The 144179-nt window shown below is 36.5% G+C and overlaps 2 protein-coding genes and 2 pseudogenes across 2 annotated transcripts; all 4 read left to right on the top strand.

The window, feature by feature from the left end:
• The first annotated feature begins 13579 nt into the window (after positions 1 to 13579).
• Positions 13580 to 22320, top strand: LOC144378435 (vomeronasal type-1 receptor 48-like; annotated as a pseudogene).
• A 15698-nt stretch (positions 22321 to 38018) lies between these two features.
• On the top strand, positions 38019 to 93886 carry LOC144365097 (uncharacterized). The gene is made up of 8 exons (XM_078015899.1): positions 38019 to 38066; positions 38181 to 38951; positions 39034 to 39176; positions 76516 to 76573; positions 83890 to 84071; positions 88764 to 88826; positions 90438 to 90507; positions 93203 to 93886. The coding sequence occupies exons 1-3, from the start codon at positions 38019 to 38021 to the stop codon at positions 39067 to 39069; spliced, it is 855 nt and encodes a 284-aa protein (XP_077872025.1). The 3' UTR covers positions 39070 to 39176; positions 76516 to 76573; positions 83890 to 84071; positions 88764 to 88826; positions 90438 to 90507; positions 93203 to 93886.
• A 5873-nt stretch (positions 93887 to 99759) lies between these two features.
• LOC101971585 (C-terminal-binding protein 2 pseudogene) lies at positions 99760 to 101727 on the top strand (annotated as a pseudogene).
• Positions 101728 to 135412: 33685 nt separating this feature from the next.
• LOC101973038 (DNA polymerase kappa) lies at positions 135413 to 138881 on the top strand. Its single transcript, XM_005341729.4, has one exon. The coding sequence runs from the start codon at positions 136108 to 136110 to the stop codon at positions 138460 to 138462; it is 2355 nt and encodes a 784-aa protein (XP_005341786.2). The 5' UTR covers positions 135413 to 136107; the 3' UTR covers positions 138463 to 138881.
• The last annotated feature ends 5298 nt before the right edge of the window (positions 138882 to 144179 follow it).

The raw sequence follows: 144179 nt of genomic DNA on the forward strand, positions 1-144179 counted from the left end.
TGAGCACTGAGAGGACTGAGGAGAGGTGTCAAGGGGACCCCCATGTTTTGAAGTGGGCAGTCTTGGGGATCAGGATGTTGAAGCTGGTGATGATAGCGAGGAGCAGTTGACCTTCCTTTTACTCTAAGGCACTGACCATCTGCTTCTTCTCCCCAGGGAATAAGAAAGATGACCCAAAGCAGCACACTTTACATTTTTTTTTTTTTTAGCTATAAGAAATGCCTTTTGTCTCCAAATTGTCATCAGGATCACAGCCAACGTCTTCCTGCTCCTCTTCCACATCCTCACTTTCCTTCTCCAGTGCAGGACCAGGCCCACGGACATGGCCATTGCTCACCTGGCCCTGATTCATCTGCTGATGCTCATAATCAGGGTGCACCTGGACCTGGGCATTTTGGGGGTTCTGGACTTTTGGAACAACTTCACATGTAAAGCCATCATCTACTTGTACAGGCTGATGAGGAGCCTGTCTGTCACCACCACCAGCCTGCTGAGTGTCCTGCAGGCCACCACCCTCAACCACAGAAGTTCCTTTCTGAACAAGTCCAAGCACATGTCACCACAATGCAGTCTGTGGACCTTGCTCATGCTCTGGGTGTTCAACATGTTCTTCACTGTCCGCATCTTGGTCACCATGGGAGGTCCCTCCAATGACACAGCAGCTTTCAGGTTTGTCTCTGAATCCTGCACTGTAACCCCCACAGGTCACCATTTCAGGACCTTCTTTTCCGTGACAGGAATACTCCGGGACATTTTCCTTCTCGGGCTCATGGCCGTCTCCAGTGGGTATATGGTGGCTCTCCTGTGCAGGCATAAGAGGCAGTGCCAGCACCTCCACAGCACCAGCCTGTCCCCAAAAGCTTCCCCAGAAGTGAGGGCCATCAGGACCATCCTGCTGCTCATGGGACTCTTTGCACTCATGTACATTGTGGACTGTGTGTTCGGGACCGATTCACAGCGAGGATCCCACTCACCTGGTGGTCCAGATGCTGGTGGGCAATGGCTATGCTACCCTCAGTGCCTTGTTGCTGATCTGTGCTGAAAAATGAATAATCAATTTCTTCCAATCTACACTGGGGAAGGAGAGGAAATGTTTACACAATGCCAGATAACCCCTTCTTTTCTCACCTTCCACTTTACTTCTGAATTTCCACAAATGGGTTTGGGAGACTGAGGCAGGAGGATTGCATGTTGGAGGCCAGCCTCAGCAACTTAGGAAGGCCCAAAGCAACTCAGTGAGACCCTGTCTCTAAATAAAATATAAAAAGGGATGGGGAAAGGGCTCCGTGGTAAAGTGGCTCTGGATTCAATACCTGGTATGAAAATTTTAAAAAAGACTAATTCACTGATTTAGTATGCATAATCTTACTATGGATCACCAAAGCAGATGTCATTCACTGTCCACATTACACAAAGTGTGCTCACCCTTGGATGGAAAAATTCATGTTGTAAGAACTACTTTGCTTCATCAAAGCAAGAGAAAAATATACATAAATACAACTCTGTGTGCCTGAATATAATTAGTGTTTTGATTCTTTCTTTCATTAGAGAAAAAAACATCAATTAAGATCGTCAATTCCCTCAGTGTTAACTCCACACGTTTTTCAAATCACAATTGTCCCTTTTTCCTCCACGTATTTATTTTCATTCACATTTTCATATATTAATTTTTTCAATATTATTTTATTTGCCTCTGAATGACAAGCCCATAGTGAGTGTAGGTAATCAGGAATCAGAGTATAGGAGAGAGCTCAGGTGGAAAACAGATCTCATTTACATCCCAGTTCTTTTTCTGTGGGCCTTGCAACCTTGAACTAGTGGCCTCTTTCAGCCTCATTGGAAGGCTTCAAAGATTAGCCTGGTTCTTGCACTAGGATGATATGCAAATGTATGAAGCATGCCATGGGGAAAAATTAGAGTAACAGCTACCTTCTGTGTGCACACACATTACATGTATATATTAACTCTTAGTAGCCATAGTGAGGCTCTGAAGGTATTAGTATTATTGTCCCCTCATTACATGAAGGAAACAAAGACTCAGATCAATGAAGTCAGTGAATTGCAGAGGAAATACGTGGAGAAAATCATGATTTGAGTGACAGTTAGGCTGCAGGTCTTGGGCAATAGCACTTAGCCAATGGTATTTCTGACAGAACAGTGACGTCATGTTAAAGTGGCACACAGGCATCATAGCAATTGCTACAGACAGCTGGGGATTGGAATGCCAACCTCCGTCCAGCATCTGTCTAGCTTAGAAATTCAGCTGAATGCCACGTGGCCATGTGTTTTGACCTAGGGTGATAGAGCATTAACCAAAGAATTCAGGATGCTGAATTGAACCCCAAAAGGTCAACCCCTGGAGGAGACCCAAGCCATCACCTTCCTTCTGTTGTGTCATGTGGAGATTCTAGCTGCACTTCTGGGGGTGCTGTGGGGACTCTCAAGGACACAGGTCCCAAAGTCAGGAGGAGACTGCTATTTCTACTGACTCCTGAAATGTCTACTTTAACCAAAGAAGAAGGCATTGGGTGGATTTCTTTTTGCCTTCCTCAATATTAGCTACAAATTCTGTATACTAGATGATATTCACATATTGGAGTTTTGTGTTTGTTTGTTTATTTTAGGTGAAATCTTGCTGTGTTATAGAGGCTTGTCTTGAACTCCTGAGCTCAAGTGATCCTCCTGCCTCAGCCTCCTGAGTAGCTGGAAACACAGCTCCACAGTGCTGTGTTCTGCTCAAAGATTCAGATTAGTGCTGAGACTACAATGTTGTCTGTCTTTTTATTGATTTTTTTTAAAAAAATAAATGACAGCAGAATGCTTTACAATTCTTATTACACATATACAGCACAATTTCTCATATCTCTGATTGTATATAATGTATGTAGACTACAATTCGTGTCTTCATACATGGACTTTGGATTAGCAAGGATGGTGGAATGTGGTGTCTGTCTTTTGAGCAACTTATTCTAACTTCAATTCAACAGACTGACACCATCAGGATGTGGGCAAAACTGTCACTATCTATGAAGAAAGAAAGTGTGAGTGTCTGCATCTGGATCTTGTATGACCTGGACAGTATTTACCCTAGGGATAAGTTGAGATGATTAAAGAAAAAACAGCCACAAATGTCTTCCACAAAGTGTTGGAAATCCTGGGCTGCCCTAAGGAATCAAGCACATGTTTAAAAGTAGCCAGCAAGGTGAACTTGGCGTCTGCAGAAGGGTGTGCCATGGAACCCAATGGAAAAAATCTTGCATGCCAGTCTTGTGCGCCCTTGGGCAGAGAGCCCACCTGTGTTCACCCTAACACAGCACTGCACCCCACTCTGATAGGAGGAGCTCAGGCTAACCATCCATGCAACTGGCTAATTTTGAAAATCCGGAAGGCAAATCAAAACTATTGTTAAACTGCCCATGACTGGACCTTACACCCCAGTGAAGGCTGAATCTTATGTTCTGATAATGGGCCCCCCCACTTGTATTTCACATAAGCCATACATTTTTTTTCTTTTTAGGCCTTTTAGTCTTCTTTTCACTTTGGCTCTTGCACCGTTTCTCAATGCCAGGCACCCGAGCCATATTAACGTTTTAATGTGGTTAAAGGTTCTTTTCATGGTAAAGGGTTCTTTCCTTCTGAGCACTTTGGGTAGCCTTCGCGGTGATCAGAAGCACCTGGTGAGGGCCTTTCCATCTCCAGTTAAGCTTGTCTCTTTTGCAGGTCTTGACTAAAACCCACTACTAGGGTGGATGTAAATTGTGAACTCCAGAGCAGGGCAGCAGCTCACCATGGTTAAACCAGCCAACAAACCAAAAAATAGATCAAGTGCACCTGTGCAGGAGGTAAGGCACACTTGTAGGTCTCAAGTTGACTAAGAAGACACTTGTGACTTGGACAGAGCTTTCTGTCTTATTTATTAGGCATTTCTATGTATTCTGAGTACCCTTCCAATTTCACTTACTTTGGGAAGGACTGACCCAAATGTACATCTCAAGAAACAATAAAAGGATGATTGTCTCCTCTGTTAAATGCCAATGTACGGATGTGTTTTGGTCATACTCTCCTGCCTAAGAGAGTGGCTAAGATCAAGAGATACATGATAACAAGGAGGAGGAGAATAACAACTTAAATGAGAAGAGAAAAGTCAACTAATACCAAAATGACCTTTTCCCTCTCTATGGTTAGAGCCAATTGGGGTTAGTAAGGGATCAATGTTGGGAGTATGTGAGAAGCTCGTGGCTCCCTGGGCTTTTCCTGCCAGGATGAGTGAGGGTCTTGCTGACCACAGGTGGTTTCCTATGGAAGCAACACGGTTGTTTCCCTCTCCAGTGACATTTCTTTTTGCAGCATGTGCACTAGTTGACTTCCTGTTTTCTAGGGTCTTTTTAGTCCCTGTGAATGGGTGGTCAGGTGACTTACTGGAGTGGTAGAGAACTTAAAGGATCCGTTCTTCCCTGAATCTTGCCTGACCTGAGAGGGCAAGAAACAACATATTGCCCAGTTTTTATTTCCTAACATTGGTCTCCATGTTTTGGTTTCAAACATCTAGCCAGAAGATCCACCAGTCTTGAAGTAGGAGCACTGGTGTTAAGCTCCAAGTCTGTAATATTATAGTGACCCCTTAGGTTTAAGTGTGGTCACTGTTCCTGCTGGAAGTCAGCTTTATATTATGTCTGTAAGTTCTGTAGTGATGGCTTATTGTCTCACCCTTACTCAGGTTGATTTATTATTAGTAGTGATTTTTCCAAACACCCAGAGGTGACAGTTACAAAGTTGCACAGGGAAAATACAAAATGAAGTAAACATGAGCAAAAACAAATTCAGGTTGTATAAGAACTTGCACCGAAAGCATATTTTTTATCCCAAACTTTACTTAGTGATGCATTATATCCCTGTTTGAGATCACAGTCAACTTTACAACAAAAAAAATCTCTTTTGAACATTTTAAGTGTGCTTCATTCTGGCCTGCTTTGGAGCTGTCCTAACATGGAGTAGGGTGAGAGGCAGAGACTTACTTGAGGTTAGCTGGGGCCCTTGACATATTTTAGGTAAAGTGCTTTATTTCTGAAGGTGATCTTTGCCTTTTACTTAAATATCATTTTATAAAATTCTGACATTTCCTGAATCTATCTGAATATCAGTGAACATAATACAATATTACATCTGAGACAGAAACCAATCAGAAAGACTAAGATGTATATATATATATATAATATCTCTCTCTCTCTATATATATATATGTGTATATATACACGTTACTTATGTAAAGTGAAATCATACATATAACATATATTCATATATATATACACACAGAAATATATATATATATGTATATATATACATATATATATTATTGGTTGTTCAAAACATTACAAAGCTCCTTACATATCATATTTCATACATTAGATTCAAGTGGGTTATGAACTCCCATTTTTACCCTAAATATAGATTTCAGAATCACATCGGTTACACATCCACATTTTTACATGATGCCATATTAGTGACTGTTGTATTCTACTACCTTTCCTATCCTCTATTATCCCCCCTCCCCTCCCTTCCCATCTTCTCTCTCTACCCCATCTACTGTAATTCATTTCTCTTCTTGTTTTTTTTCCCATTCCCCTCACAATCTCTTATATGTAATTTTATATAACAATGAGGGTCTCATTCCATTTCCATGCAATTAACTTAGATTACCTTTATCCAATTACAAAGTATTCGATGACATAATACCAACCAAATTGATTTTCTCTGTATAAATCTGAAGGTGACGATTGCTACAGACAATTTCATTTTGGAGAACTCCAACTTGATACAAATGTTCTAAGCTCCACATTTTAAAAGGCTTGTACACTTGAGCACCATGAGTATATCTTATATACAGAGAAGCCAGTAATGATTCAGGTCACAATTACACAGATGCCCTTATTAATTAAGTTTATTAACTAAGTTTAAATTCTCCCTCTGCCTCTTTTGTGTGAGTATGCGTGTGTGTGTGGGGGGGTAAATTTATTTTTTATATATTTTTAAAATTTTATGATTGATTTAATAATAAATGACAGTGGAATGCATCACAATTCTTATTACATGTATGCAGCACAAATTCTCATCTCTCTGGATGTATACACAGTATGTTCACACCAATTCGTGTCTTCATACATGGCCTTTGGATAATGATGTCCATCACATTCCACCATCCTTGTTCCTCTCTGCCTCTTGGTGACCACGTCCAGACGTCCTTTCCTCTGTTATACTCTTCAACCAAGAAGCTCAGCCTTACCTCAAGCCCCAAGGAATGGAGTCAGCCATCTATGGACTGAGACTTCTGCAGCTGTGAGCTGTAGGGGGTCTACAGCAGGCACCTGGAAATGGAATCCTCTTTCTCCAGAAGATTACAAGACTATGCCTTTGGCAGAGACACAACAGGCAGTTGGCAGCACCTGCAGGGGTGAATTCAGCCACAATAAGAGATTGAGCCGGGAAAGCCCCCTTCTGACTGTCGACCAAGGACACATGTGGACCTCCTGGGACTACCAAGCTGGGAAACACCTTTAGCCCACTGAGCAGTAATAACCAGGAACAAATGGGAGCCCAGACAATACCAGGTAAAGCAAGCAGATCTAAATAATAACATTATATAATTATGGCTGAAATTTAAGTTGTCATTGAAACTGTCATTCACAAAATTAGGCCAGAAATGTAAACAAGGTAAATGTCTCAATCACTGAGCCCCATCCCCAGCCCTATTTTTGTATTTTCTTTAGAGACAGGGTCTCAATGAGTTGCTTACCACCTCGCTTTTGCAGAGGCTATGTTTGAACTCAAAATCCTCCTGCCTCAGCCTCCCACAGGAAGTCAGGTAAAAAGATGTAAAAGACACATGTCCATCTTTACAGGAGAAGTGCTTCTCAAATAATGTATGTTGAAAATAAAAAGATGAAAAAATATTTTATATACTTTTGTAAGTTGCAGACAGACACAAGATCTTTATTTATTTGTTTATTTTTATGTGGTGCTGAAGATCGAAACCAGAGCATCACGCATCATGCAAGGCAAGTGCTCTACCACTGAGCTACAACCCCAGCCCTGAAAAATTTTTTTAAGATACTAAATTTAAAGTTTTCTATTAAAACTTAGAGCCTGGCAAGGTGGCCCACACCTATAATCCCAGCAGCTAAGGAGGGTGAGGCAGGAGGATCACGAATTCAAATCCAGCCTCTGCAAAATGAGGTGCTAAGCAACTCAGTGAGACCCTGTCTCTAAATAAAACACAAAAATAAGGCTGGGGATGGGGCTCAGTGGTCTAGTGCCCCTGGGTTCAATCCCCAGCCCCAAACAAACAAACAAAATTTAGACAGGGCTGACACAATTCTCAGATGTATACGTAAGAGTTGTTTATTTAACCACCTATGAAGTAATTATTGAAAAGACTTTAGGGCTGGGGCTCAGTGATAGAGCACTTGCCTCGCATGTGTGAGGCACCGGGTTCAATTCTTAGCACCACATATAAATAAATAAATAAATAAATAAGTCCATCAACAACTTAAAAATTAACTTAAAAAATAAAAATAAGAAAAGACTTTAAAAGGGGCACAGAATCTAGTCTCTAAGTAATAAAACCTTACTGACACAAGAAATTATCTTGACAGATAAAAGCAGATCAATATTTTAAAGTGCCCTTATCTCTAAACATAGAGAATTAGCATATTAAAGGTTAATCTTACTTTACTTACTTGAGTAACTTTGTGCTGATTATGTGCAACTCAATCACATACATGAACCTTTTGAGATTTACCATCCATAAACCTCTTGCAACTTATGTAGACATTCTACATTTGGTTCACATACCAAGTTTTGTCCTCTCTTTCATCTTGGAATTCAGCATGAGAAGATCACTTTACCATTCAGAAATGAGATCTCTCTGCTCCCATTCTTTAGGTTGACTTTAATTCTTTTGGAAAAATACCAAGGGTTGTAGAGCTGGTCACATGGCTGCTCCTTTCCTAGGCTTTGGAGGAACCTCCGTAATGATTTCTGTAATGGTCGTACAGATTTCAAATCCCATCAGCAGTGGGTAATTCATTCCCCCTGCACCCTTGCCAGGTATTTGTTATCACTTATAGTCTTGATCCCTCCTAACAGGAATGAGATGAAATCTCAATGTAGTTTTGACTTGTGTTTTCCTGATTGCTAAACTTTTGAATATTTTTTCATGTATTGCTGACCATTTGAATTTCTTCTTTTTGAGAAAAGTCCAATTAGTCCATTGGCCCCATTGATGGGTTGGATTTTTTTCTGGACCCTTGGATTCTAGATATTGACCTTCTTTTGGAAGATTAACTTGCAAAGGATTTTATTCCTTTTGGTAGGTTTCCTGTGCTGCCCAGAAGGTTTTAAATGAGAGCCATCCCATTGATGAAGACGTGGTATTTTTTTTCTGAATGTTAGAAGTCTTTCTGGGGAAGTCATTGCCCATACCGGACATGATGGAATGTTATCCTTATGCTTTCAAAGTGTCCTGGTCTGATTCCTGAGTCTTTGATACACTTGGGGTTGACTTTAATGCAAAGTGACAGATGGGGACCAGTTGCAGTGAAATCTAATTTTCTGTCCTTTTTCTCCAAGCTGTGGTTTGGGAACCTTGGTCAATCACTGAGGACTGTATTTGTCCCTGAGTCTTCTACTCTAGGACTTTGGTCCCTGTCTACTCCTAGGCCAGTCACATGCTATTTTGGTTACTCTGTGGTGCAGTTTGAAGACCCATGTTTTGAGGCTGTCCACATTGCTCTTTCTGCTGAGAACTGCTTGGGCTATTGGGGGGGTCTTTTATTTTTTCATACAAATTCTAGGATTCATTTGTTCCTATGAGTGAAGTCACTGGTTATAACTGTTGATTTTTAAATTAACTTTTCAATTTCAATCACATTTTGAAAACCTTAGCTGGGATTTGCAAATTCTGAACACAAAACTCACACTACTTTAAGGAGGGGGACCCAGGAGGAGGGTGCCCCCATGCACTGCAGGGAGAGGACCCACAGAGCCACTGTGAGCACACAGGAGGTGCCAGGAATCTACCCCTCCACAGTAGGGACATCACACACCATTTCATCCTAAGACCAAATCATTGGACATTGGTACTGGTTCAGTGGGACCTGGTTGGCCAGTTGTCATTGCTCCTCCAGACATCAGATATCTCTGGGGAATGCAGAGAAATTTTGGTCACTGATCACCCCAGGTGGCTCTCAGCCAGCAGAGCATAAAGTGAAGCTGAGACACAGGTTGGAATGTGCCACCAGGGACTCCATCTTCACTTCTCCTCAGTGGCCTCTTGTCACCTTTCTGTGGGCTGTGAAATTCCAGGCCCGCAGAGAGATGAATTAAATATGTCCTTTACTTAAAGCCACGTAGGTTCTTCTCAGGTTACCCAGTCCCATCCGTGTCTGTCTGGATAAGTGCTGTTGTGCCCTGTGAATACACAAGGAGTGGGGAGGGGGCTTCTATGAAGTGACTGGGAGGGGACAAATTGGGTCTGCCAGTCTTTGGTGGCCCCAGGATAGCCACCCAGAAGTAACAGGCATCCACAGTCAGAGGATTGTTTTCTTTAGAATACAAATAGAATGTTTGTTCTCGGTATATTTAATTTGAACATCGGGGGTACCAGGGATTGAACTCAGGGCCCTCGGCCCTTGAGCCCCATCCCCAGCCCTTTTTTGTATTTTATTTAGAGACAGGGTCTCACTGACCTGCTTAGGGCCTCACTGTTGCTGAGGCTGGCTTTGAACACGTGATCCTCCTGCCTCAGCCTCCAAAGACACTGGAATTACAGGGGAGTACGACCACATTGCCTGGATGGCATATTTAAATTTAATAACTCAGAAATAATCCATTGCTTTTTAACCCTAAGGAATAACTTCTCCTTATTTTCTGAATTTAAAGACTTTGCTTGACTTGTACTCATATGTTACCAAGGATTTGTGTTATCTAAGGATTTTAAAGATAAACCTTATTTATGCAGGTCATCAGGTAAGTGATAAGTCTCGGTTTCAGATTTTAAAAACATGCTCAGCTTTTCTTATCTCATCTTCAGAACCCAAACAGAATGGTTATGTGACTTCTATAACTCAAAAAATTGCAAATATAATCTCAGATTCTTTAGAAGGAAATAGGACTGTTTGTTCAAAACCCCATCTCAGCTTGGTGTGGTGGTGCAGGCTGGTTATCCCAGCAGCTCAGGAGGCTGAGGCAGGAGGAACACAAGTTGGAGTCCAGCCTCATCAACTTGGTGAGGCTCTAAGTAACTCAGTGAGACCCTGTCTCTAAATAAAATATAAAAAGGTCTGGAAACGGGGCTCAGGGGCTAAGCATCCCTGGGTTCAACCCCTGGTATGAACACACACACACAGAAATTCTCACCAAGGTCAGAGGGTAACCTGACAGCCTTACATCCCTGAAAAGGAGCTACTCCAATTTTTACCCCTACTCTAGTTCATCAAGAATAGCCACCATCCGTGGACCCAAGTCCTCTCCAGGGTTTTGCTCCCCCTATCTCTGGGGTTCCCTTATTCCAGAACAGCTCTGTACACAGTCCTGACATCTGCCTGGCGATGGCCCTGCCCTCTCTGGTGAACCCACCATTTCTCCCCAGTGCTCTTCCTAGTTTTCCTCTTTGACTTGCACCATAAGGTAGAGCTGGGACCCCACAGTCCCGAAGCCTCCTGCTCCTCTACCCTGTTCCAGGGACCTCCTCACTGGACAAGAGGGAGCCAAGCACTCGCACTCGTGAACTAAACAGGACCTGTCTCACCTCCCACATTCATTTCATTTTGCAAACCTATCCCCATTGTATTCACCAATAGGATTCTAGGCTTATGGTAACTGCTCCCTCACGTATGTTTTTTACTGGTCCTTTTTAGTTACACAGGACAGCAGACTATGTTGTGATATCTTCATCCAAGCATGGCATATATCTTATTCTAATTCGGATGCTAGTCCTGTGGACATACACAGCGGTGAGATTTGAGGGGGAATCAGGGGCACTTACCAGGGATGAATTTCAGGAACACACAACCCCTGAGCCCTGTCCCTAGCCCTATTTTGTATTTTATTTAGAGACAGAGTTTCACCAAGTTGCTCAGGGCCTCACTTTTGTGGAGACTGGCTTTGAACTCATGATCCTCCTGCCTCAGCCTCCTGAGCAACTGGGATTTCAGATGCACTGTGGTGTATTCACATATGTACAGGAAAGTTCTGTCACATCCATTCCACTACCTGTTGTCCATTTTTGGCAGGTGATGAGACTGAGGATGATGGTGACAGTGAGTTAGCTAATAATGACCAAATGAAATACTATTTATTTCTCTGAAGTATATTTTATTGATATTAATAGCTCCTCCCTAAGGTCAGAAGCACCCGAACCTGCACTGGGGTCTGCTGAGGGGTGTCCTCCTTCCAAGCCATTCTCCATTTCTCTCCTCACCAACTGCGTTATGGTCCCTGATCTGAACAGGTCCTTTTGATTACATCATGCAGCAGAGGATAGCCGTGATTTTGGGAACTGCACACCTGTGCAACATCTAGAGCGACTGCATCCTTGATGCACCCCGCTGTCCCAACGGTGTAATGTTTCTTTGGAGGATGTCCCAGACTTTGCCTTCAAATTTAGCAAGTGAATGCTCAGATTTCTCTTTGATATTTTTTAAAAATATTTTTTGTAGTTATGGATGGACAGAGGCCTTTACTTTATGTGGTGCTGATGAATGAACCCAGAGCCTCCCACATGCAAGGCGAGTGCTCTGCCACTGGGCCCCAGCCCGGCCCCCTCTTTGACATTGGTTTCTCCACATATGTTTGGCTTTTCCTGATCTGCCCACCTAATCTGTCACTCCTCTTCCCCAACGTGACCTCTCTCAATGTGAGCTGTTTCAGAAATCCGTGTCACTTTCCCTGGGCTCCATGTCCTTACAGAAAGAATTTTGGGTCTCTTGAGAGTAGCTGGCTTGCCCTTGTGTGTAAATGCAGATATTTTTGCATGTGACCATTGGCCACCCAAGCACCGGGTCAGCGTTGACACTGCTAAAACAGACCTTACTTGAGGAGTGTCCCCAGCTCATCCTGCTGAGGGGAGAGAGCCTCTGTCCTGTCTCCTGGTCTACAGGACAGGCTGGGTGGGCAGGTGTGTCAGGAGGCAGGACTGGGAGAGGTCACACCTATAACGTGGCTCTTGCCTTCTTTCTCTGAAGTGCTCATAGCCACCAAAATTCCTTTCTTAAAAATAACATCACAGACATAGCTCTATTCCATCCTTTATAAGACATTAGAAAATCTAAATCATATATATGTGTATCTGTGCACACATACACACATACATTAGTATCAGGACTTCAACCCAGGGGGGCTTATCCACTGAGCCACATCCCAGCCCATCTTGTATTTTCTTTACAGACAGGGCCCTGCTGAGTTGCTTATATCCTTGCTAAGTTGCTGAGGCTGGCCTCCAATTTGCTGTCCTCCTGCCTCAATCTCCTGAGCCACTGGGACGACGCGTGTGCATCACTGTGACTGCCCTGTGTGTATATTTCAGTGATAGAGTTGTGAGTGATCTAAAATGGGGACATAGGCTGGAGATGTGGCTCAGTGCTATCTGGTTTCCAACTCCAGCACATGTGCTTGTGCACACATACACACACACACACGAAAAAAATAAAGACTAACAAAATGGAGACCACTGGATGGCCAGAAAGATCTCTCTTGACACTACAGGAAAGACACATGATGACTGTCACTGAACTACATTGTGACCCTTTTCCTGATCTGTGCCCTAATGGTCAGGGATTAAGTCACACCTGCCCAGAACAGCTCCATCCAGATGTATTCTGTAAGGACATCCTCACCAAGTTTTCTAGTACAGTTTTTATGTGTTACCTTTTAAGTGTGGGAAAATATCATTGCTTCTTGGAAGGAGAGGTGATAGTTTAGAGTCTCATGGAGTCCCATCCTTCAGGGACTGTTTGGACACTTGTCCTTTTATTAAGATGTTAAAATGGAATGACCCTGAATCTATGTAAAGTATGTTTCTTTTTACCATCCCTATTTCACGTGCTGAAATAGGGAGAAAAATTGAACTTTCTGCTTATATTTGGTAGACTCTGCTCTCTACATCAATTATCCTGGCATGATAATTAAAAATGAGTAATTTGTGTAGCTATCTTGGAGCATTCAAAGGAAACACCTGAACTCCTATCAGAGTTTTCTGTACAGAGATTGCCAAAGTACTCTTTTCTGGCAATATTTTATTCTCTCTGTATTAAGATGGGAGATAGCTGAGCAATTATTATAAAGAAATGAATTGCCAGGCACAGTGGTGTCATTCCAGCAGCTCGAGAAGCTGAGGCAGGAGGATCCCAAGTTGGAGGCCAGCCTCAGCAACTAAGTGAGGTCCTAAGCAACTCAGTGAGACTCTGTCTCTAAATAAATATTAAAAGGGCTAGGGGCGGGGCTCAGAGGTTAAGGACCCCTGGGTTCAATCCCTGGTACCCTTCAAAAAACAATCCACTGTAATCAAGACAGCACTGATGTACCCTAACCTATGCAAGTCTGATCTATTTAGTCTCTGCTCAGGGGGCCTCATTTCCAAAGGTCTGCAATCCTCCCATTCAAATTCACCAGAACTTGTAAAGCATGAACTACACAGTTGTGCAGATAAAAATCCACCTATCCTTGAGGCAAGCGGTCTTGTTCTGACTGATGAAGTTAACTGTTCTTTTCATGAGGAATCACCCTTCCATTTCTCCACAGACCCTGACAGAACACCTTCCGCCCTCTGTAAGATGAGCAAAGGTGGCTTTTACAGAATTCCTGCCCTAAGGAACATCTTTCTGTCTGAAATTGGCATTGGGATTTTGGCCAACACCGTTCTCTTTCTCTTCCATGTTTTCTCGTTCCTTCTGGTGCACAGGCCCAAGCCCACAGACCTGCCCATTGCTCTCCTGGCCCTGATCCACCTGCTGTTGCTGACTGTCATGGGCTTCATAGCTACACATATTTTTATGTCTCTCTGGAGATTCTGGGATGACATCACCTGTAAATCTGTCATCTACTTGCACAGGCTGATGAGGGGCTTCTCCATCTGCACCTCCTGCCTACTGAGTGTCCTGCAAGCCATCACTCTCAGCTCCAGAGGCTCCCTCTTTGCAAAGTTCAAACCCAGGACAGCCTGAGACCCCTCCTTTTCCTGTGTGTCTTGTACATGTCTGTTAGCAGTCACCTCTTAGTCTCCATCATTGCCACTCCCAATTGGATCTCATGGGATCTGATGTATGCCACAGAATCCTGCTCCATTTGGCCCATCAGTTACTGGATCCATCAGATGGTGTCCACCCTGTTTACCTTCTGGGAAGTCTTCCTCATGGGGCTCGTGGCCCTCTCCAGTGGGTACATGGTGGCTCTCCTGTGTAGGCATAAGAGGAAGTGCCAGCACCTCCATAACACCAGCCTGTCCCCAAGAGCCTCCCCAGAACTGAGGGCCACCAGGACCATCCTGCTGCTCATGGGACTCTTTATGTTCATGTCTGTGTTGAACTAAATCATCTCCTTCTCACAAATTATATGGAACAATGATCAAATTCTTTATTGCATCCAAATCTTTGTGGCTCATACCTATGCCACAATCAGTTCTTTGGTGTTCATTTGCACTGAAAAATGCATAATTAATTTTTTTCAAGTCCCTATGGGGAAGTCCTTAAATGCTCAATTATTCAGGCAAGAATACATTCTGGTAAGATCAGCAAATATCACTGGCTGCAGAACAGTTCATCAGAGCATTATGTACATGCACATATTATGTGTACATATACACCATATAGAACATACGTGATTTCTATGTGTATATATCTATATGTAAATAGCAGATCACACACTCACATACACAAATATATACCCACACACATAAATATACATGCTCTATTTGGAGAAGGATACTGGGGATTGAACTCAGAGGCATTCGGCCACTGAGCCGCATCTGTAGTCATATTCTATATTTTATTTAGAGACAGGGTCTCAGTGAGTTCCTTAGGGCCTCACTAAGTTGCTGAGGCTGGCCTCGAACTTGCAATCCTCCTGCCTCAGCCTCCCAAGCTGCGGGATGATAGGCGGGCACCCTCATGCCCTTTCTAGACATTGTCTTTTGGTAAAGTTCTAATATGGAATGTGCTGTTTGCATTTTTATGATTTACCTCAATACATATAGATGACATAGACATCATGAGTAATGGAATAGCCTACTGTCAACTGTCACACAAATGTTTACATTTCTGAATGGGCCTTCAAGGGAAAACGGTGAGTTGGATCTCAACTGGGCACAGCCTGGTTTAGCACAGTTTTATATTTGGGCCTGGAATGCCTGGTGCCCAGGTGTTGTTGAAGGACTCATGTCCAGCCTGTGGCATTGTGGGGAAGAAATGAGACCTTTAGCGTGTGAGGCCTATTGGGAGGAACATAGATCATAGAGGGCTTGCCCTTGAAGCAAATATTGGACCCTGGCCCCTCCCTGTCTCCCTTCTGCTTTCTGGATACCATGATGAAAGCAACCTTGTCCCACCCCATGCTCCCCACCATGTTGGATGAAGCTACCATAGACCAAAGCAACAAGGCCAAGTGGCCATAGACAGCAACCTCTGCAATTGTGAACCAAAATAAAAGAATATTTCCTCCTTTTAAGTTGTTGATCTTTCTGGTGTTTTTCACAGATGTGAAAAATTAACCAAAAGGTTCCTTCCCAGTAGTGGTACAAAAGAAGTGGTCCTCTCTGTTACTCTAACAGATGCTGTGGTTCAAAAGCTTTTGCAATGGACTTATGAAAAGAGTTTGGAAGAGTGTGGTGGAGCAGGCTAGGGAAAGTCTAGAATTCCACAGGCAGAGCTTCACAGGTGATCATGATGTGGGCTCAAAACCAAACTGGCACTGATGGGCATGTGGACAGTAAAGACTGTGCTCATGAGGCCTCAGAAAGGAGTGAGAGTTCTCCTGGAAATTAGGACAGGCCACCCGTGCAATTCTGGCAAAGAACTTGTTCACATTTGGCTTGTGCTCCCAAGACTGTGGGGGAGGCTGAGTTTAAAGATGATGGGGTCCTTAACTGGCAGAGCACATTTCTAGCTAACCCAACATTCAGGCTGTGGCCTGAGCACTGCTGGCTTCTTTATGCCAGATTCATGATGAGGATTTGAAGCCAAAAAAAAAAAAAGCATATCAGAAAGATATGGAAGCCTCCACCGTTTGGTCAGAAAAGAAGCACTTGTAAAGTCCTATCAAGGAGGAGAGGGTCACTAGTGAGATGTCACTATTTTATTTTATTTTTTTTTAAAGAGAGAGTGAGAGAGAGAGAGCGAGAGAGAGGGAAAGAGAGAGAATTTTAATATTTATTTTTTAGTTCTCGGCGGACACAACATCTTTGTTTGTATGTGGTGCTGAGGATCGAACCCGGGCCGCATGCATGCCAGGCGAGCGCGCTACCACTTGGGCCACATCCCCAGCCCGAGATGTCACTATTTTAAAAGAAGTCAAGTACTTTGCACAAGGATGGTAAGAAAGATGCATTGAGGGTCTATCAGAAGTCAGCAAGAAGCCATCCATGGCAAGCTCAGAGGTGTCAACTTTTTAAAAGACTCTCCTCAAAGAAGAAACTGCAGGTGCACTGCTTGTACAATTCTGCTTAGTGTGCGCGATGTCAGAGTCCTTGCTAGTAGCAGAAGAGGTGGACACAGCTGTGAGAGGGCAGCAGGGCTGCCAAGGGGGCTCAGAAGGGCAGAGATGCCAGGGATGAGGGCTGCCTGTTAAGGGTTGCCTGCTGAGAGGCCTGTGTGCTGCACCCAGCAGGGTCATTGTGAGGAGACCCTTAAGCCCTTTGGAGATCACACGTGCTCTGGGAAGGGAGCTGAAGATCTAGTGTTTGTTCTGCTTTTGTTTTCTGAGCTTTGGAGGTCCTACCAGAAAACCTACATGTACCCATGTCCTTCTACAGTTTCAGGTCCTACATGTTGGTCTTTGACCCATCATATTGTGATTACGGGGTGGCTTGAGAGAGAGCAGGTTGCTTTTCAGTCTACCATGTTAATCCAGTCTTTCTGGTACCATTTATTAAAGAGGCAGTATTTTATCCTCTTTACATCTGGGAAGACTTTCTTGAGAATCATCTGACTTTAGGTGTGTGGGTGCATTTCTGGCCTGTTCCGTTGGTCTGCTTGTCTGTTTCTATGTCAATATCCTGCTGTCTTAACTACTGTGGATTTGTGTTAAGTTTTGAAACGAGGTACTGTCAGATTACAAAATGATTTGTAAGTTTTGACTTCTTCCTTTTGTTCAAGATGGCTTTGGTTACTCCAGGTCTTTTGCATCTCCAAATGAATTTTTAGGATCTTTTTCTGCTTCCGTGAAGAATATCACTGGCCTTGTGATAAGGATTGCACTGAAACTGTAGCTGGCTGGGGGGGGAGGGTGGCTACTTTTAAAACACATTCCTATACTCCAATGATTAATCTGCTGTTGATTTTAATTCTGATACTTTGCTGAATTCATTTATGAGCCCTAGAAATCTGGTAGGGTTTTTTGGAGTGTTCCAAAGATAAGATCGTGTTGTTGGCAAACAGAGACAATTTAAACTCTTCTTTTTCTGTTTGTATCCCTTTAATTTCCTTTTCTTGCCTAATTGCTCTGGCTAGCGTTTCAAGGACCATGATAAATAGGAGTGGTGAAGGTTGGCATCTTTGCCTTGCTCCTACCTTTAGAAGAGATGTTTTCAGTTTTCTCCATTCACAATTGGCTTGGGTTTTTCATACACAGTCTTTACATTATGAGGGATGTTTTTTCTATCCCTAGGTTTTCTGACATGAATGGGTGCTGCATTTTGTTAAATGCCTTTTCTGCATCTATTGAGATAATCATGTGATTATTGTCTTTAAGTATTTTGATGTGGTGAGTCACATTGATTGATTTCTGTTTGTTGAGCCAATCTTACATCCCTGGGATGAACCCCACTTGATCATGGTGCGCTCTCTCTTTCATGAGTTTTTGTCATATGCAGTTGGCCAATATTTTTTTTAAGAATGTTTACATCTGTGTTCATGAAAGATATTGGTCGAAAGTCTCCTTTCCCTGATGGGTCTTTGTCTGCTTTTGGCTTTAGGGTGATACTAGTTTCAGAATTCTCCAAAAATCCTCCATGATTTTTTAATATTTTTATTATTGGTTGATGGACCTTCATTTTATTTACTTATTTACATGTGGTGCTCAGAGTGACAGTTGCATATGGTATCTGTGCTATCTCCTGTTTTCTATGTTATTTAGTCCTATACAAATAATCAGAGAATTAATCATGTTCCTTGTCTCCTTTTTATTAAGTATGCTCAGCTTTGGTTCTCTCATCTTCCTGAAAAAAATGGAATGCTCGTTGATATGTGACTTTCTAAATATTGAGAAATTAAAAAGTGATTTTGTATAAACCCAAAAGTAACAGGGGTTACCTTATATTACCACAACCATGTGTTGTAATTTCTCATGAAATCTTTCTTGTCCTACATTTCATCTTACAAATTAAAAATGAATGTTGCCCCTCTAGATTGTGTGTTCTGCTCAGTAGCCAATTTGGAGTGGGAGGGCAGTGGTCCTGTGTCTCCTTCACATGAAAAGACAAGTGAACCTGATAGTGGTTTCCTTTTCCTTGACCCCCAAAGATCTGGGAATATAATTTTCAATAGTTGAGCAGGAGAATATATGGTCCATTCATCTGGTCTCTTTTTATTATGCATTTTAAAATTCTCCTCCCCATTTCCCTCATAATGGTTGTGTCTTATAAGCATTTTGTTAGGGAGAATATTTGGAAAAGTTGATCCTCATTCTGTTCAGGTGTGTGGTCTCACATTTATTTTCTAAGTTCATATTTGCATGCAAATGCAGTTACAGAACAAATGTGAACCTACCCCCTTTTCTTCCTCTTTAAGAAAATTGGACTTGACTCATGTCATTATTGACCTCATCAGGGAAACAGATCCTCCTGCAAGTATGTTTGGGTTTCCCAGTATGGACAGCTTAGTGTCAGTGATGAAGCTCCTTTGGAGTTTCTTGTTACTGTTAGAAAAGTAACTTTTCTTATATTGAATCTGAAGACAGATTTCAAAATACTGTTATTGTGTAGTTGCAGCTGGGAACCCTGAGCTTTACTGAAATCTTTCCAATTTATGGGAACAATGGATGATCATTAACCAGATTTTTCAGGAATAGCCATCACTCATTTATCCAAATATTCTACAGAATTTTCTGCTTCATATTCCTGTAGCTTGTACATTTATAGTGGCTTTTCACACAGCATAGCACCTGGCTGGTAGTGGTTGTGCCCTTCCTGATGTGCAAGCTGTTTCTCCCTAGTGCTCTTCATAGTTTCCCAGCTAGAACTGTGATGCAAAGTACAGCTTGCTGCCCAATTTCCCCTCAGTCCCAAAGTGACATGAAGCAGGACCAGCCCCCCTCTGAGAACTCAATTGTTCATCTGTAGTTAACATACAGTAGGTGATGGGATCAGGGGGACGTTTAAGTATATGGAAAAGACAAAACAAATTATGCTCCTTTGCTGATGCTCTTTTATTATTATTATTATTATTATTATTATTATTATTATTATTATTATTATTATTATTATTTTGGTATGAAGATTTGAACCTAGGGGTGCTTAACCACTGACCACATTCTTAGTCTTTTAATATTATATTTAGAGACAAGCTCTTGCTCTAAGGCTTAGGTCCTAAGTTGCTGAGGCTACCCTCAAAAATGCAATTCTCTTGCCTCAGACTCCCACACTGTTGGGATTACAGATGTGCACCATGATGCCCAACCCATGTTACTTTCCCTATGATTTATGTAACCCTCTGTTGACTGTCCAGTATTTCTTAGGATAGTTTGCTTTCTCTTGTTAAAAAAAATGATTTTTTTTTGCTTTGAACATTATGTTTCCAAGTACCATCACCGAGCTAAGTGCCTTAGTTGAGGAGGCCCCTTGAACACACTGCAGGGGTTTTAGGAAGTTTTCATCTTGTCCCTGAGCCTCTAGACTCTTCTGTGCTGAGTGGCAAGACTCATGGCTGAGAGAGGACATGCCTGGTGATTTATTTTAGCTTGTATTATGAAGGGCTCCTGGTCACCAGAATGCTTTATAATATAAAGGAGACATTAACACAGACATAGCTGTATACTTAGCTTTAGAACACTTACATATCATATAATATTTAAGTAAATAAGATACAGGTGTCTTATGCATATGATATACTAATACATCAGTATGTGATCTAAACTCTGGACAGAATCTGGGCACAGTCATGCATGCCTATAATCCCCAAATAAAAAATAAAATAGTCATTTTGCTATTCACCACATTTCAGAAAAAAAAACTTTTTTTCCTAATGGTTTATAAAATTTTCCTTTCAGTCAATTACTGCATGTCCTCACTCATGTAGGGAATGTAAACATGTTGCCCACATAGAAGTGCAGGTCAGCAGACTCTGGGAAGGGGCAGTGGAAGGAGGATTCAGAGGAGGGGTGAGGGGCACCTGGGCACAGCTGCAGGGCTGGGGTCAGCAGTTCTCATGTCTATAGGTCAATGTGGTCACCAGAGTCTGCACCAGGTGATTACATGTGACCAAATAAGAGTTTTGAGACTCTTCACACTTAGAAATTATACAATGTGAGAAAATCAAAATGTTAATTCCCTCATGTGTTCAGCAAGCAATGTAAACATGTATTGAATTGTAATATGAGACTCCCTAAGTCCAGGTATTATGTAAGCTAAAGGATAAAATAAAAAAAAAATCTGCCATCATACCTGGCAACCCATATTTAAGTAGAAAAATACTGAAATGTGTTTCTGCTAGAATTTGACACTGGACTTGGATCACATAGGTCAAATTGTGACTCTATAACAAAAATAATTAACATAGGTAGCTGTGTAGGGGAATCAAATCGGTCTAAAACAGTTTTCTCTGAACAGAGATTCCCAAAAGGTTATAATTCTGTTGATTTTTAGCCTCTCCTACTTGGTGATAGAGATGATCAACTATTAAGACATTTTTATGAATGAGGATCTGCAAAAGTGTAAAAAATTGAACAATTCCATACAGATCCTCCTGCACAGCAACCCTTCCCTGTATGGCAAATGTGCTTCATCTTGTTTCATGCACCGTATCTTGTGTACAGACATGATGAGGTTTTGTTCAGCTTATAGATGAGATGAGCCCAGAGCCCAGGCTCATGGGATTCTCAAAGATGAATACTTATCCTTTAAGTGGAAGATTATATAGGTATATTCTAGCCATCTGACGTCAGAGGTTGCAATACTTAGCATTTTCTCTGTGAATATATTAACAACATTGCATGTTTTTATGAACAAACCAGAATAAAGGTAAAAGGAAGCTAACATAAATAATATGCATGGCCTAAGACATTGAGACTCCTTGCTTAGGAGGGTTTTCTTTGTAATTAAACCCCCATAATTTCAATTGACCCAAAAGTACATAGTCCTTACTACAAGAAGGACACATACTCTACCCTTGCAGTCAGATATCACCAAGAAAAATTCAAGGTTGCATCAGGGAAAGATTTTCTATAACATTGGAGCTTGTGAATGAGAAATATATGACAGACATGATCATTTTTAATGCTCAGGAAATCCTTTTGTACTTTGCAAAAAATGTAATCCAGCAATGATTAGGAAATGATGGGAAAAGAGAGAGGAAAGAATGGTTTCCAGGGTGTGTCAGCAAAACTTCAGTTAGAGGGGACAGGGGCACTGGGATAGGACAACAAATTTTCTTACCGGCAACAGTGTTGGCTGAGATGAATGCAATTTAATATTTTTGATAATGCATTTCCTTTCTTTTCTACTAAGAAATGTACTCCATGATTCCTTACTCAAAAAGATCAGAAAAAAACCACATGGTGCATGGCATTATTAACTTAAGAAGCACCTTTTACTCTGAAGTTGAAATTGGGATCTTGGCCAACGCCCTCCTCTTTCTGTTCCATGTCATCAAGCTCCTGTGTGACAAGAGGCTCAAGAACACGGACTGGATCATTGGTCTCTTGGCCCTAACCCACCTCCTAATCCTGCTCAACATTGGGATCTTAGCTGCAGACACCTTTACATCTCAGGCAGGGCTTTGGGGTGATGTCACATGTAAATCAGTTGCCAACTTGTACAGGTTGATGAGGGGCCTGTCCATTTCTGCCACCTGCCTGCTGAGTGTCCTGCAGGCCATCACCCTCAGCCCCAGAAGTTCCTGATTAGCAAAGTTCAAGCCTAAGTCCCCACAGGACAACCTGAGGTCCCTTCTCTTCCTGTGGGTCTTCTATATGTCCTTCAGAGCCCACTTCTCCATCTCTGCTATTGAAAACTCCACTGTGATTTCACAGGGCCTTATATTCCTCAGTGACTCCTGCACTATCTTACCCATGAGCTACTTCCTCAGGCATTTGTTTACTGTCCTGGGTGCATTACGGGATGTCTTCCTTATAGGGCTCATGGCCCTCTCCAGTGGGTAAATGGTGACCCTCTTGCATAGGCACAAGAGGCAGTGCCAGCACCTTCATTGCACCGGCCTGTCCCCAAAAGCCTCCCCAGAACAGAGGGCCACCAGGGCCATCCTGGTGCTCCTGGGAATATTTGTGCTCACGTACTGTTTGGACTGCATTTTCTCCTCCTCAAGAACCATGTGGAACAATGACTCTGTGTGCCGTTCTGTCTAAATCATGGTGTCCAATGGCTATTCCACCATCAGTCCTTTGGTTTTCATCTGCACAGCTAAACAAAGTGTTGCCTTTTTGAAACATTTGTGGGGAAATACAGTCAATGTTGAAACATTGCATCATGGTTCAGTTCTCAACCTGAGCCATCACACTGCCATGCATCAACTCATCATGGAATAAGGAGTTTGCTCTCCATGTTGGATGAATGCACAAAGTGGTTTTTAAAAATGATTACATTGAGCTTGAAAATGAGAAAAACATGACGTATTATTGTCCATATTGCTCCAACAAAGCTAATAGCTTTATATTTCTGATTGATGTGTGAAAGGAGCCCTAGGAAATAAATATCACTTTCTTTTTCTTCATCAGTCCATGCATTTATAGGTATGTGAGAGATTGGAGTGGTTTTAATAAATCAAGAGTCTCAGAAATATCCTTCATGCCTAATAGATTGTAAACATCCCTTATCCTAAACTGCCATCTCATCTATCAATTGAACTTTTATGAATATAAAAAAAACTGGATATAAGGACAACAAGTATTATTTAAACACCATTGCTCAGGATACCATATTTATAATAGTCAGTGATAGAGACAGTCTGATATTCCCAAGCATATGAGTGTATCAAGATATGGTCTGGATATATCATGGAGTTCTACTCAACAGTAAATAGGAGAAAGATTCTGATGCACAGGATGCCACAGATGATTCTTGAATTTATTATGTCAAGAGGGTACATGGTGACCCTATTGCATAGGCATCAGAATCAAAACTGAATACATCTATGCACAGCGTGGTAGAATCTTCAGTAGTATAATATGCAAAGACAAAATATTGCATTAAATACTAAACATAGCCTTAAATATGAAGGCGATGCTGATGTATAAGAAACCACAGATGAATCTTGAAATCATTTTGTCAAGCGACTGTCAATCACAAAAGAATAAACATTGTATAAAATCTACCTGTAAAAGATTGAAATTTGGGTCGTATTATTTATAAAGACAGAATGTAATTGTAAAGCATTTTCCTGCATCTGAGGAAGGTGTGCCCTGGGAAATTTTTATTTAATGAATCCGGAGATATTTTAGGAATAAGAAAAACTGGGGAGATGGTATAGAGAATCCATGCACCCACATTTGAATTTGCTTAATGCCATTGACCCGTACTCTTAATCACGGGTAAATGATAAATATTATCTTTTGTGTACTTAAATAATAATAAAAATATTTCAATTACCTTATAATCAAGGGTGAGGAAAACTTTCTCTGAAGTTACAAAGAAAAGTGCAACTAGCCCAGGGTGGTGATGCACACGTAGAATTCCCAACAGCTGGTAATCTCAGGCAACGTGTGAAGTCAGGGATGGGCTACTTTGAGCTTTGGATCAAAATGACAAAATGTGGCATGGTCCACATGACAGGGACACACATTATTTTTCTCCATCTCCTGCTTGGCAAAGTTCAAGCCTAAGTCCCCACAGGACAGCCTGAGATCCCTTCTTTCTGGTTGGTTCTCTCTATGTCCTTTAGTGCCCACTTCTCAATCTCTGCTGTTGACAACACCACTGTGACCTCAAAGGGCCTTATATTCCTCAGTGATTCCTGCACTGTCTTACCCATGAGCTACTTCCTCAGGCATTTGTTTACCATACTGGGTGCCTTACAGGATGTCTTCCTTCTAGGGCTCATGGCCCTCTCCAGTGGGTACATGGTCACCCTCTTTCATAGGCATAAGAGGCAGTGCCAGCACCTTCGTGGCACCAGCCTGTCCCAAAAGCCTCCCCAGATCAGAAGGCCACTAGGACCATCTGCTGCTCCTGGGTTTCTTTGTGCTCATGTACTTTTTGGACTGCGTCATCTCCTCTTCAAGAACCATGTGGAAAACCAAACCTATTTGTCATTGTATCCAGATGATGGTGGCCAATGGCTATGCCACAACTAGCCCTTTGGTTTTCATCTGTACTAAAAAACACACCTTAACTTATTGAAATTCTTATGGGGGAAGGAGAGTAAATGTTGGATCATTGCCTGATGTATAAATTTTCATAATGAGCTACCACATGTCTGGGCAACCATTCATCATGGCATAGTGTAGTCTGCATTCTGTGTTGAATGAATAGATAAAGGGGCGGGCTTTATGTGATTACTTTGAAATACATGCTAGGTATTTTTTTCATATACCTCTGAGATAAATTAAAGTCATTATATTGTTTTGGTGGGGGGTAGTTACTGTGGATTGAATCAGGAACACTCAAACACTGAGCCACATCCTCAGCCCGATCTTGTGTTTTATTTAGAGACAGGGTTGCACTGAGTTGCTTAGCACCTCGCTTTGGTTGATGTTGGCTAAACACATGATCCTCCTGATTCCATTTCCCGAGCTGCTGGAATTACAGGAGAATTTCACTGTGCCTGGCAGTACATTGTATTTCTGACTGAAAATGTGAGAGTGACCCCCGAGAGGTAAATATCAATTTTATTATCTGCAATAGTCCCTATATTTATTGATATATGAGATTGGAGTAGCTTTTAATAAGTAAATAGTCCCTGTAGTCTCTCTTATGCCTAATAACTTGTAAATACCTCTCATCATTAACTACCATCTGATTTATCAATTGTGATTTTACAAATATAACAAATAATATTGGCAAGGACTCAAAACTGTCACTTGGATACCTTTGCTCAAGGTACCATTATTTATAACAGGCAATGGTGCAAACAATTTGAGATTCACATGCATAGGAATGTATAAACATGGGGTCTGTATATATGATGGGATACCATAAGAAACCACAGATGAAAGTTGAAGACATTATGTCCAAAGAAATGTCACTCTAAAAAGAATCATTATTGTATAAATCCACACAAGAAGGTGGAAATTTGGGTAATGTAATTTATACAGACAGAATATAGAATAACATTTTACAGTAGCTGAGGAGGGTGTTCAGTAGGGAATTGTTATTTGATGGATACAGAGATCGTTTAGGGAGAAGAAAAAGTTCTGGACATGGTGGAAATTATACATGCCTACAAAATTGAATGTGCTTAATGCTGCTGACTGTACTCTTAAACATTGGTAAATGGGAAATTTGAACTTTGTGTATTTACTCATCACAAAACATTTCAATTACTTTAAGCCAATTGTGAGAAAAACATCCTCTGAATTTACAAAGAAAAGTGAAATGACGCTCAAATTGTCAAAATATTTTTTTCCAACAATTTGAAAATTTTTCAGCAAAACTGTGCCAAACAACCTGGTTGTGGTGGTGCATGCCTGTAATCCTACTGGCTAGGGAGGCTGACATAGGAGGATTGTGAGATCAGAATCAAGCTCAGCAACTCAGTGAGGCCCTGAGCAAATTAGTAAGATGGTACCTCTGAGTAAAATATAAAAATGGCTGGAGATGTAGCTCAATGATTAAGAATCCTGAGTTCAATAGCTCATACCAAAAATAAAACATACAATAAAAACCTATTCCAAACAGTCATTTGAAGATGATCCCCTGAAGTCCCCCATCATGCCCACTTTTGTATGAAGAAGTAATTGAAGTTCTGGTGTGAGTTCAGTCTGGGCACCTCATCTATCTCAGTGTTGTCTTAAGTAGTTCCTATAGGATATCTGAATGAAGTGCATTAACTTAGGACAAAATACCAGATTTAAGCACCATCTGGAAAATTACTAACCTTGATAACAGTTCATACCATGAAAATATGAACTCATAAAAGTCTTTTACATTAGGAAATAATTGAATAATAATGTCAATTTCTTTTTTTATTTAACCAGGAATACTAGGTTTATTTAAGATATTCCAATGCTATTTTCAAATAGCTTGTATCATTTTATCAGATGCCAAATGATACAAGCTATTTGACAATAGCCTTGCAATATCTTATCCTTCACAGAGAGTCACAAAAATGATTCAACAATCACAATCTGTGTTTTACCCACCAAATGTGTATGTAAGCATTCTTAGCAGTTTTATACATGATCACTATAAATTAAAAAAAAATAAATTGGAAGGAATAAAGTTGTACTTGAAAAAAGGAATGGTTAAGAAAATATTGTACTTCCAAGGGAGCCGCTTCCAAGTGACTCTGTTGGTTAAGTTATAAGCGAAATGAAGCTCAGTTGCATTTGAATAAGTGAAACAAGTGTCACTTCACCCAGTCTCACCTGCCTGTGAACAACTCCACCCCGACTCCAGCTTCACCTGCACTCTTAGTATTTACCTCTGCACATTTAAATTCCAATTTAATTGCACTCACACCTTGAACCCAGATGCTCGGACTTTGAAAAATGGAGAGCAGAGCCAACACTCACCAGGAACCAGGTCCTCCCAATAAGATGAGGCTGAGAGAGAAGATGCCCATCACCCATGGTAGCTGAGACACCCAGCCAAAGGCAACTCACCCAGGAAGATCTCAGACCAGAAAGTACCCTGACAAAATATTAGGTGATTTTAGACAAATTTGGCCCGTGTCACAATGTAAGAAGTTGATACTTTCTGAATGATTCGGATGACTGTGATCCCCCAATACACATGTCAATTTACTTAAGAGACAATTTGGAAGCCCAGTTCACCCTAGAGAGCTGTTATCCACCTGAGCACAAAGTCAAATGCAGGGGCAGGTGCAATGTCCCACTGGAGACCTGATGGTTTGGTTCTCTCCAGTGAGACATTGTCACTTTCTTACACACAAAAATTAAGGCCCTGCAGAGAGATGGGTTAAAGGCCTCCCTTCCCTAAACCAGCCCAGGTTCTTTTCAGATGCACTGAGTCTTCCCATCACCTCCATCTGGGTAAGTGGCTCTGGATCCTCAGATGCAGAAACAGTGGTCAAGGAGGTCCTAGGAAGGCTGTGGGAGAAGGAAGTTTGGGCTTCTTAGTGAGGTTGATGGTATCTGCAAAAGAGACATGAGTTCTATGAGTTTCTCTTAGGCAAGAGGACGTGCCCTGTAAGGCACAATGAGGACATTTCCTTCCTAGCCTACTCATGACTTTACAGACTGATAAAAAAAAATGTCTCCAAAGTTTGCATAGGAAACCTCAATAAGTTTTAGGTTTTCATGAACATGACTATAGTTACTGAATAGCTCCATTAATATGCAAGCTCCCTATAAAATATTATGTTCCAATTTTAAACATTACTTATTCAACACATTTGACTAGTCACATGACATGTTTTAATTTCGTATTTTTTGATAAATATACGTGGTTCTGTTTATGTCATTATTACAACTCAAAAAAGAACTACTGTTGATATAAGTGACTTCTGTGCTGTGTTTAATTTATTTCATGTTTTAAAACAATTAATTAAAAATAATTTTAACAAAAAATAAACCAATTTATTGTTCCATGTTTTAAAGTCTTTAGAAGGAAATCTCCTACGTTCAAATCCTCATCTGATAGAGGATAACCCCACATTATTGCCAAGTGTATCCTAGGATTTTCTCATGAAACATTTCCCACTACAATATATACTATAAGCCCTGGCCCTGTGCTCTGCCACTTAGGAAATTTCAAATTACAGGTGCAGGATGTTGAGTTTGCAATTAAATATTTAAAAAGTAAAGATGGTGTTTTTTCCCATTTGTGGCTATGAAACACCCAGCAATACAAATTCCTAGAGCTTGGGAAAAGAATATCTCTGGTCCTTAAATTTAGCTTTTGAGATTTGGGGGATTTTCCTGGGATTACAGGTTGGCAGGACTCTGCTCAGTTCCCCATTTCTTTGAAAAAAGAAAAAAACACTCTCTTCCTCTCCCAAAATTTCTGAAGATTTATTTTAAAATATGGGTAATGTCAAGATTCTGAACACAAGCTATGTTGACAAATCTTTTAATTTACCAAGCATTTTGTAAAATTCTTACCCTGTTCTCCAAAATTGGACTTCCATTTATTTGCTCAAGTATATCCCAGGGTTTTGAGGACCACATGCTGTGTTTCATTTATTTCAGAGAATCCCTGAAGGCAGCACTGTCACCTAGCTGGTAAGGGCTTTGTCTCCCCCCAAGGCCCCAGCTGTTTCTTCATAATGCTCTTCTTACTTTCCCAGCTCAACTTGGGCCAAAATAAATACAGCATCCACTTTTCCCATATTTCCTAAGTCACTTGCCTGAACAAGATCAGTCTTACTTTCCAAGAGATCAAATTTTAAAACTATCTCTAGAAGAAAATGATAGAGACAATAATGATGGTAAACTTGAGCTATTGTTTAAAAAAATCACCTAGGTGACAATGACAAACCAAGTTCTGCTCTCTCCTGGGTGTGTGTGGGGGGGTGTACATTGAGTGCTAAGTGACGGAGATGAATCCTGTTATTTACACCTTATCTGCAACCTAAAATGTAGGCATGACCACTTCAGATTTCAGAAAAGAGATACTTGTCCCTTCTTCATGCTGAAATCTGTCCACCTAAGTGTTCAAGCTCACGTTGCAGCTTACAGAAAGCTTTTCTCCTTCCTTTCCATGCTCCCATCCCTCCCAGACCCCATGTTCAGGTGCAGCATCTTGAACCCTGCTTACTAGTTTGGAGACCTATTGGATGACGTCATGTTTCGAAGGTTTAGTATGAAATTTTGGCAGCTGCGAAATGATAACAATGTCTTATGTGTTCAGACCCTGATCCATCTAATAAAGGAGACTTAGCTGGGTTTTCCTCCTTTGATGGGGTCCCCAGCCCTCACTATCAACTTGAAACAATTCTGCTGGTGGCTGACCCTGCCCTGTCCCCTGATCTCCAGAACCCTGCTGTGCTAGCCAGATGAGACCCAGGTGAGACACAAGTGCAAGGTGACATGCTATAGAATTTCTGTTTTCATAAAGGGAGCATACTCACCAGACTGTTTTTCCACTAAAACGACTCATTAGTGCAGGTGCAGCTAAATATATTTCTTTAAAATAGTCACTTATTGCATGATATTGAGATAAAGTCCAACTAAGAGGATTGGCATGCACAGCTCGCTCATAGTGTTGAGTGTGTGTGATTTGGAAGTTAAGAGTGTGACTAGGGTACTCCCATCTAGCCTGGCTCTACTTTGAGGAAGCTAAGGGGGTGCTTTTGAAGATGTGAGATCATTGCCAATTTCCTTGATCTGCACTCAAAGGAAGGTTCATTTTTCATATTGTTATGGAGGGATTTCACCTCCAGAAAAAAAAAAAGTATTTTAGTCATTTTTAAAGCTCCACTGGAGCTATGATTCCCTGAATATTAATGCCAATTAATAGCATCTTTACACCCCGGCCTGTCCTAAAACTTTTAGGTTGACAGGATTACAGTTTCTAAAGGAACTCTGCAGCCAAATACATTCAGTGCCCTGATTTACAGGTTATTAAACTGTACTCCTTGAAGAGCTCAGTAATGTAAAATATTTCTACAGCTCATGCTTTTATTCTTATTCATTCACTAGCTGAATTTCCTGGTTTACTTAATATTCTTTATTTTTTTTAATTTTTTATTTTATTTATTTTTTTGTGTGTGTGGGAAATTTTTTTTTATTGGTTGTTCACAGCATTACAAAGCTCTTGACATATCATACTTCGAACAATAGTTTCAAGTGAGTTATGAACTCCCATTTTTACCCCAAATACAGATTGCAGAATCACATAGGTATGTAATTTTTTATTTTTTTATTGGTTGTTCACAACATTACAAAGCTCTTGACATATCATATTTCATACATTAGATTGAAGTGGGTTATGAATAGGAAAGGTAGCAGAATACAACAATTACTAATTGGGCATTATGTAAAATTGTGGATGTGTAACCTATGTGATTCTGCAATCTGCATTTGGGGTAAAATTGGGAGTTAATATTCTTTATTTTAATGTTTATTGACACAGCATCACTGTACATAACTGTGGAATTTGTGGTTACCTATTCATACAGACACACAATAGAATGCGGTGTCCCTGCAGGTTTTTAGAATGATTTCAAGTCAATGAAAAAAATGGTATTTCACAGATATTACATGAGCTAAAGTTTTTTTACAATAATTTTACAATGGTAGCTCTTCGATGATAATATGTATCTATTTAAGATTATTCTTTGACCTAGCAGTTTGGGAGCCTGAGGCAAGTTCAAGGCCACTGTCAGCAACTTAGTGAGGCCCTAAGCAACTTAGAAAGACCATGTCTCAAAAATAGAAAAGTAAAAAAAAAGATTGGGGATGTGGCTCAATGGTGAAGCACCCCTCAGTTCAATCCCTGATGACAAAATAAACAAACCAATAAGGATTATTCTTTGAAAGCTATCACTGGACATTTTATCTTACAAACGATAACACGCTTATATCATTACCAGTAAATATAGGTCTCAAGTCATCATTTTTGTGAACAATAAAGATTAGAGATATGGAGCTGGGGTTGTGGCTCAGCAGTAGAGTACTCACCTAGCATGTGCAAGGCCCTGGGTTCAATCCTCAGCACCACATAAAAATAAATAAATAAAATAAAGATATTGTGTCCAACTACAACTAAAAAAAGATTAGAGATATGTGTAACTTTGGTATTTTACTTTGTGTTTCTGTGATTACTATGCAACCAACTCGAATAGGTTGGATAACTGAATGGTGAAATTTGTCACATTACTCTAACATTTTTTAAACCTTTTTTTTTATCCTTGATCATCTTTGGTTATTGTACTGGCTTTTCTTTATTGAGAAAAAAGAATATGAAAACAAAGCCATAATTTATATAAAGAACTTTACAAATCAATAGCAATATGGCAGTAAAATTTACTTAGCCAGGAATGTATTACCATTTGGTATACAAGGTCCATGAGTCTTATTACAGGTAACTTTTTTTCAAATAACGTTACAAATTTTTGTATCAGGAAATCTGTTCTCCAAAAGTTTTAACTAAATATCTGCTTCAGGTCTGAATTCTTCAATGGATTCCAATGTTTGTGAGTGATTAACATTTTTCTTCCCCTTAGAATCTGACATTATTAAACCAGTAGCCATAAAACAAATTACCCTTATATGTTTGATTTTCAGATGATAATTTTTTCTACTATGTGGCAGAAATATTTTACAATACTGTATATCTCACATGAGTAATATTTAATTAAATACACACACCCTACAAAATATATTATCCCAACAGATATCACTCATCAAATTTTTCAGCATAAATTTCAGGCTTGGGACTCTTGAGTCTGGAGAAATGTCACCTTTAATTTGTAATCCAGATAATATGTGGGGACCCATCTTTCAAGACTGGGTTGGATACTTGTCCATTAATCACAACCTTAAAATGGAACAACTCTGTTTTCCTTATAGTTCTAATTATTACTTTGATTGTAAACCATGGGAAAGGACTAAGAAATGGACTATGCTCTTGATAATATTTCTGGAATATTTTACCTGAGGCTAGTTATCCTGGCTTGAGGATTAAAAAATGTGACATGTAGAGTCACATCAGAGGATTCCAGGAACAGACCTATAATTTCAAAAGAGTTCTCTGAAAGAGACTGTGGAAATGTTCTACAATATTGGTAATTTCTAATTTTTTTGTACCAGACATTGAACTCAGGAATGCTTAACCACTAAGTCTCTTCCCCAGCACTGCTTTTAATATTTTATTTAGAGATATATTTTGTTTAGAGAAATATTTAATATTTTATTGCTGATTTGCTGAAACTGGCTTGGAACTCAGGATCCTCCTGCCTCAGCCTTCCAAGTGCTGGGATTACAGCCATGTGCATCCAGGACCAGCCGAATTTTTCCAAATTCTCTCCTCTCTTTTCGGGCAGCAACACAGCTGCTCTGTTATGAAAATAACTGAATTGATTCTTCCAAATAACATGCATTAAGAACTGTATGATCATAAAAATAAACATTTCTAGAGGATTTCTAGAAATTCTAGAAATTTGTAGAGAATTCTAGAATATAGTATGTGTATCAACTTCCAATGTGTAAACACACACTATATTTTTTACACCAGTCACATCTCCATGGTATACATAAAGTGCCTATTTATGTTGATAGCTGAGATGACTGGACCTCAGCATCACAGAGTGCTTAAACTAATGCTATTGTAATTGGCAGGTCATATACACACACTTACCAATCTGACTGCAGACTTCACACCAACATTTTCTTGTTTATATATTGTAAATATTTGGTGTGGCAATAAATAGGTCAGAATTAACATGGTGCTGACATGCAATAACTCTGTGCATATTGGATCTGAGATACTCTTTGCTTAGGAGGGGATTATGTCCTCTTTTCCATAATCAGCCCCAGTCCAATTCACCCAAAACTGTAGAGCTACCATTATGTACCTGACCAAGAAGATGAGGCACATGAAAATTAAGTATGACTGTCTTCACCAGAAAATCCCAGACTTGAGATTATAGGAGGAAAATATTTTCTAAGATAAATGGCATTTTTTTTTACTAGGGATTGACCCAAAGGGTGCTGAACATTGAGATACACCACCACACGTCTTTTTTTTTTTTTCATTTAGAGATAGGGTTGTGCTAAGTTACTTATGGCCTTCCTAAATTGTTGAGGCTATCTTTGAACTTCCAATTCTCCTACCTCAGCCTCCCAAGCACCTGGGATTTCAGGAGTGTGCCACTGTGCCCAGATGGTAATTATCAATATACAAGAAAATAGAGGTATCATTATATATGTCATTGTGGAGGCCCCAGGGGCACATATAACCCAGCCGAGACTGGGAGACATGAGGAAAAGGGAGAGCATGCGCATGGGATCTGGGTGGTGTGAAAAGGAACTAAGGGGGTTTGTTTGTATGTTGGCTTGCTTTATTTTGTGCTGGAGATTGCTCCGTGGGTAAGTGCACCAGCACCAGTTACACCCAGTCCTTTTCTTTGTGTATTTTGAGAGAGGGTCTCACTAAGACACCCATGGTGCATCAACCTTGTGATCCACCTGCCTCAGCCTCACAAGCACCCAGCATCACAGTCACTGTGATTTCAGGCAGGCATCACTGGGACCAGCACCAGAATTCACTCATCATGTGGAATAAAGACATGTTTGGATGAATCCTCTTTATTTTCCTGATTGCAGGGTTGTCCATTGGGATTGATGAAGGACATATTTGCAAAAAGGACATTTTCTTGTCTTTTTACAAAGAAGCTCACAGAATTCTTTCCCCCATAAGATGAACAAAGCCAACAGACTGTACTAGTAACATTCTCATAAGAAACACCATGTACACCGTGATTGGCGTTGGGGTCATGGCCAACGCCCTTCTTCTTCTCGTCCACATCTCCTTGCACATTACTGGGCACAGACCTAAGCCCACTGACCTGCCCATTGGTCTCCTGGCCCTAATCCACCTGGTAATTCTGCTCATCAATGGCTTCATAGCTGCGGAAATTTTTACACCACAGGGGGGCAGGTGGGATGACCTGACGTGTAAATTTGTCATCTACCTGTACAGGTTGATGAGGGGCTTCTCCATCTGTGCCACCTGCCTGCTGAGTGTCCTGAAAGCCATCACCCTCAGCCCCAGGAGCTCCTGCTTGGAAAAGTTCAAACATAAATCCTCATGTCACAACCTGTGTTTCCTTCTCTTCCTGTGGGTCATCTACTCATCCTTCAGTAGCCACCTCTTCATCTCCATTGCTGCTACCCTCAATTGGACCTCCAACACCTTGATGTACATCACAGAATCCTGCTCCTTTATTCCCATGACCTTCTTCCTCTGGCACAGCTTGTCCATCCTGCTGTCTTTTAGGGAAGTCTCCTTTATAGGAATAATGGCCCTCTCCAATGGATACATGGTGGCTCTCCTGTGCAGGCACAAGAGGCAATCCCGGCATCTCCACAGCACCAGCCTGTCTCCAGTGTCATCCCCAGAACTGAGGGCCACCCAGACAATCCTGCTGCTCTTGAGTTGCTTTGTGGTCATGTCCATCTTAGACAGTGTTGTCTCCTATGCAAAATCACACTGAAGGATGATCCAGTATTTTATTGTATCCAGATCCTCGTGACCCATAGCTATGCCTCGTTCAGCCCTTTGGTGTTCATTAGTACTGAAACACGTATAATTAGTGTTTTGAAATATATGTGGGAGAAGACAGTAAATATTTCAGTAACCAGTGATGGATAAGTTCTGTTAAAATGATAAAATTTGATTTCTTTGGGATGATTCACCATGGCACAGTGTATATTCTGTTTTCTTGAAATACAATACAGAGTTCTTCTTCTGTTAGAGCCGTATACTTGGATATGTAAGTGGCAAATACATAAAAGAAAATCAAGCCATATGTATCTCTGAGATATTACCAGTGTTTTATGTTTCTCATTGAGTCCTCCAAGGGGGACTCTGAGGTGGATGTGACTTTTCATGACCTGGGCTATTCCAAACTATTTCTAGGTGCAATAGTCCCAATGCTTTTCAATAATTGTATTGTCTCAGTAATCTATATTCATCTCATCACTAGACTTACAGAAAAGAATCACATGATTATCTCAATAGATGTAGAAAAACATTTGACAAAATTCAGCATCCATTCATGTTCAAAACACTAGAAAAACATGGAAAAGTATGAATATACCTCAACATTGTAAAAGCTATATATGCTAAACCCAAGGCCAACATCATTCTGAATGGAGAATAATTGAAAGCATGTCCTCTAAAAACTGAAACAAAACAGGCATGCCCTCTTTCACCACGAATATTCAACACAGTCCTTGAAACTCTTGCCAGAGCAACTAGACAAAAGAAAGAAAATAAAGGGATAACAATAGGAAGAGAAGAGCTCAAATTATCCCTATTTGCTGATGATATGGTTCTATATTTAGAAGACCCAGAAAACTTCTAGAACTCATAAATGAATTTAGCAAAGTAGCAGGGTATAAAATTAACATCCATAAATCAATGTGTTCCTATACACCTTTGATGAATCAGCTGAAAGAGAAATTAGGAAAACTTCCCATTCACAATAACCTCAAATAAAATAAAAAAATACTTGGGAATCAATCTAACCAAGGGATGAAAGACCTCTACAAGAAGAAAAAATCAACACCAAAATCAGTAGAAGACAGGAAATAATTACAAAAAACTATGAAAACTACAGAAAGTAAGAAATTAAAGAAGGCCTTAGAAAATGAAATGGCCTCCCATGTTCTTGGATAGGCAGAATTAATATTGTCATAATGGTCATACTATCAAAAGTGCCACACAGATTTAATGTAATTCCTTTTAATATTCCAATGATATTCTTCATAGAAATAGAAAAAAGTCATGAAATTCATTTGGAAATATATGAGGCCCAGAAGAGATTAAGCAATCTTTTATAAGAAAAGTGTAGCAGTATGCATCACAATACCAGACCCTAAATTGTATTTACTTAGTTATAGCAACAAAAAACATCATGCTATTGGTACAAAAACAGACAATGGAACAGGATAGAAGACACAGAGACAAACCCACATAAATACAGTTAATCTCATAGTAGACTAAGGGAACATAAACATACATTGGAAAAAAGATAGCCTGTTTAACAAGAGGTGCTTGTAAAACTGTATATCCACATGTAGCAAAATAAAATTAAACCCCTATCTCACCCTGCACAAAATTCAACTCCAAGTGGTTCCTAGACATTAGACCAGAGACCCTTTGACTGACAGAAAAAAATGCAGGCCTAATACTACATCATGTCAGCTTAGGGACTTCCTTCCTCAACAAGACTCCTAAAGCACAAGAAGTAAAATCAAGAATCAATAAATGGGATGGACTCAAACTGAAAAGCTTCTTCAGAGCAAAGGAAACAATAAAGAACATAATGAGAGCCTACAGAATGGAAAAAAATCTTTACTGCATGCATTGAACATAGAGAATTAATCTCTAGGATGTATAAAGAATTCAAAAATTAACACCATTTTTTTAAAGCCCAGTAAGTAAGAGGTCAAAGGATTGAACAGGCACTTCACAGAAAAAATGTTCAACATCTCTAGCAATTAGAAAATGCAAATCAAAACTACACTGAGATCCCATCTCACTGCATTCAGAATGGCAAGAATATGAGTAACAATAAATGTTGGTGAGAATGTTGGGGGGGGGACAGGACACTCAAACATTGCTGGTGGGACTGCAAATTGGTGTAACTACTCTGAAAAGCCGTATGGAGATTCCTCTGAAAACTTGGAGTCGAGCCACCTTGGAATTTGACCCGTTATTCCACTCCTCAGTTTATATTCAATGGAGTTAAAATCAACATCCTACAGTGACACAGCCACATCAATATTTACAGTAGGTCAATTCACAATAGCTAAGTTATGGATCCAAGCTAGGTGCCCTTCAACAGAAGAATGCATAACAATAATGTGCCATATATACACAATGGAATATTACTCAGCCATAAGGAAGAATTAAATCATGACATTTGCTGGTAAATAAATGGAACTGGAGAATATCATGCTAAGTGAAATAAGACAATTCCCAAAAGCAAAGGCCTACTATTCTTTCTCATATATGGATGGTAACACACAATGGGGTGGGTGAAGAATTTAAATTCATTGGATTAGACAAGGGGAAAGAATGGAAGGAAAGGGGGATAGGAATAGGTGGGGGCGATGGGAATAGGGAAGATGTTAAAATGAATTGGACATCACTGTCCTATGTTCCTATATGAATACATGACCAAAGTGAAACTCCATATCATGTACAATGAGATCCTAGAGTAAGTTATAATCTATGTATCTATAATATGTGAAATTACACTCTACATTTGTGTATACCTGAAAAGAAAAAAATGAACAAAGGGAAAAACATTTTCAACTCAATTGGGCAAATATTTAGAAATGTGATTGCTGGGTCCTATGGCAAAACTATACCTGGCTTTATATGAAACTGTCAAAGTGTTTTCCAAAGTGATTGCATCTTTCCTAGCAGCAATGAATGAGTGTTCCTATTGCTCTGCATCACTGCCTGCATTTGGCTTTTTTGGTTTTTTTTTTAGTCTCTAGTAGGTATGTTATGATATCTTATTGTTCCAGTTTGCAATTGCCAAATGACATGTGTTGTTGAGCATATGCTTATTTGTCATCTGTATATCATCATACCTACTTTTTGAATTGTCTGTTCAGATGTTCTGCTCATTTTAAAATCAGATGGTTAGTTTTTTCATTTTTTTATTCTTTAGGTGTAGATGGACACAACACAATGCCTTTATTTTTATGTGGTGCTGAGGATTGAACCTGGGTCCACCCCTGCTAGGTAAGCCCTCTACCGCTGAGCCACAATCCCAGCCCAGATGGAGGGGCGTGGCCGCCGCCTTGGCCGGCCGGAAGCGGCGTCGCTAGCTGCGTAAGGTGTGTTGCGGGAGGGGGCGCTTGGCGGCCACGATGCGGCGGGACCACGGAGCTCCGAGCGCAGCACCGCTGCCGGCGGTGGGACCTTGGACCGGTGAGTGCAGGCTGCGGCTGGCTGGACTCCCTGGTCCGGGCTGCCCGTTACTTCTGGGCTCCGGGCCAGGCAGCCTCTTGGGGAGGGGCGGGCGCGGGGTCGGGCTCCCAGCGGCCCGCGGTCCAGTGAAGTTGCCGCATCGCGCCGCTCGCGCTCCAGCCAGGCGGCGGGGCCCATTGCGGCCCGTGCCTCGCCGGGCCGTCCAGCTGCGTCCTGTTGTCTGGTTCCCCCGTCAGCCGCGGCTTCCCGCCATAGCGGCCCGGCAGCCCTCCTCTCCCACGCCCTCGGTCTTCTCCGACCCCCACGTTGGTCGTGCGCGTTACCGAATGCGGTAGAGCTGTCCGCATTCCTGGCCGCAGGTTGCGATTGGGCGTTTACTCGTGACCCACGCACCACGTTCCAGGCCGCTTCGCGTCCCGGACTGTCTCATCCATTTATCCCACCCAGTTCCGCGTGTGGTCGCTCGTATGTGGCCCAGCCCCCGCGTGCCCACCGCCCATGGAGTCGGGTTCTACCAGACCTGGCGCGCCCTCGTGGTGCCCTCGTGTGTGGCGGCTGTGGGCCTCCTCCTTCGGGCAGTGGGGACTCGAGGTCCCTGGCCTCGGAGGCCAGGCCGTGCTCTCCTTGTGCTGGGAGAGAGGTCGGGGCAGCTAGCCAGTGGCGCGCTGCAGGACCAGAGGAGAGGACTGAGCGACCTGGAACCGCTGGACTTGGATGGATCATCCCAGAGGCTGCGTGCCCTGGGAAGGGGGCCAAGGCGTCTGACCCTCGCGCTGCCTGGGTGAGCTTCAAGGAATGCACAAAGGTTCCCTCTCTTGTCTTGTAAATATGAGCTTTTCAAAAATTATCTTTTTAATTTTCAGATTGTGAGCCATGCCTTTAGTGAAGAGGAACATTGAACCCCTGCACTTGTGCCAGGGAGCTCTGCTGGAAGGAATTACCAGTGAACTTGAATATGTAACCAACAGTAATCTTGCTGCAATCATATGCCAGCTAAGCAGTCTGAGTAAGTCACTTTTTTTTTTTCTGGTTACTGATTAACTTTACATTATCAAACTGATTTCAATTCAATAGTTATGCTATTGTAGATGTAAAGGAAAGAACCCTTCTCCCTTCACATTTTCCAGTGTGCAACTAATTGTTTTGCCCACTGGGCTTGTGATATCCATCACTATACAATGAAGATATAATGGAACAATTACCAGCTCACAAATTATTAGGTAAGACCAAACATGTAGACTCAAAATAGTGTTAATTTATTAAAGCTTTTTGAAATAGTGTTAATTTTCTTAATTTTAGTAAGTTATTTTGTTGAACATGAGTGGGAGCAGTCATTTTTTTAATGTAATAGATTAAAAACTAATTAATACTGGTAATATTTCTGGCACATATTAGGTACTCAATAAATATTTTTGATTCACTTATGTTTTAAATGAGTCATAGAATAAAATCCAAGGCAGTAAGATTTTCTAGTTTTAACCTACTTAAAATTAAAATGCAGGTACTGGCTTCCATATTGATAAGTGAACTATACATGTACCATATTTATTTTCGTTTGTAGATTTATTGCAAATAAAGGCATAAGGAAGGAAAGACTTTTTATTATTCTAGTTTAGACTGTTAATTTTTAAAAGCCAAGAAAGATTCTGTTTTCTCAAATATGCATAAAAATGCTTTTCCCTTCAAAGCTTTTTGAAGTTGAACTATTTTTGCCTAACTTACATTTATATCGTGATCTTGTTTTCTCCCTTCCTCCCTCTCCTTTTCTGTTGAGATGGTTGAGGTGGCATTTCTGGTGACAGGTTTTCACAGTTAAATTTTTCAGAAACTCTGCTAATGACCAGAAAGGCCTTCATGAAATTCCACATACTGGTAGTCTCAAGCATAGGAAGATTTTTTAAAATTTATCTTGAAGAAGAAACGCTGCAGATAAATATTTCTTTTAAAGAATTGTATTGTACTCTGCTATTATTGGTGTATTTTTAGTTGATCTGCACTCATTGACCAAGGAAAAAGTAACTTGGAAATTTCTTAAAATGTATTTTAAAGTAAATTTCTTCTGGAGACTAATTATAATTGATTTTTAGTAGTGGTTATTGATAAAATATACAAATTAATATAATTAATTGCAGGAAAATTCCTTGTAAATTATTGAAGGGTAGAAATATTTCTGTTTACATTCATATATTTTTTCAGGAATTCTTTAGTCCTTTGTTTTTATGGCTTAAATGACTGTTGACAAAGTGAAAGTGATTAAAATGAACAAACTGTTAAAATTTGAGTAATCTACATGCCATGCTATAAAAATGTCCAGCAGAGTGTTGTATTGGTTGTTTATAGTTCCTGCTTGGCCATAAGTTCTTATAAGCAAATCTGACCACCCAGTGTGTTTGTTGTACATGGACTTCATGATGGGAAAATAGTCCATTCAAATATGTCATGTCCTTAACTGTGGAACCTGTGGGTGTATTATGTTCTGTGCAAGGGTGCATTAAGTTAGGCAGCTAACCTTAAGAGAAGGAGCTTACCTTGGATTATCTGTTTGGGCCTATTGGAATCACAGGGCTTCTTTAAATGTGGACCAAGGAGATAGAAGAATCAGTATCCAATTGTGCACTGTGAGAAAAGGCTCAGCTGGCTTTTGCTGACTTTGAATATGAAGGAAAGGGCCACAAGCCAATGAATGTGGACAGTTTCTACAAGCTGCTGAAAACAAGGAGATGGATTCTCCCTCTTAGCCCCCAGATGGAACACAGCTTCGCCAATATCTTTGTTTTAATACTGTGAAATCCATTTTAGACTAAAGACCTCCAGAAATATGAGATTATAATTTGTGCTCTCATAAGCCACTCTCTGGTAATTTGATATAGCAGCTATAGGAAACTCATATACTACTTACCCTCAATCATGTTGCATTCAATACGATCCTCAGTACCTTAAGGTTGCATCAGTGAGAAACATTTACTTCAAGGACAGTGAGTCCCTAGTGAGACACTCTCAGTGGCCCCAACTCTGCCTCTCTACCAGGATCACTAGGGGAACATTAAAACAAGATGCTAGGAATCCTCCCAATAATGGTGATTGGAGTATGCATAAGAGATGCTGTCCACCAAATTAGTTACCTGTGTATCTGGATTGAAAAAGTGAGCTAGGTTGGTCAGATTCTTTTAGGACATTTGAACTAGGAAGAAGCACATGAATTTGCTAGTTTATTATAGGTCCTACTGCTGAGATGTAATATAGGGCTAAAGAAGCCATGACCATCTATAAGCCAAAGTTGTACAGTTCTGAGCCTAGGAGAAAGCAGAGGAAGTCAGTGCCAAGAAAAGGCAAAAGGAAGGACCGGTAGAGAGAACTGCACATGAGAGAGAACATGAGCCCCATAAGGCATAGAGAGCAGCTGTTACCTAGACTTTCCCAGGATGGCCTCTCACTGCTATTCAAGGTGCAGTTTTTTTGTGTACTCAGGGTGAATGTTCCCTTCAAGTTCCCTGCCTGCAGCTGGGGCATGCAACCTAAAAAGCCTTTATAGAAAGAGTATGTGCCAGGGATAAATTCTAGAAAAGAAAAACTGAGAGTACTGGACTGAATGTTTATATCTTCACAAAATTCATATATTGAAATCTAATTTCCAGGGTTGTCTTATTTAAGAGTCTTTGTGGGAAGGTCCTGAAGATAGAATCCTTATTAGATTAGTACCCTTACTTAAAAGACCTGAGAAAGACCCCATATCCCCTTGATGTGAGAACTCAGGATCAAGGTGCACCCTTGAAGCAGAAAAGAAGAGCACCCAACAGATATTGAATCTACCAGAAGCCTGATCTTGCACTTTTCAGATCTGGAAGTATTTAAAAGTCACCTAGTCTGAGGTGTTCTGTTATCATAGCCTGAACTGACTGAGATGCTGAGTTATTAATTGGTCATAGAATAGCAAATTAGATTTACCATTTATTTATTTGTTTGATGGTTGTAGATGGACACAATACCTTTATTTTATTTATTTATTTATTTTTATATGATGCTGAGAATCGAACCCAATGCCTCACATGTGCTAGGCAGGTGCTCTACCACTGAGCCACAACCTCAGCCTTTACCCCAGTACTTTATTTATTAGTGTTAATTTACTTAATACCTCTGTAGGTGCAACAAACAGGAAGTATTTGTTCCCTGTCTAGAAGTTAAACACATTTTTAATGTGTTTATACTTTATAAATAAAGTATATTTCTAATATGGTTTTAAAATAGGAAACAAATATACAGACATTACAACCTGTAAGAAAACACAAAAAACATAATAAATAATATCTACATAGGTGAATCTTAGTTTTTGTGATTTCTCACTGAACAAATACGTTGGATATATGGAAAGTTATATACAAATATTTTATGATCTAAGTTTATTAGGAAAAATAAGAAAATTTTTTTAAAAAGAGTGTTTTGTGGCTGAGGTTGTGGCTCAGTGGTAGATTGCTTGCCTAGCATGTGTGAGGCTCTGGGTTGGATCCTCAGCACCACATAAAAATAAATAAATAAATAAATAAAGATATTGTGCCCAATTACAACTAAAAATAAATATTAAAAAAGAATGTTTCATGTTACTTTCTATTTTCATAATCATTGATGTATTTTAAGTTTTAAGAATGCAAGAATCTGTCATATTAAAGTCTTTTTTTGCTTAGTGTTCATTCCTATTATAAAGTCAAAACAGAATCTTTAAATTTTCTTGTGCACCTGACCATTATTCAGTTGGTCCAGATTAAAATGGACTATGTTAAGTCTCACTTCTGTGCCCCACAATACCTCGCCCCCATCTTTCAGCATCTACGCTCACCCATCAGAGACTCATTTTCAGGTGTGGTGATAGGTGATAGATAGTTATCTAGATTTCTTGCAAGCAATATACAGAGGCTGGACTTTGTCCTTCTGTACCATCTTAGGGGCCGAGTTTAGGGGAACTAAAGGACCTTCCTTGAGTCTGAATGGTCCTTCCCACCTGAGAATGGCTTGCTTCAAAAGAGTCAGGGTGACAAATTGTCTGCCAGTTCTAAGGAAGACAAATCAGATCAGGACTCCAGAAGGAATTTCTTTGCTCTTTTCCAATAAGGAAGACTAGCAGTTGACATGCTCTCTCCATCTGGTTATTTTGCTTCTCATCACATTTATTAGGACCGTTCAGAGGCATGAAGGTTTAAATGACTTTGTATAAGGCAAGAAAAGAATCTGGTTCTGGATGCTAATTGGTCCTCTGTAAACCCTGTAACTAACTACACACGTGTTGGGAAAACTGGGTTTTTAAAAAAACATATTGCCATGTTCCCATTACATCCAAATCAGACACCTGACGTCAAGGCTCAGTAATTTGGCAGCATTGGATTCTTAACAGGATTTGCAGAAAATTGAAATCTTTTCAATGAGAATATACTGATTATTGGTATTGAGTTTAGGGATAGTTGTAGAAATGAAAGAGAAGAAATTTATAACCTGAGCAGCCTTATAGTTAAAGGATCAGAGGCTTTCAGAACTTCATCCAGTAAAATAAAAAAAATTAGTCTTTATTAGCTTTCAGATTTTTTCATTATTTTTGACTATCTAATATGAAAGATCAGAGAAATGGCATGGTGGAGAAAAGCCACTTGCTTTGTATTTTTTATTATATTTTTAGTAATTTTGATTAATAGTATGTCATTTGGTTTCCATCTAGGGGATATTGATAATTTTTCTTCAAGTAATGACAGTTTAGTGCATCAATTAACACTAAATCAGGATTGCTTTTTCATCATTTCCTTGATTAATAATCTAAGTGCTCTTATTCCTGTCAGCTAGTTGCTCAATTAAAATTATAGTATATTGCAATGAAATTCTTACAGATATTTTAATGTAATTTTAATATACTTTGAAAAGGAGATCAGAAGATACAACATTTGTACCAAGGATGACACAAATTATTTTTATACTTCATAGGTTGGTTATTATTACTTTTCTTTGTTCTTGAGCTAATAGCTATCTTCCCCTTTCTCCTCAAAATATGATGTCACAAAGAAAGCAGTAAGAGCCACACATGCCTGTAAATCCCAGCGGCTCCTCCCTTCTGTTCCTCTGAGGCAGGAGGATCAAATGTTCAAAGCCAGCTTCAGCAATTTAGCAAGGCCCTAAGCAAGTTAGTGAGGTCCTGTCTCAAAATATATAAGAAAGGGCTGGGCTATGGCTCAGTGGTAAAGTACCTCTGGATACAGTCCCTGGTACCAAAAACAAAAAAGAAAGGAGTAAGAATTAGCATGTCCCTTCTCCACACAAAGTGATTGATTATATTTGATGATATTATTAAGGTGATGTAGAAAATTTAACATAAAAATATGCAAAGGAAAAGATGAATAAATTGCATTAAACTTAGAAAATTATTGATAATGTTTTATCTGTGTATTATATATGCACACACTCATACATTTATCTTTATAAAAGTGGTATCAAGGAAGAAATGACATTGTAGTCCATATTCACTATATATTATATATATATATTTATTGATTCTTTTAAGACACAGTTTTTAATAACTGGAGATTATTATATTGATATGCCATATTATTTTTCTTGTTTTCAAATGAAGTTTATTTCAGTCATTTTATAAACTGAATGCATGATGTTGTTGTTGTTGTTTTTAAGATACAAAATCACAGAGAACAAACAGAAAAGCCTACTAATAGTTCATAATCCCCCTAACCTAAAATCCCTATTGTTGATATTTTGGGGTTTTTTAATTTGTTTATTTTTGATAGCAATTTTATGAGAATATTTATTTTGCATTTGCATCATATTATTAGTGTACTATTCTGCTTTTGTCACTTGTGAGTTTTTACTTGGTTCAGTTTTTTAATAGAATAGGAATTTGATGAAACTGTGGAATCTGATTTTTTTTGGGGGGGTAATTTGTGTATAGTGGATGTATATGCTGGTGAGATTCATTGCAGTATACTCAAATATATAAATAAGAATGTTAGGTCAGATTTATTTCACCATCTTTCCCTGTCCATCCCTTCTCCCTTTTCTTCATTCCCCTTTGCTCAACTGGTATTCTCATCTCTTTTTTTTATTCCTCCCATTTTATGTTGGATTAACTCCTGCTTATCAGATAAAACATTTGACCTTTGACTTTTTGGGACTGGCTTATTTCACTTGGCATGAAAATCTCCAGTTTCATCCATTTACTAACAAATGCCATGAAGTCATTCTTTATGATTTAGTCTTTTTTTCTACTCTTGAACATAGAAGTTATTTCTTTGTCAGGGGCAGGGGCATTTAAAAATTACTGTACAAAACAGCTACATATGTATTGGTTGTTTATGATGTTTAAATATACTTGTCTTGTATCTTAATAATCCAGACTTCTCATAATGAACAAAGAGAATCTCCAAAAATTACCTAAAATTCTATAAGTCTATTAATTTTAAGTTTGCCTCTCTTTTTTGTAATCATTACAAAATAGATTTTTCCCTAATTTCCATGTTTGGTGTAATTATATAAATGAGAAAGGAGCCTATTTTCTTCTCATATACTTTAAAAAGTGAATGTTTTTATTAATTCTCCTGAAGGTACACAATATATTTCATATCAAACTGAATGCTGAATTGACATAAATATTCTTTCTTAATGGCTCACACTCTTATTTCTTAAGGGTTTGTACTTTGATTTCATAGGCTTGCACTCTCATGCATTTACTCTGTTTTTGGGTCTTAAATTTGGACCTGTGCTAATTTCACTAAGCGAAGTACTACTGAGAATAGAGGTTTAAATATTTTGAAGGCATGCACTTTATACATTTCTTGGATGTTATTATCCACAGAATGTTTTGGGGGAAGGAAAAGAATATAATACACTTAATAAAAGTTAAAGATCACAAGTGTTTTTCTGTGTAGGTTAAAGCTAAGTGTAAGGGTAAGTTAAGATATTGATATATCTGCACAGAAATTGATGTAAGAAGCACAACAAAAATTTATGAAGTTTTTTTTTAATTCTTCTAATTATTTATATATGACAGTAGAATGCACTTTGAAACATTGTACACAAATGGAATACAACTTCCCATTCCTCTGGCTGTACATAGTGCAGAATCACACCAGTCCTATAATTATACCTGTGTATAGGGTAATAATGTCTGTCATACTTCATCATTTTTTTCCCACCCACAGGCTCCTACCCTCTGCTCACTCCCCTCTGCCCAATCCAGAGTTCCTTCATTCTTCCCTACCTGCCCCACCCCCATTATAGATCAGCATCCACTTATCAGAGAAAACATTCAGCCTTTGTTTTGGGGGGGGCATGGCTTATTTTGCTTACCATGATATTCTCCAGCTCCATACATTTACCTGCAAATGCCATAATTTCAATTGTCTTTAAGGTTGAGTAATATTCCATTGTGTATATATACCATAGTTGCTTTATCCATTCATATATAAGGGCATCTAGGTTGGTTCCATAGTTTAGCTATTATGAATTGAGCTGCTATGAACATTGATGTGGCCACATCACTGTAGGATACTGATTTTAAGTCATTTGGGTAAAGACCAAAAGCTGGGATAGCTTGGTCAAATAGTGATTTCATTCTAAGTTTTCTAAGGAATTTCTGTCCTGCTTTCCAGAGTGGTTGTACCAATTTGTACAAAAGGTGAGCTGTTCACAGAAAGCCCAGCATTTTAGAACAGGTCTCCAGGGCTCAAGGAGGAGAGGGTCAAGCTGCACTGAACACCAGGAGGTGGCTTAGCTGCAGAGAAAGCACTGCCCATCGCAGGGCTGCTGCGGAACTTCCTCTGCCTTTTGCCTCTCCTTGTATCAACCTCAGCTATGCTGGGGAAATACTGTCTCTTCCTGCAAGTCTGTTTTCTTTGCTGGTGTTGCTGAAAGGGCCTCTTTGACCTGTTGAGAACAATTTAGGAGAAGTTTACTTGGCACATGGTTTCAGAGGTTCAATCCAACTTCAGCTGACTCAATGGCTCTGGGCCTGAGGTGAGGGAGAACACCAAGGCAGAAGGGCATGACTGAGGAAAGCACTTCAGGACATGGCATCCAAGAAGCAGAGAGAGCTCTGCTCACTTAGGACAAAATATAAATGCCAAAGGTATGGTATCAGTGGACCACCCCCTCCAGCCATAACCTATCTGCCTATAGTTACCAGCCAGTTAAGCCATTCAAGTGGATTAATCCACGGATCCGGTTATAGTTCTCATGATCTAATGATTACACCTCTGGACATTCTTGCTTTAATTCACAGGTAAACTTTTGGGGCATATCTCGTATACAAACCATAATAGTCTCCCTCATCTTTCTCTTTTCCTTCTGATGCTACATAGGAAGAAATGAAAATGACTTTACAAGAGCAAAAGTAGTTGGGTGGATCCTTCATTTTATAACCTGATTTATTCTTTCTTTTTTAGAGAGAGAGAGAGAGAGAATGAGAGAATTTTTTAATATTTATTTTTTGTTTTCGGCGGACACAACATCTTTGTTTGTATGTGGTGCTGAACCCGGAATGCACGCATGCCAGGCAAGTGTGCTATGGCTTGAGCCACATCCCCAGCCCCCTGATTTATTATTGTGACTTCACCTGCTTTGCTTAATTCCTAATCAAAAATTATTCAGCAGTCAATAATTATGTTTTCCAGTACCTGTTTGTGCCAGTCACTGAGGCACTGGAAAGCAGGGTGGATAAACATGTCAGATGAAATCCTGCTCTGCTGGACTCAAAATTCTAATGAGTGATGATTAACAATTAAAATTTATCATTATAGGTAGGTATTAATGTTAGAAAGAAAAGCACCTCTATCAGCTTGGGAAAGCAAGTCTGCATAAATACGCCTCAGGTGTAAAATATGATCTTGTGATACATAATACAGTTATTCTTTTCAACACACTTCTAAGCTTGAAATCTCAGTTGTAAAGATGTCTATTACGACTTCAAAACTTCCTTTTTTAGACAGGAGGATGTCAAGTATAGGTCACATCCTGCCTATTAAAGGACTGGGCAGACCTTAGAATGGGGACAACTCCAGTCCCTGGTAACTGAAGTAGTTTGCATTGTGTTCTGTGGGTAATTTGTTAGAGTAGTAATAATGAGGTATATAATTTTCTAGTGCTGTGAAACTATTTACTAAGAACTTAGTGGCTTGGAACAACACATGTCATTTCAGGGATTTTGTGAGTCAGGAGTCTGGACCTGTGTGAGCTGCATGCACTGCTCACAAAGCCTTGGGCAAAGTACTGATCAGACCACATTCTTACCTGGCATTTGGGGTTTTCTTTCAAGCAACAGACGTTTTTGGCAAGCTCCAATTCCCTGTAGCATGTACAGAGCTGAGGCCCTGACCTTCCTTAGTCTCCACATGCACTTACTTATTAGAAGCAAAGTTTTTCCTGTGGCCTTAAATCCAGAGTCTAACATAATGTAGGGAATCACAGAAATGACTTTTCTACTTGCTGTGACCTATCATGGAAATTACATCCCACACCTTTGTCATATTTTCATAGTCAGAAATAAATGAGAGCTCTTGCCCACAGTCAAGAGGAGGGAATGACACCAATTCTTGATCTCCAGGGACTAGGAATCATCAAAATCATGCTAGGGGTAGGTCTACCATACAGAGAACTTGCAAAACAAAAAGCAAAACAACTTTCTTTTGCAGCGATAACTCAATGGAACTCACATCAGAAGATAAATACTGCTATTCTTTAGTTGTCATCAAATTGTTCAGGAGCACATATCAAAAAAAAAAAAAAAGATGCAATTCAAAATAATCAATGGAGCACATGAGCATTGTATTCTTTCCTTCCCAAAATCCCTATAAAAATTTTCAATAAATGGTCAGAGCAGTTGAGAGAAAGGGAAAGACTCTTCAATGGGAAAGAGAATTCAACCGTACTGCAAAAACCTGGTGACAGGTGACAAAGATCATGGAGTTGAGGCCCAGAATATTACAAGAGGACACAGATGTGCACCCCAGGGCTCCACAGGGCTGCCAGGCTGCTAAGTCAGAGGTGACAAGCAAGCTTACCAACAACAGGAAGGGGTCTTCAATCAGTGGGAAGTTTGCCTCTGGAGAGGCCAGGTACCATCTCATCCTGCTGTTCTCAATCACTGCCGTATTCTTTTTAAGATTATGCTATTATTTCTCCCATTTTGAGATAAAAAAAATGTAGAATTGAAGAAAACATGCAAAGAATCTGTCAGCTTCCAATAATACATCTATGAGACTTTTTTAAAAAATGAGCTGTAATCTGCTTCTAAGGATAGTCTGTTTCAATTGTTAATTATGTTAGCATGAAGTGAAGAAGAATACTTGCTTTTCAATCTTACTCTGAGTGGAATTTTTCAAACAGCACATTTCTTTATATATTAACTGTTGAAGTAATACCTATTAACTAGTGAAAAAGTGGGAAAAAAATATAAAAACAAACTAGGGGCTGGGGTTGTAGCTCAGTGACTGAATGCTTGCCTAGCATATGTAAGGCACTAGGTTCCATCCTGGACACCACATAAAAATACATAAATAAAATGAAGGAATTGTGTCTATCTGCAACTAAAAAACCAAAACAAATAAGCAAACAAAAACAAATTAACCAGCTATAGACCTTTCATTTAAAAAGAAATTAACATTTTTATTGTTTCAGTTGAGAGTTCCTTTATCTAATTAATCCTTATATATTTTGTATTCATAGTGCAAATTAAATTGAATTTATTTTTGATTTAAAGATTGTGAACAGTTTTGTGTGTAACCAAATATTAATTTTACAGTTATTAAATATTCTCTGTGTGCATGTGCTTAATATTTAAGTTTTTTTCTGTTATGCATATTTAAAGTTGTTTCCAGGTTTATGTCTTCCTTGCACATCAGTAGATTCTGACTTCACTGTGAACTCTGCTGATAGATCATAGAATGTAAAAGCAGCTTCAAGTTCCTGTTCAATGTCCTTATGTTACTTTCCAGTAATCTCACAGGATTTACATGTCTCCACTAAAAGTGAGATGTGTCTTCTTGTTGTGACTTCACCAGAATCTAGTGTTACTGAGAAGTGAAAGATAGCATGTATTGTGATAAAATATATTTTTTAGATTACCAATGATATTAACCTTTACCATCCTGAGTTTACCAAGTTGTACTTGTCAGGAAGAGCTATCACCATTTGGTGCCAATCAATGATTCTGGAACTTGGCCTGTGTTACTATATTTCCCGATGTACCCAGCCACTATAGAAGACCAGTCACTCCTGCTTTGTTTGTATTCATGTATGAGAGTGTGTGTGTGTGTGTGTGTGTGTGTGTGTGTGTGTGAGAGAGAGAGAGAGAGAGAGAGAGAGAGAGAGAGAGAAGAAGAAGAAGAAGAAGAAGAAGAAGAAGGAGGAGGAGGAAGAGGAGGAGGAGAAATAGAGGAGGACAAGAAATGGAGGAGGAGGAGGAGGAGGAATGAAGAGGAGGAGGAGGAGGAGAAATGGAGGAGGAGGAGGAGAAATGGAGGAGGAGGAGGAGAAATGGAGGAGGAGGAAAAGGAATGGAGGAGGAGGAAAAGGAATGGAGGAGGAGGAGGAGGAGGAGGAAGAAGAGGAGGAAAAGGAATGGAGGAGGAGGAGGAGTGGAGGAGGAGGAGGAAAAGGAATAGAGGAAGAGGAGGAGGAGGAGGAGGAATGGAGTAAGAGGAGGAGGAATGGAGGAGGAGGAGGAGGAATGGAGGAGGAGGAGGAGGAGAACAGAAAAGAAAAAAAATGAAGAGGAAAAAAAGTCCAAAGTAAAAACTAGGCTCCAAAAAGGAAAAGCCAAAGGGGAACCTCAGGTCCCACTCTGGGACATCTACTCATACAAATGTAGCTGGAAGTCCCAAAATGAAAATGATAACTACACACAAATAAGTGTGTAAAAGAGAAAAGGAAATCCATTAAAATTGATGTGCAAATCCAAGACTCCTGAAAACATGACAAAATAGTCAAACAAACTTCCCCCCTAAATTCACAATCCCCCAACAAATTATCCTAGAGTTTTGGAAATATATAAAATTCCCAAGAATTATTATTAAAAACTGATTATTAAAATGTTCAGTGAAGTAAAAGAAGATGTTGGGAACAAATTAAGGAAGCAAATACAGAAGATGAAAGACCATTTCAATAAGGAAATATAGATTAAAAAGCAACCAATCAGAACTCCTGGAAATGAAAGACAAAGTGAATCAAGTTAAAAATTCACATGGGGTTGTGGCTCATCAGTAGAGTGCTGGCTGAGTCTGTGCTTGTTGAGCATAGCTGAGAATCTATCTGGTCTTGGGTTTTCCTTGTGAAGTACTGGATTCAATACTAACTACCACATAAAAAATAAATAAAATTTTAGAAACATCACCAACATTTTAGATTTCATAGAAAATAGAACTCTAGGTCTTGAAGATACAACTTCGGGACTTGAAGACTAAGTGTATAAACTTTAATATTCAGTATGCAATAAAGTAAAAAGAAATAAAAGACTATTATCAAAATACACAAGAACTGTGCTACAGCATCAAAATAACAAACCTGAGTTATTTAAATAGAAGACAATGTTGAGATATAGGCTAATGGCATTAGGAACATTTTCATTGCAGAAAACTCTCCACGTATCAGAAATGAGATAGACATTGTCATTCAGGAGGCACATAGGATCCTCCCTAGACAAACTCAGAACAGAATCTCTCCAAGACACATAATAACCAAAATGCCTAACATAGAAAATAAAGAGAGAATACTAAAAACTGGGTGAGAAAACATTAGGTCATATTAAGAGGCAAGCCAATAAGATTCACTTATGACATGGCAACTGAGATCCTCAAAGCAAAGAGGGCCTAGAAAGAGATATCCCAAGCTCTAAAATAAAATAATTTCAGGTCAGCATTGGCTTATACAATGAAGCTTTCCTTCTGTATACCTAGTTATAAAAAAAGAAAATACTTCTTGGCATTAAATTTCAGATAAACCGCAATACAATAATACTGAATGATTTTAACATACCCTAATCACAAATAGACAGGTTACCACACATAAAATCAATAAAATATTTCTACCTAAATAATACTACAAATCTAATGGACCTAATAAATATCCACTGAATATTTCATGTCCAAACAGCTGATATTACTTTCCTTTCAGCAGCTCATGGAACTTTTTCTAAAAAGACCATAAGTCTTATAAGATACAAGATAATAATATAATCCCATGAATTCTATTAGATCATAATGGAAAAAAACTAGAAATAATTTTTGAGAATTAAAAAATACACAGGATCAATGCAATAAAAGTTTATTCTTTAAAAACATAAATAAGATTGATAAACTCTTAGCCAAACTAACCAAAAGAGAAAACTCAAAGCAACAAAATTAGAGATGAAAAGGAGATACCAACACACACATTTCTAAAATCCAGAAAATCATTAGAAACTATTTTGAAAATTTAAACTCCAATAAACTGTAAAACTTAGAAGATACTGACAGATTGTTAGACACATATGACCTAACCATATTGAACAAGGAAAATATAAAAAACCTAAACAGATCAACATCAAATAATGAGATTGAAGCAGCTATAAAAAGTCTTCCTGTGCAAGGAAAGCCCAAGACCAGATGGATTCTCAGCTGAGTTTTATCAAACGTTAAAGAAAAACTACCATCAGTCTTTCTCAATTTATTCCATGAAATTGAAAGGGAGGAAATACTTGCAAATATACTCTATGAAGTCAGGATGAAAACCTAATACCAAAAGAAGACAAACACATATCAAGGAAAGAAAACTTTAGACCAATACCTCTGATGAACATAAGTGTGAAAATACTTAATAAGCTTTTATCAAAATACATTCAAAAACACATTAAGAAGATAATAGATGCTGACTGAGTGGATTTCTTCCCAGGTATGCAAGTTTGGTTGAACTTTTGCAAATCAATAAATATAACTCACCACTTCAATAGCAATAAGGACAAGGATCATTTAATCAACTTAATAGAAACTGAAAAGATCTTTCACACTAGTCAGAATGCCATTTCTCAAGAACACAACTAATAACAAGTGTTGGTAAGGATGTCAGGGAAAAAGTACACTCAAGCATTTTTTTTGTTATTGAAAATTAGTTCAATCATTCTGGAAAGCAGTGTGGAGATTCCTCAAAAAAATAGGATTGGAATCATATATGAGACAGCTATCCCACTCCTTGGTATTTATCCAAAAGAATTAAAATCAGCATACTATAGTGATACAGTTACTTTAATGTTCATAGAAGCACCATTCACAATAGGAAAATTATGAAATGAGCCCAAATGCTCACTAATAGATACACAGATCAAGGAAAGTGGTGTACATGTACAATTGAGTTTTACTCAACCATAAAGAAGAATGAAAATATGACTTTTGCTGGTCAATGGATAGAAATGGAGAACGTCATGCTAAGTGAAATAAGCCAGACTCAAAGCATCAAGGAATTGAATATTTTCTCTCATATGTGTAAGTCAGAAACCAAAATAGGTATGTGGGTTGGGGAAGTGGGGAAGGGATCTGAGATCCAGGGTGAGAGAAGACATGATGGAAAAATGGGGTAAATATAGAATTAATTTAACAAAATCATATTCTATGCATATATGAATATACCATAGGAAATTATGCCTTTCTGTATATGTAGAAAGTACCAATCAAAAATATATAAACAGGTGAAAGGAAGATCAATAGAGTAGAGAAAGGAGAATAGGAAAATGAGAAGAGTTGAGGAAGTGGTGGGGAACAGGGACTGAAAACAAATTCCACGCTTTTCTTATTTTGTCAAAATGAATTCAACTACTATGCATAATTATAATGCTCTAATTGAAAAAAGAAGAAAGGAAAACATAACAAAAAGTTAAAAACAGAATCTAAATTCAGAGGTTACAATATCAATAAAATTTTAGAACTCTAAAGAGAAAAAAAAAACTTCTGTAATATCACTGGTTGTTCACCCTTAAAGCTATTTTATTATTTCATCCAATTAATCAAAAAATAATGCAAGGAAATCATTGATTCCATAAGATAGGAGTTTTAAAGTTGTTGGAAAACAAAAGCAAAGAAATATATATGAGAAAAGAAACAGACATAGATACATAGATGATATTTTTGGCACCAATGATAAAGATAGAATCACAAATTCTTATAAAGAGAAAACAATAACTTTTACCTGCATAACATTGAGAATCTGATTGACATCTGACCTTTGATTAGTAACACAGATGGCCATGAGAAACTGGAGTGGTCCCTCCAAGTGTGAAACAAAATAGCTTTAATTCTAGCATTATATCTAAACAGATAATTCTAATTTTCCAGCAAAATCAAGACTCTTATACACATATTAAGAATGTTGCATCTTATTAATTTCTTGATTTTTAAAAATGTGAAAATATATTTTAGGAAAATGAAAATGATATTCAAAAAAGTATGAAAATGGACTAACTTAGAAGTGCAATGTCAAAAATTCTAGAGTGACAGTCAAATAGCAAGAAATGAATAGAAAGAAATCTTCCCAAATTAGTGCAGAGCATCAAATCACTCTGAGAATATCTCCAAGAATTATGATTAAGACATTAGGTCATAACTATGACATGCTGACAGAGTCCTACTTACCTCACTCAACAACCGGGAACAAGCACACTAATACCACCCAAGATGGAAGGCATAACGAGAAGTAAATAGGCTGACTGGGATGCAAAAGTGACTGCATTATTATTTCAAGAAATTGTTCAGCTGGGCTCTGTGGTGCACATCTATAATCCCAGTGGCTTGGGACTGAGGCAGGAGGATCTGGAGTTCAAAGCCAGCCTCTGCAACTTCATGAGTCCCTAAGAAACTTAACTAGACCTTGTCTCCAAATAAAATATTTTTAAAAAGGACTTGGATGTGGTTCAGTGGTTATGTGCCCCTAAGTTCAAACCCCAGTACAAAAAAAAAAAAAAAAAAAGAAAGAAAGAAAATTTTCAAATATGGTGAAATACCATTTTGCATTGTGTCATTAATTAATTAATTCCATTCATATTACTTCCCCAACTGGATCCTTTTTCTGTGTTCTGTGTCCTATTCTGTAATCCAGGAAGCAGAATTTATGATTTGCAACTTCTGGGCTTTTTGTTAAATTTGATGAGTAAAAGGCACCAGCAAAAAGAAATTCTGTGGGCTAATTCTTCTTCACATTTTCAATGCTAGGTGGCATAACATCTGGAGGAGCTCCACCTCCTACAAAAATTGTTCCTGTCACATTGCTTCTCCACCATGATTCCAGTTTTTAATACCAATGCTGTTGCTTAAACAACATTATGTCTACCCATTGCCCCTGCAGGCCTAGGATGGTAAGAGCTTTCCACTGGTCACTGGGAGCCTCAAAATTTCTCGTTGATTTCTGTAACCTGTCTAGATAGTCTCTTCATTAAAGGAACCTTATTCAGCTTACTTAAATTTGTTTCTTGCTGGACCATTGACTAGTAAAAGGGTTAGAATCAGAAGAACCCGCCCCCCCCCAAAAAAAAAATCTTCCAAGGAAAACCATTGACATTGGGTTGTTCACATATTTTATGAACCCACTGTGAGTTCCTTGGTTGGAAAAAATAGCTCACTAGTAACCATTGACAAGTAAAATCAGTTACTCACATTATCACCAATGGTTTCACACCTCACAACAAAACTATACCTAGTTAAGGTAGAATTATTTAAAGTAACACCAAAACTGTTATTAAGACTATAGGGTATTCCTAACCCTTTCTGACAGTTAGAAATCTTAAACAAATTTAAAACTAATTTTAATCTTTAAACTCACAATTTAAGACAATGGTAGAAAACAAGAAAACTTCCATGCCAATATTAGAAAATAGAAACAAACAAAAATAAACTTATTCTCTTCTTGAAATAGGTAAATAGAAATGACTGAAGAAGTTCCAAATCTGACATTGAGCATAGCACAGATGTAATTCCATTTAAAAACAAAACCTCATCAAAGTTCATACGATAAGGTTAAAAATATTGATTTTAAGGACTAGGATCCTGAGACTTACAATCGATAAAATTGTGTGTGTGTGTGTGTGTGTGTGAGAGAGAGAGAGAGAGAGAGAGAGAGAGAGAAGGAGAAGGAGAAGAAGATGATGATGATGATGATATACCTCTGCATGTCAGCAATATGCCATTTCCCTCAGAATATAAAGACTGAATCTGGTATGAGTTGAATGTTGCCACCAAAACTGAAGTTCGGTTCTGACTGTGAGGTTTTAGGTGACCAGGTGGGACATTAAAGAAGTGATTAGGTCATCAAGACTGCCATCACAATGAGTTAAGCCATTCATGGATTCATCAATTAGTGGACTGTATCGAGAATGGGTTTGTTTTAATATCCAGTAGGGCCTGTCTCCTGATTAAGCCCCTCTTGTCATGTGACACCTTATACCACATTGAAACTGCATAGTCCCCACCAGCAAGAAGGGCCTCACCAGATGATGTTCCTCAACCTTGGGATTCTCAGTCTCCATAACAGTGAGCTGAATCAAGTATTATTCTTTACAAATTACCTTGACTACAGCATTCAGTCACAACAACAGAAAAGGGACTAAGAACCTGAATTGTCCATTTCATTCCAATTCTCATGAACTTGCTAATGGCAGCATTTCTTTCTGGATGTCATGTCTCTGCTGTTTTGTAATTTCCTCCATCATCCAGAGTGTTTTTCCTCTGATAAAACTGGAGATCCATATGTAGCACATTAAAATTAAACCTCTGTATCTCATCTTGCACAAAAATCAACTCGAAAGGGATTAAAGACTTAGGTACTAGAACAGAGACCTTGCACCTAATAGAAGAAAAAGTAGGACCAAATTTCCACCATGTTGGCTTAGGAATTGACTTCCTTAGCCAAACTCCTAAAGCTCAAGAAGTAAAATCAAGAATCAATAAATGAGATGCACTGAAACTTAAAAGCTTTTTCTCAGCAAAGGAAATAATAAACAATGTGAAGAGAGAGCCTAAAAATGGGAGAAAGTCTTTACCACACAGGCCTCAGATCACTAATTTCCAGGATATATTAAGAATTCAAAAAACATAATAACAAAATAAATAAATAGCCCAATCCATAAAAGAGCTAAGGAATGGGACAGACACTTCACAGAAGAAGAAATACAGTCAATCAACAAGCATATGAAAAAAAAATGTTCACCATTTCTAGTGATTTGATAAATGCAAATCAAAACTACTCTAAGATTTTATCTCATTCCGGTCAGAATGGCAATTATCAAGAATACAAGCAACAATAAGTGTTTGCAAGGAAGCTGGGGGAAACATGCACTCATACATTGCTGGTGAGACTGCAAATTGTAACAATCACTAAGGAAAGCAGTGTGCAGATTTCTCAGAAAACTTGGAATGGAACCACCATTTGACCCAGCTAGCCCACTCTTCAGTTTGTACCCAGAGGATTTAAAATCAGCATGCCTCAGTGAGGCAGCCACATTAAAGTTCATAGCAGCTCGATTCACATTAGCTAAACTATGGAACCAAACTAGATGCCTTTCAACACATGAATGTATAAAGAAAATGTGGTACATACACACAATGGGATATTACTCAGTCTCTAAGAATGAATCATCAAGAATACAGGCAACAATAAATGTTGGCGAGGATGTGGGGAAAAGAGTACATTCATACATTGTTTGTGAGACTGCAAATTTGTGCAACCACCCTGGAAAGCAGTATGAACATTCCTCAGAATACTTGGAATGGAACCACCATTTGACCCAGCTATACCACTTCCCATTTTATACCCAAAGGACTTAAAATCAGCATATTACAGTAATGCAGCCACAGCGATGTTTATTGAATTCACAGGAGCTAAACTATGGAACTAATGTAGATGTTCTTCAGTAGATAAATGGATAAAGAAAATATGGTATATGTGTTCAATGTATTCAATGGAATATTACTCAGTTTTAAAGAAGAATGAAATTATGGTATTTGCTTGTAAAGGATGGAGTTGGAGAATATCATGCTAAGCAAAATAAGCCAATCCCCCCAAAAAACAAAGGCCAGATGTTTGCTCTACTATGTGGATGCTAATTCACAATAGAGAGGAAGGGCACTACAGAAGAATAATATTACCTTAGATTAGGTAGAGACAAGTGAAGGGAGGGGAGGGGAAGTGGTGTGGGGATAGTAGAACAAAGCAAACATTATTACTCTATGCATGAGCAATGTGATTCTACAACATGTACACTCAGAAAAAATGAGAAATTTTATTCTATCTATATATAATATATCAAAGTGCATAAATGTATTCTACTGTCATGTATAACTAAATTAAAACAAATTAAATAATATTTTTGAAAAAGAATGAAATTATGGCATTTGCAGTTAAATGATCAGAGCTGGAGAATATCATGCTGAGTGAAATAAGCCAAACCCCAAAAAACAAAAGCCAAGTGTTTTCTCTGATAAGCAGTTCCTGATCCACAATTGGGGTGGGGGGAAGAGAATGAAGGGATTTGGATTGTGAAGAGGGGAGTGCTAGGAGGGCAAGGGGATGGGGATGGATAAGACCATGGAATGAGATGGACATTGGATGTTGTTACCCTATATATATGTATGATTACAATACCCGTGTGACTGCACCATGTTCAGTCAGAGGAATAAGTTGTGCTCCATTGGTGTATAATATATCAAAATGCATTCTACTCTGGTATATAACTAATTAGGACAAATTTAAAAATTTAAAAAATTAAAAGATATTTTTAAAAAGCTAATTGGTTCTTACAGTGTTATTTTTGGAATACAGAAAAGTGTAATGAAAATTCTTACTTTAATTGTAGTATGTGATAATAATATTATTTATTATCAATGCTACAAGTCCAAAGAGACATATTTACTAAATAAGCCAGCAGAAAGCAATTTGATTCTGTTCTAAGACTTAATGTTGTCATATAATTGACAGTATTTCAATCAATTACAACCCTATCTTGCACTGAAGATTTCTGTATTCTAAACACTGCTTCTTGGTATCTAATTTTTAATTTTCCTACATATCAGTTATAGTACTTTGGAAAGCATTATGATGTTCTCCGCTATGAGTTTTAAAGAGATTATCTTAGTTGGATCACACTAATATTTCTCTTGTAAATAAATTAGCAGTTTGCAATGAACTTTTCTATTTTTAAGTAGTTCTGCTCATGTTTCATTTTGAATTAGTGATTCAACATGGAAATAGAGTAAAATTTTGTGATAGTAATTCTTTCTAGACTGAAGTACAATATGATGAAGCCAATCTCTTGAAACGAGCCATCTCTTCAAGATATCAATAGGAGACAGCTTTGAAATTGTATTAGCAATTTCAGTGCAGTTGAGAATATATTTCTTTTTGTTATATTAAAAAGAACAATAATTAGGCATGGATAGTTAAGCTACTAGATCAATATTTTTTCAAATATTTTAACTGCTCAGTGAATGACCTACATAATACAACTCACATAATTGAGAAAAACCAATACAGTTTACTTTATCAGTTGTGAGAAATCAGCCCATATTTTAAAATGATGTCAAAGTACTATCAAATAAAATCCAAAGTAATTTCAAATCTGAAGACAAATTGCTTCAGTAATGTTCTTTACTTAGAGAATTTGTTTCCATTGATGTTAAAAGTAATGTTTTACGTTTGTGCACCAATATTTGTAAAATCATTGCCAAAGGTCAGACATGGTGGTGTATGCCTGTAATTCCAGAAGCTCAGGTGGCTGAAGGAGGATTGCAAGTTTGAGGCCAATGTCAGTAACTTTGGCAGACCTTTGAGCAATTTAGCAATTCCCTGTCTCAGAATAAAAAATTAAAAGGACTGGAGATGTGGTTCAGTAATAACAGTGCCTCTTGGTTCTATTTCCAGTACCAAAAATAAATAAATTAAATCATTGCCTATGGAACAGCATGTGCATTGACAAAGATTTGAATAGCTGGTAAATTGAGTTTTCTTTTATGTAATTATAAACAGGAAGAGTCACTCTCCTCTGCCTTGATGTCCATTTTAGTTGAAAAACTAAAAGAGTGTTTTCCTTCTGCCCTTTCTCATGTGTTCCAGAAACAGATGTTAATATATTATGTGTATATATATATATAATGTTCCATAACCAATAATTGGCAATAAAGACAAAATAATTTATTGTTTCAAGATTCCTTGGTCTTAACTAATTAAATCAATAGCAGCTCTGGAGCACAGAACAATGGCAAACCTTCAGATGAATTAATTTTTTGGAAAACCAGTTGAGTAATTGGACTCCTATTGCAAGCAGTTTAGCTCCATCATCACCTTCATATAAAATTAAATTTTATTGGTTGATACAACTTCTGTTTTTATGAGGGCATGTACCAGGTTTTGAACCCCACTGTGACTTTCCATTCAGGCCTATCAATTAGTTTTCTTCAAGTGGAAAATACTCTGTATATATCCAACCTTTCATAATGTTCACACTTCAAATATGTCTATTTTAGTAAGTTGTGGTGTATTTAAATTTCTATTTTATTCTTCACTGGAAGGACATTAATTTACATTGAAATATGATAAGATGAACACTAACAGGTCACAGCTATATGAATTTGAAGTCTCACCTGTCTGTCAACTCATCTGAGGATGAATCTTATACATTTTTTTGGGAAAAAAAAAACAGGATAAATTTTTTTCTTTTTTCTTTCTTTCTTTTCTTTTATTAAATCTCATTAAATAATTGTTTTTTTCTTATTTTATCATTTGTTGGGGTCATTTACTTATGTACAGGATTTTAGATCATGTAACTTATGGTGTTTTTTCATTGTTTTCTGTGTTTAGAATTGCTTTATTTGTCTAAAATAACATTCTTGGTAAAAGAAAAAAATACTTTTACATATAATTTAATTGGAGTGTATGTATTTTTCAATCTAATAAAAACTGTTGAAAAGACATAATATATTAAATATGAAAATAATGTATTAATTCTACCTTATATTATCAATCACAATTAAGTATAAATTACTACCTGATAAGAAAATCTTGACCTTCCTACCAATAGCATATTTGTCCAAGATATTTTAAAATTTAATAATGAATTATCATTGACAAAATAAAATTTGGCAGTTACTAGTGGTACCACTAATAACCTTTCAAATAAATAAAAGTAAATACTAACATGACAAAATTACTTTTATTCCTTCTAAGTGGGAGGAGGCCATTGCCACACAACAAATGGAATTGGAGAAGAAAGAGAATGACCTTAGCTTCCCTAAAGAAAGAAATCCACTTCAACACTGTAAATTATTGGAAGGTACTCCTTGCAGTTTCGGTTTGGAAGACTGTGAATGCTCCTTGAAGTCTTCTTTCCTACCCACATTTCCTAGCTTCAATCTTCTCAGAAAATTGAATTAGAATTAGAAAACTGATTTAGAATGCATCCAATTATTAATGAGTCTGCAAAACTTCTGAAAGATATATGCTTTCCAGATGTTAAAATGAGCATAAATATTGATGGTAAAGATGGTTACAACTCTGAATTATAAAGATAACTTTCAACCAAGTTAGTTAGCCAAAATTATAAAAATTAATAATGTAGCTAATTTTAAGTAATGATATTTATATATATTTAAAGATATATTTTAAATATACATTTACATATTTAGTATAAGTTCATACTATGTATATAACCTAAAATAATGTGAAAATTTAAGATGAAAGTTCAAATTTAGTATACAATGAACATATTATAAAATTCATACATTTCAAAACTATAAATTTATATTAGCTCTCACCATTTTTTTGTCTTGAAATTATTAATTTAGTTTCATGCTCTTTCAATGATTCCACATATTTACTAAATACCTTCTACATATTTATCAAAGTAGGTTGGGGTGCTTTTTAAACTTCTTTCAATAGTTATTCTTTCTTATTTAAAGAAAAATTAAAAGTGTCATTATACAATGAGCTATTTTTTAAAAAAAAATTCCTATTAATATTTTAGCAAAATATTTTTTTCTTCTGAACTCTCTTTGCATTTCATTCAGCATATAATACATAGTGCCAAGGACAGTGGGCTATGGCAGCTTATATCAGACTTTGTAAAAAACTTGACTCTTTGGGGACCTCTTCCCTCTGTAACAGTCTCCTCCAAGTCTAAAGAATAGAATGGAAACTCCTTTTTTGAACACCCAGATATTTAAAGGCCCAATGGCACAGAAGTTACATAGCTTCTGTGTAACTTGATATTATTAAGTACTCAGGAATTCTGTGTAACTTGAGTTACACAGAATTCCTGAGTACTTAATAATATCAATTTTATACATGTTACACAACCCCAATTAAAATAAGGAAATCCAAGCAGTCAACAGATAACTCACTATTCTATGTCAGTTTGTGCCTAATACAGTTATTCAATTTATATGAAAGGGTAATCAACTAATTTATACCTTTTATCTTTTAGAACCTGTCTTAGTTATCAATCAATACAAAAACAATCTTTAAAATAAATGCATCCTACTTCTTATGATATTATTAAAGCATTATAACAATATTTTTATTAACATATAGAAATGATGCATACATTTCCTCTGCACTCTTAAAACAGTTCATCTTTGACCCTGAATAAGTATTTGGTTTTTGTAGCATCAATAAAAACAAAAAAGATTAATGTTGCCCAAATTTTCCATTACAATTTTAAATCTACCTATTTTTCCTGAATTGTGTTCTAAGTGTTGTCTGTTGGACTCGTGTGTGTCAAAACTAAGCTGGGCATTAGAAATGGCATAGTTCAATCCAATTGGTTTACTTACAGGGAAATGAACACCAAAGATAAAAGAACACAGATGATCAGTTAGACAACTTAATCTTATATTCAAATTTTACAAACAATAGTATTAATTCCATTATATTATGAACATTCCACATTTCATTAGCATTTCTGCTTTGTTTTATTTAATTTACACTGTAATGTAAACTATTAATGTACCTAGTTAAATCCTAAACAATTATTGTAAAATAGAATTAAATTAAATAACTGAGGAACTTCATTTTGAAGATATGCTTATGTTACAAACCTGGTGGGGGGGGCAATGTTTTTGTTGAGTCTTAGCGCATTAGTCATGCCATCTAATTGATTTCCATTATGTTGTTTGTTTTCCTTCTACAAGAAACAAGAAAGGATGATGAGCGGTTTTAGGAAAGCTGTATAAATCTGATTCAATCTGTACAAAACTTAGAGCAATTTTTCTCTTTCTGTAGGAAACACAGCAATTAATGATGAAAGTATGTGTTTACTGTTGTTTTTCTTTCGTAGTCCCCTTAAGGCACTAGTCTCAGATTATGCTGAGCCCTTGATCAGAGGGAAGAACTGACCTTTGTCTTCCCTGGAAGAGAAAAGGCTTTCAGGGATCTTCTGAAGAAGGAGAATGTGTAATGAGATACTTGTCTCTCTCTCTAGCTTCTGGAGAAAATAGTTTTACTGGGATATTCTGATTTCTCTAACAAACATTCCTATTTGCATACAATACAACAAAAGCCTGTGTTTGCCCCTGGTGTCAACTTAGCAAAGTGCACAGAGAGTACCTGCTTCCTGCACAGAGGAGAGCATCAATAACCTAGTGGAAAGTGGAGGATGGAAGGTAATACAGGTCAGACCAGGAAAGACTGGCATGGGGTGGGGCACATATTCCTAGACGCATGAGGAGAATGACATCTGAGAGCTCCATTCTCCCTTTTAACTTAAATTCTCAGTTATCAACTAAGGCATAACATCATCCAGGAACTAGAAAGGAGGGATCAGCCACTCTTCAGCTGCCTCGAAGATGGTATCTAAATGCACACTCAGGGTTTCTGGGAGAATTCCTGGCTGGGGAGAGAGGGACAAAAAATATTCTGATTCAGTGAATGTCATTTAGTTACTTACGACAACAGACCTGCCTCCTTCTGTCATAATCTTGCATGGGAACTTCATGCAAGATTTTCAAAGTTCTGGCATTATTTTTCTGCTCTGAGAAGGCAAAAGGAAATAATAATGTGTAGCCAGTTCATGCACATCAAGGCTTATATTTCTTCATAGCTGAGCAGAAAGTCATTAGTTTTTACTTCAACCTAGTGCAAGAGATTTGATATTACGTAAAATAAACATACCCTTACTATTTTTCCATATTAGCTATAAAAGCAAGGGGAAACATAAGTGGGAATGATAGTTTAATTAAATTCTGGGGCATCAGAAGCTATATAGGCATGATTTGGAGACAATGCTGTGAGAATTTCAGGCTCTCTTTCTGGATTTCATTTAGCCAGGTTTGCAGCAAAGCACGCTGGGTATTTGTGTTTTAGTAAATAAAATGGGGATTGTCATTATCAAGAGAGCACTAGTGCATCAGATTAGTTGAGAGCTTTTCCCTGAGTATTAATGCAAATATTTAAGGCACAATAATATTTGTCTTAGAATATTTACTTTGAAGTACATTGAAGAAATATTTACCACATGGTTTAATGGAAATATAGTCAAGTAGAATTTTCTACCAGTTATGAAATCTCACATTTCAAGTAATCCCTCCAAAAACGTTTATATCTGTGAAACCTATGGATACACTATATTGCATTTTCTTTCAATTCAATTCATTATATAGGCAAATAATCAGATTTCCTTAAAAATCAGATAAAGAATTTCTTTGAATAATACAATCTTAATATTTGATCAAATATCTACTTTCTTTATACTGAGATAAATATCATTTTAATTCCTATTACACTTTTTAATATAGTAAAGTATTATAATAGCAATTCTCTTTGGAGCAATACTATTGTTTTATAAAGTATGTCCTATTAGTTTTTTTTTTTTTATTTTGCAAAGTGGATAACACATATGCAACACTATATTCAAAGGCATGTAATAGCAGGATGCTTTGTAATCCAGTTTTATCTTTTTAAAATTTGTATAGTATATTTGAAATATATATTCTTAATATATATATTTTCTTAGGAAAAGAAAGAAATTCAGAGGAGTTTTTACAGAAATAATAAGTTGTCATCATTGTTAAATTTATCTAATAAAATGGAACTTTGAAATTCATTCATTTTTTCAGAAGTATAGCAATATATAAATTAATTAGAATTTGCTGGCAATTCAATTACTCTTTTCCACCTCATCAGTTAGGTAAAAACTTAAGTTAAGAAACTAATATTTAGTGGTTTCCAAAAGTCAAGAACCTTAGACTTTGCTGTAATGTAGAGGAAATGAGTTCCAGATGTTTGTCCTTTGAGAAAATGGCAGAAGTTCAACTTGATCTCAGACAGGAGCAACCTACTGTTCCCTTTTCTCCAAGGGAGCAAATAATAATGGTGAGGACATAATCTCCAGAGTTACTAAGGACTCAATGACTGCATAGAACAAAATCAGTGTCCCTGAACTCTTCAGTGCAGCAAATGTGAGTCCAACTCCAGGACCCAGGTGCAGTCAGCTTATTAAGTAGAACAGGAATTAGATCAAAGTTCAAGATAAAGAGGGAAAGAAGAGATATTATGCATGTGTTGTTCACAATTATAATTTACGGGATATTTGAAAAGGTTAAATACTATCTTACACAAATTCTTCAAGGAACAAAGAGGTAATGTACAACTTTATCAATTTAAAAATGAATAAAAAATATAAAAAAGAAATTTTCTCTCTAATGAAAAGTAAAAGACAATGGAAGTCAACTCCATTGTAATGATAAAATATCAAAAATGCCGTATATTTTTATCATTGCCTTCTTTAAAGGTCATTTAAAAAAAATAAACCAGCACAGTAAATCATCTGTATATTCCTTTTGTACAGAATAATTTAAACAACTGAAGAAGATGGTATTTTACAATTTTGAGAAATCTTATTCGTAGTGATTTCCATTGAACAATCTTTTCTTCATGTTTATTCATTTATCCATTAAATATTTATGTGTATAAATAATATTTGACAAGAATTGCAGAGTCATTAGGAATGCACCTTTGAACAGAACACAAAAGGTCCTCTTCATGGAACGAAACAATATAAGAGGAGATAAATATTTTAAGGATCCAATATGTAGTGTGAGTTGCTAAATACTACAAAACAAAATATGTTGGAAGACTAGAAGGAGGAGAAAAAGATTCCCTGTGTATATGGATGATGTCTTAATCCACTAGGACTGCTGTAACAGAAGTCCCCAGATTGGGTGCCTTTTTTTTAGTAGCTTTATTTTATTCATTTATTTTATGTAATTCTGAGGTTTGAACCCAGGGCCTCATATGTGCAAGGATAGTGCTCTACCACTGAGCCACAATCCCTGCCCTTGGGTGCCTTTTAAACAATAGAAATTCATTTCTCATAGTTCTGGTAACTAGAAAGTCTAAAATCAAGGCACCAGCAGATTGGATGTCTGGCAAGGCTTATTTCCTGATTCATACATGGTGCCTTCTCACTGTGTGCTCATACAAAAGTGGGAAAATAGCTCTCTGGTGCCCTATTAATAAGGGTTGCACCTTGGTGACCTAATCACCTCCTCCAAAACCTCTACCTTCAAGATCATCAACTGTTGGTTCGGATTTTAACCTATGAATGCGGGGCACAAATGTTCAGACTATAGCATTGGACTCCTGTCCCTGAATCATGTCCTTCTCACATGCAAAATTAATTCACTCTCTTAAAAATGCTCTAGTCTTAATACAATCAACCATCCACCAAAAGGTGCAATGTACAGAGTCTGATCTAAATAAAATCTAAATCAGATATGGGTGAACAACTAGATCCTAAGGTAGGTTCTCTCCAGTTACGAACCAATGCAATATAACAGTATGTGCTTCCAAAAATATAAAGGTGGAACAGTCGTCATGTATATGTTACCATCATCCCCAAATAGAGAAATAGAAAAAGAAAGGGGCAAACAGGTCCCAAGACCAAAACCTGAGGGATTGAAAAGAATCGTATTTGATGTGAGGTTTTGCCCTGTAAGCTCACTAAGATGGAAGTCTACTTTTGAACCTACTAGGACAATCCACTAGTGTAGTGGCACTGTTCCCATTATTCTGCATGTCCTTATGCCTGTATGGATTATCTGCAGTGAACCCACTTCTTCAGTGGCTTTGTCCCTGTTTTGCATGCCTATGGTTTTTCTTGCGTGGAATTCCATACCAATGGCATCACCAGTCTAAGGGATTTGTCTTCATAGGACATTGCTCTGGTAGGGAATCTCTTCAATGGACTTGGTTCCCTGTCTCAGTAGATATAAGACCACATATACGCCCATAGCTTTGCTAAATACCATGCTTGCTCTAAGATAGCACACTTTTGTGTTCTTTACTTCTAAGAGCCCTACCACGTTTTCATAGTGAAGATCTGGGGGTAAAATCTCCTCATTCCTTCCCACTGGCAGGAAGAAAAAGATAGATTGAAATATACCCCAAACATTCTGTTTTTCTTAAGTTTATGGTGTAAAAAAACTACTTCACAAATGTCTAAAAAGTCTAAACCACTAATATATAGAGCCAAACTGACCTGGAGGAGGAAAATACCCAGTTGCCTGCTAATATTAGAGTTCTCCAGAGAAACATAACCAATAGGAGATGTGTATACAACATACACATATTCTATACAAATTTACTCTCTGTGTGTTTGTGTGTGTGTATATATATATAAAGAGAGATAAAAAAATTAATATAAAAATTTGGCTCACCCCTTTGTGGAAGCTGTTGTGAATTGTGGTGCTATAAACATTGATGTGGCTATGTTCCTGCAGTATGCTGATTTTAAGTCCTTTGGGTATAGACTTAGGAGAGGGATAGCTGGGTCAAATGGTAGCTCCATTCCAAATTTTCCAAGAAATCTCCATTCTGCTTTCCATATTGGTTGCAACAATTTGTAGTCCCACCAGCAGTGTATGAGTGTACCTTTTTTGTCACATCCTTTCCAACACTTATTGTTGTTTGTCTTCATAATAGCCATCATTCTGACTGGAGCGAGATGAAATCTTAAAGTTGTTTTACTTGCATGTCTCTAATCTCTAGTGATGATGAGCAATTTTTCATATATCATATTTTTTCAATATTTTTCATATATTGATTGATTATATATCATCTGAGAAGTGTCTGTTCAGGTCTTTGGCCCATTTATTGATTGTGTTATTTGTGTTTTTTTTTTTTTTTGAAGTTCAAAAAACAACATTTAATTGAAAATATCTATGCCAGTACAGATAGACTAAGTCAGCAAAGCAAAAAGACAAAACAGATTTAGAACATATATATGCTGTTTGAAAATCAGGAAGGTCAAAGTGAAATGGAGTAATTACTTGATTGTAGCATCAGCTGTGGAATTTTATAATCTGAGGGAGTGTACACGGACAGGAAATTAAATGATCAGCAAAGTTATTATTGAGGCATTTTGCATTCTTTATCATCCTCTTTGGTTTTTAGTATTTTGCATTTGTAGAATGCCTAAGAAGGAGATGGATTTCAAGGGTTCAATAGCATTGTATGTCTTTAGGACAGCATGGTTCTGAGGTGGAACTTATATCAATGATGATTTCCTGAAGGCTGAAAGAAAGGGAGTGAAACATGATACCTCTTACTGATATTTTCATCTAACATTGTAATGAAAGCCAACAATAAGAAATCAAAATAAAAAATAAGGGGAATAAAATAACTAATCAAAACTACAAGTATCAGACTAAATATCTGTATGAAAAACTCAAGAGAGTCTTAAACAAAATATTATATTTAATAATATAGAAAAGTCATAGGTCATATAGAAAAAACAGCTGAATTTCCATACTACTTTTATAATTTTGAAAATACAATAAGAAAAAATATACTATTTATTATAGGAGTTTCCTGGGGAAGAGGAAGATAGTAATAAAAAATGTTCAAGCTGGACACAATGGTGCATGCCAGTAATATCAGTAGCTCAGGAAGCTGAGGCTGGAGGATGGTGAGTTCAAAACCAGCCCCAGCGAAAGCTAAGTGCTAAGCAACTCAGTGAGATCCTGTCTATAAATAAAATACCAAATAGGGCTGGGAATGTGGTCGAGTGCCTCTGAGTTCAATCGCCAGTACCAAAAAAAAAAGAAAAAGAAAAAAAGGTTCAAATTATACATGGAGATAACTGCAAAACACTATTAAAATATAGAAAGAAAATATAAATTCTAATGAATAATAACACTTAATATCATAGAGATTCCAGTTGTTGCCAAAAGTACCAATGTACTTCATTCTATTTTAGCAGGCTTAACCGTCTTATACAACTTGACACAATAATCCTTTAACAAAAGGCCAAGAAAATGTGGAAGACAAAGAACAAGGGAAGGATAACTCATGTTTACACTATAGGAGTTAGAACAGTGCTTTTAGTCCTGTGGTGGACAAATACAATAGTGGAGAAAGAAGAGTACACCCAAGCTGCCCTACAGGGCCTCCATATGACAGATACAGCACTTCAGTAGTGACAGAAAATCAGTGCAGTGTGCTGGCAAGATGTGTAATCTAACCCAAGAGAAAACATTAAATAAAGTACTTCATTATCTGATTGGAAAGAAAAACATTTCCAGGTAGAATAAAGACTTAAATGCTAAAAGCAAAACCCTGAAGAATTTATGAGCAAAATAGAATTTCTTTATAACTGAGACCAGTAAAGGATTATACACAAACCATAGAGAAAAGTCTTAAATTATTTTGATAAAAAATTAAATTAACTGCCGTGAACTAAAAGCAAAGGACAAAAAGGAAAAAGTATGACACAAACTGAAAAAAGATAGTAACACAAATACATAGGTATCAATAAATAAATAGATATAATTGAAAAACTTTGTCTATGAACCATAATAAAGGATTCCTATAAGTCAAACACACATGTACACACACACCCATGTTAAATATCTCAAAAAAACATAGTAATGTGAAAACAGTGTAAATGGGAATTCATAGCAGTAGAAACCCAGTTGGTCAAGTTGCTAGAGGACATGCACCATGAGCTGAGGTTTAAAATGTTTAACCTGGATTTGGACACCTTGGCATCTTATCCATTGAGTGGACTGGTGACTGCATTCATTAGAGGTTACAGGAAGCTGGCTTTGAGGCAGAGTTGAAGATGAGGAATATGCTGTCAGCCAAAAGTTTGTGTACTCCCCCAAATCCCCATGTTGTGCTTTCCACTATGTGACCGGGAATTTGAGAAATTGTTGGGTCATGAGGGTGGAGTCCTCTTGGTTGGAGTAGTGGGCCTTATCCAATATAGGAAAGTGCTAATCTCTCTTTACCATGTAAGAACAAAGCAAGGAGAAGGCTGCTTATGAAGGAGAAAGTGGCACTTCAGTTTGGATTTTCAACCTTCGGAACTGTGAAACTCATATCTGTTGCTTCAGTGCTCAGTAAATGGTACTCCATTCTAGCAGCCTGAGTGCAGGACAGCATGGCATTATTGAGGACTGTCTGAGGGGTGGTCCCCTGCAGTGTACAGTCAAGCTAGCAGCTGCACAAGCCATTCACTGTGTAGGGGCTGGAGGATCACCTCCCAGTGGTGGACCCAGTGCCACCCCACACGGTAAAACAGAGGACTGGAACTTGTCTCCACTTCCTGGAATTCTTTCAGAATAGTGCCACCTATCCACGTGTAAAGTGGGGCCCTTGATCAGGAAGAGGACCAGGGGCTTCAGCTGAGACCTTAGTGTCTAAAATTGGTTTTAAGTCCTTTGGGTATAGACTTAGAATATAATGCTAAGTGAAGTTAGCCAATCCCCCCAAAACAAATGCTGAATGTTTTCTCTGATATTAGGAGGCTGACTCATAGTGGGTTAGGGAGGGGAGCATGGGAGGAATAGATGCATTCTAGATAGGGCAGAGGGGTGAATAATATGTAAGATACATTATCTTCTGTACTTTTTAATATGTGAACTATCACATTAAAAAGTTAATAAATGATACCTGAGGGAGGGAGAAAAAAATGTAGGGGGAGTAGGGTTGTGGAAGAAAAAAACTGTATGAACCAGAGAGGACAATCAGGCCAGTAGGACCCATCAAGACAGGGGAGAAGAGATTCCAAGGGGCAGGAGCTGGGCATTTTTAAAAGAAAGTGAGTAAAACAACATATTCTGGAGATTTCTTTAGGGAATAGAAGTAAACACACATAAAAAATATTTTTTGGATTCCAGCTGACTTAGCAGCATAATTCTTAGCTAAGGAGAATGGCTTCCACTCCTAAGCTGTGCAGGGGTCCCTGAAGGAAGTTTGTTGATGAATGTTAGATTTGTGGTGACCCAACCTTGAAAAATCAATAAAACCTTCTGTGATGCATTGCCAATAGCTTTAAAGTGTTTGCTTTCAGCATCCATTGAGGTATGAATTTGATATTGGTTTAGCAACAAATAATTCACCAAATTTTGTCATAAGAATGGAGAGTAGCTGTTAAGCTCCTTTGAAGGTTCTCTGAGTTTTCTCTTCTAAATTGATTTTATTTTTTAAATACACGACAGTGGAATGCATTACAATTCTTATTGTACACATAGAGCACAATATTTTCATATCTTTGTATATAAAGTATGTTCATGCCAATTCATGTCTTTATACATGTACTTTTATTTTGCTTTACAATTCTTATTATACATATATACCACAATTTTTCACATCTCTGATTGTATATGAATATGTTGACTCCAAGTTTGAGTCTTCATTTCTCTCCTTGTTTATTTTCCCATTCCCCTCATAACCTCTTATATGTAATTTGTATAGCAATGAATTACAGTAGATGGGGTAGAGAAAGAAGATATGAGGGAAGGGGAGGGGGGATAGTAGGGGATAGGAAAGGTAGCAGAATACAACAATTACTAATTGGGCATTATGTAAAATTGTGGATGTGTAATCGTCGTGATTCTGCAATCTGCATTTGGGGTAAAATTGGGAGTTCATAACCCATTTCAATCTAATGTATGAAATATGATATGTCAAGAGCTTTGTAATGTTGTGAACAACCAATAAAAAAATAATAATAAAAAAAACAAATTTGAGTCTTCATGTACTTTGGATAATAATGTCTACCACATTCCACCATCCTTGCTAAACCCCTGCCCCCTCCCTTTCCCTCCTACCCCTCTGCCCTATCTAGAATGCATCTATTCCTCCCATGCTCCCCTCCCTACCCCACTATGAGTCAGCCTGCTAATATCAGAGAAAACATTCAGCATTTGTTTTTTGGGGATTGGCTAACTTCACTTAGCATTATATTCTCCATTGCTGTCTATTTATCTACAAAGGCCATGATTTCATTCTCTTTTATTGCTGAGTAAAATTACATTGTGTATATATATGCCACATTTTTTTTAAACTGTAAATTTTTTCATCCACTAAAGGGCATCTGGGTTGGCTCCACAGTGTAGCTATTGTGAATTGTAATACTATAAACATTGATGTGGATTTGTCCCTGTAGTATGCTGTTTTTAAGTCCTTTGGGTATAGTCTCAGGAGAAGGAATAGCTGGGTCAAATGGTGGTTCCATTTCCAGATTTCCATATCTGCTGCACCAATTTGCAGTCATACCAGCAATGTAGGAGTGTACCTTTTCCCCCACATCCTCCCCAACACTTATTGGTGTCTTTCTTCATAATAGCTGCCTTTCTGACTGGAGTGAGATATCTTAGATATCTCACTTGATTTGCATTTCTCTGATTGCCAGAGAAGATGAGCATTTTTTTCATATATTTGTTGATTGATTGTATATCCTCTTCTGAGAAGTGTCTGTTCAGGTCCTTGGCCCATTTGTTGATTGGGTTATTTGTTTTTAACGGTCCTTAGCTTTCTGAGTTCTTCATATACACTAGAGATTACTGCTCTGATGTGTGAGGGGTAAAATTTGCTCCCAGAATGTAGGCTCTCTGTTCACCTCACAGATTGTTTCTTTTGCTGAGAAGAAACTTTTTAGTTTGAGTCCATCCCATTTATTGATTTTAATTCTTGTACTATAAGAGTCTTATTAAAGAAGTTGGGGCCTAATCCCTCATGATGGAGATTAGGGCCTACTTTTTCTTCTATTAGATGCAGAGTCTCTGGTTTCATTCCTAGGTCTTTGATACATTTTGAGTTAAGTTTTGTGCATGGTGAGAGATATGGGTTTAATTTCATTTTGTTGCATATGGATTTCCAGTTTTCCTGGCAGTAGTTGTTGAAAATGCTATCTTTTCTCCAGTGCATGTTTTTGGCACCTTTGTCTAATGAAAGATAATTGTAATTTTGTGGGTTAGTCTCTGTGTGCTCTATTCTGTACTACCAGTCTGTTTTGGTACCAATGTTCTCTGAGTTTTTACACAATCCCTTAGTAATTATGGCTGTCTCAATGGAGAGCTTCCATCTTCTGAAGTAGCATACTCTATGGCAAATCCAAATATGAATCATATATATACCCAGTTAAGAAAATGTGACTAATCAACTATGCCATAAGTTTCAAAATGTTACCATGTTTAATATGAATTATTTCTTTAAAAATACTTAAAGTGTGCCCTAGTTCCATAACAGAACTTATGTCTAATTTGGCCTTAAGTGTTAGAAACGTCATGTTTTATATCACATCTGGGCTGCTTCTATAAAAACAATGACTTGTAGGGTATACATTCTTTTTTTACCCTGATAACAATCCTGTATTGACTCTATTATTGAGCAGTGCTTTTTCATGAAATATATATATAAAAAAGTAACTCTGTTGAGCTTGGCCTGACTTAATGAACTGCATTGCCATGCAGGAAAGGTTTTGAAACCTACCAACATATTTCTCCTTCTGAATGGTGTCTCCTGACTGGGTAAGACTTAATGTAACTCATGGAGCCTGTTTGCCTTTGCTCCTATATATAGTGTTATGCATATGACATTCAATGTCAACAAATCGCATTTCAGAATGGGGTCTCTACTATGAGATGGGAAATGACAAAATGGAACAGTTTACTCTGCTCATGATTTTCATGTTATCCTCCCCCGTTATGTGCAGTTTTAAATGATGGCTTTGTTAAAAAATTTTCTCACCTTAAAAAACTGAAAATAGTCTTCATAATTATCACTTATTTCATCTAGGTTATCAATGATTGTGCTGTATAATTACACAGTGAATAAAATGACTAAATTTTCACGGTCTTGTGAGGAAGGAATTATTATTTGACAGATGAGCTGAATCAAGTAACTTGATTGAGGTCACACAGATACAAAATGGTGGTACTATTGTTTGAATCTGGGTTTTTCACATTCAAAGTTAAACACAGTTACAATTTGTTTTTAAATTGCACTTGAATCACTTTAATTACTCTAGCAAGAGGCAATTTTTTTTGAAAAAGAATGACAATTTATTTTTTAAAAATTGTTTTGTGTTGTAATTTCAGAAGTAGAAATGGGTTGATTTGCTTGCTGTATTGAGATTACAAAAGAAACAAGATGAATCACTGGATTCTTTAAGCAGAAAATTATTTCTCTCAAACTGACAAATAGAATTGATTTTTAAATGCAAGATGTTTATAAAAAATAAATAATAAAATTAACCTGGAAACATGAAAATCATTGTGTTGGTCCACACATTGGAAGGTAAACAAAACATCCATGTTATCTTTGAGATAGAAATTTGATTTCACTTTGAGAGGGTTCATACTGAACAAGAACAGGCCTTTTTAAAGACTTCATTTAGAAGATTATTACAATTTTTCCTTTTTGTTTAAATCTTAATAAGCTTCTTTCATTAATTCTTCTGTTCAGTCATAAATATATAGTCTACATATACCTAGATCCACCTACTAGCTTAATAAAGTTCTATCACCAGTACTACATTCTTGCTCTAACAAGTCTGGTGTTGTTTCTGTGCAATCAGAGGATATTACTGCATTCAAGTTCTACAAATAAGTGGAAAGCACAGTGATAGAAAGATTCCTATGTCCTAAGATGCTCATTCAGAAACCATATGACAAAAAGGAGGGGCAGATCTCCTCCAGGAGTAAAGGGGAAGAAATTTCCCTAAAGTGATGCAGATGAGGAAGCTACCAACCTGGTAGCTGTGGTTTAGGGGCCACCTACAAAGGAAGGGTTGGCTCCTGAATGCAGTATGAGAATGAGGTTATCCTGCAAAATCAAGTAAGAAATAATTTACATTTTATTCTAAAATTTTTTAAGAAATATTAATCTCAATAGCTATTATTTTAAAATAATAAGTAACAGAAATATTTCATCTTAGTCTTGTGTTTCTTTTTAATTCCCACTTCATGAAAGTTTTCTAGGTGCTAAATTGACCATCGAGTCAATACTTACATAAAAAAAGAAATTGAAATGGGCCACTGTTTAATTAACTAACTCTATTCCACATGGGAATATTCTGTTGAATAACTTAAATTACAAATAATTTACTTCTCCTTGAAGCATAAGTTTTACTTCTTCTCTAAGTGTTACATTTTCAGATCACTTTCAAAGATGTCCATTAAAAACAAAACAAAAACCAAAAAAGAATGCAGAATAAATTGTTTCTTTCATATTTTCCATAAATACTTTTCAGAACATACTAATCATTATAATGTCAAAACTGGCCTCACAACAGGATCTATCTCAAGTGCAATATTTTAACTTTTGAACTGTGAAAAAAAGATGATAAATAAGACACCAGCTATTGAAGAATTAAATTCTTTCCTGAAACCTTCATAGCCACATGGTTATCTAATAGGAGGAAATTATGGGTCAAAAAAAGGAATTTCCATTATTTACTATAATATTGAGGACTGGCAGAGAAAAGCTTCAAAGTTGCAGTAGTTGAAGGTTGTGAATATCAATCCATAGTAAGTGAGAAACAGGTGAATAATAGATAAATTAGGAGAAAAACTATACTTGTTGCTGTTTCTAAAAACATTGTGTAAAAAGCATACTCCTGAAAAATTTTGTTAGTTTATTGGCATTAAAATATATAGTGACACTTTACACAACAAAATACTTGTAAAATATTTGACTTTTTCCTTTAAATAAACGACTATCATAGTTAGAATTATCATTTTAAAAATCACTTTGTTATGTTTAAGGTGTGATTTCTTCCCATTATATTGTGTAGATCATATTTTTAAATATTTTTCATTAATTAATGAAAATAGAGTCTATGTTAATGTCAGAAAACAATTTGTAGCCTTCTTGGAATGATCTGGAATGTCAATAAAATCAGCACACAATAGAAATAGCTGCATTCCCATGTTAATTGCAGCACTCTTCACAATAGCTGAGACATGGAATCAACCTTGGTACCCATCAGCAAGTGACTAGACAATGAACATATATCATGCATTTTTACAATGGAATATTGCCCAAATATTAAGAAAATGAAATCCTTTCATTTGCAGCAAAATGGATGGATGGAACTAGATGGCAATACAAGTGAAATAAGCAAACTACATAAAGGCAAGTAGTTCTGTCTCATATGTGGAAGTTTAAAGAGTTAACCAGAAGGTAAAATAGTAATTATTGGAGGTTGGGTAGGGAGCAGAGGAGGGTGGATAAAGGGAGCCTGAATTTGATTGGTGCATACACTGTATGTATGTATTAATTTGTTTCCACTGAATAAAACTGAACTTCTATTACAATGAACCCATTAATACAAGCTAATTAGAAATAAAATAAAATGTGTACTGGTAAATTCAGTAGTTTTTCTTCTCTACTTAAGTTCTACATTTGTGTTTCTTTTTAGATCAATATAAAATTAAATATTTACATGGGATAATGAATTAAAAATGTATTGTTGCTGTTGTCTAAAATTGGCTACTTTTGGTCTTCCCAGTGAATGGGCTGTGCTCTAGAACTGCATGTCTTTCAGAAATTAATAATCCACCTTTCCTGTGTCATGGTTTAACTGAGGCAAGAATTTCACAATATGTCAGAAAAAAAATCCTACTTTCCTTATCAGTACCATAGCATCTATAGTTCAGTTTTGATTAGAAAATAATGCCCATATTACTAATTTGGTAGAAAGCAATTAATACTATTACATGTAAAAGTGGTAAAAGTGCAGTTAATCTATGTGCACAGGCAAATATATATTGACAAATACCATCATGTATAGCTATAATGCACCAATAAAAAATGAGGAGAAAGAAAGATCAACACAAACTAATAGTACCACATTGCTCTGTATGCTATTTTGTGGTGAACATGAACCTCATTTCTGAATTGTAATGGAAATTTATGCCTCTCTGTAGATATCTCATGGGGTTAGCTTATCATTCAAAGAGTAATCCTGATTAAAGTCTAAAGTTAAGGTTTTTATCTGCAGGACAGGGATTTGAGAAACAGGGATCTGATAACTTCAATCCACGTCCATGACTTTGGTGTCCCCAGCACATAAGTAAGAGAAATTTGACTCTAGGTATATTAAAAAATAATTTGTTTCCACTGAATAAAACTGAACTTTTATTACTTATACATTATGTATACAAAATAATTGTATTTATATAAAAGCATCCACTCATTTTCAGGCTGATATATTTTTCTGAGATAGAAGAATGCTGGTTACTTTATGGCTGGTACATTTACTAGAGCACATGGAATGTACCAAGTGGACAATAACCTGGAATATGACTGCCAAAGCCGTAGATATCACCCACTTTAGGTATTACACAACCCAGGGGTTTATCTAATATGACTAGCTTAGCAAGAGACAAAACAAGGGAGTGTTTCTCTAGCCTGTTTTCTAAGCACTTGGGCACATCATGTATGTCTTTTAGCTCAAGGCCACTCAATAGCCTCTAAAAAGTTGCTCAACAATTATTCTTCACAGGTAATCTCCATATAGTGCCCTTGAAGTATTTATTGAATTTGCTGCATCAGAGGGGCCCCCATCAGTTCCAGCTTTCATTTTAGTCCTTTAATGTTTCCACCCCCTGGTCTGTTTACTCTCCTCAACATAATTTGCAAATGCTCTTGTAAAATGTTTCATACCAATTTTCTAGGATTCCTTGGGCTTGTTTTAAAGTCAACTTGGATGCACATGGGACATTATACCTGAAAAAAAGTACTGGTTCCCCTTCTGCCCCCCAGCCTCTACAGAAGAATACAAGTATTTTTATTATGAAGATGAGCTGCCTTGATTGTGGACTTTTCACTCATCATTTAGAGCATTCTCTCAATACCCTTTGTATACATACTTGAAAGTAATGAATAGTTTCTTTTATTTCACAAGCTGGGTTTTGAGGTGAGGGACACAGAAAAGAGAGAAAAGTTTTCTGAAAAAGACACCGTCATTTTCTATTTTGAGTTTATCTCAATTACTATTTCACTTTGACACAAGAGGAATGAAGACACAGAGAGCTCCATAAGTATTTTCACTAATAAAATCCCATCCATGTGTCTTTTTTTTTAAATTTATGGGAGATAACCAAATCAAAAAGAAATGAGTGAGTTTATTAGGAAATATAAAATGTAAAATTAATGGTCTCACTGAGTGTCAAAACTTCAATCAAACTTTTCTGTGCTGGCCTCTTAAGTGTAAGTACCTTTCTTAAACATCTTCATCTTAGTATGCTTAAATATGAAAGTAAAATTGTTTTTCTCTCTCCTCTTATTTCTCTCCTCTGATAATAAACACATATTTGACACAATGGTTTTTCATGGCACTATTTTTCTTAACCTCTAAAGTCAAATCTTTGCAATACTGCTCTAGAATGTAGTCTGTTATCCTTGAGAGCTATTATGTAGAGTTAAGCATTATCATTTTCTACCTGATTCCTCCTCCAGGACATCCTGACATTGGAAAATGACTTCACCCACCGAGGTCATTCATTTAAGTACTTGGCAGGCCATAGACAATGACACTGCTGGGAAGATCCACTAACGGGGAATGTACCAAGGTCCTAAATCAGAATTTGTGGGGGGACCACACTGTAGTTATTTTATGACTCACAATGCTTAGGATTACTACCTATCCCTAAGATTTTCTATGCAAGTGCCTTTTATATATGGGCAAGACAATATGTGTATTTCTATGTACTGCAAATTACATGATTGCAAAAATGAAAAAAAAGAAAGAAATTTGATTCAAAATTCTGTGGAAACTGACATTCATAAAATGCTAAGTTTTCTTGAGACTATCAACAGCAAGAGTTTAGAATAATACAGAGTTTGTTCAAATCTCAACTCTCTTATTTCCTTGCTGCATGTCCCTGAATAAAACACTTGACCTCTTTTTGCCTCACTTTTCTCATCTGAAAATTGGGGAAATAGTAGGGTGCCTTGTGGCACACCTGTAATTTCAGTGGCTTATGGAGCTGAAGCAGGAGGACTACAAGTCCAAGGCTAGCCTCAGCAACTTAGTGAGGCCGTAAACAACTTTATGAGACCCTGCCTCAAACTAAAAAGTAAAAAGAGTCTGGGGATGTGGCTCAGTGGTAAAGTGCCCTGTGTTCAATCCTCAGTACCTAAGTAAATAAGTAAATAGAAAAGAAAGAAAGGGGAAATGGAGACGATAATATATTACTTTCCCATAGAAAAACTACAGAAGGATAAGAGAGATCATCTTCCTCCATCAAGCCTTTTTATAAAGCCACAGATATTGGAGTGGACCATAGTGATACAGTAATCACATATGGTATTTATACAACTCTTATAAACACGTGCATAATATTCATTACTATATTTACTAAGCAAATGTTTTTTAGATAGATTTCTGGATTCTGTGTTACATATAAAAGAATAAGTGTTCTCTGTAGTCCTTTTGAGAGAGCTTGCATAAGCTGATGTCATGTAGCTTTAAGGGATTTAATAGGTGGCCATCAGTAATCTTGGTTAGAGAGTTTTAGTAGAGTAGTAAAGTCAGAAATCATACCAGAATTAATTTACATTGAATGAGAGGTGAGAAAGCAGAAAATTTCAGGGGAAACATTTTTTTCTTCCCCACACCCACCCTGGAATGGGTTTTGTTTCTCTAGAAAGAAAAGCAGAAAAATGCAACAGTAGCTGGAGGAGGACTGTTGGTGCTGAGGAACTCCTAGATTGTGTGAAGGCTGTTGTGAGTTTGGTTTCACTTTAAAAGATAAATACTGAGTAGTGTTTCTGGACATTATTATTCTATTGATTGACAACCTTCTGCAATGCTGGCCCTGAGCCACACTCCAGTTTACTGAGTCAAGGAATTGGGACCCAGAAATCTGTTTTTATAACAAAAGCTTCTCTGGTGACACATGTGAACACTATGGTTTACTTATTTATTTACTTGTTTATTTATTTAAATAGTACAATTATTTTTTATCTTATAATACCAAGTGCATAATTTGAACTACCTATTTTTCATATCAATATTCAAAATAATCACCATAATAATTTGACTCCTATTGCATCTGAAGGGCTTTTGGCCAGAAAGGGGGGATGCTTCTAGATTGGAAATAGTATGTCACTTTACTTTTTTTCCAGTGATGTGCAAAACACCAGCACTGGGTGGAGGGCACGTGAGATGCAATCAGTAGCTCAACTCTGGATGTGTTCTGATTGAGAATGTTACAGGAGGAATGGCTTCCTTTTGTTTCTTCTATATAAAAAAGATTTAATTTTCTTTCTATTCTTTAATACCAGACTCTGGGTGGACATTGTCAGGGAAAGTACCACCCAATATGCTTCACTCTTTGAGTGGCCCTGAATACCCAACCTCCCTTTTGCAGGCACTTGATGCACAACCATGTCAGATGCCTGGGAAGTCCTCCACTCAGCCCTTCTCCATCACCTCTTATTTTTATTACCCTAATGAGTCCTTTTGGCTTACACATAATCACAATGCCTTAGGCCTAAATTTTACCATTCCTATATGAACCTGTTACTTTGCACTCATGAGAAACTTCTTCTTGTGTATAACTGGATCAATAACCTTATAATATTAAGAGTTAATTCAGTCAAATGTTCATAAAAATGTAGTAAGTATGCAATAAGCAGTCTCTATCTTTTCTATTTCAAAACACCTAAGTGAGGGGAAAACTTACCTGACATTTCAGTCTTAAGTGATGATGTGTCTTGCTGCAACATTTGAAAATCTACACTTACAAAAAATGTTTCAAGACTCTGCTTTCCTGGAAGCTTTAATTTTCTATAAGCTCGATGCCACTACATGAATTAAAGCACTACTAATTTTTCACAGTGAAAGAGAAAAAAAACTCCACCATTCTGTTAATATTGGCCTCATTGCATGCAGTCCCTTTGGAAATCCATCTTTGCCCTATTAATTTTGTTTCCTAAACTTAAGCTCAAGTATAATAGCTGACTTTAATAATTGTTTATACCACATCATTCTTCCTCTCAAATTGTAATAATCACAGAAGCACAAATTTCAAAGAATGTCACATGACTACAAAGATTTTTTCTGTGCAATAAACTCCACTATGAGCATTATATTAGGATTCCTACCATTGCTATTAAAAAGGTTTATATTGTAGAAAAGGAAGAAGAACTTATTATGGGCAGCTACATCATTTTAGTGTAAACATAGGTTAACAGAAGATAAATGAAACTTGTTTTTTATTCTGTTAACCTATCTCAAATCTCTCAAATCTTATTCGGTAAGAATATTCATCTGACAATTTCAAGGTCTAAAAGGTAAACCAATATAAACAGGCTCATGCATAATTTTGAATCATTCATTAAGCCTATTTGTACCTTCAACATTTATTCAAAGAATATCAAGCAGAATAGTTTCACTTGAATCCTGAAGCAGTAGGAATTTGCATAAGCCACAAGGGCTTAACACAGTTACTAGATTGGTATTTGTGCGCTTGTAAACCATAGAACTGAAACAATTACTTTTGAGAACCAGTGGAAGGCTTGAAAGCCACATAAAACCACCACTCTGACAGCCCATGATTGCCCAGCACCAGCTACTTCTTACCATGTGGTCATTTTTTTTTTTAACAGAAAACCTAGATGGTGCATCTGTGATAGGCATTTCTCTGTAATCAGTATCACTTACATACCATTGCTGTATACATAGAAGCACTGGCTAGAATGAGAGCTTCCAGATTTAACTGGTCCCCAAGTGTAATGATGTGTTGATATTCTTATTGAGAAAATACCTGTGCAAGAGAAACTATTATATGCTGTGAGAGTACAAGCAGTTGTGACATTGCTCTCAAACATATCATCTCTTTAGGGCTTTTAATTTTTTCTCAAAATTAAATATACATTTTAAAACTACAAAAAAAGGGGAAAAATATCAGCAGTTTTTTTTTTTTAAATTTCAAATGTTAGGAGACAAAAATAATGCCCTTGAACATAAGTGATAGACTGTTGATAATATAATGATGAATCACTTGACATTCTTTCCAGTTACTTCCTTTAGAACACTTAACAAGACATATGCTATTAATCATCAACAAAGTACCTTACATAGTTTGTGAGTGAATCTCAGAAGAAACATAAAAACATCAGAATAATAGAATAGTAACACTGCCTCTCTAATAAATATTTAATTCAATGTCAATGTCTAGAATTTTTGATCCAGATATATAACAAAAGGAGGGCAACACTATAGTTTTCTCTTTCACACTGCAACATTTAGATGTATGAAAATAAGACATTTTCTACTGCATGTAATCTTTTCTGCCAGTGCATTCCCATGATCTGCTGCTTCCACACAAATTGGGGATGAATATTTTAACAGAAATCATATGTCTCAATAAAGTCTAAATTACTTTCCATCCATACCTTTAGAGTTTGCTGATCCTTTATAAAAATAATAATGATCCCTGTGCATAGAAAGTATGGAAAAACTTAACTTCAATATAAAGATAGGACTTTAAAGTGATCTGTTTCTTCATATTTTGTTATAGTGGTGTTTTTGTACCTTAGGTAGATTACAATATTGTACACATTTAAAAACAATTCTAGAGAAAATGTGCGACAGGAAATGTAAAAGTATTACCAGTTCAAAACCAAAGTAAATGTTTTATAGTATGCAGAAATTTATACATGGTTTTAAAATTTTCAAAATGTAAATATTTTGTGTTTTTGCCAAAAAATCAGCTACATGTCCATCATTCACTCACTTCTTCCCAATGAAATATCAATGACTAATCTAAAGATTTATAGTTTTTAATAAAAATGGATATTCATGTATGAATGAGGAAAAGTTTGATCTGATTCTTTAAACTGTTCTTCAGTTTCCCATCCCTCCATTCTACCTTCAATCTCGGAACTTCCTCTGTTCCACTGATCTCTCTTGTATTATAATTTTTTTCATTAACATCCCCCACCTTATTTTAGCGTACCTTTTGCATATCAGAGAAAACATTCCAGTCTTCTTTTATGGGTCTGGCTTACTGCTTAGCATGTTCTTCAAGGGGTGGCTCTATGGACTAGAGTGGAAATGGGTGGTGTTGGGCCTTGTGGCCCAGCCTGTCATGTAGGTGCTGGCCAGGGCCCAGGGGAGTCAGGTTGCATGGACCTGTCTCTGGGTCCCACCCTCCATCATTTTAGTGGTGAAGGGTACTGAGCGAGGCCAGAAGGAAATGTTCAGATCAAGTCCAACCATTCCCTTGCTTACTTTTGCAAAATGTATCAGCATACATTTCAACCAATAGCATTGCTACTTTTTCCAAACCCTGATTTGCATAAGTTTGGACCAATAGCATTGCTATTTTTTTCAAAATCTTATTAGCATGAGTTTGAACCAATAGCTTAGCCCCTAGTAGAGACCACTTACGCAGCAAACTACTGTGGAGTTATGGTAGATTTGCTTTGTCCTTTAGATTCAGAAAGCAGGACCCCTGGTAGAAGGAATTAGCTGTGAGTTTCTGCAGTCTGCTAGAACCCCAACAGGCAGAGCCTACTAGTAGGAACTGCTTGTCTGCAGAGGACTGCTGTTTGCATGGAACCCATTCTCCAGTAGAAGCAAGAAACTGTACTTTCACTACAGGGACCTTCTAGAAAGGTATGTGTACTTATTCATATATATCAATAAGAATGAGATTTTTTGATATGGATTGTTAAATGATGAAGTGTTAAAAATGGTGCCTGAATCTACTTTTCATGGAATAATGAATCATCTTATAGTAGAGCTTAGGATATTAGCATGCTTCAGAGTAGAACACAGACTCATTGGTTTGGTATTCTCTTTCCTGGTAAAAGAAACCATATTTGAAAGGGCCACATCATCAACCTGACCTAAGAAAGGTAACAAATTCAGATTTTGTCATAAGAGCAGCAGGAAATGAGGAAGTTTTGATTATTAAGGGGGGCAGATGACTGTAATACTTATTCTGGTAGTTTGAGAGGAAGTGGTTTGGAGTCCAGTTTGATTTTGCAGCAGGCAGGTGACTTGGAGGAAACTGCAGTTCCCTCCAAAATAATCTTGTGTGCAAATACATAAAAATAAAAATAATTGAGATATATACTAGAGGTCTTACTGCTGAGACTTGCTGGTAGATTGCTTGAGCCCATGAATAAAATAGGAAAATTGGGAATAATTAAATGTCATAATCAATTGAGTAAGTTTTACTGAAAGAAGTAATATGGAAACTGTTTCAGAGGAAACTTTGAGAATCTTGTTTTGATGTTTCATGTTTGAGGAGATGAAGTAGGCAGTTTAATGTTTGTGTCCAAAATTCAAATAGTATTGGAACAAGTGGCATAATTTTTAAATGAAGCTACAATGAATTGACAGTTAAAGTGAAAGAACTTGTTAAAATCAGTTCAGAAAATAGTATGAAAAAAGCAAGTAACACAGGCTAGAACCTAGCCTCCAGTAGATACAATGTTGCTATAAGAAGAACCACTAAGAGATACGTGGACAATAAGAGTGAAGAACACTGGAAGCTTTTGGTGTCAGAAAATCCACCAATGTTTCCAGGAGGGTAGGATGGTCATTTAATTTTAGACTTCTGACAAAACACATTTTCATTGGATTTGGAAAGAGGGGGCTTATTGATGATTCTGAAAATGGGTTCTTTGGCAGCACTGTATCAGTTGTAGTTCCTCTGGGTACTCGATTGTTAAATATATTTATCTTATTTGTTAAAGGTTACTGCAGTTGAAGGAAGTGTTTCACTTTGAAATGACAGCACATGTAATGCAATGTTAAATGTTGAGATCTATAATATTTTAATTATAAGAAAACCTCTATGTGCATACCACCTATGTTGCTTTCACTTGAGAGGAACCTTCTGTGTGACATCCCAGTCACTACCCCTCCTCCTGCTTGGGAAATGATTATTTTTATTATTTTATAATTGCTTTTATTATGCAGTAATTCTTCTGGTTTGAACTGAAAATATGTCCTTTTTTATGGGCCGTCTACCTTTAAAGCTATATTTGCGACTCTCTCTATGGTGAGATGGTCATTTATTTCCATTAATTTTGTATTTGTTTCACTGCCTTGATATGCTATTTTTAAAGCAACATTATATTGCTGATGAAAATTTGCATTATCAGTTTTTGACTTTCAAAGATAAATCTGAAATGTACTTTTTGGTACACATATGAATTCATTTCACATAGTGAAATTGCTGGGTCCTAAGTATATCTATGTTGAAATTTAGTAGACTTATTCAAAGTCTTTTCCATAGGAAATTTTGCTTACTCAGTCTTTACTTCTTTCCCTAAATGAAGTGTCCTCTTATCTTAGTATCACCTGAAAAAAAATTAGTCATCTTGATAAGCAATAATTATATTTCATTATGGTAGTTTTCACTTAGTTGACAACTAATCTCAACAATTTTTTATGTTTTTCTTTCATTTGCATATCCAGTTTGGGAAGGCCGTGTCAGTATTTAATTGACTATCTCCTTCTTAGACTTTGTGATAATTCTTAAAACAATTGTTTAATTATTGATTATGTGAACTATTTGTTAATATTAAGTTAATTAATGTTCAGTTAATTATCTGTAATGGACAGTTTTTTTTTCTTATGTGGATGTATTGCATATATACAATACCCTTTGCTAATTTTTTGTGTTGAATTGCAACAAGTCACTCAAAAACAATGGCAGTTGTATTTCTCTGAATATAATGATTACACCTTTGGTGGTTTTGGTTGTTTTATTTTAATGTCATGTGGATACGTATGGATCGTTTAATCTATTTATTTGATGACTTTAGTATTTTAAGTAACCTTCTTTTTATTCAGTAATGCTTTTTGTTGTAATTCTAATGTATAAATTAGTATAGCTATACTAAGTTTCTTTTGGTTACAGTGTTCTGGTCTTTGAGTATAGATGGTCACTAAAACTATCCATAATGTAATAAATAATTTTGTAAGGTACAGTTTTAATATTATTTCCCTTTGTCCCATCCATTCTCTTCACCATTTTCTTTTCTATTGTCTTTCTTTGGTATTTTCCTTTATGTTGTGTTCAGTTTTCTGCTCAGAGAACACATCAGAATCAGTTTTTCATAGAGGAGATTGAATTATCAAATAAGGTTCTCATGAGTAAGAGATGCCTTTCCTGATTAATATTTGATGATAATTCAAAAGAAAAAGAGATCTCGTGACACATGGTAGTCAGGTATATGTCCAGGCCATTACTTCCTTTCCAGGATCTGGGTCTCCCTTATGTGGGTCACCATAGAAGTGAGGAAGTATATTTTCTGCCTCTGTCATTAAGAGGTTGCAGCAGGCACTAGCTGTCAGGTTGTGAGCTTCAATTTTTTAGTCTGTGACATAAATCTTTGCAGGAAGCAAAAATGATGAGTTTATCTTAGTACTCTTGTCTTTCTCTTCCCATTTTGTATCCTGAGTCCTGGTTACAGTGTTTAGTCTCCAATGCCTTCATAGATTACATTCACAAATTATGTTTTTGTTTGTTTTTTTTTAATAGTTAAACAGGTTAGAAAAGTTAGATCCTAGTATTCCTTTAAGACCAGAAGTTAAATTTGTGTGACTTCATTTTAACTTTCTTTTTTTAAATATGAAAAATATGTCATCACTGTTCTGCTTTTTGTTTATATATATGAAAGATTTTTCTCTAGCTCCATCACTTCCACAGGAAGTGAGATGAATATAGTAACTATCAGTGTTAGGATAATAGGAGTGAATATATCTGAAGTACCCAGAAGAGATTCTGATTCTTTGTAGTCATTCAGTTGTTGTATTGTAATTGTTATTTTCTTCATACTCAAGTCTCAGTGAAGACATAAAGGAAATTCTCAAGATGTATGAAAGATCCGTAAGGAGTCTAAAGTGCTTGATATAGCAGAAAAACTAGAACCTTCAAAAATAATTTCTTTGGGAGAAAGTTTTAGATAACCCCCAAAATGTGGGGGTATGACATAATCTAATGATTCAAAGGATGTTATGAATTAAGAATTCTTATATGTTGCTTAAGGAATTTTAAATTAGAAATATAATTTTGAAGGTAAATTTAATAAGGCTTATTGAAAATATTACAAAGTAGCTTTTATAAAAATTTAGAACAAGTTATAATTAATTTTGATTGTAAAATGCAATAATAGATGTGTAAGAAGTAGTAAATATTTAACACAAGTAAGGAAAACATTAAGATAAGCCACTAATCTTCATTGTAGATATACATTCATTTGCTTGATATAAAATATTGGAAAGTTTCTCATGTGTCTACTGGAGATGGAATAGATCCTATATTTGAGTGATGAATAAGAATTAAGTGGTATTTGAACAAAAATCAAATTATGTCAGGAACAAAATCAAATTATGTCAGGAACTTATCAGTCTTTGAGAAGAAGGAAAAAGATCTGACTTGAGTTCTCACAGTGCATTGAAGATATCAGAGCTGAACATGAGTATCCTTTTGTTGTAAGGTATAGTGCAAAAAAGGATAAAAATTAAATAAAATAGACTTCTCAGTAAAATATTCAAACCATTTCAAAATAAAGAATATGAAATCAAATCTTTATGCATTAGAAAATTGCTATTTCATTAGATCAATGTGTTTTTGGAAGATTAACTTATATAAATTGATGTTATAATTAATACATAGACTCAATTAGATCAGCTTTTTATATATGTGTACAATGTGTTCTTTTATGTGGGGCATCTGCCCTCCCACCTAGTGCTTTCTAGCACTAGGAATTTGGTAGCCTTCACCTGTTGATTGCCTCTTCCCTGCCTTTCAAATTACAATACCTAGAATGCATATAAGGAATCATTAATATGCTTCTTGGCATTACTGGTAAAGAATTTTATTGGAAAAGGCCAATCATTGCTGCTCTTAGAGAAACACCATTTTTAGTGTAGTATAAATAGGGAAAGATCAGAAAGGAAGGGAGACAGATGTTCAGAAAGTTTAGGAAAGAGTGTGGACTGGTGGGATGGACAGACCACTCAATGTTGTCTCTTCTTTCATGGCATGGCTGCGAATGTGAACATCGGCTTATCCCTATGACTGCAAAAATTTGAATACATTTAATATTTTCTAAAGAATTTAGAACCAAACCTGACAACTTGTATGTTATTCCACCCAAGGTGACAAACCACTTGCTTCTCCACTCCTTAGTATTTAGTGGGAGGAGACAGGCAATGGCTGATGGCTGATTATAATCATTGTTCTGCTTGGGAACTAGCCAGAGAAGAGTCAGAGAATATGGAGATTTTTAGGTAAATGGTATTTTTTTATTTGGTATTTATTTATTTATTTATTTATTTTTGCAGTAAATCTTTGTACTAAGAAGTATGGCTCTTTCTCTGTTGACCAAGGTGGACATTTCATCCCAGGTATTTGAAATAGTAGATGCCAATCCTGTATGTTGTCTAAGTTGAAATTGATAGTGAGAACAAAGTTAATGAATTCTGTTCTTGAAAGAGATCCTTGATATTTGCTCATATATCCTGTAATTAAAAAAAAAAAAAACAAGTCTGGCTTTTTCCCCCTAGAGTATATGGTGCTTTAGGTTCAGGGACTTTTATGTTCAGATTCCTGGGGTGTTTTTGTCTAATATATTAAGAGTTGGAGAAGGAAGAACTAATAACCATTGAGCCCCTGTGGTATTACAAAACAATTTTTTATTTCCACAGTGCCATCCTGTTTCTTCTTCTCGTAGATATGGCGAGATGTTTCTATAAGTACATGTACATTAACTACCATTATCTATTTATTTATTTATGTGTGTGTGTAAATGTATATAGAGAGAATACAGAGATACACACTGAGTGTCTTACTTTTTTTAAGTTTGTTGTTTGTGTGGTTTCTTTATTTTTCTTTTTTTTTTTTTTTTTTTTTTTTGCTTTCCGCATTTTTTACTGGTACATTATACTTGTATACAATGCTGAGATATGTTGATACATATTCATACATGCACCCAATATGAAATATAATTTTTCCTCCCAGTGAAGATTTGTAACCTTTTCACAGTGAGAAATTTTCTGTATCATATCTTTGGTAGTATATTTCTAAATAAGTACATCCTTTTTCTATAAAATTAACATTTTCTCCCAATTTTTGTGTATCATTCTCTCTTTCACACTTAATTTTTCTATTAAGTATCTCACTTTGGTTTTCTTGCTTCTCTTTTTTCCAAGTTGATGAAAGGGTTTTGAGATTGTAACTATGTAAAGTTTCTTTCACCAACTCAAAAATCTGTGGATATATTAATGTACTAATAAAGGGCATAAAAACATTACTTTTAAAAACTCTGTCACTATATTTCAGCCCCAATATTTGCAGCCCAATGCTGTGATTTAGCAACAATATGGCATTGGATGTTTTGGAAAATTTTTCTTCTTTCCTTTATAATGAAAATTTTAAATTTAAGTGATTAGCTGATAGTCTTAAATTGTTGTTGAAAATTTTTAATTTTATGCAGTTATCTATGTGGACTTTATAGTACAAATTTTTAATTATGCTTGAAATTATCCTTTGACGTTACTAATTTTCAATAGTACAAAGGCCTAAAATCATGCCCTGGTCTGTTTCTACAGGTGGTTTAACTGTTTGTGTGTTTTGGTATTTCCTCATTACCATTAAAGAATCATGTATTTAACAAATTTGAAAATTAGGAAATTTTTTTCATTCAGCTAATGCCAGGCACTGTCTTTGAACTATAATATGATGGCTGTAACTAACTGTGGTGTATGTGCATAGCCATCATTGGCATCAGTAATCATAGAATTGTTTGTAGTTAGCTTCTTATAGGTCATGAGAAATGATGGCTGACATAGTAAAAGGCACTTAAAAACTGTGATGATTACTACAACAGAATCTATTCTTTCACATTCTTTTTTTGATTCAACAAGCCTAAGTGTGTTTTTGAATAATAATAACCCATTCAATTTTTTTTAAAGAGAGAGAGAGAGAGAGAGAGAATTTTTTTAATATTTATTTTTTAGTTTTCAACAGACACAACATCTTTGTTTGTATGTGGTGCTGAGGATTGAACCCAGGCCGCACGCATGCCAGGTGAGCGCGCTACCGCTTGAGCCACATTCCCCAGCCCAACCCTTTCAAATTTGACATTTGTTTTAAAAATTAAAAAGATTAAGATAAAAGTGAAATTTTGAAACAGGTTTATCATTGAAACACATGTCAGCAACATCTAGAAATTTACTCATCAAATTCAGAAAATTTCAAAGACTTAAGGATTCCTTAAAAGTTAAAAATATAATGATTTCCCAAAAGACAGACAAAATGCATAAGGAACATGCTACATAAAACACCTTTTAAGTCTTTATTATGTACTTCTCTATAAAAAATCCTCAGGACCTGGAGAAATTGAATATGTTTCTTTCTTTTCCTTCAACTCCCCAAGTTCTTCTTGAATGTTGAATTACATTCAAACTTTAGGAAGATTCCTTAATATTTTGCTGGGTTTTATAGATTCTTGAGTAGTTTCCTTCTCTTTTTGTTCCATTTTAGGTAAATGCCTTTCAAAAAAATATTTCTTTCTCTACTGACCACACATTACTTGATATTTTATTTTATTTTATTTTTACTGGCAGTGTTTTCTTCAATTGACTTTTTTAAAAAAATAAATGACAGCGGAATACACTACAGTTCTTATTACATGTATACAGCACAATTTTTCATACCTCTGGTTGTATAAAGTATGTTGACATCAATTTGTGTCTTCATACATGTACTTTGAATAATGATGTCTATCACAGTCCAACATTGTTGCTAATCCCCTGCCCCCTCCCTTTCCCTCTCACCCCTCTGTTCTATCTAGATTTTATCTATTCCTCCCATAATCCCCCTCCCTACCCCACTATGAATCAGCCTCCTTATATCAGAGAAAACATTCAGCATTTGTTTTATGGGGATTGGCTAACTTCACTTAGAATTATCTTCTCCAATGCCATCGATTTACCTGAAAATGCCATGATTTTGTTCTCTTTTATTGCTGAGTAATATTCCATTGTGTATATATGCCACATCTTCTTTATCCATTCATCTACTGAAAGGCATCTAGGTTGGCTTCACAGTTTAGCTATTGTAAATTGTGCTGCTGTAAACATTGATGTGGCTGTGTCCTTGTAATATGCTGTTTTTAAGACCTTTGGGTATAGACCGAAGAGAGGGATAGCTGGGTCAAATGATGGTTCCATTCCCAGATTTCCAAGGAATCCATACTGCTTTCCATATTGGCTGCAGTTGGTAGAATGCTTGCCTTTCATGCACAAGGCCCTGGGCTCAATCCCCAGCACCAAGAAACAAAAACAAAAAACAAAAAAATTACTTAATAATTTAATGCTCAGTTTGTAGTTGAGATTTTATACTTGCCCACACTTAGTTGATGAATAAAACCAGTATTGCTGACTGTAGTTAAATAAGTAAAAGGCTAGTTTCTCCTTCAGTGTTCTTGTTTAAAGACAGGAATAGCTGGATAGGTTTATTGCATCCTTGATATGATATGATTGGCAGGAATCAACAAGTGATAGATGTAACAAAGCCACACACTAGCATACTGTGTAGGTAAAAAGATTGGGTCAAATTATTAAATTATTGGTTTTTCTCTTAAAATAAGTACCTGACATAATGTTGAGGCAACAGGGGGTTCTAAGGCTTTTAAAGCATATGTAAAACATTTGTAATATGGATTTGAGCAAAGATAGTTTTCCTTTAAGACTTGAGTACATTTTACAAGCAAAGTGATGTTAACATTAACATTGAACTTACAATAATATAAGTTCTTAATCCCCTCATTTTGTTTTTCTCATTTTAAACACAGATGCAGAAGGATTTAATTAGAAAATGACAATTGGTCCATACATGAAGAATAAAATATTAGTATCTTTTACAAGAGTAATTTTACAAGTCAGGAAGTTATCTAGTAGTGTAGATAAAATATTGTATACAAAACTTTATATAAATGATAATATTTAGGTGATAATATTTAAGTGGTTTTTGTGAGTGTACATGCTTCATTCTGGTTGTCAAATAACATTTAAAATTTAAATTGTGTAGTTTTTCTTATTCTACGTTGTTACAGTGAATTTGTTTGTCAGTTCAGGTAGGATGTGATACCCAATGTTTTGTAGAACCAGAGTCTAAATGTTGCTCTGTAGATATGAAAAGATGTGACTAATATGTAAATCAGTAGACTTTGGGTCAAGTAAATGACCATAATGTTAGTGGGACTCTCTAGGTATTCTTTTTTTTTAGTTATAGTTGGACACAATACCTTATTTTATTTATTTATTTTTATGTATCACTAAGAATTTAACCCAGAGCCTCACATGTGGTAGGAGAGAACTCTACCACTGAGCCACAATCCCAACCCACTCTGTAGGTATTGTGACTGTGGAAATGTACAGGGAAGCATTCCTCTGGTGAGCAAAATCCTGGGGGGTGGAGTAACTGGCACTCTGTTTCCCACACTTGGAATGCTTGGCAGTTTCTCTTTGAAGCTAGTAAGAAAATTAATAGAGGTGTAGTATATAGTTGCATTTGTAATGTCCTTCAAGAACAATCTCTGTGAGCTCAGATATCCAGCACCTGGGACCAAAGTAATATTAAATAATAATGTAGTCATGGCACTAAAGACCTAATGTAACTTTTTGGTAATAAATAATTGCAGCTGCTTGGAGGGGAAGCCACTCTCTCTTTTCTTGACTCTGCATCTTGTTTCTGTGTCTCCTTTTTATTTTCCTTATAGGACTCTTGCAATCAGTTGAAGACCTTAAGATAGAAGAATGAAGTCCCCCAGGTAGATGGTATTCTGTCTGCACCTCTAGACTTGAGACATCAACTCTTCCTTGGATCTGCTGCCTGCCATCCTGCAGTGCAGATTTCAAAAGTGCCAGCCCCTCTATATTGTGTGAGCCAACTACTTAAAATACCCTCCTTTCTCTCTCTTTTTCTCACATCCCCCACTACGTATTATTAGTTTTGTTTTTCAGGAGAATCTTGTTGAAGATGTCATTATTATATGTTGTTTGAATGTATATAAGGTGATATTCCATATTTTTAAAGTTGCTTAGTCATTGGAGTTTTTCCACATGCATACACACACAACATAATGATATATTTTGGCCAGTATCATTCCCAAGTATTTACCCTCCATGTTTGTCACAAAATATTTGTGCTTGTTCCTAGCTTATAATTCACCTTTTAGTGGAAAGTCTCTTGCCCCTTTCTTCCATATTTCTGCTCCATAATTTCTAAAGGAGTTTTATAAAATTTGAAAATGAGAATCTAATTAATGAACTTATAAATATGCATGCTAATAAATAATTATTTTTCCAAACTCCAAATGTTTTTTTATTTGCAATTATATTTCAAGAAATCATAGTTCTTGGTATGGAACAATGACATGTCATAATAAAAAAGTTGAATGAGACGTGATCTTTATTCTTTTTTTTTCAATAAAAAGACTGAATTCAATAGCATTAGCTTGTGATAATCAGGTTCTTTCCACAATAAATATAATAAAATTTTGTTGGATTTTGTGGCAATGATTTGGAAAACACTACTTATTGGCACCGGGTATGGTGGTGCATGCAGTTCCAGTGGCTTGGGAAGCTAATTCAGGAGAATCGGGAGTTCAAAGCCAGGCTCAGCAACTTAGCAAGGCCCTAAGCAATTCAGTGAGACCCTGTCTCTAAAATAAAATATAACAAGTCTGGGCATGTGGCTCAGAGGTTGAGTGCCCCTGAGTTCATTCTCTAGTACAAACAAATAAACAACAACAACAAACAAAACCTCTTGAATATAATGATTATTTAAGCTGGTGATTTTAAGGCTTGTCTTTGTATTCTTTGATTTTTCTCCCATGAAATTGTCTCTCGTGAATGTATGCTGGCCTCTCTGTTTCCTAAGGAATAGAATGTAGTAGATTGGCTAATGTGTCTAAGGCGAGGTTATAAAATGTGATCTAACTTCCACCTCGTTTTCTAAGGTAGCTGGCTCTTTTTTAATATCCAGACACCATATTGTAAGCCCAAGCCCCATGGTAAGTCCTCATATAGGTGCTGCAGCTGACTGCCCCTGCTAAAGGCCCAGTCAAAAGCCACTGCCAATTTCCTGAAAGGTAAGTGAGCAAGTCTTTACACTATTTTAGTTCCCATTTGTGCAACCCCAGCTGATGCCATGTGGAGAAGAAACAAGTTGGGCTCACAGTTCTTTGCCTGAACTACAGATTGTGAGAACAACAATGTTTTGGTATACTGAATTTTGTAGTGGTTTTTTATATACCAATAACTGGACTGGGCACTGATATTAAACAGGATTTGCTTCCATCATAAAGAAATGTAGGATACTTTTGCACCAGGAGTAAAATGCAAGGAAAATGGATCTATTTGAAAGAAGAACGAAAGCCAAAAGGACTTCAAAGGGACAATTAGTGTAAGCCTGATGACCGTTGATGAGACTGATGAATGGCTAAGTGGTACAGTCATACAAGACAACACTAGAGGACAAAAAAAAGAAAAGAAAAAAAAAGAAACTAAGTACTGATACTTGTGACAGCACATATGAGTCCAGAAAACGTATGCTAAGTGTAAGAAGCCTGTCAAAAAGGACTAAGTTTTATATGGATCTACTTGAAATACCTAGAACAGAGAAACTATAGAGATAAAAATTAGATGGGCAGTTTCCTAGGACTCAGGATGATGGAGATATTAAGGAATTCAAATTTTCTTTTCAAGGTCATGAAAATGTTCTAAAATTGACTACAATGGCGTTTATTCAACTGTGCAGATATATTAATTTGAGGCAAAGAATCATGCATTAAATGTCCATTATATGTCAATAAAGCTCCTTTTAAAAAGATTTAATGGAAGGATTATGATAATTTTCATCATTCTCTACTGAGGATATAAGTACTAGACATGATATGAATATTTCTATGATTCTATAATATGTCTAAATTGAAAGTAAAATGAAAGATATACCTAGATTTCCAGTAATTTAAAAATTAATGATAAGTGCATATCTTAAGAAAAGTATAATAAACTTTGTATACAAGTTATCTTGAAAGCCATGAGATAATTATACACAGATTCTTTATCCATTTGCACAACTGCAAAGAAAAAAGATGATAATTCCCTGGAATATTTCATCAAATATCATCCTCTGATTTAATCTGCTTTGCCTCATCATGACAATAGAGAGCACTAAAAAAACATTGTTTAACAGAAAATAAGTCTCTCAACTTGTGTGAGTAATGATGTATGGTTTTCAGCTTTCCTAAAGCTAAGTGTTTTAAAGAAATATGTATAAAATTGAAAGGAAAATGCAAGAATGAAAGTCTGAGTTTAATAAATAAGTGCACTAGGATCTAGAAATGTACAGCTCAGTGATACAGCCTTTGTCTTATATGTTCCAGTCCCTGTGTTCAACCTCCCAGTTCTGAAAAACAAAAACAAATAAGTTCACTGGTGAGATAATAAAATTGTAATAAAATTAATTACAATAGAAATCCAAAGAATGTTGTGTACTAAACTTGGTTTCCTAAATCACTTTATATTGTTTAAAAAACTTCAGATTGACTATTGAAGTATTCAATTTCATACGTACTTGACTTGTGACTTGATCTAGTTTCTTCTTTAAATTCTGTTTCTCCTCTTCTAGATTAAGGTGATAATCAGATGAAATTTACAGTGAAACCTTACAGGGTATCAGGCAGTTCTTGTTGAAGTGGTTTCACTTCTACCTGATAAGGTATTTGTTAATGACTATATAAACCACCTTATTTCTGAATGTTAATAAAACTTCACTCTTACATATAACTGAAAAATATCACCACATACATCAATATATCTTCTTACATACACTCTTGCTTATTTCTGAATACTGTTAAGGACACAGAAGGTGTTATCTTCATGTCTGATCACTCTTATGTTCTTTAGACTACACACTCAGCCCTTTATCCATTCCACCCCTGATGAAGTTGCAATGCTTAATAACCTACTGAATTCTAAATCAGAGATGATATGTGCATGTAGCATGAGGGCTGGTAAATTGTAACAGAGGAGATAATTATTCCCCCTTTTTCTTAAAGACTCAAATTAACACCAGAGTTCCTCACACATGCAGTACTCTGCTTGAGTATTTCAAGTAGATTCCTATCTCAGAATAAAAGGAGACCCTATATAACCTGGTTTCCTTTTCCTTTCCTGAACACGGCTTCTACAAAACTCCCCTCCTCCTTTCATTCCTGCTGTTTAAGAATCCTACCACACTTCAGTAGTCTCAAAATGGAGATTTGATGACAAATTAATGAACTATAGAGAGATACAATTGTGTTCTTTACAGAATAATAATTGAGCCTAGAAAGGAAAAGTATGAACAAGTTCTGTGAATATGTGTGATAAATGACAGAAATGTGGTTTTGTTGCAATTCATCACATTATGATTTCATAAAAAGTAGATGTTTTAAAGAGCTGGGTGATCATAAGAATTAAAAAATTGAGATGGTGATTTTAAATTTTAGTCAAATTGGTATGAATAAAAATAAAATTGCCAAATAGAGTAGATAAAATGCTAGTGAAGGAGAAATATTACAAAGTAGTTAGATCATCTATACTTCAACTCAGAAAAATAATCCACTGAGTTCAATCTAGATATAAGTATTTCTATTTGTAAACTCTATCAGCAGCATTTAAATGAAAAAGTTTAGCACTGAATGTTTCTATCAAAAGAATCTCACATCAATGTCCTTGACTTCTACCTCAAGAAATGAGAAAGATGCAACCCAAACTCAAAGCAAGCAGGAGAAAGGACAAAAACTATTTTAGAGGAGGAAAAGTTTTTTGGGGAGCTCACAATTTCTGAGGTCTCAGTTAAATGACCACTGACTCCATTGCTCTGTGCGTGCTGTGAGGCAGAAAATTATGATGGAAGGCATGGTGGAGAAAAGCAGGATGTGGCCACCAAGAAGCAAAGAGAGTGAGCTCCACTTTGCAAAGACAAAATATAAACCAAAAAGTCATGTCCCCAGTAACCTACCTCCTTAACCCACACTAACTGCCTACACCCAATTAATCCATTCAAGTGGATAAATGCACTGATTAGGTTAAAGTTCTTGTAACCCAATTGATTAATCTCTGAACTTTCTTTCATTGACTCACTCATAAGCTTTTGGGGAACACCTCACCTCATATCTAAACCATAAGAAGAAGCAACACTTGCTAGAGTCTATTATTTCTGACTCCTCATAATTCATATGCTGAAATATAATCACAGAAATGCTGTCACTAGAAGATAGGGTCTTTTGAAGGCAACTATGAATAGAGAAGATTCATTATGACAATTAGTGCTCTTATAAAAGAGTCCCCTTGAAAGAGCTCATTCAAGCTGCCTTCTGAAGACATAAAGAAAATGTGGCTATTCACAAACATTCAGGTCCTCACCAGGCACAAATGTGCTAATGCTTTGATTTTGGACCTGTCCATTTCCAGAACGTTAGGAAATAAATTTCTATGTTTTATTGAGTAGCTAGCCTATGGTATTTCTGTCATAGCAAAAGAAGTGAACTACCACAACACTGAAGATAAACCCATCTCAGTATAAAGTAGAGCGAGATACTCCTCCAAAAGTGGGTTAATATCCAGAATATATAAGGAATGCAAAACCCTAATACCTAAATAAATAAATAAATAGCCCGAACAATAAATAGGCAAAAGAATAAACAGACATTTCTCAAAAGAAGAAATACAAATGACAAATATATGAAAAAACTTTTCAACATCCATAACTATCAGGGAAATGTAAATCAAAACTACACTGATTTCATCTCACTCCAGCTACAATGTCAATGGTCAATACTGAAAATAATAATAAATGCTAGTGAAGATATGAAGGGAAAGGTACACTTGTACATTGTTGGTGGAACGTCAAATCAGTACAAACAATCTAAAAAGCAGTGTGGAGATTTCTCCAAAGATTGAGAATGGAACCACCATGTGCCTCAGCCTTTCTTCTCCTTAGTATTTCTCCAAAATAACAAAAACAGACTATTATACTGATAAGGTACATCCATGTATATAGTGGCTCAATTCACAATAGCCAAATTATAGAACTAGACTAGGTGCCCATCAACAATGAATGGGTAAAATCATTTTTGTATCTATATCCAATGGAGCTTAATTCATTCATAAAGAAAAACAAAATTATGGCATTTTCTTGTAAATATGTGGAACTGTAGAAAATAATGCTAAGTGAAATAAGTCAGACTCAGAATATCAAGAGTCAAGTGTTCTTTCTCTTATATGGAATCTAGAGCAAAAAAAGGGGGGGACCTCATGGAAATATAAGGTACATCAATGGAGTAGAAGAAGGGGGTTGAGAAGAAAGGAGGAATGAGAAAAGGGAGGAGCCATGGAATAAAATTCATCAAATCTTCCTATGCACACATATGAATAAACCACTATGATTCCCAAATTTTTGTGTACATATAAAGCACCACCAACTGTAAAACAGTAAAAATAGAAGGAAAACTAATAGAAGAAGGAGAATGGGGGAAGTGGAAAGGGGAAAGAATGAGAAATTCCAGGAACTGAAATGGTGCAAATTACATTCCATGCACTTGTGATTATCTCAAGATAAATACCACTGTATATATAATTATAATTTATTAATTAAAATCATAAAAAGAAAGAGAAGATCCATGATATTTGTAACAATTTGAAGACATAAATAAGAATGGTAAAACTTTATCAAGCCACCATACAAAATGTTGCTTATAAAAAAGAATAGAATACTGGTCTCCAAATACCACAAAGAAAATGATTGATAAGTAAGGCCAGGCAGCTGAATAAGAGGAAATCACTTATTATATTCTATAATAACGCAGGATGACTATGGTTGACAATAATTAATTGAATGTTTCATAGCTATTCTCTGAAAGGATCTTGAATGATTCTAAAAGACATGAAAACTGTCTTAGGTAGCAGACATCTCAATCACCCTGATCTTATTCTTATACTTTTATATGTGCATTGAAATGTCACAGTGACCCATCAGTGTGTCCAATGACTGTCAGCTAAAAATAAACTGTTTTACCAAAAAAATTAAAATGCTGTGACATAAACAGCAAAATACATATTTAAACACATAGAAAACTGGGACTTCATCAAAATTAAAAACCAAAGCTCTTAAAAAGAAAATGTTAAGAGTAAAAAATGTCGACAGCCACAGTCACCGCCACCGCCGCCGGGTGGGGTGGGAGGGGCGGGAGCGCCGCCGTCGCCGCCCCCGTCACCGCCTCCCGGGTGGGCGCCCTTCGCAGTGGACGCCGGCAGCCCTGGACGAGGGTTTCACCACCTTAAATGGTCTTGAACCAATGAAGCTGTATCCCCTTAAGAAGACGGACAGCCCGTCGCGTGAACTGTAGAATTTGCAGACAGATTTATATTGGGTGCATAGTGGCGTAATGCGCGCAGACTCCTGCGAGTTCCCCTAAGTTCTTAGAGGACCGCTTTGCCTTTTGACTCAGAGTTGCAAAGTTCGATAAAGAATGGCCCTTGTGGATAAGCACAAAGTGAAGCGGCAGCGATTGGACAGGATTTGTGAAGGTATTCGCCCCCAGATCATGAACGGCCCCCTGTACCCCCGCCCCTTGGTGGCACTGCTGGACGGCAGAGACTGCACCATGGAGAAGCCCATCCTGAAGGACCTGGCCACCGTGGCCTTCTGCGATGCACAGTCCACTCAGGAGATCCACGAGAAGGTGTTAAATGAGGCCGTGGGCGCCATGATGTACCACACTATCACCCTCACCAGGGAAGACCTGGAGAAGTTCAAGGCCCTGCGGGTGATCGTGCGGATCGGCAGTGGCTATGACAACGTGGACAACGTGGACATCAAGGCTGCCGGCGAGCTTGCAACATCCCGTCTGCAGCTGTGGAAGAGACGGCCGATTCCACATCTGCCACATCCTCAACCTGTACCGCCGCAACACGTGGCTGTACCAGGCCCTGCGGGAAGGCACACGGTACAGAGTGTGAAACAGATCCGCGAGGTGGCCTCAGGAGCGGCACGAATCCGTGGGGAGACACTGGGCCTCATCAGCTTCGGTCGCACGGGGCAGGCGGTTGCTGTTCGAGCCAAGGCCTTTGGATTCAGCGTCATATTTTATGACCCCTACTTGCAGGATGGGATCCAGCGGCCCCTGGGCGTGCAGAGGGTCTACACCCTACAGGACTTGCTGTATCAGAGCGACTGTGTCTCCTTGCACTGCAATCTCAATGAACATAACCACCACCTCATCAATGACTTTACTATAAAGCAGATGAGGCAAGGGGCATTCCTTGTTAATGCAGCCCGCGGTGGCCTGGTGGACGAGAAGGCCTTGGCGCAGGCACTTAAGGAGGGCAGGATACGAGGGGCAGCCCTTGATGTGCATGAATCGGAGCCCTTTAGCTTTGCACAGGGTCCTTTGAAAGATGCACCAAATCTCATCTGTACCCCCCGCCCCCCCACGGCCTGGTATAGTGAACAAGCATCACTTGAGATGAGAGAGGCAGCTGCCACAGAGATCCGCCGAGCAATCACAGGTCGCATCCCAGAAAGCTTAAGAAACTGTGTCAACAAGGAATTCTTTGTCACATCAGCTCCTTGGTCAGTAATAGACCAGCAAGCAATTCATCCTGAGCTCAATGGTGCCACATACAGGTATCCCCCTGGCATAGTAGGCGTGGCTCCGGGAGGACTTCCTGCAGCCATGGAAGGGATCATCCCTGGAGGCATCCCGGTGACTCACAACCTCCCCACGGTGGGCACACCCTTCCCAAGCTCCCTCTCCCAACCAGCCTACAAAACATGGGGACAATCGAGAGCACCCCAACGAGCAATAGCAGAGAATGCTGAAAGGTAATCATTCAGATAAACTTGGGACCAAGAGACAGTGAAAATGGATGAACTAAAAGAGAAGGAATTTGACAGTCTTTTTAACTGACCCTGGACATATGCATCGTTGGTGTTGCAGTGTTAAAAGCTACAAGAGCTAGAAAACTGAAGATGTCGTCTGCTTCCGGAAGCGCTGAAAAAATAGGACGTGATTTATTAACGACCAACTTCTGTTATTGTGTGTTAAGTTTTCCATCTGTGCATCAAACCACAAAGAATAAATAGAGCTTTTTCCTTTATCAGTTCCTTGGGCACAGCAGGTCCTGAGCACCTTGCTCTAGAATGTTGCATCAAGAGTTCCAAACATCAAAATAAAAAAATATTAAGAGGAAATCCCCATCTTATGACTCTAGTCCCTTTGGTCTACAGGGGCTTGTTACCTCTTTTTGCTAATAGGAAGACAAAATTGCTACAAAATGGGGAAAAAACTGTTTGCCTGTGTTAGACACCTGCACGCATAATAGGATTGAAGACAGTACAGGCTCCTGTACAGAAGTGTCTCCCTCACAGCTGAACTGCATACCGAGCAGGCAAGTTGGTTGTAAGTTCAGTTGTACCCTCTGATGATGCAAAAAAGAAAAAAGAAAAAAGTATTAAGTTTCACAAGCTGTTTGTATTCAAATATATTTTCTCAGTTTCAGATCCTCAGCTATTTTATTGAATGGAAAGTCTTGAACTGCAAAGGGTTCAAGAATAATGTTGCATTTCCTTATGTCTCAGGAAACACTTTTTATGGTAACTTGTCCGATTATCTATGAACAAATCCACTTTTTTAGACATTGATAAATTATTTTCTTCACGTGATATTTTATACAAGAACACTTCAGATGTGTTATTAGATGTGACTGATTTTAACAAATCCTATTAGATTTGTATCAACTAGTTACATGTTCTATTCATAGTCTTTTGTGAATCATTGCCTTTTTGTTTAAAAAGATGGCCTATTTTGAGCCTTTGTATAGGTACATTCCTGTTTTTGTGACAAAAGAAAAACTTTAACCTGTCCCAAAAGGAAAAATGGCTATCAGAAGTATGTTTTGTTTTAGTGTGAGTTACCATTACTGTATTTGTTTATTGTAAAAGGTGGACATTTAGCGTTCAGTGCAGTTTTCAATAAAAAGTAATTAAAATTTTTTAAAAAAAAGAGTAAAAAATGTCAAGCCACATAATGGAGAAACTTCCTGCAAAAATTATAGCTGATAAGGGAATGGTATCCAGACCATATAATGAACTCTCTGTACTCATCATTGAAACTGTATTGATGTGTGCAGAGTACACCCATTAGAAATGTTGTACTTATTAAAAATTGACAAAAGTGTGTGATATTGAAGATAAGTAAGAATGGGACCTTCCATGGGCCTGGAAAATGGTAGAAATACTTTGGAAAGAGTCTAACAGTTTCTTAATAAAGAAATATAAAAGAACATGGAGCTGGAGATATATCTCCGGTTAGTAAAGTGCTTTCCTCTCATGCATAAGACCCTGGGTTCAATCCATAGCACACCACACACACACATACTCACACAAATGTGATTAATGGATTAACTCTCTTGATTATGGTGTTTAAAGGTGTTTCATTCATAGCAAAACTTGTCAAATTGCATACTTTTATATATGTGTAGTTTATCATATTTCAATAATACCTATTTTTGTCTACAAAAATGTAATAATATTTTATAGACAAAAAATAGGTACTTCAAGGAAAAACATCTAAGACACTGATTGGGACACAGCAATGAAGGATAAAGCCAGAGGATTAAAATTTTTAACCTGTTAGCTAAAAGAAAAAAGTGAGAGCTGGATTTCAAGGGAAGAGTTAGCATAATCAGATCTAAATTTCAAAAAATGTGTAATTATGGTTGCAGAGCATGGTTTCAGGAGGTAGGTTAGCAGGGAAAACAGGTCCTTTAAGATTACTGGAGAATTTAGATAGAGACCTGACCTGATAATGGTCAAGGCACAAGAAAGCAATTGAACCAACAAAAGGAATGGGATGCCACAAACAAATGAAAGTGAAGTGGGAATTGTCATAGCTCTTTGGCTGAGAGTGTAGCAGAGTTCTCAGTCTAACTGAATGGTTATAACATCTTTGTACTTAATAACTTGCAGGAAAAAAATGGAGGGATGATATATATACTTATATCATAATTTATTAAATAAATTGTATATATTGCATTAAAGATATGTGCTGTTACATTCTACCATCAGCTTTGACATTAATTCTCTTAGGACCCTACCTTGCTCTTCTGATTAGATGTCACTTTTCTCCTCACCAATCTGCATGTGTACATTGGTATATGTAAACTTCCACATTTATTAATGCCATTGAAAATATAGTCCAACTTTTGGAAACTTAGCAGCATGTTTTATTAAATCTATATTTCTGTTTTTTCTTTAGTTTTTCTTTCAGTCAGGTGGCTGTACTAACACAAAAACCACCAACAAACCCCAAAATATAAAGTAATTGATATCAAAGCTCACAACCTGGATTTAGCTTCATATTAATTATCAAGAACATATTGATGGACTGTCCTATTTATATTTAGTGATATATGTTTTTTGATTTTTAGTATCTCAGAGATATATCCTTACCTGAAAGCAACTGAATTTCTACATTTATCTTGAATTATTAGTAACATATTCTATTTATTTAGTAACTTTTTCCCAAACCTATCCAGCCTACTAGTAGAATGAAAGATTCTCTTCCAAATAAATCAGTATCAGGAAATTTTGTAAGACAAATTCTCTGGAAAGAAGTATATGAAAAGATGAAAAATAATAGCAGTCTTCCCATTCCCATTTTTTTTTGCTTCCAAATTTGATAGATTTGACACAAAAAACAAACAGTATAGATGTTGACATCCTTGTTTTAAAAATGGTATTTTCAAGGATAAATAGATTTGAAAACTTTTTCTGAGATATTTCTACAGTTAAATTTCCCAATTTGAGATCCTGACACATAATAAAGATTCACAGAATTGGATTATGAAACTCCCTAAGATTTTTTTGGAACCTTTCAAAAATGCTTATTGGAGAGGGGGTACGTAGTCTCAGCTGCCTGGGAGACTGAGTAATAAATTTGAGCTTTAACTCAGGAGATCAAGGCCAGTCTGTGAAACATAGGAAGGACCATCTTAAAAATATCAATTTCAAATTTATTGTGACACCCCATGTGTTGAGTAATAATGCTGAACTTGTGTTATGCTTCACTTTGTAATGGACCAGTTTATTCAGTGCCCTTCTGTTGAGGGCCACAGACAAGTCAAAATGGCACCTGGCACTTTGCTAGGAGGAGTGGTTTGAGAAGTAATGCCAGTGAGCCATTAAGATAATAGAGATTCCTTAATGACTGACTGCTGTGCTAGATTATGTCAATTAAGTTAAGCTGTGTATAATTATTAAGATATTGAGGATTCCTTAATGACTGATTGCTGTAACTGGATGATGCTAAATTGAGTCAAGGTGTGTATTCAGTTATGTATGAATACCTCTGCTGTCCTACAATAAAGCAGCCCCCCGCAATATCAATCTTCACAAGTTGCTTGTCACTTGCCCCCCAGTTATTTTGCCCAGCCAGACTGTGGCACCCTTCATCACTCATATGATAGACCTGTCATAAGAAATCATGAGAAATTTTCATGTATATTTTATTTCCCCTTTTTTTCTAAAATTAATATTAAATTTTGCAAAAGATAAGCATTTCCTAAAATTGTGACTAATAAGACATTTTTATTTTTAAAATTTGTATTTATTTTACTTTTTGGTACTGGGGATTGAACCCAGGGGTGCTTTCCCACTGAGCCACATCCCAACCCTTTTTATTTTCTGTTTTGAGACATGGCCTTGCTAAGTTGCTAGGATGGCTTTGACACTTGTGTTCCTCCTGTCACAGCCTCCCATGTCATGGGCATTACGGTATATTTCACCATACCTGGCAGAATTAAGAATTGTAATTCCAAAATTGCTTGCCTCAGCTTAAGTTGTTAAATTGTTTGCCCATGTTTTCTTTCTTTTAAAAAAATTTCTGACTTATTTAATTTTTTTGCTTTCTTTTTCATGGAGAGGACTGAATCCAGGGTATTTTGGATGCTCAGCATGCTGAGCTTCACCTCCAGCCCTAAGTCATTGTGTGGCTTGGTAAATCCAAGAGTCAGGACCTTCCACACCCAACACCTAAAGGAGTTTCATCACGTAGAAGGATGTGAGGCAGAGAAACCATATGGTAACACAAGCAACTTAAACAGTTTCTGAAGTTCATTTCACATCTCTTTTAATAACTTTTACACAATCATGAGCAGAGCCTTATATTCCAGGGATTTGCACTCCTATTCATTTTATGAAATATTATTCTATAAAGTGCCTTGAAAATTTTGTATTCTATACACTTCTTCTAATATTTCCTCAGTTCAAGCCTGCATTATATTTATTTTATAATATTGCCTTATAATTTTTCTTTTCCATTTATGCATATACTCCTTACGTTCATCCTGCCGACAGTATTTGTCTGTTCCATGAGACCCTGGCCCTTTGCTTCTTTATTGCTAAAACTGTTTATTAACTTTATAGGAGTCTGCTTTTCTCTAGATTGCTAGGATTCTCCCTTTCATGCTATCAGAGGGCAGTGTCCTGTCTTCAACCCAGTAAATTTTCCCCTGGTCCTACTGCAGTCTATTTGTTTTATGAAGTCTGTTATTAAGCAAAAAGCCAATATCCCTGGAATTCAACTGGCTACCTGCTCTCTGTAATTGATTCTAGTGTTTTCTCACAATCTCTTTGTCATTGTGCAGCCCCATACCCGTTGATCTAACTCAAACACAGAAGTGTTAGTAAGCACTGCATGTTTCTTGGTTTTATCTTTTTTCTTCCTTGGTTATCTTTGATTCACTTCTTTCTTAGCTGGAAATATTGCATACACTACCTGATATATGTATGCTGTAATGTAAAAATAAAATATCAAAACAATTTCTTATTAGTTTGTCATATGATTAAACTAGTTTTTGTCAGTAAATATTTTTTCAAAAGGTAATTACACTTTTTTAAACCCTTGAAGACCTAAATGAAGCAACTGAAATAGTCTCTATTCAGCATGATATAATCCAAACTCTCTTATCACACAAGTATCTTAACACTAAAACAGTCTGTCAATGGAATATTTTATATCTTTAATGCTACAGAAAGCAAATGTGTTTATAAAAATTTGTGTTTTTCCCCCAAAGGTCCTCCAAATTTGTTAGGTACACTGATGTTATTTCCTTGTGCAAATATGCACATCCATGAGTATGATATCAATGGACACGCTGCTTCTTCCTTCCATGCTGGTTTTACAGTGTTAGTAGCCACATGAAGACATTAGTTCAGCTTTATGTGGAGAGTATAGGTGAGGCTCTCTTTAGAAAAGTTTCAGTCTTCAAAATGAGCTTACTTATCTAATCTTTAAGACTCACTGACTTCAAAATAGGAAATTTGGTGTCTTCTTTGAGAGGGATTAGGAAATCTTTATACAACTCATTATTGATATCAATTTTAGCAGAGTATTGCTGAAAGCATTCTAAAGAAGAGTATTGGTCATTTATCTTGTTATGCATATCAAAGAGTGAAACATTGAGTAAATGGACATGTGGATGATAAACACCATATATTATAAAAAATTGGAGAGAATTTTTTTAAAAACTATGAGTACTTGTATATTTAAAAAATTGAAGAAATATAACTAACATGTAAAATTGCAATGCAAAAACAAACTGTGGGGAAAAAATGAGTAGCTAGTGCATTTCAGGTATAAATTTATTATCAAACATCAAAATTATAATTGTTAAAAATTCTCAAAGCAAATTGTTTAAAACACATTATTTAAATAAGAAACAAACTATAAAATGAAGAAAAAGGAATGGTTTAGGAAAAATTAAAAATGATACTGTTAAAAAGGAAAAAAGTCAGACCAGGGTGTGTACTCCTCTAAACCCAGCAAGTCTCATCAAGGCTGAGGCAGGAGGATAACAAGCTTGACACCAGCCTCAAAAATTTAGTGAGATCCTGTCTCAAAATGGAAAATAAAAAAGAACAATGTATGTAGTTCAGTGCACAGCACTCACTATGGGTACCATATTCAAAACAATAATAAAAATTAAAATTAAAAAAGAAGCATAAGAGGAAGAAAGGAAGAGAGGGAGGGGAATGAGGAAAAAAAGAGAAAGGGAAGAGAAATGAGAAGATGCTGTTCAGGCCACATTCCAGGGTGTAGACCCCAGCAAGTTTAGGAGGTTGAGGCATGAGGATCAGAAGCTAAAGGCCAGCCTGGAGATGTAGCTCAGTTGCAAGGTGTCCCTGGGTTCATTTCTCAAATAACAGTGAGGGAAAAACTCATTGAGATGCTTTACATCTTTTTGAAATTCCTGTCTATTTTAAACTCAGTCTTGGTTAACCAAGATAGGATCTTGTGTCTTCCCCTGGGAACTCCCCCAGTGCTTTTGCACCTCAGTTAGTAGGTGGCTGCAACTGGAGAAGGGACCCCTCTTGGGAGGAGATATCCTCTGAGATAGAGGGAGAGTTGAACTGTTTCTTGGCCTGGTATGCAGTCCTGTCCTCCACAGGCTTGGACAGGAATGGAGAATCTAGCTGCAATTCTGAGCTGCCTGGGGTGATGATCCCTGAGGCCTGGACAAAGTGAATGGCAGGATCAGAACTCCAAGAAAAAGAGGTACTGACGGCACCCTGCCCTACTGAAAAGACAGACAAGCCCCAGAGACCGCAGGGTTCTAGGGCCTGGGTGTTATGGTGAGATTTCAATGAATCACTGAGTTGATCTTAAAGAAGGAGATGGAAACTTTATTCACCAAATCGAAGTCTGGATCCAGCTGGAAAGCCATGGGGTAGGCTCTAAGTCTATACCCTTTGACCCCCCTCCACATTCAACATAAGTGGCCGTGGCTGTGACTCAAAACCATAAACAAACATCATGAGATCTAAAATCCTAAGCAGAAGAGAAAATCAGTCAAAATGACCCTAGTTGAGTACAAGTTAAAGCATGGTTACTAATGTCTAGCCTATCATTCTCTGACAGGTTACATCATCCAAGAAAAATGGGAACCAAAAAGAGTTGTATAATAATTGCCAATTTTGTGTTGCCAAGCATGCTATGCTAAGCTGTTGATGGGTACAGATGTTTCCATGAGAGAAGTATTTGTCATATGACATGAAGTCTCAGAGTAAAATGGAGTCTGTTTGGTCGTTATGTATATAACCTGGTGTGGGAAGACATCTGTGAGAAGGGTCCTGTCACACCCTGGCTGCTTGGTGCCCCCACCGGCATCACCCTACAAGCAACCGCCTAACTGATTCTCCCATCAGGCTGGGGGCCTGGCCAGAACAGGAGGGGCCACTTCCTCATAACTGGTGAGCCTCTGGGCCAATGGGGAGCCAGCAGGAGTGTGGAGCATTGGTGCAGGTTGGGAGGCAGGGTTGCATTTTCATTTTTGTTACAGTGAACTCTCTCTCTCTCAAATTTGTTTATTCATTTGTTGAACGTATCAATACATTGTATAGCAGGGACTCCCTTAAAACCACAAATCACAGCATCCCCTAGAAACAGTACTCAATATGATACAGAAATTTAAGGACCAGTTGCTAAAATGCAAAATATTAACTGTTTAAATGTTTGTGAAAAGACTTTACTGAAGGAAAGCACCAAAAATATTGTCATGTGTTGTGTAACACGACAGAAATAAATAAAGGTATTGTGTCCATCTACAACAGAAACTTCCTTTGAAAACATACACAGGCAAAAAAGATTATCTTTTAGAGAAAATTTCCTGAACACATAATTTTCAAGAAACTGATAAGAATATCCTGTTAGAAGAATAAAAATTAGGAAAACATTGTGTTACATACTGAATTGGATCTCTCACCCTCAAAACCAATGCATATGTTAAACCTCCAACCCCTATTATAATTGTGGTTAGAGAAAGGGCCTTTATGAAGGCTAAATGAGGTCAAAATGATGGTACCCAAATCCAATATGAGAGTATTTGTGCACTTTTATAGGATGTTTTACTCCACTTCTCACTCTCTCACTGAGTATGTCAGGGAAAACTAGATTAAAATTATTTAAATGAGCATAGTTGTCTTAATCTTTAACAAAAAAATATTTTTCACAGTTCTGGAGTCAGCAAAATTCAAGATCAAAGTGCCATCCTTTGGTGTTTGGTGAGAGACTTTGTGCTGCATCTTCACTTTGCAGAAGGCTGCAGATCAAGAGACCTGGATGCTGTGTAGAACTTCTTTAATAAGAGCCTCATTCCTATTTATGCATAAGGAGCTCTCATGACCTTACCACCCTAGAAAGGCCCTTGCTCTTTATATCATCACACTGACAATACCTGAATTTTGAAGGAGACACATTCAGACCACAGGAGACAGTTTCATAGGTTACATGGGTCTGGATTTTAAACTCTCAAAATTCATATGTTGAAATGCTAATCCTCAGTATCTCAGATTACCACTATATTTGGATGTGAGGTCTTTTATTAAGCTATAATGAGGAAATCAGAGAGGACCCACCTCTAATATTGCTGTTATTCTTTTAAGATTAAAACCTTAGGACACAAATATACACAAAAGGAAGACTGCAGTGATAGAAGATAACCATCTACAAGTCAAAAAGAGAGGCTTCAGAAGAAACAACATTCATGATCTTGATCTTGGATTTGTAGCCTTCAGAATTTGCATAAGCCACCTAGTCTGTGATACATTATTATAGTAGCCAAAGCAAACTAATATAGAAGGCAAGAAAAAAAATAAAATATGAATGAACTTGACATTCTGGACATATTATGGAATATTTTCTCAAAGTACAGAATTTATTATTTCTTTCAGAAATACATAGAATATTCATAAAATCAGATGGTACCCTATTCCTGAAAACAAATGTCCACAAATTTTAAACATTGAAATTTGCATAAGTTAAATCACTGACCAAAATGCTATTAATTAGAAAGAAATAATTATAATATTTTAGAAAATTACAAATGTTGAAATGTGTGTATGTATATATATGCACATGAACTATTGACCAAAGATAAAATTATAATGAAAAACAAAATATTTTAAACTATATGAAAATAAAAATAGTAGATTTGAAAACAGATTATATGTAGACTTATCCCAATATTTAAAAGAAAAATTATGGCCTTAAATGCTTACATTGAAAAAAGATTTTCAACATTTCATCATTAATCTGATGTTAGAGAAGGAGCATATGAAGCTAATGTAATAAATTGATACTTGGCAGAAGTCTGAGGCACAGTAGATTCACTCTGTCTAGATAGTGCATGATTGGAATGGAAATTCTTGGCATTTGGCAGGATCTCATACTGCTTCTTTAGTCTGTGAGGCTACAGCTACAATCTTGGGGAAAGCCAAGTAGAAGCTTCTTGAAAAGATAATTTCCTTTAGGAATAAAGGAAATGACTAGGGCCATACTTAAAGGGTTAGATATGTTGGCCTTTATCACATTACATTTAATGTTTCTCCAAAAAAAGACAGATCCCAAAGGATGACAATGAACTAATTCAACTAAGTATAACCCTTACTAGCAGGTACTGTGCCAGGTGTAGCTCTTTTGTTAAAGCTGATCAAGTTTCCTTCAGATGCTGGGAATGGCAGTCATTGATTTGAAGGTGTGTATTCATTTTTGCTCTCATCAAGAGAAATGGAATACTTTGGATTCATGTGAGAGGGCAAGAGTTTACTACATCTTCTATCATAATGTAGTATGGAGAGGCTTGAACCACCCGGGAATTAATAGAAAATCACATTGGTTGACCATGTTATAGCAATGAATTAATGAGAATGAAGAGAAAGACATGTCAAATACAAGACAAATGTTCTACAGAATGGGAGATAAACATGATAAAAAGTCAGAGAATATTCCAAAGAAGAAGCTTTTAGATATCAAATGGTCTGGAACATCCTAGAATATTTTCTCAAGGTAAAAATATAAATGCTTCTTGAAACCGTAACTTTTAAGAACAAGAATAATTGCCTGGTAGTCTTCTTTAGGTTCTGGGAATAAAGATTTCAAACCGAAGAAAACTGTGATTCATTTACTGAAGAACTCTGATAACTACCAACTTCACTGATGCCAAATTAACAAAAGAGAGTCCAGTCGGGAGTTCAGTCTTTCTATTTGTTCCAGGCAATATGATTATATGCAATATAAAAGATCCTATGGTATTAGATCTATTTGGAATACAGAGTTCAAAGCAAGTAACAAGAGGAAAGTCACAATATAGGTTTTATGGAATTTCAGAACAATGCTGTGTGATCTTCAGAGAAGTATACAATAAAAACATAGCTGTTGCTGTACTACTAGGCCCTGAGAGAGATGAGACAACTAACTTCACAGCTTCAATTAATCATATATCTCGAATCGCCCATAATAAGCTGAATTTCATCAAAACTACTAATTCATGAGATCATGCTAATCCAAAACAATTTATAACTGACACAGAAGTGGTATATCCTGAATCAAAGAAGAACAGGGCCAAAGAGCAGGACACAGAAGTGGTATATCCTGAATCAGAGAAGAGCAGTGCCAAAGCACAAGTAAGTGAAGGCACTAGTGGTGGATGCTTTCTGGCAGATGTCCACAAGTGATACAAAGATCTCATCTTTCGATAGACTCACTTACTTATCTCTTCCCCAGACTTTTACATTCCTGATCTTCCAATCTTTCTTCTTTTAGACCCAGACCTATCAGCCAACCAATTTACTACTCCCCAAAATTATAGACAATGTGAAAAGATCCATATTAGATTTAAGGGCAGGTTATATTATGCCTTTTTATTTCTAAAAGTTTTGCAGGTTTTTTTTTATACCTAAGTCAATGATGAATTTGGAGAGTTAATTTTTGCATAAGATGTGAGACAATGTTCCTTTATTTTGCTCATGGATTGCTTCAGCACATTTGTTGAAAAAAAACTATCTTTCTTAAATTGCTTCTGGAATTTTGTCAAAATTATGTTGAACATATTGTGTGAAGTCTATTTGTAGGTTTTATATGTGGTTCTAATTATCTATGTATCCATCCACCAATACCACTCAGTCATATTGACTGCAGCTACATAATAATTCTGAAAATACCAACTCTTCAACTTTATTATTATTTTTTAGAATTATTTTAACTTTATATATTTTTTTCTTTTCCGTATGAAACTCAGAATAATCTTGTTGATCTCTACACACACACACGCACTCACACACATACACACCAACACATAGACCCACACATCTTTCTGAAGCTTTGATTTAATCCTGTACATAAATGTATGTATACAATTTGGAGAAACTGACATCTTTGCTACTTTGTCTTCCAGTGTATGAACATCCTTTGGCCACCCATTTATTTTCTTATTTCTTTAATCAAAATATTACAGTTTTTAGAATAAAATTTTCAAATTCAAACCAAATTATTTCATGTTTTATTAAGCAATTATAAATGGTATTAAATACTCTACATTTACATGTTTAGTGTTTATATAAAAATTACAATTTATTTTTGTTCATTTGCATCCTACAAACTTGTTGAATTTACTTATCAGTTCTTGGAGGCTTTCTGTTTTGGGGGAATTTTTTTTCTTTGCTTGTTTTTGGCCTTTTGTTGTTGGTGGTGGTGTTTTAGAATTCTTGAACTTAACTAGTAGGAACACATTAATTTCTTCCTTTTTGATCTATATGCATTTTATGTGATTCATTTTTTGTTATAATTTTTTAAATGTATTGCAGGCAAAAATCTTCCTTCCTCCTGTTTACTATCCTTGCTTTTTTTTTCTATTTTTAGGGGTAAAGCAGTTAGTCTTATAACTAAGTGTAATACTAAATATTTTTTATTAAATTATTTCTTATCCAAACTTGAGGAAATTTCCCTCTATTCCAAATATTTATCAAGAGTTTCAAATTTTGTCAAAGGCCTTTTCAGTTTCAGTTAACCCAGTCATCAAATTTTTCTTGTTTATATTGATTTTCAAATAACAATTTAACTTTACATTCCAGACATAAACACAATTTGGTGATGGCATATAATTCTTTTCATTTATTGCTTCAGACTATCTCCTAATATTTTGTTAAGAACTTTTATATTTGGGGGAAATATTGTTCTATAGTTTTATTGTTATGATTTTGTCTTTATTTGGTTTTATAGTCAGAGTAACATTAATTTTATAAAATAATTTGAAACTAGTCTTCTATTGTGTGGTAGAAACTATTTAGGAATAATTCTTTACATGTTTGGCAAACTCTTGACAGAAATTTCGAACTTGGGAGATTTCTAATTGCAACTTTAATTCCATAATAATTCTGGAAATACATTATTTCATGTTGGGTAAGTTGTGGTAGTTGGAATTAGTTTTAAAATGATGTTTTATTTCATCTAAGTCATCAAATTTGTGAATCAAGTTATTAGTAGTTCTTTATCTTTTCATATCTATAATGTCTGTAATGTATCACGTTTAATTGCTAATATTAGTAATTTCTGTCTTCTCTTTTTTTCTTTGTGATTTTGCTAGAGGTATGTCATTTTAATTATCTTTTCAAAGAACCATTTTTTTATTGATTTTTCTGTTTTCAATTATTCTGTGATTTGCCCACTTACCTTTATCATTTTCTTCTCTGTGCTTGTTTGGAATTTATTTTTGCTCTCCTTTTTTTCTATGTTCTTAAATTGAGACTTAAGATTATCTGTTTAAAGAGTTTTCTTTTTGAATTTTCTGAGGAATTTTCTTTCTTGCAATGCATATAGTTAGAGTATAAAATTTCCACTCATTAGAGCATTAATTATAGCCCACAATCTGAATATGTTGCTTACTCATTTATAAAGTCAATATTTTTTATTTTTACTTTGAAACAGAGATTATTATTATTATGGTGATTATGATGATGATGATACTTGGGACTGAACCCAAGGACTCTTAGGAACTGAGCCACATTCCCAGACCTGCCCCCTTTTCATTTGAAGACAGGTTCTCACTAAGTTTCTAAGGCTGACCTCCAACTTGTGCATCTCCTGCATCAGCCTCTCATGTTTCTGGGATTACAGGTGTGCATCATTATTTCCAGCTCTGCATTGCCTTTACTGTCTTTTAGAAAACAATCAATAATTGGTTTTTAATTTGATTCCACAGTTCTCAGAGGATATACTTTTATTAGGGTTTTCTAGAGAAACAAACTTAATAAGAGATAGACATAGATAGATAGATAGATAGATAGATAGATAGATAGATAGATAGATAGATAGATAAAAAAAGGTGAGGGATTAGCTCACACAATTTTGGAAGCCAAAATTTCCACAAACTATCATCTGCAAGCTGGAGGCCCAGAAAAGCCAATGGTATTCCTCCAGTACAAGTCTAAAGACCTGTGAACCAGAGACACTTAGTGTAATTCCCAATGTAAATCTGCAATAATATCATAGAGCAGAAGTTGATATGTCCCAATTTAATGATAAGAGACCAAATTCGAGCTTTCCTCACTAAAAATATATATTTTTAAAAAATTTCAACACTCAGTGAATTTGATCACATTCACCAATATTGGTGAAAGTAATTTCTTTATTCAGTCTACCTATTCACTTGTTAATTTCTTCTGGAAGAATCCTCACAAACACACCCCAAATAATGTTTTATCAGCTACATGGGCATTACTTACTCAAGTAAACACAAATTAACCTGAAAAATATTTTCATTATTTTTTTAAATGTATGAAATGTAGTTTATAATCTAGAATGTGATCTATCTTTCTATAAACACTTGGAAGGAATATATATCTTGCTGTTGACAGTAAAAGGATTCTCTAAATGACAATTAGATCCTGTGAGTAAGTGATGTTACTGAGTTCTATATGCTTGATAATTTTCTGCCCAATCATTATCATTGGATATGGCAGGCTAAAAAATAAAGATATCTATCTTCTAATCTCCTAAACCTATTGAAGACATTTATAACATGCTGCTTCAAACATGACATTCTGGCATATTGTTTTAAGTTAAATGGACTTGAAAAAAGCAAATGTAAGAACATTCTGATCGTTTTACTTTTATTAAAAACAGCAGATAAAATTATAGTAGATAAGTCCTTTGGGTATAGACCAAGGAGAGGGATAGCTGGGTCAATTTTTTTACTCAAAGGACTTAAAACAACACACTAGAGGGACACAGCCACATCAATGTTTACAGCAGCACAATTCACAATAGCTAAACTGGGGAACCAACCTAGATGCTCTTCAATAGATGAATGGATAAAAAAATGTGGCATATATACCCAATGAATATTACTCAGCAATAAAAGAGAATAAAATCATGGCATTTGCGGGTAAATGGATGGAGTTAGAGAAGATAATGCTAACTGAAGTTAGGCAATCCCCCCAAAACAAGTGCAGAATATTTTCTTTGATATAAGGAGGCTGATACTAGTGGGATAGGGAGCAGGAGCATGGGAGGAATAGATGAACTTGAGATAGGGCAGAGGGTTTGGAGCAGAAGAGAGGGGGAATGAGGTTATTAATGATGGTGGAATGTGTTGTTCATTATTATCCAAAGTACACTTATGAAGACACAAATTGGTGTGAATATATTGTGTGTACAACCAGTGATATGAAAAATTGTGCTCTATATGTGTAATAAGAATTGTAATACATTCTGTATATATATATATATATATATATATATATATATATATATATATATATATATAATTATAGGAGATAATAAAGAAAGAAACAAATATTCTTATCACCAAAGATGGAAAGTGGAGATGAGATACTTCTATACAAACAGATCTTGTGAAAATAAATCTTATCATCTTTAGCCTCTATGTAACTTTTCCAGAACTTTCTAAACCTAGTATACAAACATTTTGGCTGTTCCAGTTATTTTGAACTTTCAATTCCTTATGAGGGCTCTCATATGAAATAAAATTTACAATAAATGTGTAGTTTTATGCAATTAATCTGCCTCTTTACCAAATTAATGCTCAAATGCCTGGACTCTTAAGAGAGTAGAGGTGAAATTTTGTCTCATCTTCACTGTGATCTGTTGTCATACTAGTTAATTTTTTGTGTCTGTGAAAAAGTACCTGAAACAAACAACCAGAAAGAGGAAAGATTCATCTTTTTCTCATGCTTTTAGACATTTCAGTCCATGGCAAGCTGTCCCCATATTTTCAGCCTGAGGTAATGTAAAACATCTTGGTGGAAGGATATAGCAGAGCAAAGTGGATCAGCTCATGATAATAAGAAACAGAATGGGCAGCAGGGTGGGTAGACACAAGACATATTCCCCAGGTACACACTACCAAAAACTACTTCCTCCAAAAGTGCTCTACCTGCCAAGTTTCCATCACCTCCCAGTAAACCATACCACTATAGATGAATTAATCCATGGATGAGTTCAGAGCCCTCATGATGCAATCAATTTCCAAAACCCCACCTCTGAACAGTATTGCACTGGGGACCAAGCCTTCAACATCTGAGCTCCTGAGACAGTCCAGATGCAAATCATAATAATTACATTATACAAAAGGGGGTTCTTTGAAATTAAGATAAGAATTTTGAGATGAGGTTACTCTGGATTATCTGGGTGAGTCCAATATAACCATAAGAGTCCTTATGAGAAAGAAGCAGGAGAAAAAAATGTAAGTAAACAGTTTGTAATGAAGTGGAGACACACATTAGATTCATACAGCAAAAAGAATAGGAATCAGTAGACTCTGGAAGCTAAACCAAGACTAGGAATAAATTCTTTCTTAAAACGTCTGAAAAAAACAGTCCTGCCTATACCTGGATTTTAGCCTTCTAAAAATCATCTTAGACTTGTAACTATCAGAATTATTAGACAATATATTTGCATAGTTTAAAGCAATTTAATTTGTGGAAAACTAAAACAGAAGCAATGAGAAAATAATGCAGAGGGGTTGAAAGCCTTCTATAATTTCCAATCTATTTACTTCTCTTAGGGTTTTTGTTTTAATTTGTTTTGTTTTGTTTTAAAATTTTGCTGGATACTTTGTTTTTTGGTGCATGCACTTTAGAATTGCTATGTCTTCTTGGAGGTTAGAGTCTTTCATAATTATATGACTTCCTTCGTTGTCACTGATAATTTTCTTTGCTCTAAAGTCCACTTGAGCCAATGTTAGTATAAACATTCTTGCTTGCTTTTGATTGTTTGAAATAAATACATCTAATTTCATCCTTAATATAAAAGTACATGTATTTTTGTATTTGAAATGAGTTATCTTGTAGATAATACATAATTGGGTTGTGTTTTCTAGTCCTTCTACCAAAATTTGCCTTTTTCTCTGTGTATTCAGTTCATCCTTAGGTAATACATTTTTTCATGTGTTAGGGCTTACATAGGGTGTAATGAGTACTACACTCTCATAAATAGATTATGTTGTTGTCATGGGCATAGGTCAACTACTATAGGCATAACTTCACTTTAAAAGTGAGTTCTCTCTTCCAAGTGTTCTCTCTCCCTCTCTCTCTTTCTTTTCTCTCTTTCCCTCTCCCTCTCCTTCATCCTCTCCCATGCACCTTGAACACCTTTTCCACCATGTCATCATGTAGAAAGAAGGAAATCATTAGATGTGGGTCTTGGGATTTTCAGTCTTGAGAAACTTGAGTCAAAGAAACTTCTTTTGTCTATGATTTACTTTGTCTTTGCTTTTCTGTTATAGCAGCAGAAAATGAACTAGGAAAACTGGAGGCATCTTCAGTTCAGATGAATTCTAAAAACCTTACCTTCTCTATTTACTCTCCCCTCTTTGTAATTCTCTTAAACATTCCTTCTTCATACATTGGGAGTCACAGGAAAGAGTACTTAATATTTTGGCTCCAATGGTCAAAAAATGTTTAGGAAATTCAATACAGAAATATAGGTTATTTTATTTCCCCATGTACTTGCTTACTATTATATTTCTTTCCTCTTTATGTTCTAAATTTATATCTTTTATTATATTGTTCCTATTTGGAGAAAATTCCCTAATTTTTCTAAATCTCTCAACAATTCTTTTCATCTTAAAATGTCTTAGAGTATTCTTCTTTCCTAAATGATATTTTAAATGGATGTATGATTCTGGCTGACAATTCTTTTACTTTAAAAACTGAAAAATGTGGTGCCTCTTCCTTCTGACCACATGGTTCCTGATAAGAAATCCACTGTTATTTATATTGATTTTTTCCTTGCAGGAAAAAGGTCATTTTTCTCTCATTATTTAAGAAATTTTTGTCTTTAGTCTTCAGAAGTTACACTGTGTTGTGTTTTGTTATAGATATCTGTGGAGGTTTGCTGTTAGGGGTGTTGATCCACTTCTTAAATCTGTGGGTTTATGTCTCTTGACAGATTGAGAAATTTCATTGATTATTTCTGTAGTTTTTTTTTAACATTCACTTTCTTTGCTAAACTCTGATTTCATTAATATTAACTAGAGTTTCGGTTAACCGCCAACATTTTTTTTTTGGATCTCTATTAATTTTTATTTAGTCCTTCGTTTCCATATTTCTCAAGTTAGGGAATTTTATTTTTCTATCTTCCAGTTAATAGAATGTTTTCCTCTGCCCCTTCTCTCTCCATCATGCTATTGTAGTCTCCCTTGAGATTTTATTTCAGTTATTGTATGCTTCAGTTTTAAATTTTCCATTTAGCTCTTCCTCATAGCTCTTGTTTCTTTCCTGAAACTTCTATTTCTTTGGTTAGTTTATCTTTTCAGTTTTTAAATTTTGTCTGTAATTACCTCGACTTTTCTTTTTATGACTGCTTAAAATCTTTTTTGATAGTTCTAGCTTCTTTACCATTGCTGGCATCTAGAATTGCCCATTTTCATTCAGGTTGAGCTCTTCCTAGTTCTTGGTATAACTAGCAAATTTTAATTGAAGCTTGGCCATTTGGAGTACTGTATCATGAAACTGGATCTTATCTAAGGCTTCACTTTCTGTATTTAACCAGAATGTGATAATTGTAGCTATCACATTCATGTATATTCATGAGTATTCCATGAATCCTAATCTTGAAACAAAGACTTAGCAATAAACTTACAAACCAAATTTTAATAATAAATGATTTTGAAGTAATGCTGTCATGATTTCTTTGAAGCTGTATATAATGGTTGTGACACACTTTTTTGCAAAAAAAACTTTGGCATAAAAATGTGTAATGATTATGAAGTGAAATATGGGAGCTGGCTTCCTCTAACCATGCTTAGGAAATAGAAAGAGGAGGGATTTGCCTTGTTACTGCTAGCCGTGGCTAGAAGACTAGATATCCCATTTGGCCTTCACTGATGCCCAAGGTCTGGGGTTTCCTCAAATGGCTGGGTATGTGGAACTTCTCATTGGGCCTCCACTGATGCCACTGCAGAAGGTTGGAGAGCCATGCTTCAGTATTTCTTCCCACAGGGTCTCCAGAGACTATGGAGGGGCAGTAGGGGGCAGGTTAGAAAGTTGTGATTTTCAATTAAGTCTTCATATTTATTTGGAGAAACAATGGCAACTTTTTATTTCCAAGTGGTGATAAAAATCCCCACTTCACAAGTTATCTCATCTGATACTAAAGGGAAAGTTTCAGGAAGGTGAAATGAGGACTTAGCTCCTTGTTGGAGACGAATGCCCCAGCTCTTTACTGGACCTTCTATGGCATGAGCAGTGGAGTGTTTGAGGTGCCTGTTTCAGCTTGGAAAGATGGAAGTCTATGCTCTCTTTTTAGCCTGTCCTGGTATGAGTAGTGGAGGGATCAGAGGTTTTTATTTTTCTTGTTAAGCTGGAGAAGAAAAGACATTATCTAGAAGTATTTATCCCTATAGACTGCTTTTTGCTGGCCCTTTGGCTACAGATAGCAGGGCTTTTTTCTGGAGGGGTATTGTCCGCCATCTGTTGGATTTTCTGGATTACTGGCTTCTACATCTCCAAGTCTGGAATATATGCAAGGGAAAAGCAAAATAAAACAAAACAAAACAAACAACCTACCAAGGAACTTACCACATATTCCTTGGTCTCGAGATTGGTCATTGTTCTCCTTTATTCTGTAAAATTTTCAGACTTTTCTTTTGTTTCTTTCATATATTATACCAGGTTTTATTATACCATATATTCTTTAAATATAATATCAAAGCTTTACTTTGCAGGAGGAAAATGAAAAAGTATATCTGCTCTGTATTCTCAGATATGAAAGGTTACAATTCACTTTTAAATACTTTCTAAAAAAATTGTTCATTAACTTTTTTCTGTCACTATAGTTTAAATTTGTAAAGGTTCCAATTTTATGAAAACTTTTGAGTTTAGTTTTTTTATGATCAAAATAACTGGAAATGAAGTAGTTCAACTTCTGGAACTTCAAGTTTTTCAATCCCCAGTGAGAAGTGAGAAGAAATGTAAATTAAAATTAGTTACAATGTGTTGCCTTAATTATTCCACTTATTACTTATTATTTTGCTTTGTGGTTTTACATGCCTCTGAACTGAAGAAGAGATTAGAAAGGAAGAAGAGAATAAGCTAATTAAACTTGGGCTTCTAAAAATTAAAAGGAACCCAACAACTTCAAAATGTAGACAAAATATGAAGTGCAATTTTGACTAAGCTATAAAAAATTTTCTGAGAAAAATCTATATGAGGTACATATATTTGGCTTATATTTGCTTTTGTGATTTACTCAAGAAAAAAAACTGAATGTGTTGGAGATAAGTCTCAGATCCACAAGAACTGAAACAACTATAAATGAAATTACACTTTTAGGAATATTCTTACCACCTTTATCAAATCACCAAATCAAATCACTGTATAACTTTCCCTCTGTCCATCTTTACTTCTACTACTCTGTCTCTTTTTTCTTTTTTTTTTACTTCCTTCCTTTCCTTTCTTCCTCCTTTCCTTCCTCTTTCTTTTTTCTGTCTTCTTTCCTCTTTTCCTTTTGTTCTCCCTCTCTCTCTTCTCTGCCTGTGTCCTCTTCTGTCCTGTTATTTTATCTTTTATCACTACAAATCAGGACTCTTCCACATACTTGTATGGCTGCCATTTTGTGTCTAAAATAAGAAATTATCAGAGGAGACATAACATTTAAAAATCTTTGAAATTAATACAACGTTGATAGGAAAAGAAAACCAAATTTCTTAATAACGTGGATTCTGAAATATCTGCTGTTGGCACCTTTTGTTTTATGAGCCTCTTAAATTTCAACACAAAAACCATACCATGACAAAGTTTTCATGAATTTTCACACTTGATCTGCTACTTTATTTGGGCCTTAATAAAACAGAGGAAAGAACTGACACAAATATGCTTTCTCTAGCCAAAATTATACAGACCTGCTACTTGAAGATCAAGGGAATAAAGCAAAATTAAATAAAATTTTCTTTGTTTTATTTTTCTTTTGTACTTGATATGTAATGATTAAAAATATCCTGACCAAAGTTCCTCATATTGCTGGCACCGATGCTTGTTTTTTCATACCTTTCTTAATTTGAATCTTTCTGTCAATTAGAATATTCTTCCAAAATATTCCAAAAGCTTGAAGTCCTCATCCAGCCACAAAATATAAAAATTTAGTTTTAAGTGAAGACTATAATACTTGCACATACATATCTGAAATCTTCCCACTGTTTGTGGTGCTCTACCAATTTGTTTCAAACAGTGCTGAGGATATTAAGCAACACAACCCCCTCTGACAACAAAGGTGCTATTAAGGGCTGTTGCATCAATAATGGGTGAATGTAAACTCCCTAAATAATCATAGATTGGATATTGTGCAGCAGTTTCAAAAGCGCAATTATAGCTTATTGTGTCAGTAATGTATGTATTTAGGCCTCTTAATAGTACATATTGGCATAATGACTGTGAAATAGTGGAACTAATTACCAAAGGGTAGATTCTCATTTCCTGGGTATATTTTAGGAGCAGAAATAACTGTTTGAAATTATTTAGGTTCATTCTTACTGGAATTAGGGGTTGTAAAATGTTGCCTCTAGTGGGCTCTTCTGGCCCTGTGTCACTAGGAAAAAAAAAATGACTAAACTGTTACTCAAGTTTTTCTCAACCTTGCTTCAGAGATACAGAACTCAGTTTAGAATATTCATGTCATATTTGTCTTAATTCAATTCCCACCCTGAAATGGAAAAAAAAATTATACAGACCTCCCCAGTTGACACTGTCATCTCCAAATTTGTAAGGCCATTCTTTCTAGCAGAAAAAAATATATATAAATATATAGGGAAAATAGAGATAAAATATCTGTTGTTTAGTATCACTAATACATTCCTAAACCCATCCTAAAGAAAATAAAATGATCTGCTTGAAAATGACAACCTAGAGCCTGTTTCCCAGGTTTCTTTAAATTGGGAAAATTGTTTCATTACATATTAAAAAGAAAACCTAAGCAGTATATTAAAATGTAATTAAAATGCAGTATAACATTTATATGTACATAACAACCCTTATGTTAAGAAGTTAAATGCATCATTTCTTAATCACCAATCTATTTTTAAGCAAGCAGCTTCTCTTTGCACAGAAATATGTACAGTTTTCACGCTATTATATTGAAAGACCCCATCCCAGTGACTCAAGGCCCAGGTATGCATGAATAAACTGGAACCACATAACCGGTTGAGAAAGAACAGAGCACCCACATCCTGGGGCATGCATGAATAAACAGGAACAGATAATCAGGAACAGAAAGAATAGAATGCAGATCTGTGGTTTTTGGAATGCAGACCTGTACCCCCTAGGTGGCCTATATGCTAGATTTAAAGAAACCAATAAGAAACCTGTTGCTTCCCGCGTGCCCGTGAAACCTGTCCTAAACCCTATAAAAATCTCTGTATCCCCAAGCCCGGTGTGCCAGTTAACCAAAGCTCCGGCTGAGGTTCTGCTGGGCACCCGCAGGTGCCTGTGTCTCAATAAACCACCTATTGCTTTTGCAGCCAGTGTTTCGTGTGATTCTCCTTGGACAGGGATTTGGGGGTCTTTCATTGGAGGTCCCACCGAGACTAGCCCCCCCCCCTGTCTGGATCCCTGCCCGAGGACCACCCGGCATCACTGGGAGGTAAGCTGGCCAGCTCATGTCGTGTTTGTCGTATCATCTGGTGTCACTTCTATGTTTGTAACTCTTGACTGATACTTTGTTTCTATGTGCTGCATCTGTACGATTACGCGTAGTCACTCTATATTCTGGGCAGCTTGAGAAGGAGTTGACGAACTTGGACTTCTCCCCTGCCACCCCGGGAGACATCCCAGGGATTTTTGTAGGCAACGGTGGGGCTTCTGCTCCATCTAAGCCATCTTAGGCAACGGTGGAACTTTCGCTCTACCAAAGCCATCTGTTTGGAAGTTGCGCAGCGCTCTTTCTATTCAGTCTGATTGTAGTGTTATTGTGATTCTCCTTGGACAGGGATTCGGGGGTCTTTCATTGGAGGGTCTTTCAATATCAGCAGTATATTTATGACAGAGCATAGCAAAAAACAACTCAGCAATAAATAAATTGAATAGAAAAACACAATTTAAAATTTATAGCAAAATAAGATAAGCAATTTTCAGAAATGAACTCTTTCTTATTTCCTAAATGAGGTAGAAACTAAAACTTGAAGACAGTTGAGAAAGCAGGAAATAGGGAGAATTCAGCATTCTTTTTTTCTGTCTTTGATTGCAAGGGGCCATGCTACAGGAAATGTGGTTGACCAAGGGGCTATTTCAGGCCACCAGTGGGATTCAGAGGAGTGGTCAGAGATTCCCCCCATCATTTCATTTCTAACCTAGGCATTTAATTAGGAAAGAAATGGTAAAAATTTATGTCAATGTTTGATGCTTTAGGGTAAAATATTATGAAACTGATCATTGCTTGATTTCACCTACTTTTGATAAAGTTTGTGAATAGAATCCAGCCAGTTTCAGGTTTAGATAAAAGGATAATTTTCATGATTGTATCTGAACATCCTTGTTTCTTGGTAAGAGCCACAGCCAAGTAATATGATGCATGGCATTTTGGGTTGAAAGGTGATGCCAGCTAGCCACTGAGATGATATGATTATGTTAAGATTTGCATTCATATGGATATTGGACTCCTGCTGTTCACCTCGGCCTGCTATGGGACTCCTGGAGAGTTCCCATTGGTTGGGGAAGTACAGTAGGAGGGAACTCCGGGGGAGAAACTTGTTCAGGGGTTCCGGGAGAATGCCCCATGTGTGGTGTGTAGATCAGCTTCTGCCTGGGCGTGTATGGGGTATTGGCGGCAGTTTCAAAAGTAAAGTTTGTTCCTGCTTGAGTGGCTCATGATTTTGTGCCCAGCCAGACTGCGGCAGTTTCTGACATTTGTCCTACTCTTCTAAGTACCTAAGCATTGAATCTTACTAAATTTTTGGTAAATTTTCCCATACAAGGGAAATATTAAGTTTTGAACACAAATGAAAACCAATCTTACACTAACATTGTCAAACCAACACAAAATAGAAGTGATCATATGATCTATGACCTTTAATTTTAAAAAATCTAGGAAAGATTTACAGAGAAAACATTCACAGGAATTAAAATTGGAAAGGGGAAGTTTGGTCGTGTTACTAAGAAAACTAAAATCACCTAGCACATTATTTTCCATATAATCCCAAAGATCTTCTAGTGCTAATATTCCTTGATAAAATGTACTCGTTTTTTTTTTAAAGAGAGAGAGAGAATTTTAATATTTATTCATTTTTTTAGTTATTGGCGGACACAACATCTTTGTTTGTATGTGGTGTTGAGGATCGAACCTGGGTCACATGCATGCCAGGTGAGCGCCACTACCACTTGAGCCACATCCCCAGCCCTGTACTCGTTTTACTCTCATGTTTTTTTGCCATGGACTTGTGAAATTTCCCCTAGCTAATAAACCATGGTGAATTGTTCTGCTCCAGAAGACCAACTGCTCCATTCCACAATGGCTTTTCCACAGCTCTCCTAGACAATGTGTATTCTCAACTCTGGGCAAACGAACAACTTCTCCAGGTTGTCCATATAAATTTGAGGCATAAATTATCAGAATTCATAGTCCAAAAAAAGCCATCATATCAATTAAGGATTTTTTTTCTTTCCTATATCAGCTAAACCATTTTAACTTCCAACTTGATTTATTTACTTAATATGTATACTAGTTACTATCCATGTGAGTCTGTATTTTAGTAATATTTCTGAAATAGTTTTCAAGTTATATAAGTCTTTGTTATAGGGATAAAAGTAGAGATAAGGGTAAAACTAAAGAGAAGAAAATGTCAGTATTACTATTATAAAATAAAGAATTTTTTTTAAAAAAATTAACTTGGTCTTTCTTTACATAAACTACAAACAGAATCTAATAAAAGCACTGCTCACCAGAAAATTACTAGGACAATTAGAAGTTTTGAATTGATTCTTTAATAAAACTTTTCTACTTCCACTAGTGTTTATTTCTATACTCATACATATAAATTATTTTTTGTTTAGTACTTGTGCATTTTTAGACATGAGTTATATATATATATACACATGCATATATATATACATACATGTATATATACTAATATAGCTTTAAAATAATATTTTTTCAAAACTACTCTTATTTCCAAAATGCTATGCTATAACTAATTTTCTGAAGGTGTTATTTTAGAATAGACTCATGCATTCTTATTTAACAGCAGACAAATTTCTTATTTAACAGAAGACAAGTACTGGAAGACATCTTAATCAAGAGAAACATTTTTGCAAACCTAAAAATTATACTGAAAGTTTTAATAATGACAGTTCTCAATATAACTCTTTCAAGCTTTTCTAAATCTCAACTTTTCAAACTCTTGAAGAGATCAGATTAGAATTGATTAACTAGGAATATATGTGTAAGCTTTTAATTGTGATCTTCTTAAGAAATAACTAACTACAACCCTGATAAACAGTAATCCTAGGAATATGGTACCCAAAATTCTTTCAGTAAATTCTCATCTAACCATAATCAATGATTGACTGGAGGAATAACAAAGTGTATTTTCAAACTAAGAAAAAAATAGTCTCTATACACAGGTAATCACACAGATAGTAAAGTACAATATAAATAAAAAAAACCCATGTGAACCAATTCTGACGTCTAGAACAAGACTGGAACAAATCTGACTGATTCATTTAGGCAGTATCTACTGCCTACCTATCCTATTTATTTAATAGTGCTTGCTTTTAAAAATATCAAAATAAAACGCATTTGTGTTGCCCTAAAATGCCTCAGAATCTGTTACAAAAACAAATATGAAAATAAACAATTATAATATATTAATGGCTATACCAAAGATTATACGCAAGATACAGAAAAAAAGTTTATTGAAAGGAATGTTTCACTTGATTGAGAAAGCCTAGAAAGATTTTATTTAGGAGGGAGAATTACAAGTACTGGAAGACAAAAAAATGTTGTGCCCAGTGGTAAATAGTGGTGAAGAAGGTATTCTTAACAGAGGAAGCAATTTTTGTAAAGGCATGAAAGAACAAGGGAGTATGGTATTTCCAGGGAACTACAGTAGTTTATTTTTGTTGAACCATAATATACAGAGGAAAATGGGAGGCTATGGGATTGGCCAGGTGAAAAGCTGGATCATATCAATCACAACACTTTGAAACCTGGATGAGACAATAAGTGAAGAAGCCTTAACCATACGTTATGCTTCCATATATGAACTCAAGGGAGACTGTGCTGGAAACCTAGATCACAGCATATCAAATGTCAGTTGTAATCATGGTTGAGATATCTAAATTAGAGGGGACACATGCTTGAATTTCCCTTTTAGACACCAATGTGGTGCAGATCAGAGGAAGAGCTAGAGTATGTGGTCTGTGAAACAGGAGGACAATCAAGACTGAACATTCTTGCAGATTTCTAGAAAGAGTAAATTTCGAGCACAGTCATTAACAGTGCCAAAGGCCAGAGATGTCGAATAAAACGAGGATTAAACATATGCATAGGATTTGGCTATTGGCAGGTCATAGTTTGTCTTAATGAGAGAAATTCAATGAAGTGTAAATGTTGTAGGAGACAATTACAAATCTGTAGCAAAAAAGCAATTTTTAAATCCATGTTTCCCAATTTTAAGAAACAGACTTGAGAAACAAAATACATTGTGAATCTTAATAGTTTGGTTTTACATATCAAACTTAAAATCCAAAGGTCTCATAAATCATATTGTGCAGAAAAATATGTGAAAAAATTTTAGCTTTTCCCAGACCAGAACAAAAGGAGATAATACCACAAACAGGGATATATGGTAGAGGATGTTTTGTGATAAAGAGAATCTGAAGAGATAAAACTAATATTTAGAAACTAATGTCACTAAGAGTTTGGATGTAAAACTCAAGTATTCATTTGAGGGATTCAAGAAACAAAATCTTTTGTCAGGCTTCCCAGTTGACTCATAAAAAAATAGTTTTATTTTGACATGCAGGATTTTGTGATTGTGACAATTATATCCACTGTAGATAATTTCAGTGATATGAGAAAATGGACACATAAGTATATTCCAAACATTTTAGAAGCAAGATTGTGTTTCAAGGAGGAAATAGAGTAATAATTAGGAAAAACACAAAAGGACAACTTCCTTCCCTCTCTTCTCTCCTCCCTTTTCCCTTCTATAGTTTGGATCTTGATGTCTTTCCCAGGCCCATGTGTTGAAGGCTTGGTTCAGTCTGTGGCGCTGTTGGGAGGTGATGAAGTGGGCTTAGAGAAAGGAAGTTAGATCACGGAGGGCATAACCTTGAAGAGGTTGTTGACACCCCAGTTCCTTCCTCTGTTTGCGGCCCAGCTGCCATCACGTGACCAGTTTTGCTTCTTCAAGTACTCCCCCGTCATGATTTTCTGCCTTGCCATGGGCCCAAAAGAAACAGAGTCAACCACCCATGAACCAAATGCCCTACAATCTTGAACCAAAATAAATCATTTCTCCTTTGTTTTTTATCACAGTGACAGAAATATGACACATTTTTTTCTTTCTTTTAGTATTGGAGATACATGTCTTAAAGCATGCCTTGAAGCCATTTAGGTGGATATACAAAAAAAGAATGGATAATTGATGCAGCAAAGTCTTCATTTTTCTTTTTCATTCTCCTCTGAGAAAAAATGAAAAAAAAAAAAAAAGATAAGTTCAGGTGGAAAGTCCATCATGTTAGTCCACCATGTTTGAAAATTGAGTGATAGGCTGCACAAGCAATAGGATTCAGGGCAGATACAGAGGTATATTTACCGGTATATAGTGTCCTACCAAATATAACTAGTACAGCCTAAACAATTTTACATTGTCAAATGGTAGGACTTCTGTGAATTACTACTACATAAAGTCAGACTATTTTTAAGGATATGGAGTTTTCCTATTTCACTTCTAAGTATTTAGGAGGCTTGGAGATATAGGAAGGATACTCACTGAAGGAGCAGAGGTGTGAACCAAAAGGAAAAGCACTCAATTTCTTGGGTTCTCTGACACTTGTCACAAATTAAATGAATGAGGATGGTAAGAGAAAGCAGGAATAGAGGCAATCAGCCAATGTCAAAGTTTAAATATAGAAAGGGTAAATAAAGCCAAGCAAATGATTTTGGACTTTTGGTGATTGAGTGGGGGTGGGGGAAGCAAAATATGAGTGAATGAAGATACTGACTAGGTAAATATTGTGATATAATGTTACGATGAAATCTGTGTATGTGCATATGTGAGCACATTTCAGTAGGACAATGGCAGCCATCATTTAGAAAATGATAGATTAGTTAAAGGTCTTTTGAATATAGATCGAAGTAGGTAGCAGTCTTAAGAGTTTGAGTAACAAATTACAATTGCTCTAGTAAGGTCGTCAAGAGACTAAATCAAATGATATTTAGGATGGCTTAGGTATTGATTAGATGGTGGGTATAAGGGAGTAAAAATCAAGTACATTTTTTCACACTTCTTATCATGAGAATGATAGGTTGTTGAAAAAAGATATAATTAGAATACACAAGAGCAATTAGAAGATTAAATTTAATATGAATGCACTGAAAATGACACCAAAATCAACACCTAAAACATTGATACCTTTGAAATGTCTCAGTCTATTAATATAATTAAAAGATATGCATGTACTCTTCAGATTTTAGTTATTTTTTATCATTAATAATACACACATAAAACCTAAATTGAACCTCATGCAAATATTAGCACATACTTTCTCTAAAGGCACCAACAATAGGATTCAAATAGACTAAATTAACATCAAATTTATCCCTTTTGTACACAACTTGGCCCCTTTTGTTATTTCTTCTTTTATTTGACTTCATCTTTTAATTTATTCTACCAAAAAACATGTCAGTAATATTTCTACAGAGCCACTTCACTTTGAAAGAGGCAAAAGTCAGTGAGTACATCCATTCTAGTGCTAATATTTTTTTCTTAATTCCTCTTTTCAAATTAAGTTTATTGGGGTTAATTCACTTGAATCTGAAACAGAAAAGAAAGACTTCCCAGAAAAGATAGCCGTTCCCTGCCCCTAGCTTAAGTGCTGCTTAGAAAATTGCAAAACTGCCTGGGTAGAATGGAGAATATGGTGTCATTATTTCTCAGCAATTTAAAAATAAATCTTACAGTTACAGTTTTTGTGCTATTACATTGACCTTTATAATATAAACATTGGGATATAGAATGCGTGACTATGTTTTAATTAGTCTATTGACAATTGACATTACAAGGGAGGCCAGAAATACTTTTAAGGAGAGGGAATGCAAAGTAGATGCCCTAATATTTTGTTTCTGAGATGTTGTAGGATTGTGATAGCCTAGAGAAATTCACATTTTACTTTCCTAGATTATTGAAAAACCACAATTAGAGAATTTTATTTTAATGTGTCCACAAATTATCCAGGAAACGAGGGATTCAAAATATCATGGATCATAACTGTGCCTCTTACTACACTGGCAAAATGTATTTTAAATGCTAAAGGAAATATTAAAGTAAATATTTGCCATAAACATAAGTTTTCCTTAGATTTTTTTTTTTTTGAATGGCTATTAGACCTAGTTGGGGGAAATGTGCCCTATGAACCTTTGGTGCTATATAACCACCAAAAGCCCCCAAACATTTTCTCTTACACAAAAAACTGAAAAGTCAAATGAAAGTGTGCAGGTATTTTTGTTGTTGTTCTGATGACAACTGCATTTTTCCATTAAAAGCATTGTTATCGTACAGAAATATAAACCCAAATTGGTGTCTCGTCATTTCTTAGGAGCTATATATAGGTCATTACTGACACAAACCCTCTTAGGAGCCTGCTTTGGGCTCCCATGTGAGGATTAAAAGCTTCAGCTCAAAATGCATCTGACATATCATATGTATGTAAGAAAAATTTCAAAGAAATAAAAAATAGAAATAAAAATATAATAATAGTGATAGTAACAATAATACAAGGACCTATGAAGAAAAAAATAATAATGTTTTCCCTTTAATCTAGATCAAGGAAAGTGCTCCTATTAAATATCATCTAGAATATAGAGACAATGAAAGAGGAAATTAGATAAATTTCATTATATGGCAAAAGACATAAACAACATAAAAAGGAAAGAAACATAATTACAAACAGGAAAGAATACATGCAATTTCTAGTGCAGATCAAAGGATAACGGTCCCATTTTAAAGATCATCTTAAGTTGGAGAAGAATTACAATTTTAATGATCTTCAAATCCAAAAAAAAAGCAATTTACAGGATTATAAATAAAAAGGTAAGTCTCTTCCATTCATAAAAAGGCATATGATTTCAAATAAGACATATAAATGAAAATTAACATAATATCTCATGTTTAACTTATTACATCAACAAAACTCCAAAGTTTGGTAAAATACTCCATAATGTACAGAAAACATACATTGTTCAGCTCCAGCAATATGAAATACTTATGCAAAATGGTAATTGTAGTGGCATTATCAGTAATAACAAAAATCAGAAGTAATACACCAGGAGACAAGATTGAGGTCAAAAAAATCTGGATGGTTGCTTCATTTGAGTGATGTGTCAAGGGAATTACTGAGCCCTTATTTATGTTTGATGTTTTTCATAGTGACTACTTCAAAATTACAAAATCAGAATGTTCCAAAAACAAAATATTCTTCCTGCCTCTTTTTAATAAACTCACTTTGGTGCTATTCCATTCTTAATTGATATTTGGTTTTCCTAACTCTTTGCTACTTTTCCTTCTCCTTAGATCACTGGAATAGAAACAATTTATCAAAATCTTCTTAAGCCATCTTTATTTTATGCAATTATTAATGTGGTTTTATAGGAATTTGACTAGCCAGTTTTATGGATATTGTTTTATTCTTCCAAGAAAAACAGAAAAATATTCCAAGTATATTAAATTTCTGTTTATTCACCCAGAGTAGTTTGTGAAATGGAACTTAAAGGTGAATTATATATTCTGGAATTTTATTTTCATATAAGTCATAACCAAATAAAAAATGTTTTTGAATAACAAAAGTACCCTCAAGGATGACTCTTAAATCACCACTGCATTCCCAAAGTATTACATTAATTATACATTATATACATATAGAAGGTTTTAAGGCTAAATTTATACTAATTTTGATATAAACATTATATCTCATCTTTAAACAGAATCTCTGTTAATCATTTTCAACAGTTACCACACTAGTACTTCCCAATAAAGTAGAAGTCAGGAATACTCTAGGAAAGAACTTAAAAATGCTTTCATACTCTTCATTGCCGTCACTTGTAGCATTTATACCTTTATGTTTAACTAAAAAATGTGCTGTACACATTTCTGTTATATGCTATACAAACATGTTTCATATATCTTTCTAATATATGAAGAAATATTAAGTCAAAATTTAATTTTATTTAAAAGAAGATCTTGCAATATATGTGCTCTTCAAACAGGATGTATTTACTTTTTCATGAAAAAAAACCCTATAATATTTAGATGCACAAAAAACACTAAAACTCTGGTGACTTCTTTTCGGGGAATTGATGAAGTACATGGCAAATGTAATTCATTATTAAATTTAGTAAGAAATTAGGCTAAAGTATGATTCCTACTCTAAAAAGTAAAATTCTGTTAATTATCACTCAAACTCAGAAGCCAGAAATGTTATATGAGACTGTAGATGTATACACAATTAAGAGAATCCCATTTTGTGAGAATTTCCATTATTTCTTGTAAATAAATCATATGTTTTGAGCACACCAATTTAAACATGTTCATGTAAAGACCTTAGGAAAATTTATTTTATAAAATTATAAAAAAATGAAAGATAATACTCATTTACTATTTTGGTCCCCTCCATTGGAAACCTCATTTGATACTATACTGCAAATGGAAATGAATAACCCAACCTGAGGGTAACAGGCCATATTTGAGTCTCTTCTTCCAGTATGATAACTATCTGTAGTAATAGGCTCTGGCACAGGGCTTACCTACCTTAACAGTTTGGTTATTATCTTTTATCTTATAAGAATCTCCCTCTGAAGTTCAATCTGTGTGAAAAATCAGAAGTATTTTCATGTTGTCCTCAGCAGAGTTAAAAAAAAACAAGTATAGATTACCATATAAATAATGAGTACTATTTGTAGAATGTTTAATTGGTAACAAGTGTACAACATGTTTATTATATATGAATCCCTGATGGACTTATTATTCCCATTTTACAGTGGCTGATGGTAGATCAATCAAAAAACACCATGTTAGGGAACATGGTTCAGTTTAAACCTATAAGAGTCTGAGTTTTCAGCCACCACCAGGCTCCCACTCCTGCAAGGCAAAACTGGTAGTTGTTCTTGAGAAAACAAAAATAATGATACACAGGCTCTGCTCCCTGCATACCTAGAATAGAGGAGCAGGGAGCCCATAAAGCATTTGCAATTTCCTTTACCTCAGGAGGCTCCATTTTCTCATTCATTAAATGGGATTAACAATATATAACAGGGTAGGTGATAAGGACATATGAGACAATATATATGGTGGAATGCCTGCCAAATAGTAGTCACTTAGCAAATTTAGGTTTGCCTTTATTTCAGGAGTCTTTAAACAGGAAGAGATTCAGAACAGTGGGAAGAATTCTGAAGACAAATTAATTAAAAAAAAAACATTCAGTGATGCTGATTTATGACCTAGTAAGTTTCAGTTTGAAGAATAAAATACTTCATGCTCTTAATAAAAAGCCTAAAAGTCAGTAGTACACAGAAAAATTTCTCATAACAAAATTACTTTAATGACTAGTGGTAAATGTGCTCTTGAATGCTGGCCGATTTGGGGAATAGCAAAGTGCTTTATTTTTACAAGGATCATTTGTTCTGCATTTGACAAGAACCATGAGCATTTCATTCTGTTTTACTTTTAAATGGGTATTATTGTTTTTGGTTTCTGACAATGTCAAGAAAAATGTCACACCAATCAGACTACCCCATTCAACCTTAATAGGTAGACTACAGAACAGAGCATAACTTTGACTGATCTATGTTTGAAAATTCTACATAAACAATGTTGATATTTCCATTTTTATCAAGTATCAGCCCAAGGCATTTCACAACTGTTGTTTAAGCAAAACACAACTGTTCGTTGCTATAAAAAAAAAAAAAGAAGAAGAAGAAGAAAAATAGTAGCAAGTAACAGAATGTTAGTTTTAAAAAAAAAACTATTTACTGAAAATGGGTAGCTGTTACTGCAATATATTATAACCTTTAACTTGGGTAAACTTTATGTTCATTAATGGATCAAAACATACTGTTTGAATTTGAAGTTGTTGAAACTGAGAGTTAAGATTTAGAACATTTTTCGGGCAATGTTTACTAACTATATTTTTATGAGTGAAATTGATAATTAACATCTGAACTTTATAAATAAGTAGATATATTAAATGCTCTTTCTTTGTCAGAGCCTTGATAGAATATTGTTCTGAACTTTTTATTCTGAATATCTTGATGTTGCTTGTTCTCATTTAAATGTTAATATGGTCAGTCAGTTTAATTGCATAGCACCTTTCATATTGAGCTCACTTATAATTAAGTACTTCAAAAGACAGCAAACTTTCTAAACATTTTGCAGCTATGTTGTGGCTTTATAGTTAGGAGAACAGATTTAAATACCCAGAGACAATTTTATGGGAAGAAACTGCTCTGATTTTCTTGCACTTCTTTAGATTGATGTGTTAGGACTCACACCTGCTTCTGTGCACTAGGGTTGCTATGAGAGAGAGAGAGAGAGAGAGAGAGAGAGAGAGAGAGAGAGAGAGAGAGAGAGAGAGAGAATTGTGTGTGTGTGTGTGTGTGTGTGTGTGTGTGTGTGTGTGTGTGTGTTTTGCTGATCAGGACAGGAATTCAAGAGAAAATGCATTACCCTTGAGTTCCTGGGAACTTAGACAGATTTATGGAATGTATTTGTGTGCTGAAGCATATGGAGACCGGCATAAAACCAGTGCATTCCGGAAACTCAAAATCATTTAGTAATCTCTCTTACATCCCATCTCCTTATCAAGGAGAAACACCCCACAACCACTGCTAATTCTTCAAAGCCTATCATTTTAAACAAATCTCTAGGCAATCCCTTGTTTTTAATATCAGAGGCTTATTATGTGTGCTTTAAATATAGATACTAATATGGAAATTTGTATTTTTAAAACCTTGTGCTTACATGCACATATAGAACTGAAGCAAAAACTATTAAATGTTCTGGGCTTTTTAATTGTAATCTCTCTGGGTTTTATGTCTTTTATTAAAAAACCTAGTAAACACAACAAACAGGAGTGTCAAATTAAAGGTCAGGCTAATTCCTGGGAAGGTATAGCAATGGATTTGGTGGGGGAAACTGATTAAACTAAGTCAGCTTAATTCAAAGCAGCAGGAGCAACAGATGCTGTTGCCTTTGTTTATTTCCCCTTGTTGCCAGATGTGAAAGAAGAAATAAATACTAGGACAGAGAGAAAAAGCTGCTGAATGATGTTTCTACTCCCTCTTTGATTGCTGCAGGATTTCAATATGCAAAGTGCTCCAGTGTTGCAGCAGGTGAGTCTGGGCAGCTGGCCCTAGAACCCGCGAGTTGATGCCATAGCCGCCGCGCCTGACACCGAGCGGACGGGGAAGGAGGACGAGCGGCGAAGGAAGCCTGCCCTTCCAGCCGTCAGCCGCCGCCGCCACCTTTGCTGTGAGCCCTGCGCTGCGCCGGGCGCCGCTACCCGAACTCGTCCCTCTTGATGCCAACCTCAGTCAGGGAAGGAAAAAGGGAGGAAGAAGGGAAGAGAAAAATCCAGCTGCAGAGACCCGGGTCCACTCACACCTCCGCTACCGCCGCCATCTTCCTGCCTGGCCCACTATTTACCCTCCCCTCCCTTCACCACTCCCCGCCCCTCCGTCCTCCCATTCTCCCCCTATTGCCCGCACATGCCAAGAGCTTGAGATTCCCCTCACCTAAGCTTCCTACCTCCGGCCTTCTCCGGTGACTATGGGTAGAAAGATAGTAAAAAAAGAAGACATTTTACATTTACACCATGTATAGCACAAAGGAAAAGAATGACAATGACAAAGATGATCTTCTGCTTACGATGGGACTTAATGATAATAAAGCAGGAATGGAAGGATTAGATAAAGAGAAGATTAACAAAATTATAATGGAGGCCACAAAGGGATCCAAATATTATGGAAATTAACTCAAGAAGGAAAAACAAGTCAACCAACGAATTAAAAATATGATGCAACAAAAAGCTCAAATTACCAGCCAGCAACTAAGGAAAGCACAATTACAGGTTGACAAATTTGCAATGGAATTAGAACAGGGCCGGGATTTGAACAATACCATAGTGCATGTTGACATGGATGCCTTCTATGCAGCTGTAGAAATGAGGGACAATCCAGAATTAAAGGATAAACCCATTGCTGTAGGATCAATGAGTATGTTGTCTACTTCAAATTACATTGCAAGGAGGTTTGGTGTTCGTGCAGCCATGCCAGGATTTATTGCTAAGAGACTCTGCCCACAACTTATCATAGTGCCCCCAAACTTTGACAAATACAGAGCTGTGAGTAAAGAGGTTAAGGAAATACTTGCTGATTATGATCCCAATTTTATGGCTATGAGTCTTGATGAAGCTTACTTGAATATAACCAAGCACTTACAGGAAAGACAAAATTGGCCTGAGGACAAAAGAAAGTATTTTGTCAAAACTGAAAATGCCATAGAAAATGATCAACCAGAAAAGGAAGTGGATAAACTGAGTGAGCATGAACGGACCATCTCTCCACTACTTTTCGAAGATAGTCCTCCTGATTTGCAAACCCCATCGAACTTTGAAGAACAAAACAATCCTCAAATACTACAGAATTTAGTTGTTTTTGGAACATCAGCTGAGGAAGTGGTAAAGGAAATTCGTTTCAGAATCAAGCAAAAAACAGCACTGACGGCCAGTGCAGGAATTGCCCCCAATACAATGTTGGCAAAAGTTTGCAGTGACAAGAATAAGCCAAATGGACAATATCAAATTCTCCCCAACAGACAAGCTGTGATGGGCTTCATCAAAGACTTACCAATTAGGAAGGTTTCTGGAATAGGAAAAGTTACAGAGAAAATGTTAAAGGCCCTTGGAATTATTACTTGTACAGAACTCTACCAACAGAAGGCATTACTTTCTCTCCTTTTCTCTGAAACATCTTGGCATTATTTCCTTCACATCTCTCTAGGTCTAGGTTCAACACATCTGGCAAGGGATGGAGAAAGGAAAAGCATGAGCTTTGAGAGGACCTTCAGTGAAATAAGTAAAGCAGAAGAACAGTACAGCTTGTGCCAAGAACTTTGCAGTGAACTCGTGCAAGACCTCCAGAAAGAAAAGCTTAAGGGTAGAACTGTTACCATTAAACTGAAGAATGTGAATTTTGAAGTAAAAACTCGTGCATCTACAGTTTCATCTGTGGTTTCTACTGCGGAAGAAATATTTGCCATCGCTAAGGAGTTGCTAAGGACAGACATTGATGCGGATTTTCCACGTCCCTTGAGATTAAGACTTATGGGTGTTCGGATATCTGGTTTTCCCAATGAAGAAGACAAGAAACACCAACAAAGGAGCATCATTGGCTTCTTACAGGCTGGAAACCAAGCCCTGTCAGTCACTGAGTGTATGCTAGAGAAAACAGACAAAGATCAGTTTGTAAAACCTCTAGAAACATCTCATAAGAAGAGTTTCTTTGATAAAAAACGATCAGAAAGGAAATGGAGCCACCAGGACACATCTAAATGTGAAACTATAGTTAAAGAAAGTTTACATATATCACAACCATTCCAAGTTTTAAAGAAGAAGACAAGTGAGAATTTTAAAACATCAGATAATTCAGATAACTTTCAGATATTTACCTGTCCTGTTTGCTTTAGGGAACAAAGAAGCATCAGTCTGGAAGCCTTTAATAAACATGTAGATATGTGTCTTGATGGACCTTCAATTAGGGAGAACTCGAAAATGAATTCTTCAAATGCTTCCTCTACTGAAGTTAACCTGAAAGAAATCACAAAACATTCTTTTTTACTTTGTGAAAAGCAATATTATGAAACTCATCAGAAAAATGTAGAAATCACTTCAGTAGATTGTGTAAATTTGGTAGAAACTAGAAATAATTCATCTAAAGCAGGAAATGTAGACACTGAGCACAGCAAGGAGGAATGTTCTAGTCTTCCAAACAAGTCTTGTCTTGTTTCATTGGAAAATCAAGATGCTGAGTTACTAAGTAGACAAGAACCACTCCAACCTTGTGTGTATCAAGTGACAGCAGGCCAAGCGCTAGTTTTTCCAGTTTGTAATCTAGAACAAAAAACTTCAGATCTTACGCTGTTCAATGTGCACGTGGATGTTTGCTTAAATAAAGGTATTATCCAAGAACTGAAGAATGATAAAATTTATCCTCTTAACCAACCCAAAGATAGCTCCAGAAGTACTGGTAGCTCAAGCAGAGTACAGAAGACCAGAACAAAAAGGGTAGGACTAACCGCAAAGTACTCAGCATCAAAGAAAATAAAACCGAACAATCCCAGATACACTCTTGATATATTTTTTAAATGAACATTGAATATTTTATCATCAATTTTAATTGAAACTTCTTATTTTGTAATAAATGAAATTATTCTTTCTCATTTTAACATTATAGATTCATGTAGTGAAGGCAAGTACAATAATTCCTCCCAAATGATGTTTCCTTTTCTAAGAATTTAGAATATAGGTTAATTTATTTTTGTATTTAATTTAATTTTTTGGTATCATGAATTGAACTTCGAGTACTCTACCACTGAGGCACATCTCCAGCCATATTTTGTATTTTATTTAGAGACAGGGTCTCACTGAGCTGCTTGGTGTCTCACTGGCTTTGAACTCTGGATCCTCCTGCCTCAGCCTCCTGAGCCACTGGGATTAAAGGCGTGCACCACTGCACCCAGCTTCTTTATACCTTTTTTATAACAGTGAGAATTCCATTTCAGTTACACATCAATTGGAAATCATTCCTGTTAGAAATAATTTTAAAAGGAAAAGTAAAAAATGAGATCAGAAAGTGATCTTTTTCCTTCCTCTTTTTTCAGTACTGGGGTTTGAAACCAGGGGCATTCCACCATAGAGCTATATCCCCAGTCCTTTTTTATGTCTTTTTTGAGAATGTCTCACTAAGTCTTATTAAGTGGCAGAGGCTGGCCTGAAACCTTTGATCTTCCTGCCTCAGCCTTCTGAGTCATTGGAAATACAGGTGTACACCTCCATGCCTGGCTTCTTTATTACTTTTCTAGTAAATATAAAAAGCATATTTAATGATAATGGATCTTAGAGATTCATAAACCTATTTTAGCCTAAGAATTTTTCAGCACTTAACCACTTTATAGGCATTGAACTGCTATGTTTGATCTTGTATCTTCAGGTACTTCATGAGCATTCATAATTAAAATTTATCATCAGTTCTATGAAGAATATTAGCTTAACAGCATGAACAATTTTGTTAACTTCAGGAAAATAATATCACCATGGTGTAATAGAAGGATTTTTACTTAAAATATTGTTTCTTTATTTTTTCTTTTTAAAATTCTTTATCTTGTGAATAAGCACTTGCCTCTCTTTAAAAAATATTTGATATAATATCCAATGTAGTTTTTTTCTAATGTTAGGACTCTTATTTATTATTATTATTTGAAGTACTCTACCACTATGCTACATCCCCAACCCTTTTATAGAACTTTTTTTTCCTCCTTTGGGTGCTGAAGACTGAACCAAGGGGTACTTTACCACTTAGTTACAGTCCATTGTTAGAGTTGCTCAGTACACTAGAAGTGGTCCCTTGGGCTCCTGCAATTTAATAAAGGTAGAAAAGATTGAATTTCGTAACTTTAACCAAACCAATTAATCAGCCATCAAATTAAAGTCAGCTGAGGGTTGAAATGCTCAGCTACAGTTTGGGCTTATGAGGATCAGTTATATTATTGACAAACAAAATCAGATTTGTAGATAGCAGCATGGCATTCAACACTTTTGGAAATGAATATGATTTCTCATATTATTTTCCTCAGGTCACCTACTGTGGTCTTACCCTCACACATCATTACTAAAAAACTAGTATATTACAAGTCCAATTGCATAAAGTTTTAACAATTTCATTTTACAGTAATAGTCCTGCAAAACTTGTTACCTAAAGGGAAGGTTCCTTATTTAAAAACTATCATATTAATTAATACTTACCAGATAGTTCTCTTGTAAATATAGCATCAATCTGTTTTAGCCTAGTTATTAAAATTAAACACAAACACACAAAATCTTAACATTTCAATTTTTATCCTTAAAAAACCCAGGTCTAACATCCATGCTGCTATAATTTTTCAGTACCTGAGAATTCTGTTCTTGAAGGCTATTTGTATTTTTGGAGAACTGGATGTCTACTAACTCCCCAGTAACTGTAGCATAAGGTTTGGCAACACTTCAAATTTAAAGACACTAATTACACCTAAAATGGTTTTGTAACAAGTATGCGGGTATTTTATAAATTTTGTACATAACCAAATGAACTTGGTGAGGAATTCAGCACTCCTTGGCTTATAAATTGCATGATTACACCTTTGGTAGTCTTGAATCTCAATAATATGAATATGTATCAATGGTATAAAAAAACCCCTAGAATTAGTTAACAATAATGGTGATTTCAAGTATCCAATATTGCCTATCTGGAAGTTGACTAGACAGTGTGATCTTCTTTTCACACTCTTATAGATGTTGTACTGTTTTTAGCCAGGTAAAATTTTAACTGATAGGATTATAAAGTAAAGGAAGAGAAAGATAATTAGAACCTGGGAGTAGGAACTTCTATTTCACTAAAATAAATTATGTTCTCTGCTCTACTCATTCACTATTCCTTTATTTATAGCTTCCCTCACATAATTATTACATAGTGAAATACACATGTATTTATTCTAAATATATCCTATCACTTTTCAAAGACAGCTAGATGTAAAATCTAACATTTCAGATTATTTTAAATATGCAAGTAAACAAAAACCATTGTTGATTTCTTATTTATGAAATTTCAGGAATTAATGAATATCCCTTGGTATAAGTAACAATAATACAATAACATAAAGATTAGCATTCTCATACTTTTCTACATTAATCTAAATAGAATGTAGTCTACCACTGTTAAGGACCTTAAACATAAATTGAATTGTTCAACCCTGAGGTTTACTCACATAAATTAATTAAAATAAAATTAGAGAAAATATATTCAATTCTAAAAAATTAATTGAAAGCATTAAGAGTCACTATACATTTTTTTCTGACTTCCTTCCTTCCTTCCTTCCTTCCTTCCTTCCTTTTTTTTTTTTTTGGCATGGGGGTGGGTGTATACCAGGAATTGAGCAAGGGGCACTCAGCCACTGAGTCACATCCCCAGCCCTGTTTTGTATTTTATTTAGAGACAAGGTCTCACTGAGTTGCTTAGCACCTTGCTTTTGCTGAGGCTGGCTTTTAACCCGTGATCCTCCTGCCTCAGCCTCCTGAGCTGGGATTACAGCCTCAGCCACCACAATGGCACTACATCATTTCTACACACATTTTAGTGTTGGGGATAAACTACTTATACAAGATAAATAGAATTCAGATGTTTAATATAAACAACAACTGCAGAATGGATGTCTGTACCTCATTTATTGAAACTTAATCCCCAATGTTATGGCATTTGTAAGCTTTGGGAAGGTGATTAGGGCACAATGACAGAGTCCTCAAGAATAGGATTTGTGCCCTGTAAAAGAGTCCAGAGAACTCCCTTCTCCCTTTTGCCATGTGAGGGCCCAGCAAGAAGACATGAAGTTGGTCATCTATGAAGTAGGCCATCTATGCAGCAGGAAACAGGCCTTCACTGTGTATTAATCTCTGGCGCCTTCTTCTTGGTCTTCCTAGCATTCAGACTATGTGAGAAAAATTTCTTGAGGACACACATTAACACAGCAGATCCTGTGCAAGTGTTTACTCAGACTGAAACATAAAACTATTCAGATTTTAGACTCTAGGAGCTTAGTGGCTTAGAGACACAACAGCTATATCTGGAATTTTCTATATAGTGAATATCACTGTAGTTTGTTAACAAAAACAACTGTCCCTAAATACATCCTTTCCTATTCATATTGAGGTCCATGGGAACCAATCTGCAGTGTCTGGAGACATGACTTTCCACAGTTTCATTGTGAATGTTTGACTTTACTAGTCATATCAGTCATTAGCTGTTAAAATCTTCTGTGTCTAGTGTCAATTATTTTTCAACCTATCCTCAACATATCTTATGTTCCCCATAACAAAAATACTGGTTTTGTTGCATTAACATTCCTTTTTGGAATTATGTTGGGAAAACTGAAAATTCATATGTAACAAAATAAAATTAGATTCTTATCTCTCACTCTGCATAAAACTCAGCTCAAAGTGGATCAAGGACTTAAGCATTAGACCAGAAACCCTTTGCCTAATAGGGAAAAAAAAAAAAGACAAAGAAAAAAAAACTAGGCCCAAATTTCCATCATGTCAGCTTAGGAACTGAATTCCTCAACAAGACTCCTAAAGCATAAGAAGTAAAATCAAGAATCAATAAATGAGATGTTATCAGACTAAAAGGCTTCTTCACAGAAAAGGAAACAAGAATGTGAACAGAGAGCCTAAGAATGGGAGAAAATCTTTGCCAGCTGCACCTCAGATAGAAAGCATTAATCTCCAGAATGTATAAAGATGGCAAAAAACTTCACACACACACACACACACACACACACACACACACACACACACACACACACAATAACCCAATAAATAAATGGGCACAGGAACTGAACAGGCACTTCACAGAAAAAGATACAATAAGTAAACAAATATATAAAAATATGTTCCACATATCTAGCAATTATAGAAATGTAAATTAAAACTACACTGAGATTTCATCTCGTTCCATTCAGAATGGCAACTATTCAGAACACAAATGACAATAAGTGTTGGCAAGAATGTGAACAGAAAGGCAGACTCATACATTGCTGGTGGGACCGTAAATTTGTGCAACCATTATGGAAAGCAGTATGGAGATTCCTCAGAAATCTTGGAATGAAAACCACCATTTGACCCAGTTATCCCACCCCTCATTATGCCCAAAAGACTTAATATCAGCATACTATATCTATGCTGCCACATCAATGCTTATAGCAGCTCAATTCCCAATAGCTAAACTATGAACCAACCCAAATGCCATTCAATAGATGAATGGATAAAGAAAATGTGGTACATACACACAGTGGAATATTATTCAGCCATAATGAAGAAGGAAATTATGACATTTGCAGGTAAATGGATGGATCTGGGACTATTATGCTAACTGAAATAAGCCAATCTCAAAAAAAAAAGGCTGAATATTCTCTCTGATATGCAGATGCTGACTCACAATTGGTGGATGAAAGGAGGAGAGCAGGTTTACTGGATTGGAAGCAGGGAGTGAAGGGGAAGAAGGGGTGATATGAATGAGAAAGAGAGTAGCATGATTTGAATGATTTGGACATGATTTTTCTATATTCATATAAGAAAACACAACCAGTGTAACTCCACACCATGTGCAACCACAAAAATGAGAAGCTATATTCCATATATGAGTGATATGTCAAAATACATTCTACAGTCATTTATAACTAAAAAAAAATTAAAAGGGAATTACCTGAAACAGGTTTCCACCTACCTTCTTATTTTCTTTCCAGTAGTTTTAACCAACTGTAATGAATACAGTAGTGTCTCACTCAGAACCCCTGTTGACAGCCTATCAGACTCCAAATTCTGTGAAAGTTAACTGTGAACAGCTGCAGGTCTGCCCCTCACTGAGAATTGCCCTTGGCCATAGGGAACCCTTGGCTCAGGGACTTCCTACAGCCAATGACAGGTTGATTCAAAGAAACTAAAGTTTAATCCAATTTCCTGAAGTCAATACAGAAAAAGAAATTATCACTGATACAGGGCTCTGTATACTAACAACTGATTTCAATTGCAGCTATATGGAGAATCAACTTTTCCTTCTGACTAGTTTTCTATGCTCACTTTACTATGGATATATCGAATAAGACTACTCCTCTATGAATCTTCATGCTGCTATGTATCTCAAACTCTGTTTCTGTAAAATCCCATCTAGGACATCAACCCTCGAATTATCTAAAATATATGGAGAACATAAAAGGAATGCTTTATTAGGAGTAAGGGTATTACCTTAACTTTGAAATGAAACTCTAATGAATCAAAGTTTG

This window comes from Ictidomys tridecemlineatus, chromosome 6 (assembly GCF_052094955.1).
Source record: "Ictidomys tridecemlineatus isolate mIctTri1 chromosome 6, mIctTri1.hap1, whole genome shotgun sequence".
In the NCBI taxonomy this organism is placed as follows: domain Eukaryota; kingdom Metazoa; phylum Chordata; class Mammalia; order Rodentia; family Sciuridae; genus Ictidomys; species Ictidomys tridecemlineatus.

Excerpts from the sequence above, each read along its gene's own strand:
- LOC101973038 (XM_005341729.4), top strand. The coding sequence starts at position 136,108 with ATGATGCAACAAAAAGCTCAAATTACCAGCCAGCAACTAAGGAAAGCA.
- LOC144365097 (XM_078015899.1), top strand. The coding sequence starts at position 38,019 with ATGGAGGGGCGTGGCCGCCGCCTTGGCCGGCCGGAAGCGGCGTCGCTA. Across the intron at positions 38,067-38,180 it reads GGCCGGAAGCGGCGTCGCTA|GCTGCGGCTGGCTGGACTCC; the intron begins GCTGCGTAAGGT and ends CGGTGAGTGCAG. Across the intron at positions 38,952-39,033 it reads CTGACCCTCGCGCTGCCTGG|ATTGTGAGCCATGCCTTTAG; the intron begins GTGAGCTTCAAG and ends TTTAATTTTCAG.